Genomic DNA, 121,896 nt, shown 5'->3' with positions numbered 1-121,896 from the left:
AGCGGCAGAATACCTGACCACTGTGACTGACCCAAATTAGACCATATTAGAGATACATATTTCCCTCAGATTACACAGATCCACAAAGAATTTGAAAACAAATCCAATTTTGATAAACTCCCATATCTACTGGGGGAAATTCCACAGTGTGCCATCACAGCAGCAAGATTTGTGACCTGTTGCCACAAGAAAAGGGCAACCAGTGAAGAACAAACACCATTGTAACTATTTGTACATTGTTACAACACTGTGTATATATATATATATATATATATATATATATATGTATAATATGACATTTGTAATGTCTTTATTGTTTTGAAATTTCTATATGTGCTCTGCCTCAGGGCTTCCATAGTACTACTGACTACTGCTCTACCTCAGGGCTTCCATAGTACTACTGACTACTGGTCTGCCTCAGGGCTTCCATAGTACTACTGACTACTGGTCTGCCTCAGGGCTTCCATAGTACTACTGACTACTGGTCTACCTCAGGGCTTCCATAGTACTACTGACTACTGGTCTGCCTCAGGGCTTCCATAGTACTACTGACTAGTGCTTTGCCTCAGGGCTTCCATAGTACTACTGACTACTGCTCTACCTCAGGGCTTCCATAGTACTACTGACTACTGCTCTACCTCAGGGCTTCCATAGTACTACTGACTACTGGTCTGCCTCAGGGCTTCCATAGTACTACTGACTACTGCTCTACCTCAGGGCTTCCATAGTACTACTGACTACTGCTCTACCTCAGGGCTTCCATAGTACTACTGACTACTGCTCTACCTCAGGGCTTCCATAGTACTACTGACTACTGGTCTGCCTCAGGGCTTCCATAGTACTACTGACTACTGGTCTACCTCAGGGCTTCCATAGTACTACTGACTACTGGTCTACCTCAGGGCTTCCATAGTACTACTGCTACTGGTCTGCCTCAGGGCTTCCATAGTACTACTGACTACTGGTCTGCCTGTCTGTTTATCTCAGAAGGTTCTTCCAGGGGTACACTATCAGTCAGTGTCCTAAGACCAAACATACGGGTCAGAATGTTACTATAGTGCAGCTGGGATTGTCTGTAGGGATACAGACCTATTCAATAAGACTGTGTGTGGTTCAGTCGGTCTATGTGTGATGATCTATGTAAGTTTAATCTAAATTTCAGCATGGCTCTCTGCTCCCCTATTCAACCACACCGGCCTGATGCTGGGTAACCAATCACTCCGAGTTCTGTTGTCTTGGATTTGTAACAGACACACCCTGATACTCAGGTCAAATCACATCAAATTAAATGTTATTGGTCACATACACATGGTTAGCAGATGTTAATGCGAGTGTAGCAAAATGCTTGTGCTTCTAATTCCGACAGGGCAGAAATATCTAACAAGTAATCTAACAATTCCACCACAACTACCTAATACATCTAAGTAAAGGGATGGAATATGTACATATGCATTTATGGATGGGCCATGACCGACCGGCATAGACGAGATGCAGTAGATGGTGTAAAATACAGTATATACATCTGGGATTTTCAGTCTCTCAGTCCCAGCTTTGATGCACCTGTACTGACCCCTGTACTGAAATGCAGTATATCATTCTCTGGAAACATATACAGTTAACATTTGTATGGACACAGACTTAATGTTAATACTAAATACTACAACATAATGAGTCATTGGTCACTGTTCATACCATTTGGTTTATCACTTTATTGTTGAGTGTACAGAATTGTGTTATCTTGAATGGATGAATATAAAGAAGATGAAGTGCCACTTCCTGTCTGTGTAGATAACAGTAAATGGTTCCAGACATAGCTGTCCACTCATACCTCCCCACATCCCCTAGTGTGACTGTATAGGTGCAGTGGTGTTATCCAGTCATCATGTGAGATGTCATCATCAGCCACAGTCCACAAAATGAGAAGGGGCTTTTTGTGAAAGAAGATCTGTTGCTCAACAGTCTATTGCACTCTAGGCCGGGCATCGCTGCAAAATGCTGTGGTAGCCATACTGTTTAATATATATATATATAGAATTTTTTTAATATATTTTTTTAACCTTTTATTCCAAACCTTACTTGCATTTGTATATGGTTTGTATACAATTAAATCACTGATTTCCTGGTGTTTTTACAGTCTTTTATCTTGAGTTCAATTTGCAATCTACAAATTGTTCCTGGCGGATCAAGAGAAAATCTGCCTGCGGTTGAATCTTGTTGATGTTCCCTGCTTTAGGCTATACTGGGTTGAAGTGAATTACATCATAGGCGCCTTTTCACTCAGACAAGTCAATATTAAGGATATTAAAATGGGCTTGGTGAAGTTGGTGGCATTCTCTCCATATAAAAGCTCATGTTAAATATTTTAGCCCTGCATTTGTATACATGAACAATGGGGAAGATACATTGAAAAGGAAGTAACTACAATACACGAAAAATATATATTTTAATTACAGAACTCATGCAAATCAGTCAATGTTGTGTAATAATTTAATTGTCGCAGCACGAACATATTTGAGAAGATAACACAACACTACAGTACAGTATCTTACCTTGCAAGGTAAAACTAACCAGATGTCGCAATCATTAAGCTGTAGCCTTCGCTCTTCAAAAAGAGCACTGCAATTGTGGGCCAGGTAGTGCGCTGTGACGTAGGTACACCCACTCCCTATCTGTCCTCAATATCTACAGTCCGGAGCGCCCGGTCCTGAACTTTACCAACCGTGAGAAGTCCGCTGAAGTTAAAACCCGGGACTCGAAGAGGCGCCCGCTTTCATCACCTACTTTTTACTCTTGCAACAATGGAGTTTAATCCAAAGAGGACTGTTTTAACGCTGATTTTCATCCAATGTAAGTCCTTTTTTGCACATTCCGTATGAGATTATAAAACGTTATTTTGCATGGAGCGAGCGTCAAGTGCCACAGATATCGCAAGTGCGTGATCTACTTACTAATCAACACTATGAGCCATTGACTCCATATTAGGCAACTGTGTGGAAAGTATAACAGTGTTGAATGGCTCCTCTGAGATAACTGGCCACAAGACAATGTTGTTTCAATCTGTCAGTGACATTTTGAATTAGGTCTGCCTTCCATGCCTTTGAAAACATCATGCCAGAATAGATGAAGCTGGAGGGGTACTCAAATATTTTAAATATCATGGATATCAGGAATCAAATACTGTATTTGGAGTGCATATTTATTTATTTTATTTCTGACCATTTATCTGCTAGAAAGAGCAAGTTTTCTACAGTCTGTGTTGGGAAAGTAGGTTAGGTATATTTGTATGTGTTGTCAGGTCAGAGCTGTGTTTACATCCCCCATGTGATATACAGTTGCCGGAAGCAATGAAAATCATTAATGCCGGACAGGCTCATATATCATCTTGATGAGGTCACAATGGGCTGTGCCAAGGGGGAGCACATACACCTTATTCTCTGGCAGAGGTTTGTAGAGGTGTGGATGAACATGCTGCAACAATGGTCTAAACACCGTAGTCACCCACAGTATATTAGACTCTTGCCTGCAGAGATGCAAAGCATAGTTGTTAAACCATAGCTACTAGTACACTCTTTGAAAAAAAGGTGCTAGTTACAACCAAAAAGGGTTATTCGGCTGTCCCCATAGGAGAATCCTTTGAAGAACTCCATTTGGTTCCAGATAGAACCCTTTTGGGTTCCATGTAGAACCCATTCCACAGAGGGTTCTACCTGGAACACAAAAGGGACCCTTATTTCTAAGAATGTAACATTTATTGATGTATTTATAACCGTGTGCTATCTCAGCTTATAGTGCTACCTCCCTGAACCTGCCTCTGACTTGAATCAGGTTCCTCTACCTCGCCAACATACGTAACCGCGCGCTTGACAACGTACAAACCGGTTGAGGTATAGAATTCGATAGCTCCATTCGATACCATTCGATAGCTCCATTAGTGACATTTCAAGCTAGCTGTGAAGTGAGTTTACAGTACAGATGGCTTCATGATTCCTCTTAGTGTTCCCTCAGAGAGCAGCTGACTACAGTTCTCACAGTCAAAACAAGTTATGTTTGCTATCATGTCATATGATAGGTTGTTGTTTGAGATGTTAGTGAAGGTGAAAAGACGACATAGATTGGGTCAGGGACTAGAGTTTGTCCTGACCAGCTGACTTGACCAGGAAGAACTCCCAATAGACATGGATTCACCGGAGCCCCCGCTGCCCAATGAGGTGCTCAGTCAGTCAGTCAGTCAATCAGTCACAGAGCAGTGGATTATCCAGCTTGCTGCACACAAAGCATCCAGCCGCCTGGAATCACATTGGATCAGAATCAGCAAGGTTTACACAGTCTCTTTTTGTATTTCTCTTTCACCCTGTCTCTCTCTCTCTCTCTCTCTCTCTCTCTCTCTCTCTCTCTCTCTCTCTCTCTCTCTCTCTCTCTCTCTCTCTCTCTCTCTCTCACACACACTGTATATCTCTCTCTCTCTCTCTCACACACACTGTATACCTCACTCTCTCCCTCTCTCACACACTGTATACCCCACTCTCTCCCTCTCTCACACACTGTATACCCCACTCTCTCTCTCTCTCTCTCTATCTCTCTCTCTCTCACACTGTATACCTCCCTCTCTCCCTCTCTCACACACTGTATACCTCACTCTCTCCCTCTCTCACACACTGTATACCCCACTCTCTCTCTCACACTGTATACCTCACTCTCTCCCTCTCTCTCACACGGTATACCTCACTCTCTCCTTCTCTCACACACTGTATACCTCACTCTCCCTCTCTCTCACACTGTATACCTCCCTCTCCTTCTACCTCTGTATACCTCACTCTCTCCCTCTCTCACACTGTATACCTCACTCTCTCCCTCTCTCTCACACTGTATACCTCACTCTCTCCTTCTCGCTCACACTGTATACCTCACTCTCCCTCTCTCTCACACACTGTATACCTCACTCTCTCCCTCTCTCGCTCACACTGTATACCTCACTCTCCTTCTACCTCTGTATACCTCACACTCTCTCACACACTCTATACCTCACTCTCTCCCTCTCTCTCACACTGTATACCTCACTCCCTCTCTCACACTCTATTCCTCACTCTCTCCCTCTCTCTCACACTGTATACCTCACTCTCTCCCTCTCGCTCACACTGTATACCTCACTCTCTCCCTCTCTCCCACACTGTATACATCACTCTCTCTCTCTCTCTCTCCTCTCTCTCTCTCACACACTGTATACCTCACTTTCCTTCTACCTCTGTATACCTCACTCTCTCCCTCTCTCTCACACTGTATACCTCACTCTCTCCTTCTGTGTCACACTGTATCGGTCCACTTCAATAAAAGGTCCTCTTTGTGCCTCTGCCACTGCCCGTCCCGGAATCCCTGTTTCCACGGTGACAGTTGGGGAACACACTGACAAGGCATGTGAGTGGTCGTTGATGATTTTAGCCAAGAGTCGAAACATTTCTCACTCATATCTCACATAGTGTGTCAGTAACAACCACTGTCATGATTCAAACAGTTTTTGTTGGAGTAGATGGACACCCAAGTTGAACTGTCAGGGCCATGTATATCACTGTGTTTGAGAAGTGTCTAAGGATCTATTCATTGGTGTTGATTCTGTACGTTATCTCACTCTCAGGGACTCTTCAGGCAGGCACTACTTAGCTTAAAGCATATGTTAATATGGCTATAGACCCAGCAGTGTGATCACAACTCATAGGTGTGACAAATAGGAGGACAACCATATCCTCACATCCTGTTATCTGCCTACCACTTCTCTAACAGGTTGATAAGACTGCATCCCAAATGGCACCCTAGGGGCCATAGGGCTCTGGTCAAAAGTAGTGCACTATATAGGGAATAGCCTGGTCAAAAATAGTGCACTATATAGGGAATAGCCTGGTCCAAAGTCGTGCACTATATAGGGAATAGCCTGGTCAAAAATAGTGCGCTATATTGGGAATGGAGTGCCATTTGGAGACGTTGGCCCCCTTACAGACCTGTTTTAGTGTTTGTCTGTGATGTGACTCACTGACTAGTTAGAAGACAACCAATGGTAAACATGCTAGAGCCTACAGAGGATGTTACCTGACGACGAGACGATGAGGAAACAGGAAGTTGTGAAAGTCTTTACCAGAATGACTTATACATGGATATGGGCTGAGTGGGCATGTGTGTATTTACATTCTGTTAGCAATTCCAATACAGCACCAGGGAATAGTCCAGTTGTACTTTTGAATCTGATCCTATCGTCATAGTGTATGATGACGTTTCCATAATGTTAACATACATAAACATCTCAGAACAGCCTCAGCTCATCGGGGCATGGACTCCACAAGGTGTTGAAAGCGTTCCACAGGAATGCTGGGCCACTTTGACTCCAATGCTTCCCATAGTTCTGTCAAGTTGGCTGTATGTCCTTTGGGTGGTGGACCATCACACAGGAAATTGTTGAGTGTGGAAAAACCCAGCAGCCTTGCAGTTCTTGACACAAACCGCTGCGCCTGGCACCTACTACCATACCCCGTTCAAAGGCACTTCAATCTTTTGTCTTGCCCATTCACCCTCTGAATGGCACACATACACAATCCATGTCTCAGTTGTCTCAAGGCTTAAAAATCCTTTTATAACCTGTCTCCTCCCCTTCATCTACACTGATTGGTGGATTTAACAGGTGACGTCGATAAGGGATCATAGCTTTCACCTGGATTCACCTGGTCAGTCTATGTCATGGAAAGAGCAGGTGTTCATAATATGTGTGGAGTTATTAACAGTGTTATTACAAATGTATAATAGTGTCCCTAACCCTATAATATCTGAGCCGTGTAGTAGTATGGGGCAGAATGCTACAGTTATGGAAGTGTGAGCCTCATTTCTCTATTTGTTTGAAGTGTAAAGTCCACCTGGCCTGTGTTGGGTTGGGTCTTGTTATGGTATGTGAACTTAACCTGATTCTGGTGTCACCACCCTACTTAGCAAAATGCTCTTTGTTGGCCTGCAGTATAAAATGCTCATACACCTTGTTCGGAACAATGTCTATTAAATCGATTTATATTGGCTCCCACAGCATATGTGAAGAGTAGATTTTTTAAAATGCTTTATTGGGCAAGGCTAAATCCTAACCCATTCATTCTTTCTGTGCTGGTTCAGTTCTGAAGATTTGACATTTTAGTCATTTAGCAGACGTTCTTACTTATTATTATTGTCATCATCATTCATCATAATTCATTTTATTTATCCAGGATAGACCACAAAGCGACTTACAGTTAATTCTTTAATCTTAAAATAGCTCGGTAAGACAATCACATATCACAGTCATAGTAAGTAAAACCTTTCCCTGATTAAAGAAGCTATCAGCGAAGTCAGTGACATTAAGAAAAGAAAATAACTTTGCCAGTGTTTGTAGCGTTCCTCTGTGTCTCTCCAGTGTTGTTTCTGTTATTGTGATGGATGGTGTCGTGACATGAGTGTTGTTTTGTTGTCTTCGGAGGCCTAAGTAGTGGTTTGATAAACACTCACACTCATCTCAGTAGGCCCCTGTAAATACTGTGTTTTCCTTATGACCAGCCAACATGTCTGCTCCTCAGACCAGTAATCTGTACACATTGTCATGCTGCGACTTGTCCAGATAGGTGATCACTGACACAGTCACCCATGGCCAGATTCCCCCTTACTTAGCTTTACAATAAGATAATTAGCACATGTGCAGTATCACATTTGAGCTTCAGGCTGCTGTATGAGTTGTGATCTGTAATAGCTAGGTTGTCTAAACATGAAGTTGATTATTATTATCTTTGTCATTATATTCAGACCTGAAGTTAACAGGGTGGAAGAATACTTTCTTCATGTTTCACTGTGAATGCGTAAAAGCTGTTATGCTTCATGGATGTGTTTGTATGTGTCTGCCATTCGATCACTCTGACACCTTACTGTAATAAGACCTGACGTTGCATAGGACTATACAGTATGCGTTGTTGTTTTTGTCATTGTTGTTATTTGTGTACTACTGCAAGACCCTGGGAACAAGGACACACACACACATAAAAGCTGAGCATTTCGTATCTCATATCACAGGTGATGAAAGTGTGTAGGAGAGTCTGTTATTTACTATGGTGGGATCTCTCTCTCTGTCTCTGTCTCTGTCTCTCTCTCTCTCTCTCTCTTTCTCTCTCTCTCTCTCTGCAGGTTGGAACATGCCCGGGTCCTTATCCTTTAATGTGGGAACTGCTGGAGCCAAGGTATTCTCTGAACCTTCTGTAGAGGAGTTTGGATACACTGTGCAACAGTTCAGGAATCACCAGGGCAAATGGTGAGGCTACTGAGTCATGCATTGCATAGGCCGCAATGCAGAAGTATTGTGTGGTAGAATGCACTTGGTTCTGTTATTTCACAGACGTAACTTAAAGGTAGCTAAATCATGGTAGGAATAGAATAATGATAATCGTACACTGTACTACACTATGCTGATGTTGTGCTTTGTCCAGTCACTCTCACACAGAAATACAACACACCCCAGCAGAGCAGCAGACCTAAACCCTACTGTTGTATCTGGGGTCATATTAACTCTCTCTGTGTGGATGGAAACGTCAGTAACCAAGGAAACTAAGGCTTAACCTATGTCATATTAACTATCTCTGTGTGGATGGAAACGTCAGTAACCAAGGAAACTAAGGCTTAACCAATGTCATATTAACTCTCTCTGTGTGGATGGAAACGTCAGTAACCAAGAAAACTAAGGCTTAACCTATGTCATATTAACTCTCTCTGTGTGGATGGAAATGTCAGTAACCAAGGAAACTAAGGCTTAACCTATTAACTCTCTCTGTGTGGATGGAAACGTCGGTAACCAAGGAAACTAAGGCTTAACCTATGTCATATTAACTATCTCTGTGTGGATGGAAACGTCAGTAACCAAGGAAACTAAGGCTTAACCTATGTCATATTAACTCTCTCTGTGTGGATGGAAACGTCAGTAACCAAGGAAACTAAGGCTTAACCTATGTCATATTAACTCTCTCTGTGTGGATGGAAACGTTGGCAACCAAGGAAACTAAAGGCTTAACCTATGTCATATTAACTCTCTCTGTGTGGATGGAAATGTCAGTAACCAAGGAAACTAAGGCTTAACCTATGTCATATTAACTCTCTCTGTGTGGATGGAAATGTCAGTAACCAAGGAAACTAATGCTTAACCTATTAACTCTCTCTGTGTGGATGGAAACGTCGGTAACCAAGGAAACTAAGGCTTAACCTATGTCATATTAACTATCTCTGTGTGGATGGAAACGTCAGTAACCAAGGAAACTAAGGCTTAACCTATGTCATATTAACTCTCTCTGTGTGGATGGAAACATCAGTAACCAAGGAAACTAAGGCTTAACCTATGTCATATTAACTCTCTCTGTGTGGATGGAAACGTTGGCAACCAAGGAAACTAAAGGGTTAACCTATGTCATATTAACTCTCTCTGTGTGGATGGAAACGTCAGTAACCAAGGAAACTAAGGCTTAACCTATGTCATTTTAACTCTCTCTGTGTGGATGGAAACGTCAGTAACCAAGGAAACTAAGGCTTAACCTATGTCATATTAACTCTCTCTGTGTGGATGGAGACGTTGGCAACCAAGGAAACTAAGGCTTAACCTATGTCATATTAACTCTCTCTGTGTGGATGGAAACGTTGGCAACCAAGGAAACTAAAGGGTTAACCTATGTCATATTAACTCTCTCTGTGTGGATGGAAACGTCAGTAACCAAGGAAACTAAGGCTTAACCTATGTCATATTAACTATCTCTGTGTGGATGGAAACGTCAGTAACCAAGGAAACTAAGGCTTAACCTATGTCATATTAACTCTCTCTGTGTGGATGGAAACGTTGGCAACCAAGGAAACTAAAGGGTTAACCTATGTCATATTAACTCTCTCTGTGTGGATGGAAACGTCAGTAACCAAGGAAACTAAGGCTTAACCTATGTCATATTAACTATCTCTGTGTGGATGGAAACGTCAGTAACCAAGGAAACTAAGGCTTAACCTATGTCATATTAACTCTCTCTGTGTGGATGGAAACGTTGGCAACCAAGGAAACTAAAGGGTTAACCTATGTCATATTAACTCTCTCTGTGTGGATGGAAACGTTGGCAACCAAGGAAAGGGGCCTAAAGATGTTTCTCTGTCTGCACTCTCCACTAGACAAACATTTCATCAGAGATGTTAAGTGGGAAATGAACCAACAGAACAAATAATAATATGAGTTGTATAATTGCCCCAAGGACTTACAGGGCCATGCAAAAGCATTCAGACCCGTTGGATTTCTTCATATTTTATTGTAATACAAAGTGGGATTAAAACGTATTTAATTGTATTTCTGTTTTTTTTATACAATCTACACAAAATACTCCGTAATGTCAAAGTGTAATAAAAATGTATAAAATATATCAATTAAATAACTAAAATACAGTCGTTGCCTAAGTGTTCAGCTCCCTAAGTCTAGAAAAACATTTTGCATTGATTACAGCTGTGAGTCTTCTTGGGTAAATCTCTAAGAGCTTTACACACCTGGATTGTGCAATATTTGCACGTTATTCTTTTCAAAATTCTTCAGGCTCTGTCAAGATGTTGGGGATCATGGCTAGCCAGCAATTATCAAGCAGATTTAAGTCTTTTCGATGTCAAGCATACCCACACCATGATGCTGCCAACACCATGCTTGAAAATGAAGAGAATCAGTTACTCAGTGTTGTGTTGGATTTGCCCCGAACATACAGCTTTGCATTTAGGCTAAAATGTGTATTCCTTTGCTGTGTTTTTTTTCCAGTAGTACTTTAGTTGCATATTTTGGAGTATTTTTATTCAGTATATTTGTATTCTTTTCAATCTGTCATTTAGGCCATTATCGTGGAGTCACTACAATGTTGTTGATCCATCCTCAGTTTTCTCCCGTCACAGACATTGAACTCTGTAGCTCTTTTAAAATGACCAATGACCTCATGGTAACATCACCGAGCAGTTTCCTTTCTGTTCTGCAGCTTAGTTCAGAAGGACAACTGTATCTTTGATTTGTCTGGGTGGTTTAACACACAATCCACAGCATCATTATTAACTTGACAATGTTTAAAGAGATATTCAATGTCTGATTGATTATTGTTACCCATCTACCAATCACTGTCCGTCCTTCTTTATGAGGCTTCTGAAAAGCTCCCTGGTATTTGTAGCTGAATCTGTGCTTGAAATTCACTACTTGACTGAATGACCTTACAGATGTTGTATGTATGGTGGACAGAGGAAGGGGTGGTCATAAGAAAATCATATAAACCCCTATTATTTCACACAGACTGAGTCCATGTAACTTATTATGTGATTTGTTAATCCAACTAATTTAGGCTTGCCTAAACAAAGAGGTGTTTGACATTACAGTATTTTTAGTAGATTGTTGACACAAAAGATAATTCAATCAATTTTAATCCCTCTTTGTAACACAATAAAATATGAAGAAATCCAAGGGGTCTCAATAATTTTGCAAGGTCCCGTAAGTGGATGTTTTTTATATGGTTTTGACTAACCTCTTCCCTGGGCTAATTCAACAGGTTTTAACTAACCTCTTCCCTGGGCTAATTCAACAGGTTTTGACTAACCTCTTCCCTGGGCTAATTCAACAGGTTTTGACTAACCTCTTCCCTGGGCTAATTCAACAGGTTTTGACTAACAACGTCTCAGGGCTAATTCAACAGGTTTTGACTAACAACGTCTCAGGGCTAATTTAACAGGTTTTGACTAACAACGTCCCAGGGCTAATTCAACAGGTTTTGACTAACAACGTCCCAGGGCTAATTCAACAGGTTTTGACTAACAACGTCTCAGGGCTAATTTAACAGGTTTTGACTAACAACGTCCCAGGGCTAATTCAACAGGTTTTGACTAACAACGTCCCAGGGCTAATTCAACAGGTTTTGACTAACAACGTCCCAGGGCTAATTCAACAGGTTTTGACTAACCTCTTCCCCAGGCTAATTCAACAGGTTTTAATTAACCTCTTCCCCGGGCTAATTCAACAGGTTTTAACTAACCTCTTCCCCGGGCTAATTCAACAGGTTTTAACTAACCTCGTCCTCGGGCTAATTCAACAGCTTTTAACTAACCTCTTCCCTGGGCTAATTCAACAGGTTTTAACTAACCTCTTCCCCGGGCTAATTCAACAGGTTTTAACTAACCTCTTCCCCGTGATAATTCAACAGGTTTTAACTAACCTCTTCCCCGGCCTAATTCAACAGGTTTTAACAAACCTCGTCCTCCGGCTAATTCAACAGGTTTTGACTAACCTCTTCCCTGGGCTAATTCAACAGGTTTTAACTAACCTCTTCCCCGGGCTAATTCAACAGGTTTTAACAAACCTCGTCCTCCGGCTAATTCAACAGGTTTTGACTAACCTCTTCCCCGGCCTAATTCAACAGGTTTTAACAAACCTCGTCCTCCGGCTGATTCAACAGGTTTTGACTAACCTCTTCCCTGGGCTAATTCAACAGGTTTTAACTAACCTCTTCCCCGGGCTAATTCAACAGGTTTTAACAAACCTCGTCCTCCGGCTAATTCAACAGGTTTTAACTAACGTCTTCCCCGGGCTAATTCAACAGGTTTTAACAAACCTCGTCCTCCGGCTAATTCAACAGGTTTTGACTAACCTCGTCCCAGGGCTAATTCAACAGCTTTTGACTAATAATGTCCCAAGGCCAATTCAGCAGGTTTTTGACTAACCTCATCCTCGAGCTAATTCAACAGGTTTTGACTAACAACTACCCAGGACTAATTCATACATTTTTGACTAACCTCGTCCCAGGGCTAATTCATAAATTTTTGACTAACCGCGTCCCCGGGCTAATTCATCAGGTTTTTACTAACCTCACCCCCCTGGGCTAATTCAACAGGTTTTGATTAACCACGTCCCAAGGCTAATTCAACAGGTTTTGACTAATAATGTCCCCGGGCTAATTCAACAGGTTTTGACTAACAACATCCCAGGACTAATTCAACAGGTTTTGACTAACCTCGTCCCAGGACTAATTCAACAGGTTATGACTAACCTCGTCCCCGTGGGCTAATTCAACAGGTTTTGACTAACAACGTCCCAGGGCTAATTCAACAGGTTATGACTAACAACGTCCCAGGGCTAATTGACCAGGTTTTGACTAACAACGTCCTAGGGCTAATTCAACAGGTTTTGACTAACTACGTCCCAGGGCTAATTGACCAGGTTTTGACTAACCTCGTCCCAGGGCTAATTGACCAGGTTTTGACTAACAACGTCCCAGGGCTAATTCAACAGGTTATGACTAACCTCGTCCCAGGGCTAATTCAACAGGTTATGACTAACCTCGTCCCAGGGCTAATTGACCAGGTTTTGACTAACCTCGTCCCAGGGCTAATTCAACAGGTTTTGACTAACAACGTCCCAGGGCTAATTGACCAGGTTTTGACTAACCTCGTCCCAGGGCTAATTGACCAGGTTTTGACTAACCTCGTCCCAGGGCTAATTGACCAGGTTTTGACTAACCTCATCCCAGGGCTAATTCAACAGATAGAGAGTTAGCTGGTGGATGACACTGGGTTTATTACAAAATAACAGTAGAGATTTAGCCTGGGTAGCAGAGACTGATTCTCAAACTAGTAGAGATTTATTGTTTGGTCATTTGTAATCTTGACAAATACCCCACTTGAAACGAGGAGGGTAAAGGATAAAAACAGTGAGTCAATATAGGGAAAACCCAGAGTCCCTGTGAACCCCAAAGAATAGAGGTGCCTTGTTGTATTGAAAGCCTGAATGTATGACATCACAGAGAAATCCGGGGTCAAAGTACACTCCCTTTGTCTAATTGGCGGCTTCCTGTCTCAGAGTGTAGGTTTTGGCTCTAACACAAAGTCAGGGGACGTTTATCACCCTCTGAATCACACTACTTGCTGAATCACTATTCCTATGAAGCACAATTAGATAAGGGGAGTTTTGGAATATTCCAGGAAACAACATTGAACACAAATACCAAGAATTGTATACTTAATGGTAGCAGTTCATCTAACACCAGCAATGAGAAGCACAACACAATAGTGTGTATTCTGTAGCCAGTAGAAGGCATGTTTCTCTTCTTTGTGATACCAGGCTTGCAAAGAACTTTGCCCACCGTCCATCAAGTCCTGAATCCAGCTGATGCTATGGACTTTCATTCAGTCTTTACTAGGTTTAATATCACACCAACAAATAGATTTGTTTGTAATAGAACATCATACAGGTATTCCCAGAACTCTAGTTCTACCCTCATGAATGGCCAATCAAAACACAGCAAGACTTCACTGACACACCCCAATGGCCATCATTTCAGTATGTCTGTGCCCACTCTTTCTCAGTCTGAGTGGTGCTGTTGTGATGTTATACTGTACCTCACAGGATGTTGCAGTGAGTCCATCTGTGTGTCAACAGTTTAGAAACGCTAGGTGGTCTGTCTGTCCACACTGTGTAGTCTAGCAAGGTGGGGCTTTCCTCCATGATGTGTCATGTGTAATGGATTGGGCTCTGTTCTGTTCTGTCTGTCTGTGTGTGTGTGTGTGTGTGTGTGTGTGTCTGTGTGTGTGTCTGTGTGTGTGTGTGTGTCTGTGTCTGTGTCTGTGTCTGTGTGTGTGTGTGTGTGTGTGTGTGTGTGTGTGTGTGTGTGTGTGTGTGTGTGTGTGTGTGTGTGTGTGTGTGTGTGTGTGTGTGTGTGCGTCTGTGTGTATATAAGCTAATCAAGAAAGGGTCATATGTGTGGCTGGTTTTTGTGGGAGGGTGTTTGACATCACATTGTGTAATGTAGTGGGCATGTGTGTCCTGACTGGCTGACTCACATGGTGGTAATGCTGTGTAATCACCATGGTTACCCAGCTCCTGATCCACCAGCAGCAGACAACAGGACTGCCACTGATTATGGCTCTTTCCTTCTCATGCAACAGAAGGAGACTGAAAACATCCCCTTACAGATGTAGGATCTTAATTTGAGCCATTCTGTTACAGCAGGAAAATAATCCTGCAGCAAGAGGAAATGTGAAGTATTATGTGGATTTATATAATGGACATTTATTTTATAGGGATTGATACATTTTTGTAAGGGGAAATCAAGTCTAACATTCTAAAGTGGAAATGACAATTTTTAGAAGCCTTTTTAAATCTCGAACACGCTACAAGTTTGTATTTCCCGCAGTGCATGAAAATTCTCTGCGACAAAAGAATGATCAAATGAAGACCCTACATGTCTGCACTTTGCCCCTCAGGGTTAAGGTGCTTGTTATACCTTCCACCCTAAGATGAACTGTGATGATGTTGGTAGAGTATGTGTTTACCTTCCACACCTGTAGAAAAGAACAAACTCTGCTTACAGATCATGTTACTCTAATTGTCTTGTTGTGAATGTATGGTACTGTATCCAACTATTTCCTGACAATGGCATTACAGTAGTTGCCATTAATGAAGTAATTTAGATCTTCACACCATTGTAAGTCATTATTTGTGATGTGTGTGTGTGTGTGTGTTTCCCCCCAGGTTGCTGGTTGGTTCTCCCTGGAGTGGATACAACCAGGACAGGAAAGGAGACGTCTACAAGTGTGAGATCAGAGGGGCCAGTTCAGGATGTCAGAGACTCAACCTGCAAAGTAAGACAGCTCCAGCTATTTTCTATAACCAACTCTTATTCTTTTAGCAATCCTTGTGTGACTCGTGTAGTGTTATCTTGTGTTTTACCATAGCGTTCCTTTAAATCTCTTTGAATCCTGTCAAATCTGTCTGTCAGTCAGAATTATGGCCACAGAAGTTAGGATGGGATTTTGTTCAGAGTTGAGAGTTCTCATTGAACTCTGTGCTCATTTAGTGTTTTAATGAATGTTAGTAAACCTCTGTAATTACACCATGAGAATGTATTCAATAACACTTTACAGTGTTTTTCTTATTGCAGCATAATTATTCCTGTAAGTACAGTGTACTAACTGTTCGTCCTCTCCTGTTACAGACTCAGTCAGCATATCAACAGTGAGTAATGTCAATGTCAACATGAGCCTGGGGCTGACCCTAACCCGTACAGCTACAGAAGATATGTTTATGGTAAGCAGATTTTACATCACTACTTCTGTACAGCTGTAGAACTACCCTAACCCTAGCTACTCTAACCCAAGATACCCTAACCCTAGCTACTCTAACCCAAGATACCCTAACCCTAGCTACCCTAACCCTAGCTACTCTAACCCAAGATACCCTAACCCTAGCTACCCTAACCCTAGCTACTCTAACCCAAGATACCCTAACCCAAGAGACCCTAACCCTTGCTACCCTAACCAAAGCTACCCTAACCCTAGCTACCCTAACCCAAGCTACCCTAACCCTAGCTACCCTAACCCTAGATACCCTAACCCGAGCTACCCTAACCCTAGATACCCTAATAGCCTAAAGATTGTTTTGGATGTTTTACCGTCTGTCTCATGCGTCTTCTTTTCCTGGTAGACATGTGGACCTCTGTGGGCTCAGAAATGTGGCAGTCAATATTACTACCCAGGGATCTGTGCAGAAGTCAGCCCTCTCTTCAACCCCCTGTCTTCATTCTCACCTGCCCTTCAGAGTAAGAGTCCACAATCATTTTTACATGTGTATCCTTAGAATAAGAATTCTGTATTGTTTTCACCTTTGATTAAAAGTATAAATGAAGTCCTACTGTATATCATATTTAACACCCCTTTGTAATTGGAGTTATACATGGCTACCGTCTTTCCAGCTTGTGGGGGTCCCATGGATATTGCTATTGTCTTGGATGGCTCTAACAGTATATATCCCTGGCCACCAGTTGTGGCTTTCCTCAAGAAACTGTTGGAGAACTTGGATATTGGACCTGACAATACTCAGGTAAGTGGGATCACAGTTATCAGTGTACTGTACATAATTTCTACCTGGGCTCAGGTAGAATGAAATGCCACGGCTGCCATTTATTTATAGGAATTGTCAAAAGCCGGATGCAATCGACAATGCAGCTTTTAAAGGCAATGTTCCTGCGTTCTAGATCTCATTCAAGATAAACCATGCATATTTCGTCTCATTTTGAAATTGCCTTTAAAAGCCGCATTGCCGACAACCCACTGTCGGATTGAATCCTGGCCCAAGTAAATGACATGCATTTGTCCCTATCAGTTTGTTTGTTGACTTTATGTTTGTGCTTTCAGGTAAGTATTATACAGTATGCGGTTGATCCGAATTTTGAATTCTATCTGAACTCCTACAAAACCAAAGACTCAATCATTGCGGCCGCAGCGAACATACGCCAGAAGTCAGGCCTGCAGACTAACACCTTCCGGGCCATTGAATTTGCCAGGTGCGTCTCAGTGAGAAACACTTTCCCTGCCTGCAATGCCAACATTCTCAGTCATTTCCTCTTGTTTTCTGGTAATCAATGGGTCCTTAAGTGACCGTGACCTCATGTATTCTAAATAAACATATCCTGCCTCTGTTGACTCAACATATTTCTAAAAAGACTTGAACAAAAGGATTAGAACCTCTATTTGAAACTGAAACCCCCCTAAGAGGGGGTTAGAATGGAACACTTGAATAGAAAGGAATACAACACTTGGAAGAAAGGAATTCAATGGAATCCAACCAAATAAAATGTGTTCAGAACAAGCGTTTTAGAAGCTATGCTTATTGCTATTGACTTGGGTTTGAGATGGATGTTGCTGTTTGACACCTATTGAGTGTGCATCTCAGACGGCAGGCGTTCCTGCCTACGAACGGTGCCCGACCTGGAGCCAGCAAGGTGATGGTGGTGGTGACAGATGGAGAGTCTCATGACAACGGCCTCAAAGACGACGTCATCGGGAAGTGTGAGCAGGAGAAGATCACCCGGTTTGGTATTGCTGTAAGTTAATATCACATTTAGCTTGACGTATACATATCTAGGTTTGTCTCTCTTTAGCAAAAGGCACATAGGTATACTTATATACAGCGTTGAGTGTGAGGTATTAACATTTACTGGTTGATCCCTTTATAACATTACATTTTTATGTTTGATTAATCGTCCCTTTCATTCTAATATAAATTGCTTTAAGATGTATTATTTATTATGTTTCTAGGTCCTCGGCTATTACATAAGGAATGACATCGACACTAAAAACCTGATTGCTGAGATCAAGTCCATCGCCAGTACCCCGACAGACAGGTACTTCTTCAATGTGTCAGCTGAGGAAGCTCTGCTTGAGATCGCTGGAACTCTGGGAGACAGAATCTTCAATATAGAGGGTACACTACCGTTTTCTAAAGTCATTTATTCTGATTTATTTATAGAGGTCAAATTTGTATCCATAATGAAGAAATATCGACCTATATACATTCCAGCAATATGAATGGACCTTGAAGACATGTTACCTTTTACTGTACAGGACAGTAAACAAAGCCACTAATATTTTCATTGTGTGTTGTCTCGAGAGACAGGTACTGGGAAAGGGGGTGATTTTCAGATGGAGATGTCCCAAGTGGGCTTCAGTGCCCACCAAACCAATAAGCAGGTATGTATGGGCTATGGATACTATCACACAAACCTTCACATGTATTTCCAACCTGTAAGCCACTATTCAGCATGTTTAAACAGGCCATTCTCTCCCACTTGTTCTAGAATATGATGATGCTGGGTGCAGTGGGGGCCTATGGCTGGAGTGGTACTGTGGTTCACTACACTCCTCAGAAATCAGACATCTTCCCCAAGACGGCCTTCGAGAACATTCTAGAGGACAGAAACCACAGTTCACTATTAGGTATGTGAGTTTGATATGTTTTACAAGTCAATATTTGCTCCTTCATCTTCATTTTAAGCGGTGCTATTTTATTGTTGGTTTATCATACAGCACCAAGCCATTCTTACGCCTCTTGATTTTCCAACAATTTCTAAGCCAATTTGAATGTTTATTGGAGCTCAAACTAAATATATCTTGATTTACAGTGTGACTGGCAGTAAAACCTCTAGCACTGGATATTGTTACAGATCAGTGCATAATGTTCTGTTTGGCTGTTCGGTTCAGGCTACTCTGTGACAACGTTGAATGATGGCAGCACGGAGTACTACGTGGCTGGCGCTCCTCGGTCCAACCACACTGGACAGGTCATAGTGTACATCATCAACAGCAAAGGACAACCCACCGTCATAGACTCCCAGAAAGGAGATCAGGTATTAGGGTGGGACTGGCTGACAGAGAAGAGCATGTACCTTTTTCTGGTGGTAGATGTCATAGCTTTCTATTATCTCTGTTCTCTCTATTATCTATGTGTGATCTATCATATCTGACTTGTTAATGTTGTTATCCTTTGTTTCTACTCACTGGCTCTAAAGATACTGTGTGTTCCATGTGCTTTGTATTCTGTAGATAGGCTTCATGTGCTTTCTATTCTGTAGATAGGCTCTAAAGATACTGTGTGTTCCATGTGCTTTCTATTCTGTAGATAGGCTCTAAAGATACTGTGTGTTCCATGTGCTTTCTATTCTGTAGATAGGCTCTAAAGATACTGTGTGTTCCATGTGCTTACTATTCTGTAGATAGGCTCTGAAGATACTGTGTGTTCCATGTGCTTTCTATTCTGTAGATAGGCTCTAAAGATACTGTGTGTTCCATGTGCTTTCTATTCTGTAGATAGGCTCTGAAGATACTGTGTGTTCCATGTGCTTTCTATTCTGTAGATAGGCTCTAAAGATACTGTGTGTTCCATGTGCTTTCTATTCTGTAGATAGGCTCCTACTATGGCAGTGTACTCTGTCCTCTGGATGTGGATAAAGATGGTGTGTCTGATATACTGCTGGTCGGCGCTCCCATGTTCATGAATGAACAGAAGAAGGAGACTGGGAAGGTCTATCTCCTCTCTTTCACCAAGGTAAGCCACACATACTGCACTCTACTACACTGTGCTGTATTCTACTGTACTGCACAGTGCTGTATTCTACTGTACTGTACTTTACTGTGCAGTATTGTACTGTACTGTACTGTAACCTACTGTAGTCTACTGTACTGTAGTCTACTGTACTGTGCTGTACTCTACTGTGCTGTACTCTACTGTACTGTACTGTACTGTACTCTACTGTACTGTGCTGTATTCTGCTGTACTGTACTGTACTCTACTGCACTGTACTGCACTGTGCTGTATTCTACTGTACTGTACTCTACTGTGCTGTACTCTACTGTGCAGTATTGTACTGTACTCTACTGTACTGTAACCTACTGTAGTGTACTGTACTCTACTGTACTGTAACCTACTGTAGTCTACTGTACTGTACTCTACAGTACTGTAACTTACTGTAGTGTACTGTACTGTACTCTACAGTACTGTAACTTACTGTAGTCTACTGTACTGTGGTCTACTGTACTGTTACCTACTGTAGTCTACTGTACTGTATTGTACTGTACTCTACTGTACTCTACTGTAACCTACTGTAGTCTACTGTACTGTAACCTACTGTAGTCTATTGTACTGTATTGTACTGTACTCTACTGTACTCTACTGTACTGTAACCTACTGTAGTCTACTGTACTGTACATTGAGATACTCTGAGATATCTACTGCAGCCCTCATCCTCCACATACAACACCCGTTCTGCCAGTCACATTCTGTTAAAGGTCCCCAAAGCACACACATCCCTGGGTCACTCGTCTTTTCAGTTCGCTGCAGCTAGCGACTGGAACAAGCTGCAACAAACACTCAAACTGGACAGTTTTATCTCAATCTCTTCATTCAATAACTCAATCATAGACACTCTTGCTGACAGTTGTGGCTGCTTTGCGTGATGTATTGTTGTCTCTACCTTCTTGCCCTTTGTAGTGTTCTCTGTGCCCAACAATGTTTGTACCCTGTTTTGTGCTGCTACCATGTTGTGCTGCTGCCATGTTGTGTTGCTAACATGTTGTTGTCATGTTGTGTTGCTACCATGCTGTATTGTCATGTGTTGCTGTCATGCTATGTTGTTGTCTTAGGTCTATCTTTATGTAGTGTTGTCTCTCTTGTCGTGATGTGTGTTTTGTCCTATATATATATATTTTTAAAAATATTTTTTATCCCAGCCCCCTTCCCTGCAGGAAGCCTTTTGCCTTTTGGTAGGCCGTCATTGTAAATAAGAATTTGTTCTTAACTGACTTGCCTAGTTAAATAAAGGTTCAATCAATGTTTTTTTTATACTGTACTCTACTATACCGTAACCTACTACAGTCTACTATATGTACTGTACTGTACTCTACTATACTGTACTCTACTCTACGGTACTGTAACCTATTGCAGTCTACTATATGTACTGTACTGTACTATACTGTACTCTACTATACTGTACTCTACTCTACGGTACTGTAACCTACTGCAGTATACTATATATACTGTACTCTACTCTACTATACTGTACTGTACTCTACTATACTGTACTCTACTCTACGGTACTGTAACCTACTGCAGTCTACTATATGTACTGTACTCTACTCTACGGTACTGTAACCTACTGCGGTCTACTATATGTACTGTACTCTACTCTACGGTACTGTAACCTACTGCGGTCTACTATATGTACTGCACTCTACTCTACGGTACTGTAACCTACTGCGGTCTAGTATATTATCTGTACTCTACTCTACGGTACTGTAACCTACTGCAGTCTACTATATGTACTGTACTCTACACTACTATACTGTACTCTACTCTACGGTACTGTAACCTACTCTACGGTACTGTACTCTACACTACTATACTGTACTCTACTCTACGGTACTGTACTCTACTCTACGGTACTGTACTCTACGGTACTGTAACCTACTGCAGTCTACTATATGTACTGTACTCAACACTACTATACTATACTCTACTCTGCGGTACTGTAACCTACTGCAGACTACTATATGTACTGTACTCTACTCTACGGTACTGTACTCTACGGTACTGTACTCTACTCTACGGTACTGTAACCTACTGCAGACTACTATATGTACTGTACTCTACTCTACGGTACTGTACTCTACTCTACGGTACTGTAACCTACTGCAGACTACTATATGTACTGTACTCTACTCTACGGTACTGTACTCTACTCTACGGTACTGGACTCTACTCTACGGTACTGTAACCTACTGCAGTCTACTACATGTACTGTACTCTACTCTACGGTACTGTAACCTACTCTACGGTACTGTACTCTACTCTACGGTACTGTAACCTACTCTACGGTACTGTACTCTACTCTACGGTACTCTACTCTACGGTACTGTAACCTACTGCAGTCTACTATATGTACTGTACTCTACTCTACTCTACGGTACTGTACTCTACTCTACGGTACTGTAACCTACTGCAGTCTACTATATGTACTGTACTCTACTCTACGGTACTGTACTCTACTCTACGGTACTGTAACCTACTGCAGTCTACTATATGTACTGTACTCTACTCTACGGTACTGTACTCTACTCTACGATACTGTAACCTACTGCAGTCTACTATATGTACTGTACTCTACTCTACGGTACTGTAACCTACTGCGGTCTAGTATATTACCTGTACTCTACTCTACGGTACTGTAACCTACTGCAGTCTACTATATGTACTGTACTCTACACTACTATACTGTACTCTACTCTACGGTACTGTAACCTACTCTACGGTACTGTACTCTACACTACTATACTGTACTCTACTCTACGGTACTGTACTCTACTCTACGGTACTGTACTCTACGGTACTGTAACCTACTGCAGTCTACTATATGTACTGTACTCAACACTACTATACTATACTCTACTCTGCGGTACCCTAACCTACTGCAGACTACTATATGTACTGTACTCTACTCTACGGTACTGTACTCTACGGTACTGTACTCTACTCTACGGTACTGTAACCTACTGCAGACTACTATATGTACTGTACTCTACTCTACGGTACTGTACTCTACTCTACGGTACTGTAACCTACTGCAGACTACTATATGTACTGTACTCTACTCTACGGTACTGTACTCTACTCTACGGTACTGGACTCTACTCTACGGTACTGTAACCTACTGCAGTCTACTACATGTACTGTACTCTACTCTACGGTACTGTAACCTACTCTACGGTACTGTACTCTACTCTACGGTACTGTAACCTACTCTACGGTACTGTACTCTACTCTACGGTACTGTAACCTACTGCAGTCTACTATATGTACTGTACTCTACTCTACGGTACTGTACTCTACTCTACGGTACTGTAACCTACTGCAGTCTACTATATGTACTGTACTCTACTCTACGGTACTGTACTCTACTCTACGGTACTGTAACCTACTGCAGTCTACTATATGTACTGTACTCTACTCTACGGTACTGTAACCTACTGCAGTCTACTATATGTACTGAACTCTACTCTACGGTACTGTAACCTACTCCCAAAGCTTTCTCATGACAATGCCCAGCATATCTTCCTAAAGCCTTTCATCTCTTTTCTGAGGGCAGACCCAATGCTGTATATTTCATCTAATGCTTTCCCTTTGGTCTCCACACCACAACTTCTGAGCACAGTGGTTCAGGACATTCTGAAAGAGATCATCCTAAGCACACTTACAATATATTCAATATGAATTATTTTGCATTGGTGTTTCTAGGGCATCCTAAGTGACCAGGGGATCCTGAGGGGTCCGTCCCCGGCGGACAACGCTCGTTTTGGGATGTCCATCTCAGCGGTGCCTGACCTCAACATGGATGGTTACAGTGATGTAGTGGTGGGAGCCCCGCTGGAAGACAACAACAGGGGGGTCATTTATGTCTTCAACGGGGACAAGAAGAAACTGAGGACGCAGTGTTCTCAGGTAGCGACAGGACTCAACACTGTCCTCTGAATACAGACCTGCTGATGATGCAGATGGTGCTCAGGCTGTTAGAAATCAGTCAACGTGAGCATTGGATGTGAGATCCAGTTGTGAGATCATCTTTTATCCTGTTCATTTCAGAGAATCCTGGGCTCCAAGCTGGACCCTGCATTGAAGTATTTTGGGCGGTCCCTAGACGCCAACTCTGACCTAAACGATGACACCATCCCAGATGTATCAGTGGGGGCTTATGGGAAGGTGGTCCAGCTCTGGTGAGATTTGCTAGTTTCTTCTCTTTTCTTTGTATTAACCCTGTTCCACCCCCCCCCCCAACTATATCATTTTGTTTCCCACAATTCCAACACGTCCCACTCAAGTTGCCAGCTGTTCTTAGCAGCTGGCCAACTTATTTTGGGTGAAAGTAACTCTAAACCAAATCAATGGAATTACAGTAGGTTGTGAGAGAAACATCCAATACTTGTCTCCTCAAGTTTTAGTTGACTGAGGGAGATGTGCTTTCTCATGGACAGCTTGCTATTAACTGTGTAAACTAATTGAGTGTTGTTATCTCGTCCCACTCCATATGAAGAGCAGAACAGCTAGCTGAAATACAATAATGTCCATTCCCCACTGGGTCTGACACTGCTGCTAACCACTTCTACATAGCTGCTGATGTCCATTATATCATTATTTAAAGAATGAATCAACCAGTCAGTCAACCAATTAACCAATCAATGAACCAATAAAGGAATGAATCAATCAACCAATCTAAAGTTGACTCCTACAGTATGACTTAATGATTAGGATTATGACAAGAAATCTCAGTAGACTGTTCCTCTCCCAGGTCTCGAGGTCTGGCCGTGGTGACAGCGAGGGTGACCTTTAACCCTGACAATGTCAACATCCTGAGTAAGACGTGCAGGGTCAGTGGGAGGCTGGTGTCCTGCTTCAATACCACTGTCTGTTTTAGTGCAACCTTCAGGCCCAAGATACCTGTAGGACCTGTGGGTAAGCCCTGCTTTCCTGTGTCAATCTATCGCTCTCTCATTCTCCTTCTCTTCTACTTCCTCTCTCTCCCCCTCTCTCTCCTTCTCTTGCCCTCTCCCTCTCCCTTCCCCTCTCCACAGTCACTGTCATATCAGTGGCCACGTTCAGTATTACAGGGGCTTCTCACATCATAGCAATGGTCTTAGCGCCCTCTAATTGTGTCTTGTTGCCTCTGTTACGTCTCACCTCAGCTCTCAGGTACAACCTGACCCTGGATGCTGATCTCCAGTCGTCTCGTGTCACCTCCAGAGGTCAGTTCAGTAACTCAGAGAGAGTCCTGCAGAAAGACATCCGGGTTTCCACCAGGGAGCTCTGTGACGCCTATGAGGTTTTTGTTCAGGTAAAGATAGATAATATGAAATGATGGTTTGCTGAATGAAGTGTGTCTGGTTTTCCTCCTTCATCAGGTCTTATTGAATGACTGTGTTCATTTTGAATGGAGGAAGCATCCTTTCAACACTTAAAGGGGCAATCTGCAGTTGGAACAATAACAAAGCATAATCACTCTCAAATTCATAGACAGAGCTATGGATGCAAGGACTGACCGATCCATGATATAAAAATTATAGTTTTAACCATGTTTTGAGGCTATACAGTTGTTGTTCACATTTACATTGTTTACAAACATTGGAGTAAAACAAGCTTATGTTTAACCTCTCTGGGATATTCGGGACGGTAGCGTCCCACCCCGCCAACAGCCAGTGAAAGTGCAGGGCGCCAAATTCAAAACAACAAAAATCTCATAATTAAAATTCCTCAAGCATACAAGTATTTTACCCAATTTTAAAGATAACATTCTCGTTAATCCAGCCACAGAGTCTGATTTCAAAAAGGCTCTACAGCGAAAGCACCACAAACGATTATGTTAGGTCACCACCAAGTCACAGAAAAACACAGCCATTTTTCCAGCCAAAGAGAGGAGTCACAAAAAAGCAGAAATATAGATAAAATGAATCACTAACCTTTGATGATCTTCATCAGATGACTTGTTACACAATACATTTATGTTTTGTTCGATAAAGTGCATATTTATATCCAAAAATCCAATTTTACAGTGGCGTGTTATGTTCAAGATGTTCCAAAACATGCGATGATTTTGCAGAGAGCCACATCAATTCACAGAAATACTCATAATAAACATTGATAAAAGATACAACTATTATATATGGAACTTTTGATACATTTCTCCATAATGCAACCGCTGTGTCAGATTTCAAAAGAACTTTACAGAAAAAGCACACCATGCAATAATCTGAGTACGGCGCTCAGAGACCAAAACAGCCAAAGAGATATCCGTTATGTTGTGTAGTCAACATTAGTCAGAAATAGCATTATAAATATTCACTTACCTTTGATGATCTTCATCAGAATGCACTCCCAGGAATCCCAATTCCACAATAAATGTTTGATTTGTTCGATAAAGTTAATCATTTATGTCCAAATACCATCATTTGTTAGGGCGTTTGGTAAACAAATCCAAACGCGCGTGCACATCCAGCCAAAAGGTCGAACGAAAAGTCAAAAAAGTTATATTACAGGTCGTAGAAACATGTCAAACTAAGTATAGTATCAATCTTTAGGATATTTTTAACATAAATCTTCAATAATGTTCCAATAATGTTCCAACCGGAGAATTCCTTTGTCTATAGAAAAGCAATGGAACGTGAGGTAACTCTCACATGACCGCGCGTCACAAGCTCGTGCCTCTCTGCCAGACCTCTGACTCATTTCCCTCTCATTCGGCCCCACTTCACAGTAGAAGCATCAAACAAGGTTCAAAAGACTGTTGACATCTAGTGGAAGCCTTATGAAGTGCAACATGACCAATATCCCACTGTATCTTCAATAGGGAATTAGTTGAAAAACAAAGATTTTCTTCTCAGGTTTTCACCTGACTAGTTCTATTATACTCATCATACTCACAGACATCATTCAAACAGTTTTAGAAACTTCAGAGTGTGTTCAATCCAAATATACTAATTATATGCATATTCTAGCTTTTATGGCTGAGTTGCAGACAGTTTACTCTGGGCACCTTATTCATCCAAGCTACTCAATACTGCCCCCCAGTCACCAAGAAGTTAAGGTACTGATGGGGTACGACAGTTGAACTAAGCTCATGAGGCATTTATAAGTTATATTCTTCAAGAATCAATTGGTACATGTCATTAATATATCAATCTCTTTAAAAATAAATATATTATTATTTGAGGGACATCGCCAAGACTAATATTTACATGTATGTATAAACATTAAAAAGGATATAAAGTACACTACATTGCTGTATTCTCATGTGGTTTTCCTTATACAATTCCAAAAATGTTACTAAGTTCTGATCCTGTAGAGAATTAGCTATGTACAGTATGTAGCTAAAATGTTGTACAATGTTTGTTGTGTTGCACATGTTCCCAGTCAAATGAATTAAACAAATCAAATAAATCCTATCTTATTGTCTGACAGGAGGCCCCTGACTTTGTGAGCTCCATCGGTCTGCGTGTGGACATCGCTCTGCATGACCCAGACTCCAGTCCTGTTCTAGATGTCCTCCGTCCTACTTCATGGGAGTTCTTTGTGAGTTTCAATAATATGTGATAGCGTATACAGTACCGGTATAAAGTTTGGACACACCTACTCATTCTAGGGTTTTTCTTTATTTTTATTATTTTTACTATTTTCTACATTGTAGAATAATAGTGAAGAAATAACACATATGGAATAATGTAGTAAACAAAAAAGTGTTAAACAAATCAAAACATTTTATATTTGAGATTCTTCAAAGTAGCCACCCTGTGCCTTGATGACAGCTTTGCACGCTATTGGCAGTTGCTTGAAGTTTTTTTAAATGTCTATTGATGGTAGTATCTGTGCTTTATGTGTTAGTGCAGGGCTAGGGTTAGCGATAGGGCTAGGGTTAGGGTTAGGGTTGGTGCTAGGGTTGGGGTTAGGGCTAGGGTTAGGGTTAGGGTTAGGGTTAGGGTTAGGGTTAGGGTTAGGGTTGGGGCTAGGGTTAGGGTTAGCATTAGGGCTAGGGTTAGGGCTAGTGATAGTGTTAGGGTTAGGGTTAGGGTTAGGGTTGTGGTTGAGTCTAGGGTTAGGGCTAGGTTTAGAGCTAGGGTTAGGATTAGTGTTAGGGTTGTGGTTGAGGGTTAGGGCTGTGGTTAAGGCTAGGGTTAGGGTTGTGGTTGTGGATGAGGCTAGGTTTAGGGCTACGGTCGTGGTTGAGTCTAGGTTCAGGGCTAGGGTTGTGGTTGTGGTTGAGGCTAGGTTCAGGGCTAGGGTTGTGGTTGTGGTAGAGGCTAGGTTTAGGGCTAGGGTTGTGGTTGAGGCTAGGTTCAGGGCTAGGGTTGTGGTTGTGGTTGAGGCTAGGTTCAGGGCTAGGGTTGTGGTTGTGGTAGAGGCTAGGTTTAGGGCTAGGGTTGTGGTTGAGGCTAGGGTTAGGGTTGTGGTTGAGGATAGGGTTAGGGCTAGGGTTGTGTTTGAGGCTGGGTTTAGGATTGGGGTTGAGGCTAGGGCTAGGGTTAGGGTTAGGGCTAGGGTTGTGTTTGAGGCTAGGGCTAGGGTTGTGGTTGAGGCTAGGTTTAGGGCTAGGGTTGTGGTTGTGGTTGAGGCTAGGGTTAGGGTTGTGGTTAAGGATAGGGTTAGGGCTAGGGTTGTGGTTGAGGCTATGGTTAGGGCTAGGGTTGTGGTTGAGGCTAGGGTTAGGGTTGTGGTTGTGGTTGAGCCTAGGTTTAGGGCTAGGTTTGTGGTTGAGGCTAGGGTTAGGGTTGTGGTTGAGGATAGTGTTAGGGCTAGGGTTGTGGTTGAGGCTGGGGTTAGGGTTGGGGTTGAGGTTGAGGCTAGGGTTAGGGCTAGGATTAGGGTTGTGGTTGAGGCTGGGGTTAGAGTTGAACTGGGATGTAGAACTGGGATAGGGCACCTCCACATCTGAATTCCCAATTCAACCCTTAAACAGAGTGTCATGTCTCTCTTAACACTCACAGATCCCATTCTCCAAAGACTGTGGCTCTGATGAGCTGTGTGAGAGTGACCTGCTCTTGAACGTCAAGAAAGGAGAGATGATTCCCAGGTGAGATCTGACACTCAATCCAGCATAGTAAATCCATACTGAACACGGCGCTCAGTGGTGCAGGCTACCTTAAACCTAAATCAATTCAATTCAAATGGCCTTTATTGGCATAGCGGAAACATATGTTTACATTGCCAAAGCTTGTGAAATACAACAAACAAAGTGAAATAAACCATCAGAAATTAACACTCCCTATAAGATCTCATGAATAGCAAACACAGTATTCCAAAATGTTTTTCTGTGGGACCGGACAAATAAGCCATTTTCTGTTCTGCTGTTCTGCTTTAGTGAGAATAAACTTCCTCTATCAAGCCTTGCTGGTTAAAGAAAATAAATTCAGATAGTTTCATAAGTTGAAAGACAGAGGCCATGATTCAAACACACCACAATGTAGCAACATTGCACAGAACTTGACTTTTAAAATCAATTTCCCTGACATGTTAACATTGACAGTAAACACTATGGATGTCGGCTCAAACATAATTACCTTTAACAGTTAAGTGCAGTGCGATTTGTTTGAATCCCAGCGAGTCATTAACAGACACACAATACAGACAAACAGTACAGACACACAGTACAGACAAACAGTACAGACAAACAGTACAGACACACAGTACAGACACACAGTACAGACAGACAGACATACATTACAGACCAGACAGACAGACATACATTACAGACCAGACAGACAGACAGACAGACCAGACAGACAGACAGACATTACAGACCAGACATTACAGACCAGACCAGACAGACATTACAGACCAGACCAGACAGACATTACAGACAGACAGACATTACAGACCAGACAGACAGACATTACAGACCAGACAAAAATTACAGACCAGACATTACAGACCAGACAGACAGACAGACATTATAGACCAGACAGACAGACATTACAGACCAGACCAGACAGACATTACAGACAGACAGACATTACAGACCAGACAGACATTACAGACCAGACAGACAGACATTACAGACCAGACAAAAATTACAGACCAGACAGACCAGACATTACAGACCAGACATTACAGACAGACATTACAGACAGACATTACAGACAGACAGACATTACAGACCAGACAGACAGACATTACAGACAGACAGACATTACATACAGACAGACATTGCAGACCAGACAGACATTACAGACCCGACATACAGACAGCACAGACATTACAGACAGACATTACAGACCAGACAGACATTACAGACAGACAGACATTACAGGCTGACAGGCATTACAGACCAGACAGACAGACATTACAGGCCAGACAGACAGACAAACATTACAGACCAGACATTACAGACAGACAGACATTACAGACAGACAGACATTACAGAACAGACAGGCAGACAGACCAGACCAGACAGACAGACATTACAGACAGACAGCACCTCGGCCAGTCAGAGGGGTAGCATGATATATTTTATTTTCACTGCTCCGGTTAATGTTGACACTGTTAAAAGATTCCCCATCATAAAATAGTGTCTTCATTACAAAGCACTGAAACAATCCCACTCACATACTGCAAGTATATTTTAACATTCATTCTTATCCCCTCTGTATTGTTTTGAGTAAAATGAGTGTTGTGTTTTACAGCTCATCTAAGATGTTGGTCAGCTTTAAGAACAAGAGGCTATCCTTCACTGTGTCTGTGACCAACAAGAAGGAGAATGCGTACAACACCCGAGTCATGGCCACATACTCCAAAAACCTCTTCTACGCCTCCATCACTCCTCCAGTATGGATCAGCCTCTTTGATTTTTAGCATGACACTCACTATAGGATGACTATTTGCATATTTATCAGTAAACATTCCCTAAAATTGTGGGATTCATTTCAGAGTGATGAAACAGAGGTGAAGTGTAGCTCCACCCGAGAGACTCGTAGCCTCTCGTGCCAGGTGGGATACCCAGCTTTAAGGAAGAACCAGGAGGTAAGACCTGACGACAAAACAAAAAACTATGGGCGTGTGTGTAGGTCTATCTCTCTTTCCTTGTCAGCCAGGGTTGTCGTTTTCTAAACAATACACATCTGTTCCCTGCAGGTGACATTCCTAATCAACTTTGACTTCAATCTGAATCAACTGCAGACCGAAGCCGACGTGAGCTTTGAAGCTCTAAGGTAGAAGTACACAGAAGTTGCTTGTTTGTTGATCACATAGTAATCTCTCTTAGTCCTATGGATCTTCTGTTACATGACTGATTGATTGATTGATTGATTGATTACATGTGCTTATTACAGTGACAGCACAGAGGTGAACCCCTCAGACAACCACGCCTCTATCTCCATCCCTGTCCACTATGATTCAGAGATTGCTCTCTCCAGGGAAGCAAATCTCAATTTCTACGTGGTTGACATGGACAATGAGGTGAAGACCACAGTGAATACTTTCAATGACATCGGTCCTGAGTTAAAATTCTCTCTGAAGGTGAGAAATAATTCACAAACAGGTACACAGTCATTATGTGTCAGTCAGTCTGTGGTAAAATACTTCCCCCTTGTGGTAGAAATGGTAAGACAAGTGTTTTCTCTTCTGTTCAGGTTTCGACAGGGAATTTCCCAGTGAATATTGCCTACCTCACAGTCTCACTGCCCAGCAATACAGCAGGAGGCAACCTATTACTGTATGTGACAGGAGTCAACACTGCACCTGTGAGTAAAAATAACCAGTCAACCTGTTTCTAAATAACTAGGCATGGCCCAGGGTTGCTGGTTCAAATCCCAGGTTTGACGGGGGAGAATCTGGCAAGAATTACCTTTCTGATGGACTTAGTTATATTTTAAAGTGATTGACTGTTGCCCTCTTGTTGTTCTGCAGGCTGGAGATGTTAGCTGTGAAGTAGCCAGCCTCGTCAATCCTCTGAAGATCAGTGAGAAGCCTTACACACCATCCTTCTCCAAGGAGAATCTCATGAGCACAGAGGAGCTGGTGCGTTTGTGTGTGCATTCCTGTGTGTATTGTTTGTGACAGAGAGAGACAAAGATAGGTTCAAAGTTTTACATCTAATGATATCCTCTGAATGCATACCTGGGTCATTCCTACGATGGTTCAAAGTTTTACATCTAATGATATCCTCTGAATGCATACCTGGGTCATTCCTATGATGGTTCACAGTTTTACATCTAATGATATTCTCTGAATGCATACCTGGGTCATTCCTACGATGGTTCACAGTTTTACATCTAATGATATCCTCTGAATGCATACCTGGGTCATTCCTATGATGGTTCACAGTTTTACATCTAATGATATCCTCTGAATGCATACCTGGGTCATTCCTACGATGGTTCAAAGTTTTACATCTAATGATCTCCTCTGAATGCATACCTGGGTCATTCCTACGATGGTTCACAGTTTTACATCTAATGATATTCTCTGAATGCATACCTGGGTCATTCCTACGATGGTTCACAGTTTTACATCTAATGATCTCCTCTGAATGCATACCTGGGTCATTCCTACGATGGTTCACAGTTTTACATCTAATGATATCCTCTGAATGCATACCTGGGTCATTCCTACGATGGTTCACAGTTTTACATCTAATGATATCCTCTGAATGCATACCTGGGTCATTCCTACGATGGTTCACAGTTTTACATCTAATGATATCCTCTGAATGCATACCTGGGTCATTCCTACGATGCGGTGCCTTTTGGAACTCATAACTTTTGAGGAAAAATTATATGTATTTAAAAGAAAAATAGCATTATAATCAGAAAAAAGGACATATTGAAAAACATATTGGTCAAGCTCAGGCACTTTATTTGGTTTTTTCAGGTTCTTTTCATAACCTTTCAGGTGCATAATCCTAACAGGGTGGACATTTGGAGCCCAAATTCAAATAAAATCAAAATCAAATGTCATTGGTCACATACACACATTTAGCAGATGTTATTTTGGGTGTAGTGAAATGCGTGTTTCTAGCTCCAACAGTGCAGTAATATCTACAAATTCACAACAATAAGCACAAATCTAAAAGTAATAGAATGGAATTAAGAAATATATACATTTTAGGACGAGCAATGTCAGAGTGGCAGTAGAATACTGAAATGAGATGAGTAAAGCAGTATGTAACATTATTACAGTGACTAGTGTTCCATTATTAAAGTGACCAGTGATTCCATGTACAGTGGGGAGAACAAGTATTTTTTATTTTTTATTTTACCTTTATTTAACCAGGCAAGTCAGATAAGAACAAATTCTTATTTTCAATGACGGCCTAGGAACAGTGGGTTAACTGCCTGTTCAGGGGCAGAATGACAGATTAGTACCTTGTCAGCTCGGGGGTTTGAACTTGCAACCTTCCGGTTATTAGTCCAACGCTCTAACCACTAGGCTGCACTGCCCAATTTTGCAGGTTTTCCTACTTACAAAGCAGGTAGAGGTCTGTAATTTTTTAAATCATAGGTACACTTCAACTGTGAGAGACGGAATCTAAAACAAAAATCCAGAAAATCACATTGTATGATTTTTAAGTAATTAATTTGCATTTTATTGCATGACATAAGTATTTGATACATCAGAAAAGCAGAACCTAATATTTGGTACAGAAACCTTTGTTTGGAAATACAGAGATCATACATTTCCTGTAGTTCTTGACCAGGTTTGCACACACTGCAGCAGGGATTTTGGCCCACTCCTCCATACAGACCTTCTCCAGATCCTTCAGGTTTCGGGGCTGTCGCTGGGCAATACGGACTTTCTGCTCCCTCCAAAGATGTTCTATTGGGTTCAGGTCTGGAGACTGGCTAGGCCACTCCAGGACCTTAAGATGCTTCTTACGGAGCCACTCCTTAGTTGCCCTGGCTGTGTGTTTCAGGTCGTTGTCATGCTGGAAGACCCAGCCACGACCCATCTTCAAAACTCTTACTGAGGGAGTTTTCTCTTACTGAGGGGGTTGTTGGCCAAGATCTCGCGATACATGGCCCCATTCATCCTCCCCTCAATACGGTGCAGTCGTCCTGTCCTCTTTGCAGAAAAGCATCCCCAAAGAATGATGTTTCCACCTCCATGCTTCACGGTTGGGTTGGTGTTCTTGGGGTTGTACTCATCCTTCTTCCTCCAAACACGGCGAGTGGAGTTTAGACCAAAAAGCTCAATTTTTGTCTCATCAGACCACATGACCTTTTCCCATTCCTCCTCTGGATCATCCAGATGGTCATTGGCAAACTTCAGACGGGCCTGGACTTGCGCTGGCTTGAGCAGGGGGACCTTGCGTGCGCTGCAGGATTTTAATCCATGATGGCGTAGTGTGTTACTAATGGTTTTCTTTGAGACTGTGGTCCCTGCTCTCTTCAGGTCATTGACCAGGTCCTGCCGTGTAGTTCCGGGCTGATCCCTCACCTTCCTCATGATCATTGATGCCCCACTAGGTGAGATCTTGCATGGAGCTCCAGACCGAGTGTGATTGACCGTCATCTTGAACTTTTTCCATTTTCTAATAATTGCGCCAACAGTTGTTGCCTTCTCATCAAGCTGCTTGCCTATTGTCCTGTAGCCCATCCCAGCCTTGTGCAGGTCTACAATTTTATCCCTGGTGTCCTTACACAGCTCCATGGTCTTGGCCATTGTGGAGAGGTTGGAGTCTGTTTGATTGAGTGTGTGGACAGGTGTCTTTTATACAGGTAACGAGTTCAAACAGGTGCAGTTAATACAGGTAATGAGTGGAGAACAGGAGGACTTCTTAAAGAAAAACTAATAGGTCTGTGAGAGCCGGAATTCTTACTGGTTGGTAGGTGATCAAGTACTTATGTCATGCAATAAAATGCAAATTAATTACTTAAAAATCATACAATGTGATTTTCTGGATTTTTGTTTTAGATTCCGTCCCTCACAGTTGAAGTGTACCTATGATAAAAATTACAGACCTCTACATGCTTTGTAAGTAGGAAAACCTGCAAAATCAGGCAGTGTATCAAATACTTGTTCTCCCCACTGTACATAAGGCAGCAGCCTCTAAGGTGCAGGGTTGAGTTACCAGGTGGTAGCCGGCTAGTGATGGCCAAGAAATGACACACAAAAAAACAAATACTGCAAAGTTGCTTAGGAGCTAGAAGCAGTGCTGTCATGTCTGTCAATGCCATCTTTGTTCAAATTAGCCATAGCTCTGTGAGCAAGCAAGTTCGAGCTAGCATAATGTTGAACACTTGAACAGGATTTTAACTAGATTTTTCTCTAGAATTAAGCCTAGCAGGGTGGAAATGTATGAGTGGGACATACAGACTAACAACATGAAACATGGAAGAATAGATATAGCTGAATGTTTACATTTATTTAGCTTTGCACTATTGTTTTCCCACCAAAGAAATGATCACACTTCCTGAATGTGGTGTCATTGTAGGAAGGGGTTGTTTTCTTAGATGGAGAATTAAAACAAACTAACAGGGTGGAAAGGGATATCAGAGACACTCAGAAAATCTTAAATAAAATAATAATAAATACAATAATCATGAGGGAAAAAAACATTGACGAGAGAGAATTTAAATAGGGCTATAAAATAAGTAAGAAAGATTTTAATTATGCTATTACCTTAAGGCTTATGTTTCTTGTGGAAGTTGATGAATAACACCGGAGGACATGGCAAAAACACCTACATCCTACATTCAAAATGCAGAAAATTCCCTTTCAAGATCCATATTTTTGTTGTTCTTTTAAGGTAAAGGACATCTGACCTTATATTTAAAGCCTTTTGTACTCCACATTTTTCACTAAATAAGAAGTGGTATTTCCTCGGGACAGAAAAGGCACCGCATGGTAGGAATGACCCATCTATTGTTTTCGGATTCTTCCAGAACTGTAAGACAGCCAAGTGCCAGCCTATGAAATGTGTCCTGAAAGACATGGGGATGATGAGTGATTTCTTTGTGAACGTGACCACGCGGATATGGAACGGTACCTTTGCTGCTGTAAGTATAGACAGACAAATTTGTCTGTTCCACATTGTTTACATGCTTGCTTCTCCTCCTCTTTAATGGTGTCCAGACATCACCTCATTAGTCCTCCTCTTGTGTTGTCTTTGAGCAGTCCTCATTCCAGTCCACTGTGCTGACTGTGAGCACAGAGATAGAGACATCCCAACCTGAACTGCTGGTCATCTCTCACAAGCACCTGACGGTACTGGACTAATACATAAAATACTTCTCAATACACTTTAATGTTATATCTCTGATGTCCAGGCAGAGTTTGTTCATTTGTACAAGTTCAATGTGTTTAGATGACCAGCATATTAACAGCTACACTCGTTGTATTGCCTGACTGCTGGTGTGAAACATCCCGTCTTCTCCTGAACACTGTCATCTGTCTCCTGACCTGTCTGCAGGTTGGCGTCACCATCAGTAAACCAGGGGTGAAAGGGGAGATCCCTGTAGGCGTTATTGTGGGCAGTGTGATTGGAGGCCTGCTTCTATTGGCTCTCGTCATTGGCCTGCTTTGGAAGGTATGTGCCAGTCTTTTGCACTTTATGATGTAAAACTCTCTTAAACTGAACTACTGAAACATAGCAGAAGCTCTGAGCTATCCTAACTAGACCAGCTATCCTTACCTCTATCACGCCAGTATCCCTCCACATTGTAAATATGGTATTAGAACTGACCCTGTATATACAGCGCTCTCCGTAATTATTGGGACAGTGAAGCATTTAAAAAAAATTTGGCCAAAGGTTTGGATTTGTCTGCACTTTAACCTCATGGTCATTGTTTGATTTCAAATCCAAACTTTTGGAGTATAGAGCCAAAATGTTTTTTAAAAATGCTTCACTGTCAATTATTATGGAGGGCACTGTAGCTTCTTCCTTCGTAGTGTTCTTATCGCTTAGCGTGTGTTTGTGTTCTGCCTTGTTATTTTTAGTATTACATTGATATTGATTACGGCATTGTTGGGTTTGGAGCTTGCAAGAAAGGCATTTCACGGCACTTGTGCATGTGTCATTAAAAACATGAAACGTGAAATAATCCTACGTCATCTCTTATTCTTCCTTCACGTGTTCTGTTTGGGTGCCTTTCTCTCCCTCTGTCTACCTCTCGCTCTGTCTCTCTCTGTCTCTCCTTCCAGTTTGGTTTCTTCAGGAGAAAGTACCAGCAGCTCATGAAAAACACTGATGAAGACCAGGCGGAGACCGAGGGTCTGCAGGAGAACGCAGCAGCGTGAGAACCAGGCGCAGGAAAGAACCCATCTTAGAAACCACAATGTGCCAACAGACTGAGAACACAATGACCAAAGACCACAACCACAACCACACACAAACTGAACAAACATGATTTGTACTTCCATATTGAGCAAATGGCTTGTTAGTGGAAGGGGCTGTTTGGGTGGTGGCTTTAACATGGTTTTGGTTGTGGAGTGAACGATTGCTTGGAGTGAACAGAAACACATTGTTTGAGCGTATTAGAGAGTGTGTTTTGATTAGGACCAAAGAGACAACAGATTTTATTAGTGGAGGTAACATGATTCTCTCACCACCAAACACTTCCAAGCGTTGACCCCGTTATGTCGGCCATCTTGGATCCTCCATAGGGAAGTTATTTATCTACAGTGCATTGTTTCTGGCCGAATTCATACTTCAGTACTGGTATTCCTTTTTATATATGTTCACGGAATTGTTGAGGCCTATTGTTGAGTAAGAAGCTTGTGTATAGTAATTTGTCATATCAATTGATATTATTGATATCAATTGTTGAAAAGCACAGTAGTATACTGTAAACAGCCTTTCAAATGGATATAGACAATAGTTTACACATGAGAGCTTATGGACGCTATCATATCATAGCATAGCTAGCATATGGCGTTCTCGGTGCTTTACATTGCAGTGGGAGGGGTTTGGCATTGTGTTGATGCCGAGGCATCCTTATTTGTGAAAGAGACATTTACTTGAATATCAAAATAATAACAGAACATCAACAACCCATCTTTTCTACTTTCACTAAGGTACTTCCTGGCTTTGAGTATCTCAGTCACTGTCTTACAGAGACAACGCTGTATAATTACCCCAGCCATACAACTGCCTTGGGAGACACTGTGAAGACGCTGTCTTTAGAATATACACTGTATTCAGATCAGATTAATGTAACATTTGATTCATTGTACTGTTTGTAAAAAAAAAAGTGATATTAATCAAAGCAGAGTTATTGAATGTGTAGAAAATAAGTATATTTATTGTGTGGTTTCTATATTAAATATGTATCATTCAAATTCTTTATTATCAATAGATAAAACATAACACTTAAACAAGTGTTTAACTTATTCCCTACATAGCTATGGTGAAAATGCATTAGAAGCACTTACCGGTTAATCCGTTTATTTTATACAGTCGTTGTATCATGACTGAGAGAAACAACAGCAACTAATTAATTGTAGCATACAGACAGTAGCAGAGACTAAACTCTCTGAGATAATGTTTATGAGATATATTTTTGCACTGATATTTTCCCAGGTGTATTTTCAAAGGGTACATACCACTTCCTTCATTATGATTTTCGAGCATTAATTGTTTTTATGACAACGTTATTGTGTTCATTGAAACTTTGATTTTGTGTTGTAAATATGCTGATGGAGAATTTTATTTCATTAAAACTTTACGTACATAAAGGTGTGAATGACTTCATTTTTGTATTGTTGGGGACAGCTTTAGATTCACTGGTACTGTGTATGATCTAATATTTGCCATAGAAAAGCTCCAAGATGAGGTCAGAGTTCAACTCTGTCCTGTCCACTGGCACTCATTGTTTTCTTTCCAACAGGACTCGTCAGCTTCATACACCTTCTACCAAAGACAGAAAAAATCCTCCAGTATTAGCTTCGGGGGAACTAATGCTGCGTTCATAACCAAGTGGAAGGTGGTAATTACCAGTCGAGAATTCGTAAATAGCCGTTTGAACACATTGGCTAATGTCCAACAAGCTGCATCAACGTTAAAATACAGCTATCATTATATTAAACAAATTATAATGTTAAAAAACATATTAATAGATCGCTTTTTATGACTGAATGTTTTGTTGTTACATTAAAATGCCGAAAATTCTGTTATAGAGGTCATTTCTTTAGTCCTGTCAGAGGTCAGCATGTAGGAGAAGTCTGTGATCAGGATGATAGAAGTTACCCACTAGTAATTACCAATTAGATTATTCCAAGTCCAATGTGGTAAATACCACCTTCTCACTTGGATATGAATTCAGCATAATGCACCAATTCAAACTGTGTCAGACAGGCTTCAGACAGGCTCTGGAGCCGTGTGACTATCACTTGACAATGATTAGTTTCACGCAACTCTTACTTAATGAGTACCCTTCTCATAAGAAACTAGCTCCCTGGTACACAGAAAATACCCGAGCTCTGAAGCAAGCTTCCAGAAAATTGGAACGGAAATGGCGCCACACCAAACTGGAAGTCTTCCGACTAGCTTGGAAAGACAGTACCGTGCAGTACCGAAGAGCCCTTACTGCTGCTCGATCATCCTATTTTTCTAACTTAATTGAGGAAAATAAGAACAATCCGAAATTCCTTTTTGATACTGTCGCAAAGGTAACTAAAAAGCAGCATTCCCCAAGAGAGGATGACTTTCACTTTAGCAGTGATAAATTCATGAACTTCTTTGAGGAAAAGATTATGATTATTAGAAAGCAAATTACGGACTCCTCTTTAAATCTGCGTATTCCTTCAAAGCCCAGTTGTCCTGAGTCTGCACAACTCTCCCAGGACCTAGGATCAAGAGAGACGCTCAAGTGTTTTAGTACTATATCTCTTGACACAATGATGAAAATAATCATGGCCTCTAAACCTTCAAGCTGCATACTGGACCCTATTCCAACTAAACTACTGAAAGAGCTGCTTCCTGTGCTTGGCCCTCCTATGTTGAACATAATAAACGTCTCTCTATCCACCGGATGTGTACCAAACTCACTAAAAGTGGCAGTAATAAAGCCTCTCTTGAAAAAGCCAAACCTTGACCCAGAAAATATTTAAAAAACTATCGGCCTATATCGAATCTTCCATTCCTCTCAAAAATTTTAGAAAAGGCTATTGCGCAGCAACTTACTGCCTTCCTGAAGACAAACAATGTATACGAAATGCTTCAGTCTGGTTTTAGACCCCATCATAGCACTGAGACGGCACTTGTGAAGGTGGTAAATGACATTTTAATGGCATCGGACCGAGGCTCTGCATCTGTCCTCGTGCTCCTAGACCTTAGTGCTGCTTTTGATACCATCGATCACCACATTCTTTTGGAGAGATTGGAAACCCAAATTGGTCTACATGGACAAGTTCTGGCCTGGTTTAGATCTTATCTGTCGGAAAGATATCAGTTTGTCTCTGTGAATGGTTTGTCCTCTGACAAATCAACTGTAAATTTCGGTGTTCCTCAAGGTTCCGTTTTAGGACCACTATTGTTTTCACTATATATTTTACCTCTTGGGGATGTTATTCAAAAACATAATGTTAACTTTCACTGCTATGCGGATGACACACAGCTGTACATTTCAATGAAACATGGTGAAGCCCCAAAATTGCCCTTGCTAGAAGCATGTGTTTCAGACATAAGGAAGTGGATGGCTGCAAACGTTCTACTTTTAAACTCGGACAAAACAGAGATGCTTGTTCTAGGTCTCAAGAAACAAAGAGATCTTCTGTTGAATCTGACAATTAATCTTAATGGTTACAGTCGTCTCAAATAAAACTGTGAAGGACCTCGGAGTTACTCTGGACCCTGATCTCTCTTTTGAAGAACATATCAAGACCATTTCAAGGACAGCTTTTTCCATCTACGTAACATTGCAAAAATCAGAAACTTTCTGTCCAAAAATGATGCAGAAAAATTAATCCATGCTTTTGTCACTTCTAGGTTAGACTACTGCAATGCTACTACTTTCCGGCTACCCGGATAAAGCACTAAATAAACTTCAGTTGGTGCTAAATATGGCTGCTAGAACCCTGACTAGAACCCCAAAAAATTATCATATTACTCCAGTGCTAGCCTCTCTACACTGGCTTCATGTTTTACTGCTAACCTACAAAGCATTACATGAGCTTGCTCCTACCTATCTCTCTGATTTGGTCCTGCCGTACATACCTACACGTACGCTACGGTCACAAGACGCAGGCCTCTTAATTGTCCCTATAATTTCTAAGCAAACAGCTGGAGGCAGGGCTTTCTCCTATAGAGCTCCATTTTTATGGAACGGTCTGCCTACCCATGTCAGAGAAGCAAACTCGGTCTCAACTTTTAAGTCTTTACTGAAGACTCATCTCTTCAGTGGGTCATATGATTGAGTGTAGTCTGGCCCAGGAGTGGGAAGGTGAACGGAAAGGCCCTTGCTGTCTCTGCCTGGCCGGTTCCCCTCTTTCCACTGGGATTCTCTGACTCTAACCCTATGACAGGGGCTGAGTCACTGGCTTACTGGGGCTCTCTCATGCCGTCCCTGGAAGGGGTGCGTCACCTGAGTGGGTTGATTCACTGATGTGGTCATCCTGTCTGGGTTGGCGCCCCCCCTTGGGTTGTGCCATGGCGGAGATACTTAAAAAATCTTTTGAGGATAGCCAGGGGCACACTCTAACACTCAGACATCATTTACAAACAAAGCATTTGTGTTTAGTGAGTCCATCAGATCAGAGGCAGTAGGGATGACCATGGATGTTCTCATGAGAAGTGCCATTTTCCTGTCCTGCTAAGCATTTGAAATATAACGAGTAGTTTTGGCTGTCAGGGAAAATGTATGGAGTAAAAAGTACATTATTTTCTTGAGAAATGTAGTGAAGTAAAAGTTGTCAAAAATATAAATAGTAAAGTCCAGATACCCCAAAAAACTACTTCAGTAGTACTTTAAAGTATTTTTTTACTTAAGGACTTTACACCACTGATCAGAGCGCACCCATTTACACTGAAGGCTTGTGTTAGGCTTTAGCTCAGCAGGCTAATACAGTCAGTCTCGTGGCACACAATAGACCCTGGTTGGAAGTTTGAACACAGTCGCTCACACATGTTCAGTCAAGGCCAGGATGTCCGTGATGGTGATTAATGAATTATTTCAGGGACGACAAGGAACAATTTTGAGGGGAAGAAGGTGGTGCAGTTGGAGTATGAAGCCTATGTCCCTATGTCCCAATCATAATTCAGGAAGATCTACACAGACATCAGGGCAAGATGGCCCACTGTCAGGCACATCTGTGTCCGTCATCGACTGGAGTGAGCTTCACAAAACTCTCCGTGTCGCATTCCTGGTAAACTAACTAACTAACTAACTAACTAGCAGCTTTGCACACTAGCAGCTTTGCACACTCACAGCTTTGCACAATGCTTTTCCAACTGTCTTTAAGGAGTTCCCACATATGCTGAGCACTTTTTGGCTGCTTTTCCTTCACTCTGCGGTCCAACTCATTCCAAACCATCTCAATTGGGTTGAGGTCAGGTGATTGTGGAGGTCAGGTCATCTGATGCAGCACTATATCACTCCCCTTCTTGGTGAAATAGCCCTTACACTGCCTGGAGGTGTGTTTTGGGTCATTGTCCTGTTGAAAAACAAATGACAGCCCCACTAAGCGCAAACCAGAAGGGATGGCTTATCGCTGTAGAATACTGTAGCCATGCTGGTTAACTGTGCTTTGAACTGTAAATAAATCACTGACAGTGTCAAGAGCAAAGCACCCCCACACCATCACACCTCCTCCTCCATGCTTCACGGTGGGAACCAAGCATGCGAAGATCTTCCATTCACCTACTCTGCGTCTCACAAAGACATGGCGGTTGGAACCAAAAATCTGAAATTTGGACTCATCAGACCAAAGGATATATTTCCACCAGTCTAATATCCATTCCTTGTGTTTCTTGGCCCAAGCAAGTCTCTTCTTCTTTTTGGTGTCCTTTAGTAGTGGTTTCTTTGCTACAATTCAACCATGAAGGCCTGATTCACACGGTCTTCTCTCAATAGTTGATGTTGAGATGTGTCTGTTACTTGAACTCTGTGAAGCATTTATTTGGGCTGCAATTTCTGAGGCTGGTAACTCTAATGAACGTATCCTCTGCAGCAGAGGTAACTCTGGGTCTTACTTTCCTGTGGCAGTCCTCTTGAGAGCGGTCCTCGTGAGAACACTTTCTTTGGTTACTACATGATTCCATATGTGTTCTTTTATAGTTTTGATGTCTTCACTACTATTCTACAATGTAGAAAATAGCAAAAATAGAGAAAAACCCTTGAATGGTGTGTCCAAACTTTTGACTGATACTGTATATGAAGATGAGATATGTGTAAAGTCCATACTCAACTATGAAGATGGAAATTGCACCACAGGAGGGGCTGGTGAGGAGTCTGACACTGCATCCACAGAGAGCTTGTCATGGGTCACCTTGATCAGGTCCCTCGGACCCCTTCCTACCTTCCTCAGACATCTCTGTGTTAGGAATGAGGGATGAGGAAGCTAAAATAAGCAGTCAGGGGATCATATAAGTAAAACTGAAATTAGTAGAGATAGATAGATTTCTGCTGGAAAAATAAACTATACACTAGATGAAATTGAGATCACAATTCACCTCGATATTCTGAGATAGTGTAATTAACTATTGTGTTTGAGTTCTGGTAGGCTATTGGTGACACCAACCTCGCCACCGTCCCTCAGGCTCATGCACTGGTCCCCAAGGGCCACATACTCCTGACGCACAGCCAAAACAAATGAATGGTGCACGGCAAACAGTCTGGGGAATAAAGACGATACATTACATCATGAGTTAAATGACAAATAGCTCTTCGAATTCAACTTGTATGGTCTCTTATTTACCTGGGGTGTCTGTTGGCAAGGTTCCCCCACAGCTCAAGGGTCATCAGTTCTGAAGGGACCCTGATCGTCTCTGATTTGTGTCCCGTCAACTCAGCACTTTTGGACGAAATACAACACGGACATCTATTATAAACGTAAAGACAGTAAGACAGTAAGACAATAATCAATTGTAGTTCCACTCATGACAGAGAGACGCAAACAATTCAGATATAAACCTTGAGCTGTCACTGTCATGTTGGAGAATTCTGCAAATAGTGGTTTCAAATGAGCGCAATAGACTGTTTAAAAGTGTTCATTTGCCAGGCTATTTGGAACCAGTATTTGCAGAACTCTCCAACATGACAGTGACAGGTCAACACTCTTAAACAGCCTATTGCTCTTACTTCGGTAGTCATGAATGAAGTTGTATCCGCAACATTGATCAAATGAATGTAGGCTACTATGTTACTACTGCCTGACCCTGGACCATGTGTATTTACCTCCCCAGTCACTCATGCTCGCAGTCAGCTGACTGGTATGCAGGAAATAGGAGGCGTACACATTCACGCCAATATTATTCTTGCGGACAGACCACTAGATGTCCCCCTAATGCATGTAGGCTAGACCCAAACAAATCAAAATTATGCCATAAAGAACATTTGAAACCACATTTTCCCCTCTATCATGCTATCATGCATAGTTGATATGCCATGCTCACTTCTTATTCTGTCTATGTTGTGCTGCTATTTGAGGTTTAGGCAAAATATAAACTATGACTAATATGTATCGGTTGCAAACCGTTAGAAATGTCAATTTAACCATTTAACAGATTATTAGAGGTTAGGTCATTCGATTTGATCATTTCAACTATCACAAAATCATTGCTCTCTTGGCACACCCTTGGCACACATTGGCACCAGCACAAAGAAACTGGACCAGGTGAGGTGCAGTTCTAGATGTCTACCAACGGAGGGCGCACGATATCACCATTTGAAAGCAGAGCCGTTATGGTTGAGGACGAAAATGTAGTCTACCTGTCCAGAGGTGGCACATGTGAGATGCCCCCTGTTAAGGCGTTGCGACATATGGGGGAAGCTATTCACACTAAGGCAGCTCAACAGCTAAGCGTTGGCTAATGTATATGTTTATCTTTAAAAGCCTCTTTGTAGACGGGATTGGACAGCCTATATTTATATGTTTGACCCCAGAGAGCGAGGGCCAAACTACTCACCAATCTATTATTGGAATGGTTGTATTCCTGTGGCTATTATTATAATTTCTTATAGGCTATTTATCCACAGCAATGGAGAACTTAGAAAGATTAACGCATAACCAAAACCGGCGTGGGCCAGTGGGTGTACTAGCCCACTTGGAGAAAGAAATACACATATATTTAACCCTATTGTATTTTGTATTTCTTGCGAATAACTCTGATAACGAATATACTGCATCATACTAAGTTTTAATGACATCTCAAAACAGCTGACATTTTACGCTACTAAAATGAGCAAACAACAGAAAATTAATGTCGTTTCAGTAGGTGTACAATTGATGACACAGGTACAACTGTCGATCAGAATTAAATATGTGTGTTTAATGCCCTCTGATCAACATTGTGTTATTGACAATCTCTTTACGCACCAATGTCGTCAGTACTCCTGCCCCGAAACCATTCTTTAAAATCCTTTAATGCACACTCACTATTGAGAAACTCTATAGAGTCTAGTTACTGTTCAGGACCTGATGAAGGGAGAACTATGCAACAGCAAAAATATCCCCCACCCCACCAATTTGAAGACCGCCCACTTCAGATATTTAGCTAGAGACCCTTAAAGATTTTAAAAGAGAGACGGAGTCAGACAGTTTGACAGTCACTCACTGAGCTTTGCATCGCGTGCGCACAGACACAACTTATCCGCTGCGCGTCAGGACTGCAGTCGTTCGCGCCACTCTCCCATCCGTTCCCATGTTTAGGATGCTACAAACACCACAGCTCCGTCAAGGCGTGATTGCACTTTTCATGTGGTTCACTCACTTTATGGAGGACTACAAAGTCCAGGGTGAGTATGCTGTGATTGATTATGTGACCAGTTATACTGTTGAGTAAGGATGGTATAACTTTTTATGGTCAAATTGTAGGCGACATTGAAGCATCAGCCAAGCGAGAACAGTACATGTATCTTCCAAATACCTCATAAGAAAATATGGGTTATTGTGTGGGTTGTGTACTCAGATTTGTCTTGAATGATTGGGATTGTGTCTAAAGCAAAATATGTTGGATCTAACGTAGTTAATCAAAACATGCGATCAATCATAAAATGACGCATGGGTAGGCCTAGTCAGAAAGAAAATCTATGACCAATTGGTAGACGGACAGGTACAAGCTTTATTGCATAATAGGGTCGGAGACTAGTCAATGTGACTTCCTATACCTTTACAAGTGGGTCATTCTCCTACAAGCTGAGCTGATAGCCTGAGACAGATGGACTGGTGAGTCCCAAAGAGGAGTGAGTACACGCTGCTCTTCCCTGGAGTCCTCCGGTGAAATCACGCTGCATTGGGATTTATTGGTCTTTACGCAATCAGAACACATTTGGCATAACCTGTATTGTAAAACTTTTCTCTAAACAAAAAAGTAGAAATGGATATAGGGTGCTATGGGGAAAAGTTGGCGTTGTTAAAGATGTAGCATGCTCAAATAAGGCAATACTCTACCGTTATACGCGTGCGCATACGAGACTTTAATTGGACACGGACCGTCTCTCTCCAGCGGGTAACTGCTGGTTGCAGCAGGGAAAGAACGGCCGGTGCCAGGTGCTCTACATGTCCGGGATGACCCGAGAGGACTGCTGCCGGAGTGGCCGTCTGGGCACCGCATGGACCGAGGAAGATGTGCCCAACAGCACGCTGTTCCGATGGATGATCTTCAATGGAGGCGCGCCTAATTGCATACCTTGTAAAGGTGAGTGATGATCAATATCATGACTTCAAGTGGTGCAACATTATTCTGATGGAATTTATTCTGGTGGAACTTCTTACAAAAAACTCCAACATGTTATCATGTGTATGGCATGTCATATGTTAATGAACTATAATTACTCTCCATATAGTATCCTGCTATAATGGGTTTTGATAAAGGAATTTGGCCTTATATCATATTATATCATAATAATCTTATATCATATTCATTATCATTGATTTGTTCCTAAATTAATCCATCCACCCATCCACCCATCCATCCATCCACCCATCCATCCATCCATCCATCCATCCATCCATCCATCCATCCATCCATCCACCCAACCACCCATTCATCCATCCATCCACCCAACCACCCATTCATCCATCCATCCATCCACCCATCCATCCATCCATCCAATCACCCAACCACCTATCCATCCATCCACCCAACCACCCATCCATCCATCCATCCATCCATCCATCCATCCATCCATCCATCCATCCATCCATCCATCCATCCATCCATCCATCCATCCATCCATCCATCCATCCAATCACCCAACCAACCAACCAACCAACCACCCACCTATCCATCCATCCATCCAATCACCCAACCAACCAACCACCCACCTATCCATCCATCCATCCATCCATCCCAGAAACATGCGATAGCGTTGACTGCGGTCCTGGGAAGAGATGCAAGATGAACAAGAGGAACAAGCCCAGGTGTGTGTGTGCTCCAGACTGCTCCAACATCACAAGGAGGGGGTCCATCTGTGGGTCGGATGGAAAATCCTACAAGGATGAGTGTACAATGCTCAGGGCCCGCTGCAGGAACCATCCTGACCTGGAGGTCCAGTACCACGGACGCTGCCGCAGTAAGTCCCCCTCGAGATTAAGGTAGCAAAATTCATGAAACTTTCCCCCAAATTCCCAAGTTTTCCAGATATCCCGGTTGGAGGATTCCATCCCTGTTTATTCCATCCTGATTCTAAGAATTTTGGGAACGTTTCATGAATTTTGCAACCCGACCAATTCATTTATAAAGTATGTGTATAAGGGTCAGTGAGTACCATTGCCAGACTTGGTTTTCATTTCCAGTCTATCACATAGAAGTGATATTTCTGAAATAATTATCTGACTTGTGAGACTATTCCAGACTTGGGTTAAGCGATTGTTTGCCCATGTATGGCACAAGGGGGCTAACTGTACTACAGTAGACTAGACATTACAGTACCATGGTCTGGAGGCAGTAGACTAGACATTACAGTACCATGGTCTGGTGGCAGTAGACTAGACATTACAGTACCATGGTCTGGAGACAGTAGACTAGACATTACAGTACCATGGTCTGGAGGCAGTAGACTAGACATTACAGTACCATGGTCTGGAGGCAGTAGACTAGACATTACAGTACCATGGTCTGGAGGCAGTAGACTAGACATTACAGTACCATGGTCTGGAGGCAGTAGACTAGACATTACAGTAGCATGGTCTGGAGACAGTAGACTAGACATTACAGTACCATGGTCTGGAGACAGTAGACTAGACATTGCAGTACCATGGTCTGGAGGCAGTAGACTAGACATTACAGTACCATGGTCTGGAGGCAGTAGACTAGACATTACAGTACCATGGTCTGGAGGCAGTAGACTAGACATTACAGTACCATGGTCTGGAGACAGTAGACTAGACATTACAGTACCATGGTCTGGAGGCAGTAGACTAGACATTACAGTACCATGGTCTGGAGGCAGTAGACTAGACATTACAGTACCATGGTCTGGTGGCAGTAGACTAGACATTACAGTACCATGGTCTGGAGACAGTAGACTAGACATTACAGTACCATGGTCTGGAGACAGTAGACTAGACATTACAGTACCATGGTCTGGAGGCAGTAGACTAGACATTACAGTACCATGGTCTGGAGGCAGTAGACTAGACATTACAGTACCATGGTCTGGTGGCAGTAGACTAGACATTACAGTACCATGGTCTGGAGGCAGTAGACTAGACATTACAGTACCATGGTCTGGTGGCAGTAGACTAGACATTACAGTACCATGGTCTGGAGGCAGTAGACTAGACATTACAGTACCATGGTCTGGAGACAGTAGACTAGACATTACAGTACCATGGTCTGGAGGCAGTAGACTAGACATTACAGTACCATGGTCTGGTGGCAGTAGACTAGACATTACAGTACCATGGTCTGGAGGCAGTAGACTAGACATTACAGTACCATGGTCTGGTGGCAGTAGACTAGACATTACAGTACCATGGTCTGGTGGCAGTAGACTAGACATTACAGTACCATGGTCTGGAGGCAGTAGACTAGACATTACAGTACCATGGTCTGGAGGCAGTAGACTAGACATTACAGTACCATGGTCTGGTGGCAGTAGACTAGACATTACAGTACCATGGTCTGGAGGCAGTAGACTAGACATTACAGTACCATGGTCTGGAGACAGTAGACTAGACATTACAGTACCATGGTCTGGAGGCAGTAGACTAGACATTACAGTACCATGGTCTGGAGACAGTAGACTAGACATTACAGTACCATGGTCTGGAGGCAGTAGACTAGACATTACAGTACCATGGTCTGGTGGCAGTAGACTAGACATTACAGTACCATGGTCTGGAGGCAGTAGACTAGACATTACAGTACCATGGTCTGGAGACAGTAGACTAGACATTACAGTACCATGGTCTGGAGGCAGTAGACTAGACATTACAGTACCATGGTCTGGAGGCAGTAGACTAGACATTACAGTACCATGGTCTGGTGGCAGTAGACTAGACATTGCAGTACCATGGTCTGGAGGCAGTAGACTAGACATTACATTTTGGTTTTAGGCAGAACTCTTTTTAGGTAGCACTTACATTTTTGGTTTTAGGTAGAACTCTTTTAGGTTCCTTGTAGAACCCTTTCCACAGAGGCTTCTACCTGGAACCAAAAGAGGTTCTTCAAATGGTTATGCTATGGGACAACCAAAGAAGCCCTTTTGGTTATAGATAGCACCTTTATTTTTAGGAGTATAATACCATGGCCTGGAGGCTGTAGAATAGGCATTACAGTAACAGACTCAGACACTGGAAGACAGTACACACAGCTCAGGGAAGACTCCCCTATCGACCTGATTCATAGAACATGTTTTGGTGCATGGGCACAGAGGCAGATGGGTTTAGGCAGCTCTAGTTCTGCAGGCAGGGCCAGCTCTAGCCGCTTGGGGGCCCTAAGCGGGATTTTATTGGCCCCTCTCTGTACGACGGAGAGAAACATTTTAGTTTTAAAGTTCATTTCCTGCAATTCTACACATTTTGCCTTGGGGCGGAGAGATTTTTTTTGAAATGTTATAACAAAATTTATGCAACTCTTCTAATTTTGCCATGGGGCAGAGAGAAGAAATTTGCAGTTTTACAGCTAATTTCCTGCAATTCAACCCATTTTGCCATGGGGTGGAGAGAACATTTTTGCAGTTTTAAAGGCCCAGAAGTGCGGAAATTCACTTTTGTTTTCAGCTGAAAGACGATGCCCATGATGTTGCACAATGATTTCAATCAATAAGTAATAAATTAAGTCAAAGTATGATATATTTTGGGTTGAAGTAGTAACTTTGGATGTCTTCAGTACCAATGCTGTGCATTTCCTCTGTGATAGGACGTGCTAATACTTTCCTGTCTACATTTCTTTTCAGGGCTGGGTTTTGTTTGAATGTTACCACCCACCAGCATGGCTAATCAGAAACACCTGCAAAGTTCTTCCTCTTCACGAGTTGCAATTAAGCTGAGCATTACAATAGACCATGTTTGGCTGAGCCATGGAGCAAATTAAAATAGGGTGTGCACACTTGTGTTTTTGCAACTCCACTTTTTTACCAGCAAATTATCATAACCCATTGGATAATTTGTCAAGTTTTACTTATTTTTGAGTTAGTCTGTATTAAAAAAAAATATATGACCATTTTATAAATTGTAAAATTGCGTGTGATATGATTGCATTTTGGAACCCCGCTCCCCCCAGGATGAATGGTTTTGACCACATTCCACTGCTTTGATTGGTACAGATTCCACAAACTTGTTTATCTATACTGAACAAAAATATAAACGCAACATGTAAAGTGTTGGTCCAATGTTTCATGAGCTGAAATAAAAGATCCCCAAAATGTTCCATATGCATGAAAAGCTTATTTCTCAAAAAGAAATTGCGCACATTTGTTTACATTCCTGTTAGTGAGCATTTCTCCTTTGCCAAGATAATCCATCCACCTGACAGGTGTGGCATATCAAGAAGCTGATTAAACAGCATGACCATTACACAGGTGCACCTTGTGTGCAGTTTTGTCACATAACATAATGCCATAGATGTCTCAAGTTTTGAGCGAGCGTGCATTTGGCATACTGACAGCAGAATGTCCACCAAAGCGGTTTCCAGAGAATTGAATGTTCATGTCTCTACCATAAGCCACCTCCAACGTTGTTTTAGTGAATTTGGCAGTACATCCAACTGCCTCACAACCTCAGGCCACTTGTAAACAAGCCAGCCCAGGACCTCCACATCTGGCTTCTTCACCTGCGGGATCGTCTGAGACCAGCCACCCAGACAGCTGATGAAACTGTGGGTTTGCACAACCAAAGAATTTCTGAAGAAACTGTCAGAAACCATCTCAGGGAAGCTCATCTGCTTGCTTGTCATCTTCACCAGGGTCTTGGATTGACTGCAGTTCAGCGTCATAACCGACTTCAGTGGGCAAATGCTCACCTTCGATGGCCACTGGCACGCTGGAGAAGTGTGCTCTTCACGGATGAATCCCGGTTTCAATTGTACCGGACAGATGGCAGACTGTGTGGGTGAGCGGTTTGCTAATGTCAACATTGTGAACAGAGTGCCCCATGGTGGCAGGGGTTATGGTATAGGCAGGCATAAGCTACGGACAATTAACACAATTGTATGTTATCCTGAGGCCCGTTGTCGTGCCATTCATCTGCCACCACGACCTCATGTTTCAGCATGATAATGCACAGCCCCATGTTGCAAGGATCTGTACACAATTCCTAGAAGCTGAAAATGTCCCATTTCTTCTGTTGCCTGCATACCCACCAGACATGTCACCCATTGAGCATGTTTGGGATAATCTGGCTCGACGTGTACGACAACGTGCTCCAGTTCACGCCAATATCCAGCAACTTTGCACAGCCATTGAAGAGGAGTGGAACAACATTCCACAGGCCACAATCAACAGCATGATCAACTCTATGTGAAGGAGATGTGTCGCGCTGAATGAGGCAATTAGTAACATTAGCTAGCTATATAAGGTTAGCATACTAGCTAGCTACACTGATGGATGTCAGTGCCCTGCTTGATATTATTTCTACACTCCATGTTGAAACCTTCAATTCTCCACTCCATGTTCCCACCCTCAATTCGTGAATATGTATTATCAGCATGCATCATTCTTCGGAGGTGGAACCTAAATGAGAATTTCTGCTATTGGACAGAAATTATGTCGAAATAGTGATGGCATTGCCCTCTATTGGGGGCCTTTAAAGCTAAATTCCTATAACTTTACACATTCTGCCATGACTTATGCCATGTTAATATGATATCTGAGTGAGAATGACTAAAGAAATCAATAGGGGCCCCCTGAAAGTCAGGGCCCCTGGGCACAGTCGGTACTCAGCCAAGATTGCTACAAGTTTAGATAGCATGCTAGACTAACCACCAATCAAAACATTGACATGGCTAATTGTCAGCTAATTGAGTGACTGACATAACAAGAGAAAAACTACTGATGCACAACCAAATTTCGAAATTGCTCCTGGTGTATTTCACTATTTTTACTCTCAATAGACCTGTTATGTGGCTTATGCCTGGAGCCGGCCCTGTCTGCAGGTCCAAAAAAGACCAGAAGTGTGAGGTGGAGTCTGCCATCTGATATCACAGATAAGCTAAGTCAAACTTAGGCCGTAAGAAAGCGTATAGATAGACTAGCAGCAAGGAAAAATAAACATCACAGGTGGTGGAATATTTACCTGGTGTAACCTGAGAGTTGTGAAGTTAAATGTTTAAATTGTGTGTAATTTGAATGTTTCACATGACATGAATAGTGCCACATGTGAGTCATGCCTCTACATGTGTGTGTGTGTGTGTGTGTGTGTGTGTGTGTGTGTGTGTGTGTGTGTGTGTGTGTGTGTGTGTGTGTGTGTGTGTGTGTGTGTGTGTGTGTGTGTGTGTGTGTGTGTGTGTGTGTGTGTGTGTGTCTTTCCATTCACAGAGACGTGTCACGGAGTTCGCTGCCCTGGCTCTGCGTCGTGTGTCGTGGACCAGACCAACAATGCCTACTGTGTGGCCTGTAATCACCAGTGTCCAGAGGTGAAGTCACCTGACCAGTACCTGTGTGGCAACGACGGCGTTGTTTATGCCAGCGCCTGTCATCTGAGGAGAGCCACGTGCATCCTGGGAAGGTCCATCGGCGTGGCGTACGAAGGGAAATGCCTTGGTAAGTACTGAAGCATCAATATGGGGTGCCGTTTGTAAAGTTGATACATCACGCTTAGATCAATGAAGATTTCAGTGTTTTGATGCGCCAAGACCTTTGTCAGAACATACCAGAGTAGTAGGCCTAATAAACATCAAAAACATGTCTGATCTGTCTGTTCTCATACACACAGACAGGACACTACGTCTATCTCCATCAGCAGAATCATGGTGTCTGTGTGAATCAGAAATAGATCCATGCTGGCCTGGGTCTGTGTGGGAGTGTGATAATATTGGCTGTGTGTGTGTCTCCTCTCTAGACGCCCGGTCATGTGGCGACATCGTGTGTCGGGGAGCGAAAAGGTGTCTGTGGGATGAAGCGAGTGGCCGCGGACGCTGCTCTGTGTGTGACGAGCCATGTCCGGAGAGTCGCCCGGGTGAGAGTGTGTGCTCCAGCGACAACAACACCTACCCCAGCGAGTGTTCCATGAGGCAGGCCGCATGCGCTCAGCAGCGTCACCTGGAGGTCAAACACTCAGGATCCTGCAACTGTAAGTCTATGGTTGATGTGTGACATGACACCCTATTCCCTACATTGTGCACCACAGCGACGCACACCCACTGAGAACTTATGAGAAAGTGTCTTAAACTTCAAAACACTTCACCCAAAGTCATAAATAATAATCCTAAATCCTAACTTTCACTTAAGCCGAATTTTCACTTAGTCTCCCATTGACATCGATGCATGACTGAACATTTAACTTAAGTGGAAGTTAGGATAAACTCAGGAGGAAAGATAATGTGGGTTCAACTACAACACATCCCTCACCCAATTTTTCCAATGTGATTAAAGTCACCTTATATTAGTCCCCTTATACCAGATCATTGTTGAATACTAATTTCTGATTGGCTAGAAGGGCATTCTAGAATGGGCATTAAAACCAGATAATGGGACAGTTGGAAAAGATATCGGGACACTTTGCAATCATAATGCAATAAGCACCTGTCACGGACGTCCTCCTCTTCATCTGAAGAGCTGGCTTTGGTTGCCAGCTGTGCTGTGTTTTCTCCAACACATTGGTGTGGCTGTCTTCCGGGTTAAGTGAGCAGTGTGTCAAGAAGCAGTGCGGCTTGGTGGGGTCATGTTTCAGAGGACGCATGGCTCTCTACTCAGCTGTGGGACAAGACTGTATCTACCAATTGGAAATTATGAAATTGGGGAGAAAAAAGGGTAATAATAAAAATTATAAATACAAATATAAAAAAATCCTCCCACATGTTTCTAGTTTGACCAGCTGTTTTCAGCAATTGATATTTTTTAATTAGGTCATCATATTGGCAGGTTTGCTAGCAACAAACTATTTAGCTAGCTTCTAGCCTAGTGTTTGATATGCAGTGCAATCTCCTCGTAATGAACTATGTTGAGTGTCCTGACGAGAAGGCAAACCTTTATAGCTATGCCAGGCTAAATCAGGCACCGTCATTCATTTGGATGTATCCAAATTAATGTCAATTGGAAACAGCTTAAAACAAACGCAAATGCAGCTACCTTTCTGTTATTCTGACTGCAGAGGTTGTGACTGTTAGCTGTAGTTAGTTGACTAGCTAGCAAGCAAGGGATAAGAACGTAAAGAACAAGGGACTGGGTCGCATCCATATATATCAAACTAATCAAAGAAAAGATGAAAAAGTATGAATTCACTTATAAAATAAAAATATCAACCGATAACAAAAAATGTCCATTATTTTCAAGGTAATGTACAGAACGTCGCCTATTTATCCCTAACTTAGTGGCCTCTGTCAAAGCCACTTACACAAAAACAACTTACTGGTAAGAGTATGATGAGGTAGTCTTGCCCACCAGCAGAATCTCTCGCTCTCTCTTTCTCTCTCTCTCTCTCTCTCTCTCTCTCTCTCTCTCTGTCTCTCTGTCTCTCTCTGTCTCCCTCTCTCTCTCTCTCTCTCTCTCTCTCTCTCTCTCTCTCTCTCTCTCGTTCTCTCTCTCTCTCTCTCTCTCTCTCTCTCTCTCTCTCTCTCTCTCTCTGTCTCCCTCTCTCTCTCTCGCTCTCTCTCTCTCTCTCTCTCTCTCTCTCTCTCTCTCTCGTTCTCTCGTTCTCTCTCTCTCTCTCTCTCTCTCGTTCTCTCTCTCTCTCTGTCTCCCTCTCTCTCTCTCTCTCTCTCTCTCTCTCTCTCTCTCTCTCTCTCTCTCTCTCAATGTAGAGGCAACCCTTATGACTGACCACTTCATAGTTTACTGCCATTCTGTTGTTCCCATAATGTTTGGTTCACTCATAACATAGATCATGTGTCTCTCAGCTTATCCTCCCTCTAATTACAACAATGCCTCGTTTTTCTCCTGTAAACAGTAATGTTGCTGTAATTAAATTATTTCAGCATGTGGATTATGAGGACTGGGTTTTGGATGGGATACTTTTTTGGATGGGGTTTTCTACATCTGCCTGTGGCTGTTTGTTTTGGAGATAAATCTTTTCTGAGGGCAAATACACTCCAACAGGGTGGTCCTTTGTAGAAATGGGTCCCGGACCCCTGTCTTGTGCATCAAATGAAGTTGTATTGTGTTATAAGGATGCGTATATGAGCCCTGTTCTGTTCTCTCTGTTTTCAGGTTTAAACCAGGTTTAAACCATCACCCCACTGCCCAGCCCAGCCCCCCTCTCAGCCTCCAGCCTCTCTCATAACCACAATCACTTTTCTTTATGTCCCGTACTCTGGTCCATGGAAGAAGAGAAGCAGACTGTCAGTGAATCAAGTCAAGGAAAATTTGATTCATGTTGCAGTTGGATTCTGTGCTGTTGTGAGGGTCAATGGGGCGGTGATTAGAGCATTGGACTAGTAGTTAGTTAGAGCGTTAGTAGTGGTTAGAGCGTTGGACTAGTAACTGAAAGGTTGCAAGATCGAATCCCCGAGCTGACAAGGTAAAAATCTGTCGTTCTGCCCCTGAACAAGGCAGTTAACCCACTGTTCGTAGGCCGTCATTGAAAATAAGAATTTGTTCTTAACTGACTTTCCTAGTAAGATGAAATAAAATAAATACAAAATGATGCTTCATTTTGCTGTGAGATTCTGTGCTGTTGTTAGGGTCAATGATGCTTAATGTTGCAGTGAGATTCTGTGCTGTTGTTAGGGTCAATGATCCTTAATGTTGCAGTGAGATTCTGTGCTGTTGTTAGGGTCAATGATGCTTAATGTTGCAGTGAGATTCTGTGCTGTTGTTAAGGTCAATGATGCTTAATGTTGCAGTGAGATTCTGTGCTGTTGTTAGGGTCAATGATGCTTAATGTTGCAGTGAGATTCTGTGCTGTTGTTAGGGTCAATGATGCTTAATGTTGCAGTGAGATTCTGTGCTGTTGTTAGGGTCAATGATGCTTAATGTTGCAGTGAGATGCTGTGCTGTTGTTAGGGTCAATGATGCTTAATGTTGCAGTGAGATTCTGTGCTGTTGTTAGGGTCAATGATGCTTAATGTTGCAGTGAGATTTCGTGCTGTTCTTAGGGTCAATGATGCTTAATGTTGCAGTGAGATTCTGTGCTGTTCTTAGGGTCAATGATGCTTAATGTTGCAGTGAGATTCTGTGCTGTTGTTAGGGTCAATGATGCTTAATGTTGCAGTGAGATTCTGTGCTGTTGTTAGGGTCAATGATGCAACTGCTAGTAGACTATTTGTTCTTCCATATATCCGTCATCAGACAGGGAAGCTTGAGGAAGAGGGGAAGGAAGAAGAGGAGAAAGAAGAGCAGGAATACTAGGATTTTCTTCATCAATATGTCCTGGAATACAGCCTGGATGATAAACCTTATAATAGCTGAATAGTGTTTCAGTTCAGCCACAGAATACTGTTCATATTGTATATAAAGTGTATGCTTATTTATTGTCCATGGAAGAGAAATAAGCCAGGGTCTCCCGAACTCGGTCCTCGGGACCCCAAGGGGTGCACGTTTTGGTTTTTGTCCTAGTACTACACAGCTGATTCAAATAATCAACTAATCATCAAGCTTTGGTCGTTTGAATTGACTGTGTATTGTTAGCGCAAAACCAAAACATGCAGCCCTTTAGGTGCCCAGGACCGAGTTTGAGAAACCCTGGCTGAACTAAGCAATCGTACATTTGAAATCTTGTAGGTGTTGTTTACTTGTATGTATTTATATATTTTGTTTATTATTTATACATTAACAGTGTCCGTCTGTCTTACTGTATACCTAATGTCTCTTGCATTTTATCCAAAGAGAAAATGTATTATTTATTTGAGGTGCAATACTACCCACATTGATGTTCTTGTTCTGTAAACTCCTGCAATGCATTCTCTGAGCTGTACACATCTGCTTATTGTGGGCAAGATTTGGATTTACCCCTTCTTCCTACATTGTGAAATGTTGGCTAGCGTGTTTAGTGTGTTCCAGTTTATTTTATGGAGAACTTGTTGCTCACCAATGTATATACCCTAGTGAGAGAAAGGTTTTGTTGACCCAAAGCTGACCTAAATGGCTTTGTCTAGTCTTTTGTTGAACCAGAGTTACCCGTCCTAGTCCCACTACAGTGCATAGCGATACTTTTAACGAGTCACTATGGTCTCTCTCCCTTCAGAAAATGACTAGCTTTGTTTATTAAGGGGAGCAGGATGGATGCCACTAAAACAATGTACAGTTGATGTCGGAAGTTTACATACACTTAGGTTGGAGTCATTAAAACTTGTTATTCAACCTTCTCCACAAATTTCTTGATAACAAACTAGAGTTTTGGCAAGTCGGTTAGGACATCTACTTTGTGCATGACACAAGTCATTTTTCCAACAATTGTTTACAAAAGGATTATTTCACTTGTAATTCACTGTATCACAATTCCAGTGGGTCAGAAGTTTACATACACTAAGTTTACTGTGTCTTTAAACAGCTTGGAAAATTCCAGAAAATTATGTCATGGCTTTAGAAGCTTCTGATAGGCTAATTGACACCATTTGAGTCAATTGGAGGTCTACCTGTGGATGTATTTCAAGGCCTTCCTTCAAACTCAGTGCCTCTTGGCTTGACATCATGGGAAAATCAAATTAAATCGTTCAAGACCTCAGGAAAAAAATTGTAGACCTCCACAAGTCTGGTTCACCCTTGGGAGCAATTTCCAAACCCCTGAAGGTACCAAGTTCATCTCTATAAATAATAGTATGCAAGTATAAACACCATGGGACCACGCAGCCGTCATACCACTCAGGAAGGAGACGCGTTCTGTCTCCTAGAGATTAACATACTTTGGTGTGAAAAGTGCAAATCAATCCCAGATCAACTTCAAAAGATCTTGTGAAGATGCTGGAGGAAACAGGTACAAAAGATCTACATCCATAGTCAAACGAGTCCTATATTGACATAACCTGAATGGCCGCTCAGCAAGGAAGAAGCCACTGCTCCAAAACCGCCATAAGAAAAAGCCAGACTACGGTTTGCAACTGCACATGGGGACAAAGATCGTTCTTTTTGGAGAAATGTCCTCTGGTCTGATGAAACAAAAATAGAACTGTTTGGCCATAATGACCATTGTTATGTTTGGAGGAAAAAGGGGAATGCTTGCAAGCCGAAGAACACCATCCCAACAATGAAGCATGGGGGTGGAAGCATCATGTTGTGAGGGTGCTTTGCTGCAGGAGGGACTGGTGCACTTCACAAAATAGATGGCTTCATGAAGGAGGGAAAATGATGTGTATATATTGAAGCAACATCTCAAGACATCAGTCAGGAAGTTAATGCTTGGTTGCAATTGGGTCTTCCAAATGGACAATGACAAAGGACAACAAAGTCAAGGTATTAGAGTGGATCTCACAAAGCCCTGACCTCAATCCTATAGAAAATTTGTGGGCAGAACTGAAAAAGCATGTGCGAGCAAGGAGGCCTACAAACCTGAATCAGTTACACCAGCTCTGTCAGGAGGAATGGGCCAAAATTCACCCAACTTATTGTGGGAAGCATGTGGAAGGCTACCTGAAACGTTTGACCCAAGTTAAACAATTTAAAGGCAATACCACCAAATACTAATTGAGTGTATGTAAATTTCTAACCCACTGGGAATGTGATGAAAGAAATAAAAGCTTAAATAAATCATTCTCTCTACTATTATTCTGACATTTCACATTCTTTAAAAAAGTGGTGATCCTAACTGACCTAATACAGGGAATTTTTACTACGATTAAATGTCAGGAATTGTGAAAAACTGAGAGTAAATGTATTTGCCTAAGGTGTATGTAAACTTCTGACATCAACTGTATTATGTTTTATACAATGTCTATGTAGGAATAATTAGGTTTTTCATGTTTTACCTTGACAATGTTGGTTTTCATATTTCATAATGTGCCAATTAATACTCTTGTAGACGTTTATGTGCCAATGTATTCCAGTCAATCACATTGATACCACTCCCTTTGTACATGTAAATGCAGTGTACCACATCATGTTCATTACATACAATATATCACACTTAACCATGTTGTTATTCCTCTTTATCGAGGAATATTCAAGGAAATCTGCAGCCGCTGTGAATATATTTGCTGTTTTGTCCTAAACTGAAATGTGTTAAAAGTCAACAGCTGTTGCATTTACAGCTGTGATACATTTCGATGAATAACCCCCTTGGTTTATTTTGTTATGTTGAATAGAGATTCAGTTTTAAATATATCGTTTTGTATTTTTTATGTGAATGTTAAATGTACATAATAGCTATGATATTATGATGATATTTATACAGGGCAGGAGAGTAAATAATAAAAATATGCTTTTTTTCCTCAAATTTGTGTGTCTTCTGTCTATCATTTCTACACACAAGACACACAACAAAGAGAATACTATATATACCATAGCCTACTTTCCCTCTCCTGTGTACCAAATCCAATCCAGTATTTTACATCATCATCACATTTACAATATGCTCCAATTAAAGTGATACAATCACAGACAGACATTCATTTCTCTCAGTACTGCTCCTCGGCCATCCTCCTCCACCAAGTGTAGAAAATGACTGACTGAATGACTGTCTGGCTGTGATTGTTTCACTTTGTGCTGCAGGACCATATAGATGGTGTATTTATTTATTTATTTATCTTTATGTGCAGGACAGGACTGTGTCCCTCAATCACAGACATTTAAACCGGTAGAGCCCAGCTCGGCCACAGAAGATAAAACGTGTGGCTGATCGACAGAACCTCAGCTTGGCCTGTTTGGCATTGTTTCCCCAGACGTGAGAAAAGCTGACTCAGTTTCTGTGCTAGTTGTGTTTGGGCTGTCTGCTGAGCTGTGTGTGTGTGATTGAGGGTACTAGTGGCATCAGGGTCCAGCAGACAGGAACCAGCCCAGCAGCTCTCTCTCCTTTCCGTCTCTCTCTCTGCCTCAGATCAGAACCTGAGACTATCTCATGTAATTACATTTCAGCAGTAGTAAAGAAGATCCTAATCGTACTGTGTGTGCCGTGACTGGTCCTTGTCCGTCTATTTTGGAAAATTCTGACTGGGACTGGAAGTACACACTGCTAATATAACAACATTACAGAAATGCTGATGTGACAGTCTGAGCCGAGGCTGAGCTGAGTGAGAGAATTTCCCATGGTGGCATCAGAGGTGGGGTATACTCTCTCTCTCTCTCTACTCTCCTGACCTTGGCATGGCATGAAAGGCTAAACCTGGAAGGTTTCACTGAGAACAAGTGACTCATTACTAAAGTTACGGTCATAGATTATGATGTCATAGAAATTATCATAAACATATTTTAAATAATAACTTCTGTTTGGATTGTATATACAATTAATCTTGAATAATGGACTAAATGTCATTCCTGTTTTCAATAGGATAATGGGACATTGAAAGGGACATTGAGAGAGAGAAAGAGAGAGAGAGAAGAGGGAGAACCAATTACTCACAAAAAGGATGTGTTGCTGACCACATAACTTGATATGAAAGGTGTTAGACAGTGCTTGACAGGGTGCTCAAAGCTCTGCCAACACAATACCATCGCCCAGAAAGTGAAGTCCTTTTTGGACTAGAGTCTAGTTAGATGGACCGGATGACACGGTTGCTTCACAGTGTGTTACATACAGTACATGAACCCTTTCCTTCTTCCTGTTCATAGACAGACATACAGAAGACAGACCTTCAGAACCCTGTAGCCCTGACAGGCAGACAGAACCCTGTAGCCCAGACAGACAGACAGACCCCTGTAGCCCTGATAGGCAGAAAGACCCCTGCAGCCCTGACAGACAGACCTATGGAGCCCTGACAGACAGACAGACAGACCCCTGTAGCCCAGACAGACAGCCTGACCCCTGGAGCCCTGACAGACAGACCAGACCGGGCACGCAATGGACCCCTGCTGGGTTCCTCTTAGGAGTTCAATAGAAACGTATGAGAATGAGTCGATGTCTGTGGAACGGGACTAGTCTGTCACAGTAGGTCCCCACTCCCTGCAGGGCAGGGGGCTGTCTGGTAGCTGGGAGCACATCACAGGGTGTTCGTACCACTCATTCACTCTGAAAATAGAATGAACTAACATTGGGGATCTATTGAAATTTAAACAGTACAGTACCACTCACTCTGAAAAAAAGAACAGACTCGGGTTGGGGGATCTATTGAAATGTTTTGTTGTTCCGATCCAGATAGGAGTCTGTCATCAGATCATTGAAGCAGCCACCTCTTTGAACGAGTAGATCCGAGACATCGATTTGGGTTGTTTACAGATTAGGATGTAGTCACAGAGGAACGCAGTGTGTCCTCTATTCTATATCTCATAACAGTTCATATCTCATACAAGTTCATGGCGTACTGTAGCTATCTGGCCCTGACCAGATGCATAGATCAGGCTATGTGTTGTACCACATTGTCTTTGTTTTTATTTTTGTTCAGTGTAGAAACCAAATTATGTCTTGAACTTGTAGAAGTCTAGAGTGAATATAGTCCCGTGTGAGTGCTTTCAGAATGTATTCGCACCCCTTGACCTTTTCCACATTTAGCCCATTATTCTTTGAAAAATTATTCAAGCTCTGTTAAGTTGGTTGATGATCATTGCTAGAAAGCCATAGATTTTCAAACTAATTTAAGTCAAAACAATAACTAGGCCACTCAGGAATATTCCATGTTGTCTTGGTAACTCCAGTGTAGATTTGGCCTTGTGTTTTAGGTTATTTTCCTGCTGAAAGGTGAATTTGTCTCCCAGTGTCTGTTGGAAAGAAGACTGAACCAGGTTTTCATGTAAGATTTTGCCTGTGCTTTTACTTTTGATCCTAAAACCTGCTCATTCCTTGCCTTTGACAAGCATACCCATAACATGATGCAGCCACCACCATGCTTGAAAATATGTAGTTGTACTCAGTGATGGGTTGTGTTGGATTTGCCCCAAACATAACACTTGTATTCAGGAAAAAAGTTAATATCTTTGCCACATTTTCTGCAGTATTACTTAAGTGCCTTGTTGCAAACAGGATGCATGTTTAGGAAGATGTTTTATTCTGTGCAGGTTTCCTTCTTTTCACTCTATCATTTAGGTTAGTATTATGGAGTAACTAAAATGTTGTTGTTCCATCCTCAGTTTTCTCATATCACAACCATTCAACTCTGTTTTAAAATCACCATTGGCCTCATGGTGAAATCGCTGAGCAGTTTTTATTGACATACCCTCCAAAGCCTAATTCATAACTTCACCATGCTCAAAGGGATTTGAGCAATCTACCAATTGGGGCCCTTCTTTGCGAGACATTGAAAAACCTCCCTGGTCGTTGTTGTTGAATCTGTGCTTGAAATTCACTTCTCTATTGACGGACCTTACATATAATTGTACAGTGCCTTGCGAAAGTATTCGGCCCCCTTGAACTTTGCGACCTTTTGCCACATTTCAGGCTTCAAACATAAAGATATAAAACTGTATTTTTTTGTGAAGAATCAACAACAAGTGGGACACAATCATGAAGTGGAACGACATTTATTGGATATTCTTAACTTTTTTAACAAATCAAAAACTGAAAAATTGGGCGTGCAAACTTATTCAGCCCCCTTAAGTTAATACTTTGTAGCGCCACCTTTTGCTGCGATTACAGCTGTAAGTCGCATGGGGTATGTCTCTATCAGTTTTGCACATCGAGAGACTGAACATTTTTCCCATTCCTCCTTGCAAAACAGCTCGAGCTCAGTGAGGTTGGATGGAGAGCATTTGTGAACAGCAGTTTTCAGTTCTTTCCACAGATTCTGGATTGGATTCAGGTCTGGACTTTGACTTGGCCATTCTAACACCTGGATATGTTTATTTTTGAACCATTCCATTGTAGATTTTGCTTTATGTTTTGGATCATTGTCTTGTTGGAAGACAAATCTCCGTCCCAGTCTCAGGTCTTTTGCAGACTCCATCAGGTTTTCTTCCAGAATGGTCCTGTATTTGGCTCTTCCCTGTCCCTGCTGAAGAAAAGCAGGCCCAAACAATGATGCTGCCACCACCATGTTTGACAGTGGGGATGGTGTGTTCAGGGTGATGAGCTGTGTTGCTTTTACGCCAAACATAACGTTTTGCGTAGTCGCCAAAAAGTTCAATTTTGGTTTCATCTGACCAGAGCACCTTCTTCCACGTTTGGTGTGTCTCCCAGGTGGCTTGTGGCAAACTTTAAACGACACTTTTTATGGATATCTTTAAGAAATGGCTTTCTTCTTGCCACTCTTCCATAAAGGCCAGATTTGTGCAATATATGACTGATTGTTGTCCTATGGACAGAGTCTCCCACCTCAGCTGTAGATCTCTGCAGTTCATCCAGAGTGATCATGGGCCTCTTGGCTGCATCTCTGATCAGTCTTCTCCCTGTATGAGCTGAAAGTTTAGAGGGACGGCCAGGTCTTGGTAGATTTGCAGTGGTCTGATACTCCTTCCATTTCAATATTATCACTTGCACAGTGCTCCTTGGGATGTTTAAAGCTTGGGAAATCTTTTTGTATCCAAATCCGGCTTTAAACTTCTTCACAACAGTATCTCGGACCTGCCTGGTGTGTTCCTTGTTCTTCATGATGCTCTCTGCGCTTTTAACGGACCTCTGAGACTATCACAGTGCAGGTGCATTTATACGGAGACTTGATTACACACAGGTGGATTGTATTTATCATCATTAGTCATTTAGGTCAACATTGGATCATTCAGAGATCCTCACTGAACTTCTGGAGAGAGTTTGCTGCACTGAAAGTAAAGGGGCTGAATAATTTTGCACGCCCAATTTTTCTGTCTTTGATTTGTTAAAAAAGTTTGAAATATCCAATAAATGTCGTTCCACTTCATGATTGTGTCCCACTTGTTGTTGATGCTTCACAAAAAAATACAGTTTTATATCTTTATGTTTGAAGCCTGAAATGTGGCAAAAGGTCGCAAAGTTCAAGGGGGCCGAATACTTTCGCAAGGCACTGTATGTATAGGTTACAATGACGGGGTATTCATTCAAATATAGTGTTAACCACTATTATTGAACACAGAATGAATCCATGATTTGTTAAGCACATGTCTTTTACTCTTGAACTTTAGGCTTGCCATAACAAAGGCGTTGAATACTTATTGATTCAAGACAGCTTTTGATTTATTTTTATTTTTGAAAATGTTCTACAAACAAAATTGCAAATGGGGTATTGTGTGTAGATCAGTGACACAAAATCTAAATTTAATCAATTTTAAATTCAGCCAGTTACACAAGAAAATGTGGAAAAAATTCAGGGGTGTGAACACTTTTTGAAGGCACTGTATTAGACTGGAAATTAAACATTTGCTCATTATTGTTACCGTAAGTATGAGGCATCCTTTCTACATCAAGTCTTTGTATTTGGTTATAAAATATTTCTGAATGGGTGCTTTATAATGGGTGCACGGAACATTTGAAATGCCAATAGACTTCTAGGCATTCCACTAGGCATTCTCCAGCATTCCACTAGGCATTCTCCAGCATTCCGCTAGGCATTCTCCAGCATTCCACTAGGCATTCTCCAGCATTCCACTAGGCATTCTCCAGCATTCCACTAGGCATTCTCCAGCATTCCACTAGGTATTCTCCAGCATTCCACTAGGCATTCTCCAGCATTCCACTAGGCATTCTCCAGCATTCCACTAGGCATTCTCCAGCATTCCACTAGGCATTCTCCAGCATTCCACTAGGCATTCTCCAGCATTCCACTAGGCATTCTCCAGCATTCCACTAGGCATTCTCCAGCATTCCACTAGGCATTCTCCAGCATTCCACTAGGCATTCTCCAGCATTCCACTAGGCATTCTCCAGCATTCCACTAGGCATTCTCCAGCATTCCACTAGGCATTCTCTAGCATTCCACTAGGCATTCTCCAGCATTCCACTAGGCATTCTCCAGCATTCCACTAGGCATTCCACTAGGCATTCTACAGCATTCCACTAGGCATTCTCCAGCATTCTCCAGCATTCCACTAGGCATTCTCCAGCATTCTCCAGCATTCCACTAGACATTCTCTAGCATTCCACTAGGCATTCTCCAGCATTCTCCAGCATTCCACTAGGCATTCCACTAGGCATTCTCCAGCATTCCACTAGGCATTCTCCAGCATTCCACTAGGCATTCCACTAGGCATTCTCCAGCATTCCACTAGGCATTCCACTAGGCATTCTCCAGCATTCCAATGGAACCACTGTAAGGTTCCATCAAAAGAAGCGGAAAACTAACTTCCACTTAGTTCTCATTCAATTAAATTATATTACTCACTCAAATACAAAATTAACTTTGAAACCAAAAATCAACATGCTACAATAAAGCATTCATCAATTAGGAAGAAAACTACGGTCGGCGAACTAGCGGTAGTCCCCGGCAGAAGTCTGAAACGTAGTCATAGGGAAGTCAGAGACGGGTATGTATTTTCAGCTCATTTTAATCTCCTTTTCACATTTCCGGAGGACTCCTCTCTCAGTCCCTGTCAGATATAATAGGCTAATGGGAAAGGGTCTGTCTGGCCAAAATGCACACAATGGCCCATATTCACGAAGCGCCTCAGAGTGCGAATGGTGATTTAGGATCAGGCAATCAGGTCCTCCGTGTCCATATAACTATGATAGAAAATGGCATAAAAACTGATCCTAGATCAGCACTGATCTTATACTCTGAGGCACTTTGTGAATGAAAGGAGATGAAAAGTAAGTGATGTTGAATACGGAACTCAAATGTCAGGAAGTTATGAACAAGACTCCCAGTTTACTGTAACATCATGCCATATTTCTTTCTAGAAACTTCCTGGGAAACAGTGTGCTAATGTCCAGGTGAAATGGAAATGGCAAGAGGAGACGTTTTAAAGAAGATTAGCGTAATGCTGTCTAGCCAGAACTGCGCTGGATAAAAGCGAGAACAGATTTAAAGTTTCTGTCTTGCAGACGGCTTTGTGAAGTTGTTCAGACATGGTCGAAATTTTCAGATTAATCCCAAGTCTGTCTGCATACTAATGTTTGTCTGGGACAGAGATAGTCAGAGCAATTGGAAATGGACTTAACTTCTTTTTAAATATAATTTTTCTCTTCCCAGACGCACACAACTGCAATAACTATAAGAATGTTTAAACAAGTACCATTGTTTCATTTGAAGTTAATTAGCATTTCGCAGCGGTGAGAGAAAAGTTTTCAAGCCCTCTTAAACAAAAGCAAAAAGACTGACTTTTAGTGCAAACAGGAAAGGTTCTATGTCCTTCAGTGTGGCTCCAGACAGCATAACTTGGCCACATTTCAATCCTATTCAGTACTATATATATATTGTATATAATTATTGATTAAATCCATGCAACATTAAGGCCATGTGCCATTTCGACCATGATCAATGTACTTGGTCTGACGCACATATCATATAGATCTCCATCTAATGGTGGCCAATCAATGGGTGTGAACTCCTACATGTGTGTCACCTTTTTAGACATGCCAGACCATAGAATTTAATATTGCATTTAGTAGGCTCTGTATGTGCCAGACATGATGTCACAAGGGTTTGTTTTCAGTCAGGAAGCCCCTATTAGAATATGTCGTTGAAATATCTGTTTCTATGCTCTCTGGTCTAAATGCCAAGACAATTAAGATCTGTTTGTTTGAGGTAAAGCCCTGTATGACTCATCACTGTACTTGAAACACACACACACACACACAGTAGCAGGCTGCAGGGAGAGGGTTTCCTCTGTCCCAATCACAAGAGGATTGACTTGTCCAGGGAAACAAACAAGAGAATAATGAAACCATTTTTTTTTCATAATGCCAAACTTAACCTCATCAAGTAAATAATACGTAAAACATCCCATTAATAACTCCTGAGGATTCTGAAGATGACTAACGCTAAAGTTGCACGAAAAGCTTATTTATCTAAAATGTTGTGCACAAATTAGTTTACATCCCTGTTAGTGAGCATTTCTCCTTTGCCAAGATAATCCATCCACCTGACAGGTGTGGCATATAAAGAAGCTGAATAAACAGCATGATCATTACACAGGTGCAACTTGTGCTGGGGACACTAAAAGGCCACTCTAAACTGTGCAGTTTATGCCACAGATGTCTCAAGTTTTGAAGGAGCGTGCAATTGGCATGCCGACTGCAGGAATGTCCACCAGAGCTGTTGGCAGATAATTTAATGTTAATTTCTCTACCATAAGCCTCCTCCAACATTGTTTTAGACAATATGGCAGTACGTCGAACAGGCCTCACAACCACAGACCATGTGTATCCACGCCCAGGACCTCCACATACGGCTTCTTCACCTGGGAGATCGTCTGAGACCAGCCACATGGACAGCTAATGAAACTGAGGAGTATTTCTGTCTGTAATAAAGCCCTTTTGTGGTGGAAAACACATTCTGATTGGCTGGGCCTGATTCCACAGTGGGTGGGCCTATGCCCTCCCGGGCCACCCATGGCTGTGTCCCTACCCATTCATATCAAATTCATAGATTAGGGCCCAATTATTTTAATTGACTGATTTCCATTATGAACTGTAACTCAGTAAACTTGTGGAAATTGTAGCATGTTGCTTTTATATTTCTGTTTAGTATAATTCACAAAAATTATACTAGTCAACTTGAAGATCTTTCTTAAGATCTTTAGTTTTTTATGTGGGAAATTGTAGCCAGTATGTAATTCAAAAGGTCTGAAATACTGTCAAGGCATTGGATCATTCTTGACAGGGTCATATCTCTTTATATGGTTCTGTTTCTTGATACTTGAGGTCATATAAGGTATCCTAGCAACCTGACACAATGAAAGAATTGATGGAGTGAACACCCATGTCCTTATTTAGCCTTTATTGTCCATGTTGCCAAGTGGAATTATGCATAAATTATGTAGATACACAGTAGAACTTCAGAATAGACTCGAAGCCACTAAAGCAAACTGCTAAATGTCGATTTCTTCTTCCAGTATAAACACAGACACGTTCCTGCCCTTCCAGATTATAACAAGACCATCTGTAACAAATGTACAAATTGATCTTGATATAGGTATAAATGAATTAGAAAAAAAAAGGCAGCTTGAAGAGTTTGGCTATCAGGATATATATATATATACACACACAAATGTGGTAGATACATTAATATAAATACAACAATATGTTCAGGTATTGGTATACTTCTCTCTAAAAAGACTATCCAAGATATCCTAAAGATCTAGAGCTCAGAAAACTCTTGAGATATACCTGTGGCCACATGGACAGTCTGGTAACCACGACAACTAGGTGGGGCACCCCAAAGGGTAAGTTTAACCCTTAGGGGGTGTAAGAAATTACTTCATGTCATCAGAAGGGGACAACAGTCGCAGATGATTGACAACACTGCTAATAATAATAATAATAATGATTGACATTTTGAGGCACTTCTAGACAACACGAGGTGTTCTGACTGACAACTGAACTCATTCCCCACCAGTAGATGCAGCCAATAAAAGTTACATTGGTAAGAAGCAAAGAAATGTACATGAACAGCTTTGAAATGTTTCTATCATCTCTCTGAGTAGCGAGTCTGTATAACCAACCTGTAACCTTTGACCTGTGTGAGTGTGTGTGTTCTTACATTCAAAAGGTGACAATAACAACATTAAAAAAGGAACACGTCATCACTGTACATGAAACAGACACATACTATACACACAGTCCACTGTGAAGGCCCTGTACTATCATTTGTAAATCCTCCTGACAGACTTCATTGACTTCAGTATCGTGCAAACTGCATTCAATTTCACACTATACTGTTTCTTACACACAGAGGGACAGGAGTTTTGGCCCCAATAAAAAGGTAATACTATCAAATTACTAAAATACTCAATTAACATCTAAAGTTTATTCTCCACAATATGCATTTCAGTGAATCAACAGAGAGAGAAAGCTTTCAATTCAACTATTAACATTTAGTCTCAATCTCTTCTTACTGTGTATTGAGAGAGTCCACCTGTGTATCAATGGTGTGGAGCGAAGCAAAAACATACTGCAACTTGGTTTAAGATGTTTGTGAAGACACTTTTAAAGGTTTGGCTTTAAAACACATCTCAAGGCCTTGAAGTTAAAACATTTGTCACAGACAAGTAAGTGTTGTAGGACTAAACCATTGAGCATGACCCAATACACATTCCAGTTATTCTAAACTACATACAGTCTAGTAGCAATGTACAACTATCAGTCATCAAAAGGACAAGAACAATCAGAAGTGAATCATGAGATTGATAATAAAGCATGAGTGGCAAACGGATGTTCTGTATGTCTTAAATACAGATATTTCTTTTGAGTGAAGGCAAGGCATTACATTTCCAACATGATAAGAGCCTTTTCAGTAGTGCTGAGAGATTAGTGCCTTTTCAGTAGTGCTGAGAGATTAGTGCCTTTTGAGGTCTGTTCAGTTTCGGTTCATTTAAAAAAATAATCACGGTCTTCAATTTCAGTTAAAAAAAAATGTACATTTTTTTTTTATAAAAAAATATTGTGTGTTCAAGGCTGTAACAACACAGAATTAAACAATTGATGGTAGTGACTGCCATTACAGTTATGGTTCAAGTTTTATATTTTGGTTGTGTATATATATTATTTAATTATTAAAACCCCAATGATGGTAGTGACTGCCCATTACTTATTAATAAACCATGTAACACTACCTGGCGTCCATCTGTAGATGCTCTACACTCCATCCTTCATTCACATTACATATATAATATATATATATATATATATAGTTGAAGTTGTAAGTTTACATACACTTAGGTTGGAGTCATTAAAACCCATTTTTCAACCACTCCACAAATGTCTTGTTAACAAACTAGAGTTTTGGCAAGTCAGTTAGGACATCTACTTTGTGCATGACACAAGTAATTCTTCCAACAATTGTTTACAGACAGATTATTTAACTTATAATTCACTGTATCACAATTCCAGTGGGTCAGAAGTTTACATACACTATGTTGACTGTGCCTTTAAACAGCTTGGAAAATTCAAGAAAAGGATGTCATGGCTTTAGAAGCTTCTGATAGGCTAATTGACATCATTTGAGTCAATTGGAGGTGTACCTGTGGATGTATTTCAAAGCCTACTTTCAAACTCAGTGCCCCTTTTCAAGACCTCAGAAAGAAAATTGTAGACCTCCACAAGTCTGGTTCATCCTTGGGAGCAATTTCCAAACCCCTGAAGGTACCAAGTTCATCTCTTTAAATAATAGTACGCAAGTATAAACACCATGGGACCACGCAGCCGTCATACCACTCAGGAAGGAGACGCGTTCTGTCTCCTAGAGATTAATGTACTTTGGTGCGAAAAGTGCAAATAAATCCCAGAACAGCAGCAAAGGACCTTGTGAAGATGCTGGAGGAAACGGGTATAAAGTATCTATATCCACGAGTCCTATATTGACATAACCTGAAAGGCCACTCAGCAAGGAAGAAGCCACTGCTCCAAAACAGCCATAAAAAAAGACAGATTATGGTTTGCAACTGATCGTGCTTTTTGGAGAAATGTCCTCTGGTCTGATGAAACAAAATAGAACTGTTTGGCCATAATGACCATCGTTATTTTTGGAGAAAATAGGGGGAGTCTTGCAAGCCGAAGAACACCATCCCAACTGTGAAGCCCGGGGGTGGAAGCATCATGTTGTGGGGGTGCTTTGCTGCAGGAGGGTCTGGTGCACTTCACAAAATAGATGGCATCATGAAGGAGGGGAAATGATGAGGATATATTGAAGCAACATCTCAAGACATCAGTCAGGAAGTTAAAGCTTGGTCGCAAATGGGTCTTCCAAATGGACAATGACCCCAAGCATACTTCCAAAGTTGTGGCAAAATGGCTTAAGGACAACAAAGTCAAGGTATTGGAGTGGCCATCACAAAGCCCTGACCTCAATTATATGGAACATTTGTGGGCAGAACTGAAAAAGCATGTGCGAGCAAGGAGGCCTACAAACCTGACTCAGTTACACCAGCTCTGCCAGGAAGAATAGGCCAAAATTCCCCCAACTTACTGTGGGAAGCTTGTGGAAGGCTACCTGAAACATTTGACCCAAGTTAAACAATCTATAGGCAATGGTACCAAATACTAATTGAGTGTATGTATGTAAACTTCTGACCCACTAGGAATGTGATGAACGAAATAAAAGCTGAAATAAATCATTCTCTCTTATTATTCTGACATTTCACCTTCTTAAAATAAAGTGGTGATCCTAACTGACCTAAGACAGGGAATTTTTACTAGGATTAAAGGTCAGGAATTGTGAAAAACTGAGTTTAAATGTATTTGGCTAAAGTGTATGTAAACTTCCGACTTCAACTGTATATAAAACAATATATATTTGGTGACTTATTATTTTATACCAAGTCATCATCTCATCTCCACCCACAGGCTTGTCCAGCAAGAACCAATGAGAACAGGCAGCTGTAGGCACAATGGATTCTGCTCATTGTATTAATTAACACGTTTTATGTATGTAACTACTGTATGATGAGTTGAACAACCTACCCCAGAGAGAAATCTCTCTAGAGAAATGGCACGTTGAGCGCACAGAAAAACAACGAAGTAAAAGGTATTCAAATAGTTGAACTGACGTTGACCGATTCATTATTTTAAAAAACTAAAATAAACCGACATTTCAGTTAATCACTCAGCACTACTTTTCAGGGAATCAGTCCACCAGGTCTCTACAGTTTGAGAGCTGGTAGTCTTTTACTTCTCTAACCATTACAACCCTGGCAGCCCATAGATTCTCTGCGGAGGGGAATGACTCCATGTTCTATGGTTCCTCTGTGATCAGGTTGCTCCATTGTGGTATGGCCTGCCTGTGTGGTATGGCCTGCCTGTGTGGTATGGCCTGCCTGTGTGGTATGGCCTGCCTGTGTGGTATGGCCTGCCTGTGTGGTATGGCCTGCCTGTGTGGTATGGCTTGCCTGTGTGGTATGGCCTGCCTGTGTGGTATGGCCTGCCTGTGTGGTATGGCCTGCCTGTGTGGTATGGCCTGCCTGTGTGGTATGGCCTGCCTGTGTGTTATGGACTGCCTGTGTGTTATGGACTGCCTGTGTGGTATGGACTGCCTGTGTGGTATGGACTGCCTGTGTGGTATGGACTGCCTGTGTGGTATGGACTGCCTGTGTGGTATGCCCTCCCATGGGCTTTGTAGCTCGGATGTGGCTCCTGTGGGGTCTAACTGTCGACCCAAGTGGGATTTGTAGTTCCCTGTGGCTCAGCAGGTCCTGTGGGACCTGTGTGGTTTGTAGTTCTTGTGGCTCAGCAGGTCCTGTGGGATTTGTAGTTCCCTATAGTTTAGGTCCCAGCTCATATCCTGCCTGTGTCTTGGTCCTTGTCCTCCAGCAGCTCAATGAGCTGAGTGAAGCTCTGTTTCACAGCATCCATGTTGTCCACTGAGCTGCCTTCTAGAATCCAGCTCTTCCCTCGGGCCAGAGGCTCCAGCTCAAAATACTTCTTTATCTAACAGAGAAAGAGAGAGAAACAGAGAGAGCTCAGAGGATTGGACACTTATTGAAAACATAAATCAAATTTTATTTGTCATATGCGCCGAATACAACAGGTGCAGACCTTACAGGGAAATGCTTACTTACAAGCCCTTAACCAACAATGCTTTAAGAAATGAAAAAAAAATAAAAGTGTTAACTAAAAAATAGATAAGTAAAAATGTTTAAATAATAAGTTACAAATAACGCAAAAAAACATACACAATTGGTTACCGGATCGTACAACGGCAGCCATCTCCTTCGGTGCCATTATGTCACAGTGAGTAAATAACTGGAACGTTAACTCATTTGTGATTTGTTCTTGATGTGTGGGTGTACAGCATAGTATACCGTAACTGTTTTTGTCTAAATACTGTTCATTCCTCTGTAATTACACCAATATCTGCCAATGCTTGCATTACATATAACAAGAGCCAAGTGGAGACCACAAACTAGACCAAAGTACAAAGATTGTCTTAAGAACTATGCAGGTCCCATGTTGAAAGTCTGCAGGAAAACAAAACAATAACAAGTCCAAAATATTGCAATCAATTCTGAATCAAATGGGAGAATGATTTACCCTCGTGATTTCAACTCCCAGTTGAGCTTAAGCACACAGTACACACTTCTGAAAACAAGCACAGTGTCCAGCTATGTCAAAAATCTGAAAAAGACAAAAACACTGCCACAATCTCTCAGTTCTGCCAATACTGACACGGATTGATAGGTGATGGTCAAGCCAGCATTGCAGACCATTTCTGTATAGTTTTACTACTTCGTAGGGGGGTGCCTGAGACCAGTCCAGTGATATATGGGAGCCACATAGGACCACTCATATATGGGCTGGTAGACCTAAAGCCATAACGGCCCGTCTTTGGGGTGGTTTACTACTGGGGAGGGATGAGGCATGGCCAGCCAGGCCATAACCATGGAAATAGAATGAGGTGATTTTCTGTTCTAGTGATTATATTTCTATGGCCATAAGGGGTCTATAGACCATCAGACAGTTTCATTGAAGGTTTACCACCAGGGTGATGTAAGGCCATGCTGGTCTATAGACCATCAGACAGTCTCATTGAAGGTTTACTACCAGGGTGATGTAAGGCCATGCTGATCTATGGACCATCAGACAGTCTCATTGAAGGTTTACCACAAGGGTGATGTAAGGCCATGCTGGTCTCCTGGCCATCAGACAGCGTGGTGACAGAATATTACTTGTTGCCTTCTCTCTGTCATAATGATCTGAGAGAGCAGAGCGGTGTCTGGAGAGCCTTGGCATTTGACACCACAGAGGCCAAGAATAAATACCTGGCAAAGCCCCTGAGAGTCAGGTCAGTACACAGAGAATAAATACCTGGCAAAGCCCCTGAGAGTCAGGTCGGTACACAGAGAATAAATACCTGGCAAAGCCCCCGAGAGTCAGGTCGGTACACAGAGAATAAATACCTGGCAAAGCCCCCGAGAGTCAGGTCGGTACACAGAGAATAAATACCTGGCAAAGCGGCAGCAAAGCCAGAGGAGTCCTTTTTCACATTCAAAATACTACTGGTTGGGATTATGGATACTAAAGCAGGGTTAAGTAGGCATGAAACGGAAGAAAATGCTCAGACTGAGTCAAAAGAGTTATGAAATGCTAGTTGTCATTTTCCATTGCTAAATCTTTTGCTATGGTGTGTCATAATGAACATGACCCATCACTTGAAGAATAGGAAAATAAATAAATCAAATAAATCAAACTAAACCATTTGAGTAAACAGAGACTTAAAAGTGAACTTTTCCAACAGATTCTGTCCATCTGTGTTTAAAGTTTGGCTGTGTGTATCTGTGTGTCTGTCAGTGTCAGTAAGTGGGGACAACTGAGGAAGGGGGAGAGATCATGTTCAAACCCATTCAGAGAATACAGAAGATACCATAGGACACCATACCGTACTGATGGCCAAACCCACAGGAACAGGAGAGATTAGAAACTGCACTAACAGGCTGCAAAAACCTCTGCTGCTCTTGTCCTTTTGTTTCAGAGCAGAAAGGAGAATAAATAAATAATCAAACAAAACATCCTTTGAGCCAAAGCTCCCATAGCATGCCAAGAATGCTGATTAAGATTTCCCTGTCTGGGACTTCATCGCTCGCTTACACAATCCTCCCTCCTCCAAAAGAGAGGGAGAGAGAGAAAGAGAAAGAAAGAGAGAGAGAGAAAGAGAGCAGGAACAGGCTTGGAAGGTGCTGTAGTGTTTGTCTATTGTTATTATGTGTGTGTGTGTGTGTGTGTGTGTGTGTGTGTGTGTGTGTGTGTGTAACGGGGAAGAATGATGATTAATTCAACATAAAGAGAAAGCAACAAGTCTATGAAATAGGAGAGATTGAGAGAGGTTAGATCAGGGATCATCAACTAGATTTAGAAGGAGAGGTTAGATCAGGGATCATCAACTAGATTTAGAAGGAGAGGTTAGATCAGGGATCATCAACTAGATTTAGAAGGAGAGGTTAGATCAGGGATCATCAACTAGATTTAGAAGGAGAGGTTAGATCAGGGATCATCAACTAGATTTAGAAGGAGAGGTTAGATCAGGGATCATCAACTAGATTTTGCCTTTGGCAAATTTTTTGGGGTGGTCAGGGGTCCGGAACATAATTACAAACAATTTGTAAACTACAAATTGACCGCAAGATGCCTAAACAGATATAATATTTCACTAAAACAAACATTTGAAACCTTGATAAAATTTTATACAAATACCAAACACAGGAGCACCTACATTGGTTGGAACTGTTTTTACTACCCCCCCCCCCCTTAATTATATTGTCTTGACCATTCACCCTCAATGGCACGCACAAACACACAATCCATGTCTCAATTACATCAAGGCTAAAAAAAATCCTTATTTAACCAGTCTCCTCCCCTTCATCTACACTGATTGAAGTGGATTTAACAGGTGATCTCAATAAGGGATCATAGATTTCACCTGGTCAGTCAATCTCTTATTTAAAAAAAAATCTAAATCAAAAATTATTTAGCAGACACGACTTACAGGAGCAATTACGGTTAAGTGCCTTGCTCAAGGGCACATTGACCGATTTTTCACCTAGTCAGCTTGGGGATTCGAACCAGCGACCTTATCAGTTACTGGCCCAATGCTCTTAACCGCTAGGCTACCTGCCTCCCTATATCTCTATCTTGTTAGCCTTGTGACCCAGTGTATATCTCTCTATTATGCGTGGTAATACTTTGGAACAGATTTCCAAAATTAAAATCACTTGCAGCTGATTTGCTGGTGTTTTACAGTCTTTTATGTCCACCCTTTGCTCAGAAAACTGTGTCTAGCCTGGCTAATACACTACAACAATCCATTCTCTGATGAAACAGGCTGACACAGCAGAAAAATGTCCATTGCTAGTTCATCTCTGCTGGACGTCTCAATAGGGTCAGGAGGGGCAAGTTGCTGGTACCCTCGTTTAGCCCGACTAACATGCAGGCTGAGCTAGCTAACACAAGACAGTTCTGGGTCACGAGGCCAACACGCTAAAGATGTGCGAGGGTCATTCAGTGTGTGCAGCAGATAAAGGGTTGAAGCTCTGGCTCTATAGACTGTGGTGGTGGGACCTTTATGTTGTACAGCACAAGATCAATCTGCTCAAAGCTGGGATCAATAGGATGAGTTTCAGGGCTGAAGAGATCAAGTCTGATTGAGGGGATCTCTCCTGACCTTTAAAGGCTGATTAAAAACGCCGGGAGGCCGGGAGAGGAAACCTACAGTAAGACGGTGTTAACCTGAGGCAGGGCCATGTGCGCCAAAGGCCGTTGCAGGGTGCTCATCTGCCCGACTCACCACTTTAAACATAATGATGAAAGGGGTCAGAGCTCACTTGAGGAAAGAGAAACTCAACTCGTCCGAAACACGACTGGTCCTCCCATGATGATGAACGATCACAACTTCTCCAATCCAAACCGGCATCTGGAAGACACCCGGGTCATGTCCAGTAGAGAAAACGTTTTGAAACAGGAAGTTATCACCTGAGCCAGTTCCTGTTCCAAAAGAAATTCAAGCTGAGCTCTCCTCTAATGCATCCTTGGGAGGGAGGTGAGGAAATGAAGGATCAAGGACAGAAGGTATCAAGGACAGGAGGACTCAAGGATTGGACAGCTTTTACACTTTCAGACAGAGCCTACGTGTTGGTACAGAGCCTACTGTATGTGTTGGCACAGAACCTACTGTATGGGTTGGTACAGAGCCTACTGTGTGTGTTGGTATAGAGCCTACTGTGTGTGTTGGCACAGAACCTACTGTATGTGTTGGTATAGAGCCTACTGTGTGTTGGTACAAAGCCTACTGTATGTGTTGGTACAGAGCCCGTGTGTTGGTACAGAGCCTACTGTATGTGTTGGTACAGAGCCCATATGTTGGTACAGAGCCCATGTGTTGGTGCAGAGCCCATGTGTTGGTACAGAGCCTACTGTATGTGTTGGTACAGAGCCCATGTGTTGGTACAGAGCCTACTGTATGTGTTGGCAAATTTGATTAAATTTGATTTGAAATAAATTTGATTTGATTTGATTTGTATGTGTTGGTACAGAGCCCATATGTTGGTACAGAGCCCATATGTTGGTACAGAGACTACTGTATGTGTTGGTACAGAGCCCATGTGTTGGTACAGAGCCTACTGTATGTGTTGGCAAATTTGATTAAATTTGATTTGAAATAAATTTGATTTGATTTGTATGTGTTGGTACAGAGCCCATATGTTGGTACAGAGACTACTGTATGTGTTGGTACAGAGCCCATATGTTGGTACAGAGACTACTGTATGTGTTGGTACAGAGCCCATATGTTGGTACAGAGCCCATGTGTTGGTACAGAGCCTACTGTATGTGTTGGTACAGAGCCCATATGTTGGTACAGAGCCTACTGCATGTGTTGGTACAGAGCCCATGTGTTGGTACAGAGCCTACTGTATGTGTTGGTACAGAGCCCATATGTTGGTACAGAGCCCATGTGTTGGTACAGAGCCTACTGTATGTGTTGGTACAGAGCCCATATGTTGGTACAGAGCCTACTGCATGTGTTGGTACAGAGCCCATGTGTTGGTACAGAGCCTACTGTATGTGTTGGTACAGAGCCCATATGTTGGTACAGATCCCATGTGTTGGTACAGAGCCTACTGTATGTGTTGGTACAGAGCCTACTGTATGTGTTGGTACAGAGCCCATATGTTGGTACAGATCCCATGTGTTGGTACAGAGCCTACTGTATTTGTTGGTACAGAGCCCATGTGTTGGTACAGAGCCTACTGTATGTGTTGGTACAGAGCCCATATGTTGGTACAGAGCCCACTGCGTGTGTTGGTACAGAGCCCATGTGTTGGTACAGAGCCCATATGTTGATACAGATCCCATGTGTTGGTACAGAGCCTACTGTATGTGTTGGTACAGAGCCTACTGCATGTGTTGGTACAGAGCCCATATGTTGGTACAGAGCCCATATGTTGGTACAGAGCCCATATGTTGGTACAGAGCCCATGTGTTGGTACAGAGCCTATATGTTGGTACAGAGCCTACTGCATGTGTTGGTACAGAGCCCATGTGTTGGTACAGAGCCTACTGTATGTGTTGGTACAGAGCCTACTGTATGTGTTGGTACAGAGCCTACTGCATGTGTTGGTACAGAGCCCATATGTTGGTACAGAGCCCATATGTTGGTACAGAGCCCATGTGTTGGTACAGAGCCTATATGTTGGTACAGAGCCTACTGCATGTGTTGGTACAGAGCCCATGTGTTGGTACAGAGCCTACTGTATGTGTTGGTACAGAGCCTACTGTATGTGTTGGTACAGAGCCTACTGCATGTGTTGGTACAGAGCCCATATGTTGGTACAGAGCCCATGTGTTGGTACAGAGCCTACTGTATGTGTTGGTACAGAGCCCATATGTTGGTACAGAGCCTACTGCATGTGTTGGTACAGAGCCCATGTGTTGGTACAGAGCCTACTGTATGTGTTGGTACAGAGCCCATGTGTTGGTACAGAGCCTACTGTATGTGTTGGTACAGAGCCTACTGTATGTGTTGGTACAGAGCCTACTGCATGTGTTGGTACAGAGCCTACTGCATGTGTTGGTACAGAGCCCATATGTTGGTACAGAGCCCATGTGTTGGTACAGAGCCCATGTGTTGGTACAGAGCCTACTGTATGTGTTGGTACAGAGCCCATATGTTGGTACAGAGCCTACTGCATGTGTTGGTACAGAGCCCATGTGTTGGTACAGAGCCTACTGTATGTGTTGGTACAGAGCCCATGTGTTGGTACAGAGCCTACTGTATGTGTTGGTACAGAGCCTACTGTATGTGTTGATACAGAGCCCATGTGTTGGTACAGAGCCTACTGTATGTGTTGGTACAGAGCCCATGTGTTGGTACAGAGCCCATGTGTTGGTACAGAGCCCATGTGTTGGTACAGAGCCTACTGTATGTGTTGGTACAGAGCCTACTGTATGTGTTGGTACAGAGCCCATGTGTTGGTACAGAGCCCATGTGTTGGTACCATAGGGTGCTGAGTGACTCCTGTATAACCCCATGCGCTGCGTAGCCACATGGGCCTCCGTCCCTCCACACAGGAGACCTGTTTCCCAACACACCTTGGGGGGGGGATGTCGAGGCGTCAGCAAAACACCTGTGAGCCTCCCTCACTGTAGGTTTACAGTAACTACATTTTACAGGGGGCTACGACTACGAGCCACCTGAACGGGCTGAGACCAAACATCTGACCTGCTCGGAGGCTGGAGCTGGACTGGGGACTTGGACTGTGGAGCTGGACTGGGGTGCTGGGCTGAGGAGCTGGACTGTGGAGCTAGGGCAATGGACTGGGCTAGGGAGCTGGACTGGGCGCTCGGCTGGGGAGCTGGACTGGGTGCTCGGCTGGGGAGCTGGGTTGGGGAGCTGGACTGTGGAGCTGGACTGGACTAACGAGCTAGGCTGGGGAGATGGACTGCGGAGCTGGGCTGGATTGGGACCTGCTCCTCAGGGAAGCTGGGGAGCTGGGCTGGGGACATGGACTGGACTGGGGAGCTGGGCTGGGGACATGGACTGGGGAGCTGAGCTGGGGACATGGACTGGGGAGCTGAGCTGGGGACATGGACTGGACTGGGGAGCTGGGCTGGGAAGCTAGGCTGGACTAGAGAGCTAGACTGGACTGAGGAGCTGGGCTGGCGAGCTGGGCTGGACTTGGGAGCTGGGCTGGACTGGAGAGCTGGGCTGGACTGAGGAGCTGGGCTGGATTGGGCCCTTGGCTGGATTGGGCGCTGGGCTGAGGAGATAGACTGGACTGAGGAGCTGGACTGGTGAGCTGGACTGGGCTGGTTAGCTGGATTAGACTGGTGAGCTGGACTGGCGAGCTGGGCTGGACTAGAGAGCTAGACTGGACTGAGGAGCTGGGCTGGCGAGCTGGGCTGGACTTGGGAGCTGGGCTGGACTGGAGAGCTGGGCTGGACTGAGGAGCTGGGCTGGATTGGGCCCTTGGCTGGATTGGGTGCTGGGCTGAGGAGATAGACTGGACTGAGGAGCTGGACTGGTGAGCTGGACTGGGCTGGTTAGCTGGATTAGACTGGTGAGCTGGACTGGCGAGCTGGGCTGGGGAGCTGGACTGGCGAGCTGGGCTGGCCAACTGGGCTGGACTAGACTGGGAAGCTGGACAAGACTGGGACGCTGGACTAGATTGGGAAGCTGGGCTGGGGAGCTGGACTAGACTGGGGAGCTGGACTGGCTAACTAGGCTGGACTGGCGAGCTGGGCTTGGGAGCTGGACTGGACTGGGGCGCTGGGCTGGCCAACTGGGCTGGACTAGACTAGACTGGGAAGCTGGACAAGACTGGGACGCTGGACTAGACTGTGGAGCTGGACTGGGGCGTTGCGCTGGGCTGGACTGGCGAGCTGGGCTGGGGAGATGGACTGGACTGGGGAGCTGGGCTGGGGAGCTGGACTGGGCTGGGGACATGGACTGGACTGGGGAGCTGGGCTGGACTGGGGAGCTGGGCTGGGGACATGGACTGGACTGGGGAGCTGGGCTGGGGACATGGACTGTACTGGGGAGCTGTGCTGGGGACATGGACTGTACTGGGGAGCTGTGCTGGGGACATGGACTGTACTGGGGAGCTGGGCTGGGGACATGGACTGTACTGGGGAGCTGGGCTGGGGACATGGACTGTACTGGGGAGCTGGGCTGGGGACATGGACTGGACTGGGGAGCTGGGCTGGGGACATGGACTGGGGAGCTGAGCTGGGGACATGGACTGGACTGGGGAGCTGGGCTGGGAAGATGGACTGGGAGATGGGTTGGGGAGATGGACTGGGGAGATGGTCTGGGGAGATGGACTGGGGAGCTGGTCTGGGGAGATGGACTGGGGAGCTGGGCTGGGGACATGGACTGTACTGGGGAGCTGTGCTGGGGACATGGACTGTACTGGGGAGCTGGGCTGGGGACATGGACTGTACTGGGGAGCTGGGCTGGGGACATGGACTGTACTGGGGAGCTGGGCTGGGGACATGGACTGGACTGGGGAGCTGGGCTGGGGACATGGACTGGGGAGCTGAGCTGGGGACATGGACTGGACTGGGGAGCTGGGCTGGGAAGATGGACTGGGAGATGGGTTGGGGAGATGGACTGGGGAGATGGTCTGGGGAGATGGACTGGGGAGATGGACTGGGGAGATGGACTGGGGAGCTGGGCTGGGGACATGGACTGGACTGGGGAGCTGGACTGGACTGGGGCGCTGGGCAACTAGGCAGGTCAGTTAAGAAATTCTTATTTTCAATGACGGCCTAGAAACAGTGGGTTAACTGCCTTGTTCAGGGGTAGAGCAACAGATTTGTACCTTGTCAGCTCGGGGATTCGAACTTGCAACCTTTCGATTACTAGTCAAATGCTCTAAACACTAGGCTACCCTGCCGCCCCAGGGTAGCCTGAATTGCTGTTCAGACAGCAATTTGATAAATCCACAAAAGACAAATAAAACAACTGCAGTGGAGGGAATAATATTTCATTTTGGAGTAGACGAGGGCCTAGCGGTGGGGATTCCTCTGTAGTAAAGCATTCTCTGACTGACAGGTGACCCAAAATAATAGCACCAAGCATCTCTGAAATCTACCAATTCACCTGAAAAATGAGATTCCATCCCGTAGGTGTGATGTACAGCTCATATTTCAGACTGAAGTCGGATTTTTGGTAATAGCTCTAGTTTTTTTTAAATTTGAAATGTGAATATCGGGACCGTTCCAAAGCAAACCTCCTGTAAGACCTTTAACATCCTTGGGCTCATCCCTGCTATTTCCCCACTGCAGTGGAGGGAATAATATTTCACTTTGGAGTAGTCGAGGGCCTAGCGGTGGGGATTCCTCTGTGGTAAAGCATTCTTCATGAGGTAGTTCAGTAACCAACGCTGAGCCAAGACCTGATTCACATTTCAAAACAGCAGAGACGCTAAGAACACTAATACAAGGCTTTTGTACATTGCGCGAACTTGTCCTGTATGTCCAACTTGTCCATTGGCGTACTTATACACCATAATACATCTAATGACATACATCAACAGTTTGCACAACAGCTTTCACGGAGGAGTGCTGAGTACAGATCCTATGCATTATGTACTGCCACCTTGATATAACGCTGCCCTTATACATGAAAAGGAACCATCTGGTGCCATCATTCATCTGTGTTATGAATCTCTCCTCACGCCATGACGACTGATGCCACTTCCAGTATGTATAGCTTGGTGTGCGAGTTGTTATGACTGCTGGAGTGAAGTGGATGGCTGGGTCTGAAGCGGAGTTAGTCCATTATTCACACACTGCATAGCGGACTGGGTCTGGCTGGCTAGCCCCTCAGTGTCTTCAGAGCCAGAACATTGGAAACACATTGGGGTGAGGCAGGAGGCTCCATTAGTCGGGGGCCACAGTCTAGAGATTTGTCCCAAACGGCACCCTAATCCCTATATAGTGTACTACTTTTGACCAGAGCCATATGGGCCCTGGTCATAGTAGTGCACTACATAGGAAATAGGGTGCCATTTTCAGAGACACATGTTGGAGCAGAGGAGGTTGAGGCTCCACTCGAACACGTCAGAGCGGTCTCATGGAGCACAGGAGATATTGCCGACCTCAATCGATATACATGGAAACACTTGAGTAAATGAGGGACAGTAAATATGGTAGCAATTGAAAAGGAACATTTAGGAGATTATGGGAAAATTATTAGACCAAAGTTGAAGAGTTCACCGGGCACAAGACTGTATCCAAACATTACACTGTTGATTTTATGTGCATTTACATTTACTGTACTTCCCTCTGCATTTGTTGAAAACGAAATCTGAAAATACTCTGGATACATTCAGTAACATGATAAGAATATTCCTGGAAAATATGGTGTAGGTGCAACATAAAATGAAGTGCAAGAGTTTGAGTGAGAGGACTAACTGGTGTCTCCAAGTGGCCACACACCTCTCCAAAGTGTTCACAGTTCTGAAGAAATGTAAATGCACATTTATGACTCAAAAGGAGTCTTCAACTATAAGCAACTAGAGCAAGCACACTTGTAGATGTTTGAACACAACCCTGCATCCCCGCCATCACACAACTACTGCTGTTTACGCAATCCAAAAAACGTCCCAATATAAATTGCAAGCTAGGTCAGTTGGGCATAATTAGAAAGGTTGTTCTATTAACAACATGACTAGCTAAAATTAAAATATATATGATATTACAGTGTTTGGCTTTCACAAGCCAACTCAGAGAAACAGATGGTCATTGTGATGTGCATAGAATGGAGTCATGAATGCATTCAGGTGCATATTCTGCAGTGAATTTTCTTTACAATAGACAAACGTAGGCTCAGTCTATTCAGAACAACCCAAGGTATGATGCCATGTTTTATGATATAGAAATGTTAAGTGTACATTTGAACAAACAGATGTTTGGCTTGTCATAGCATATTATTTAAATTGTTTTCATGCACATCAAGCCATTCAGTGACCATTCATGTCCCGCGGATGGGGGCATTGTCATCCTATGGGGGCATAGCCATGGTAGCCAAAACAATGGCCTGCCCAGCATTTTTATACATGATCCTAATGTGATGTTAATTGCTTAACTGATAAGTGCCTAAATTGGAACGCAGTGGCTGTACAATAACATGCTTATGGGAGATTCTGGAGCAGCACCGAGACAGTGTTTTCCACAACCAAATCAACAAAACACCAAATGATGGAATTTCTTGTGGAAGAATGGTGTCGCATCCTTACAATAGAGTTCCAGACACTTATAGAATCTGTCAAGGTGCATTACACACACACACACACACACACACACACACACACTTCTCAATCAGACATACAGACCTGGAAATCTAATTGGTGAAAAATACCTATTGGTGAAAATAAAGTTCTGAACCGGTTTGAACCTCCCAAAAAGTAACGGTTTATATCGTTCCTTTCTGTTGAAATACATTTTTTACATTTAGCTTGACATGAAATGACTTCACCTATCAGTGCAGACAGAGCAGCTTGCTATGCAGCGGGCAAGATCCAGCTGTTTACATGCAGTGGACAGACGTGTCGGGTGAGATGTGTCAGAAACTTTGCGTGTAGGGAGAAAACGGTAGAGGTTGGAGGAGGCTTTGCTTGAAGGGCTTATCATCACATGCATTATCTGAATTAGGCCACAGAATTATACCTATGGAGGAGCGTCTTCTATGAAGGAACTTTGAATGTCTTTGAACTTCAGAGAATTGGCATAACATGACTGCATTTTATGTGGGACTGGAAAAAAATGCCTGGAATGTAAAAGAACGTTATTAACCGGTTCCCATGCTTTAAAAATAACGGTTCTGTTCAGGAACAGTATAGAATACTTTCATTCCCAGTTCTGATTCTGTTCCTGGAAAAATGTATTTATTTCCCAGTTACCGGTTACAGTTACCGGTTCCCAGTTACAGACACATGCGCTTTAGATGATGATACAGCTGTCATTCAATACCATACAGCCCATTGAACACAGCAAATTTGTGCTGTTTACAACGTGCTACCATGAACATGTGTAGGGAAGGGATGACACATAAATGAGAAGTTAATTTAATTAATGAACTATGGTATATTAAATGAGTATTGCAGATAGATTTGTTCAATGGCCACAGCTGAACTGAACAGATAAAAGTAGCACCACAAAAGGCTAAACAGAAAGTAAACAGTGCCACTTGGAGAACCACTTCCTTGTGAACGGTTGTGTGAAAGGGTACAAACAAAAGCAGTGTTTTTATCATGATCAACAAAGACATCTATAATGTTTTTAATATGGAAAAGTTGTGTTTGATTGAGTGTGTTTAAGAGTGTTGGTGACAAAGTGGCAGCTGGATTCACAGTCGACTAATATAGAGGACTTTGAAAACAAGTAAATTCACATGAAAAGGCAAAAGGGAATGGCATACATTAAGGAACTGAGTGAAATCCATCCAAGAGTTGAAAAGCTTGTTTTTAATGAGAAATATTACAGCTTGCTCTCATTCTTTGGTGGAATTTTCATTCCATATTACAGTTGATAAGAAACAAATACGATATGCCACTTTTCTTCTAAATTTGTGCCAGTCTGCACCACAGGTGGTAGGTATTGCTCAACCTGCTCTTATTTCCTCCATAAACTCAAGTGGAATGTTCTGGGTTCTTGGCTCCAGTGGACCAATGACACTGTGGAGGGAGGTAGACCTGGGTTCACTTACTCTGAAATCTTTAAAATACTTTTGAGTGCTTGCTTTAGCCTGCCTGGAGTGACTGGTAGGTGGGCTGGGCACTTTTGGGACTTTTCTATTGGTTCCAATGCAACAGGCAAGCTCAACCAAGCACAGCAAAACCATTTCAAAATAATTTTGAATACTATTTTAACCCAGGTTAGGAGGGAAAACTCAACGATAGCCTGTGGAGTCTGTTGGAATCTGTGTTTGTGTCCTTGTTCGTCCCTGTGCTCAGAGACTCAGACAGACCGCACGCCCTCCTCTCTCCGCTCCGACCAGAACAACGGGACTCTGTTTTCTGCCGAGGGATGGGAATTCACTCAGGCGACGTTGGCATCGCTGTACACCACGGATGCCAAGGCCAGTGTCTGAACAGCAGGAGCAACACCAAACCACCCCACCCCCCCCCACACACACACACACACACACACCATCCATCCAGACGCACGCATGCACAAACCACCGTGACAATCCCCCCCATCTTTCTCATATGATACATCCTACTGTCTGGAAGAACCACCATGCCTGGTAAAACTGCAGGAATCACAGTGACATCACTTTCTCCATCTGAAGCCCAAGACGATAAGGCAAGGCAACATGTCTTGGCAGTCCCTTAGAAATAACACTTTCACTCATGGCTTTAGGTAGTATGCAAGAAAGACTATCACCTACCTCCCAACGCATTGTGTGTGTGTGTGTGTGTGTGTGTGTATTCCCTCCATGCAGATCATGAGCACACATGCACAGTCAGTGAGTAAGCCACTCTACTCTCATCCTCATTATAAAACAGGCTCTGCTCTCATCCTCATTATAAAAACAGGCTCTGCTCTCCTCCTCATTATTATAAAAACAGGCTCCTCTCTCATCCTCATTATAAAACAGGCTCTGCTGTTATCCTCATTTTAAACAAAGGCATTTGCTCGTTGATGCCGTTCCCTTAAAACTTCTTTGGGCTAGGGGGCAGCATATTCACTTTTGGATGAAAAGCGTGCCCAGAGTGAACTGCCTCCTACTCAGTCCCAGATGCTAATATATGCATATTATTATTAGTATTAGTTCAAACCCCCGAGCTGACAAGGTACAAATCTGTCGTTCTGCCCCTGAACAGGCAGTTAACCCACTGTTCCTAGGCCGTCATTGAAAATAAGAATTTGTTCTTAACTGACTTGCCTAGTTAAATAAAAGGTAAAATAAAAATTAAATAAATAAATATGGCAGGCAAAAACCTGAGAAAAAATCCAAACAGGAAGTGGGAAGTCTGAGGTTTGTATTTTTTTTTTAACTCAGCCCCTATCAAATTCAGTGGGATATGGGTTATTTTGCACTTCCTAAGGCTTCCGTCTTTAGAACGTTGTTTCAGGCTGCTCCTGTGAAGGGGGGGTCGGATGGGAGCTGTTTGACTAAGGGGTCTGCCAGCAGCCTCGTTCTCAGTCACGTGAGGTGAGAGGTATCTCTTGTTCTATTGCTTTTCTACAGACAATGGAAATCTCCGGTTGGAACATTATTGAACATTTATGATAAAAACATCCTAAAGATTGATTCTATACTTAGTTTGACAAGTTTGTTCGACCTGTAATATAACTTTGAACTTTTTGTCCGACTGGAGCTGAACGCGCTTTTGGATTTGTTTACCAAACGCCCTAACAAAAGAAGCTATTTGGACATAGACATAAATGATGGACATTATCGAACAAAACAAACATTGTGGAACTGCGATTCCTGGGAGTGCATTCTGATGAAGATCAAAGGTAAGTGAATATTTATAATGCTATTTATGACTAATGTTGACTGCGCAACATGGCGGATATTTCTTTTGGCTGATTTGGGCTCTGAGTGCCATTCTCAGATTTTTTTTATTTTTATCTGACACAGCGGTTGCATTAAGGAGAAGTGTATCTAAAGTTCCATGCATAGCGGTTGAATTTTCATCAACATTTATAATGAGTATTTCTGTGAATTCATGTGGCTCTCTGCAATATCACTGCATGTTTTGGAACTACTGAACATAACACGCCAATGTAAAATAAGATTTTTGGATATAAATATGAACTTTACCGAACAAAAGATACATGTAGTGTGTAACATGAAGTCCTATGAGTGTCATCTGATGAAGATCATCAAAGGTTAGTGATTAATTTTATCTCTATTTGTACTTTTTGTGACTCCTCTCTTTGGCTGGAAAAATGGCTGAGTTTTTCTGTGAGCTGGTGGTGACCTAACATAATCGTTTGTGGAGTTTTCGCTGTAAAGCATTTTTGAAATCAGACACTGTGGCTGGATTAACGAGAATTTTATCTTTAAAATGGTGCCTAATACTTCTATGTTGAGAAATTTGATTTAAGAGATTTCTGTTGATTTGTATTTGGCGCCGTGCAATTTCATTGGCTGTTGGCGCCACGGAACCCCAGTCCTAGACAGGTTAAGCCTCCACTCTCTCAATAACTAACCCCAGTGGCAGATGAAACTCTACCCAGCCCAGGCTTGACTCTCTGGGGTTATTTACTTCCCACATCCACCGGTCTGGGGGGACTGCCTTCCCCTCTGTGTAGTAATGGGAGTCAATGCCTTTCCTTTAAAAATAATCCGCTGGGGTCTCACCCCTCCTCCTTTCCCCCGATTTGAGTAATAATAAAATGGCCTTGGCTGCAACACGGCACTGTAGACACTAGACAGAGCATCCCTCCCCAGCATCTGTACCGAATGGAGTTATGACTGACTGATAGGGACAGACGCCTAGGAAACCCACAACACATTGAGCTGCTAGCAGAGGAAGACATCGTCCAGATAACAATCCATCTAGCCATCGTCTGCCCTCTCTACCTAGTCCCTCGTACCTGGACGTGTAGCATATCAGAGATACTAGCATTTCCTTTGAACCTTAAACTGTTGCAGATGTATGTCTAAGAGGAAATGCTTTGGCACCCATTGCTGTACAGTGTCTTAGGTTTCCTGAAAAGGCGCTTTAAATCCCATGTATTATGAAGAGTAATGATTTGTTACTTCTACAGCATTATCTGATGAACATTGGTGTAAAGGCAGTGCTCAAAGTGAATAGCATCCATCGTTAAAAAGAAACGAGAGCTCTTCATCGGCCTTGATCAATTAGACATATTATATGATGTTTTGTGGGCCGTAGATTTTCTCTCCTCTTATTGAAAGATGTGTTTGAGAGGTGGCAAAAGCCATGTGTGTCTCACAGACAAACAAGGAAAGAAAGAGGGGGGGGAGAACGAGAGAGAGGGGGGGAGAACGAGAGAGAGAACGAGAGAGGGGGGGGGAGAACGAGAGAGAGAACGAGAGAGAGGGGGGAGAACGAGAGACGGAGAGAGAACGAGAGACGGAGAGAGAATGAGAGAGAGGGGGGAGAATGAGAGAGAGGGGGGAGAATGAGAGAGAGGGGGAGAACGAGAGACGGAGAGAGAATGAGAGAGAGGGGGGAGCATGAGAGAGAGGGGAGCATGAGAGAGGGGAGCATGAGAGAGAGGGGAGCATGAGAGAGGGGGGAGAATGAGAGAGGGGGGAGAATGAGAGAGGGGGGAGAATGAGAGAGGGGGGAGAATGAGAGGGGGGGGACAAGGGTGGGTGGAGAAAGAGAGAGAAAGAGAGAGAGGGGGGACAAGGGTGGGTGGAGAAAGAGAGAGAAAGAGAGAGAGGGGGGACAAGGGTGGGTGGAGAATGAGAGAGAAAGAGAGAGAGGGGGAAGAGGGAGAACGAGAGAGAGAAAGAGGGAGAGAACGGGAGAGAGGGGAGAATGAAAGAGGGAAAGAGAGAGGGTAAGAGACAGAGGGGAGAGGAATCCAGACACCATTGTGTGGCGCTCCCATCCCAACAGGCTGGCAGAGAGCATTCTGCGAGAAAGGTCACCTCGCCGCGCCAGGAAAGGTCAAACAAAGGGGCTGTGTCTGGTGGAACTGGCCTCCTTTTGTCACTGTCTCCACCACCACCTGTGTCACGTCTACCTTGCCATTGTAGCACCCAGTACTGTCTAGACTGCTGCGTGTGTGGCGTATACATTTACAGACATACGTATACTAAACGGTACAATATCCATTCATGCATTTGTCTCGTCATCATGTCTCAGAGAATTACAGTGCCTTCAGAAAGAATTCATACTAAAGGTCGACCGATTAATCGGAATGGCCAATTATTTAGGGCCGATTTCAAGTTTTCATAACAATCGGAAATCGGTATTTTTGGACACCAATTTGGCAGATTTTTAGTTTTTACACCTTTATTTAATCTTTATTTAACCAGGCAAGTCAGTTAAGAAAACATTCTTATTTTCAATGACGGCCAAGGAACGGTGGGTTAACTGCATCGTTCAGGGGCAGAACGACAGATTTTCACCTTGTCAGCTCGGGGGATTCAATCTTGCAACCTTACAGTTAACTAGTCCAACGCTCTAACCACCTGCCTCTCATTGCACTCCACGAGGAGACTGCCTGTTACGCGAATGCAGTAAGCCAAGGTAAGCTAGCACTAAACTTGTCTTATAAAAAAAACAATCAATCATAATCACTAGTTAACTACACATGGTTTGTGATATTACTAGTTTATCTAGAGTGTCCTGCGTTGTATATAATCGATGCAGTGCATATCGTTGCTCCAATGTGTACCTAACCATGAACATCAATGTCTTTCTTAAAATCAATACACAGAAGTATATATTTTTAAACCTGCATATTTAGCTAAAATAAATCCAGGTTAGCAGGCAGTATTAACCAGGTGAAATTGTGTCACTTCTCTTGCGTTCATTGCACGCAGAGTCAGTGTATATACAACAGTTTGGGCCGCCTAATTTGCCAGAATTTTACGTAATTATTATGATATTACATTGACGGTTGTGCAATGTAACAGGAATATTTAGACTAGTGGTTCCGTATTTCACTGAAAGAATAAACGTCTTTTTTTCGAGATGATAGTTTCCGGATTCGACCATATTAATGACCTAAGGCTTGTATTTCTGTGTGTTACTATGTTATAACGAAGTTTATGATTTGATAGAGCAGTCTGACTGAGCGATGGTAGGCAGCAGCAGGCTCGTAAGCATTTATTCAAACAGCATCTTCATGCGTTTTGCCAGCAGCTCTTTGTTGTGCGTCAAGCATTGCACTGTTTATGACTTCGAGCCTATCAACTCCCAAGATTAGGCTCGTGTAACAGATGTGAAATGGCTAGCTAGTTAGCGGGGTGCGTGCTAATAGCGTTTCAAACGTCACGCGCTCTGAGACTTGGAGTGGTTGTTCCCCTTGCTCTGCAAGGGCCGCAGCTTTTGTGGAGCGATGGGTAACGCTGCTTCGAAGGTGGCTGTTGTCGTTGTGTTCCTGGTTCGAGCCCAGGTAGGAACGAGGAGAGGGACGGAAGCTATACTGTTACACTGGCAATACGATAGTGCCTATAAGAACAGCCAATAGTCAAAGGTATATGAAATAAAAATGGTATAGAGAGAAATAGTCCTATAATTCCTATAATAACTACAACCTAAAACTTCTTACCTGGGAATATTGAAGACTCATGTTAAAAGGGACCACCAGCTTTCATATGTTCTCATGTTCTGAGCAAGGAACTTAAAACGTTAGCTTTCTTACATGGCACATATTGCACTTTTACTTTCTTCTCCAACACTTTGTTTTTGCATTATTTAAACCAAATTGAACATGTTTCATTATTTATTTTATTGATGTATTGATGTATTATATTAAGTTCAAATAAGTGTTCATTCAGTATCGTTGTAATTGTCATTATTAAACCGGTATCGGCTCATTTTTGGTCCTCCAATAATCGGTATCGGCGTTGAAAAATCATAATCGGTCAACCTCTAACTCATACCCCTTGACTTATTCCACATTTTGTTGTGTTACAAGCCTGAATTAAAAACACACAATACCCCATAATGATGAAGTCGAAACATGTTTAGACATTGTTGAAAATGTATTGAAAATGAAAAACTGAAATATAATTCCCATAAGTGTTCACACCCCCATGCTTATGACACTCCAAATTTAGCTCCGGTGTATCCAATTTCCTTTGATTATCAAATCAAATCTTATTTGTCACATGCTTTGTAAACAACTTACTTACGGGCCCTTCCCAACAAAGCAGAGAGAGGAAAAAAGTTAAATAATATAAACAAATAATAACAGGAGGAATAAATACACAATGAGTAAGGATAACTTGGCTATGTACGGGGTACCAGTACTGACTCACTGTGCAGAGGTACAAGGTAATTGAGGTAGATCGGTACATATAGGTTGGGATAAAGTGACTAGGCAACAGGACAGATAATAAACATTAACAGCAGTGTATGTGATGAGTCAAAATAGTTAGTGCAGATTAGTTACAATTTAGTCATTTAGCAGATGCACTTATCCAGGGTGACTTACAGGAGCAATTAGGGTTAAGTGCCTTGCTCAAGGGTCCATCAACAGATTTTTCACCTAGTCGGTATGGGATTCGAACCAGCGACCTTTCAGTTACTGGCCTATGGCTGTTAACCGCCAGGCTAACCAAAAGCTTCCCGGACTACCTATTTAGCAGTTTTATGGCTTGGGGGTAGAAGCTGTTCGGGGTCCTGTGGATCAGCTCCTTTGTCTTGCTGATGTTGAGAATTTCAAGAGATAATTCCAAGAGTGTGCAAGGCTGTCATCAAGGCAAAGGGTGGCTACATTGAAGAATCTCAAATATAAAATATATTTTCATTTGTTTAACACCATTTTGGTTACCATATTATTCCTTATGTGTTATTTCATAGTTTTGATGTCTTCACTATTATTCTACAATGTAGAAAATACTAAAAATAAAGAAAAACCCTTGAATGAGTAGGTGTGTCCAAACTTGACTGGTACTGTACACACACACACTATACATAAACAGTCTACACACACAGTATACATAAACAGTCTACACACACTCACAGTCTACACACACACACACACACAGGGTATACACATACACCGTGTATACAGACACATACAGTGTATACACACACACAGAGTACACACAGAGTACACACACACACACACACACACACACACACAGAGTATACACACACACACACACACACACACACACACACACACACACACACAGAGTATACACACACACACACACAGTGCACACACACACAGTATACACACACACACACACAGTGCACACACACACAGTATACACACACACACAGTATACACACACACACACACACACAGTATACACACACACACAGTATACACACACACACAGTATACACACACACAGTAGCCTAGTGGTTAGAGCGTTGGGCCAGAAACCGGAAGGTTGCTAGGTCAAATCCCAGAGCAGACAAGGTAAAAATCTGTCGTTCTGCCCCTGAGAAAGGCAGTTAACCCACTGTTCCCCGGGTGCCGAAGACGTGGATGTCGATTAAGGCAGCCCCCCGTACCGATTCAGAGGGGTTGAGTTAAATGCGGAAGACATTCCAGTTGAATACATTCAGTTGGACAACTGACTAGGTATCCCCCTTTCCCACATACACACACACGTATGTGTATTGGGAGGTAGAGTGAAACTCTCCAGACCATTAGAGCACTGGGCTTTCCCTTCCACCCTGGAGCCTTCTACAGACCCAGCTTGATACAGACCCATTTCACCGTGGACTGCAGTGCACACATTCACTTAACCACACACGTCCACATGTGCCACAAGCACACACATTAGGAATTTCAACACTCCTCACACTATACACCAAGACTACATTTCATTCAAACTTGATCTACTTCTACCCAAACCTCAGAAAAAGTACATTATGACAAAGAACATGTTAAAGATAGCCTGGTGCTAAAGATGACAGAAAACATTTGCAGGTCTGGTTAGGGCTTTGAGACAGGCTGTAGGTCTGGTTAGGGCTTTGAGTCAGGCTGTAGGTCTGGTTAGGGCTTTGAGTCAGGCTGTATGTCTGGTTAGTGCTTTGAGTCAGGCTGTAGGTCTGGTTAGGGCTTTGAGTCAGGCTGTAGGTCTGGTTAGGGCTCTGAGACAGGCTGTAGGTCTGGTTAGTGCTTTGAGTCAGGCTGTAGGTCTGGTTAGTGCTTTGAGTCAGGCTGTAGGTCTGGTTAGGGCTTTGAGTCAGGCTGTAGGTCTGGTTAGGGCTTTGAGTCAGGCTGTAGGTCTGGTTAGGGCTTTGAGACAGGCTGTAGGTCTGGTTAGTGCTTTGAGTCAGGCTGTAGGTCTGGTTAGGGCTTTGAGTCAGGCTGTAGGTCTGGTTAGTGCTTTGAGTCAGGCTGTAGGTCTGGTTAGGGCTTTGAGTCAGGCTGTAGGTCTGGTTAGGGCTTTGAGTCAGGCTGTAGGTCTGGTTAGGGCTTTGAGTCAGGCTGTAGGTCTGGTTAGGGCTTTGAGTCAGGCTGTAGGTCTGGTTAGGGCTTTGAGTCAGGCTGTAGGTCTGGTTAGTGCTTTGAGTCAGGCTGTAGGTCTGGTTATGGCTTTGAGTCAGGCTGTAGGTCTGGTTAGGGCTTTGAGTCAGGCTGTAGGTCTGGTTAGTGCTTTGAGTCAGGCTGTAGGTCTGGTTAGTGCTTTGAGTCAGGCTGTAGGTCTGGTTAGTGCTTTGAGTCAGGCTGTAGGTCTGGTTAGTGCTTTGAGACAGGCTGTAGGTCTGGTTAGTGCTTTGAGACAGGCTGCAGGTCTGGTTAGGGCTTTGAGTCAGGCTGCAGGTCTGGTTAGGGAGGGGTTTGAGACAGTCAGGCTACCCCTCTGGTTAGGGGTTTGAGACAGTCAGGCTGCAGGTCTGGTTAGGGAGGGGTTTGAGACAGTCAGGCTGCAGGTCTGGTTAGGGGTTTGAGACAGTCAGGCTGCAGGTCTGGTTAGTGCTTTGAGACAGTCAGGCTGCAGGTCTGGTTAGTGCTTTGAGACAGTCAGGCTGCAGGTCTGGTTAGTGCTTTGAGACAGCAGGCTGCAGGTCTGGTTAGGGAGGGGTTTGAGACAGCAGGCTGCAGGTCTGGTTAGGGAGGGGTTTGAGACAGCAGGCTGCAGGTCTGGTTAGGGAGGGGTTTGAGACAGTCAGGCTGCAGGTCTGGTTAGGGGTTTGAGACAGACAGGCTGCAGGTCTGGTTAGGGGTTTGAGACAGTCAGGCTGCAGGTCAGGTTAGGTTAGGTTAGGGGTTTGAGACAGTCAGGCTGCAGGTCTGGTTAGGGGTTTGAGACAGTCAGGCTACAGGTCAGGTTAGGTTAGGGGTTTGAGACAGTCAGGCTGCAGGTCTGGTTAGGGGTTTGAGACAGTCAGGCTGCAGGTCAGGTTAGGTTAGGTTAGGGGTTTGAGACAGTCAGGCTGCAGGTCTGGTTAGGGGTTTGAGACAGTCAGGCTGCAGGTCAGGTTAGGTTAGGTAGGGGTTTGAGACAGTCAGGCTGCAGGTCTGGTTAGGGGTTTGAGACAGTCAGGCTGCAGGTCAGGTTAGGTTAGGGGTTTGAGACAGTCAGGCTGCAGGTCTGGTTAGGGGTTTGAGACAGTCAGGCTGCAGGTCAGGTTAGGTTAGGTTAGGGGTTTGAGACAGTCAGGCTGCAGGTCTGGTTAGGGGTTTGAGACAGTCAGGCTGCAGGTCAGGTTAGGTTAGGTAGGGGTTTGAGACAGTCAGGCTGCAGGTCTGGTTAGGGGTTTGAGACAGTCAGGCTGCAGGTCTGGTTAGGGGTTTGAGACAGACAGGCTGCAGGTCAGGAATACAATGTTCCCATCCCAGTCTAATACAGTCCTTTGAGTGAAAGCTGCTAAAGTGAATCCATTAAAACAAAATGAGATGAGAGATGAGTGACTGAGACAGACAGGAGATATGTCCTTAACGGCATCTGATTCCCTATATAGTGCACTACTTTAGACCAGAGCCCTATTCCCTATATAGTGCACTACTTTAGACCAGAGCCCTATTCCCTATATAGTGCACTACTTTAGACCAGAGCCCTATTCCCTATATAGTGCACTACTTTAGACCAGAGCCTTATTCCCTATATAGTGCACTACTTTAGACCAGAGCCCTATTTCCTATATAGTGCACTACTTTAGACCAGAGCCCTATTCCCTATATAGTGCACTACTTTAGACCAGAGCCCACTGGGCTATATAGGGAATAGGGTGCCATGTGAGAGACAGGAAATGACTGCTAGACATATAAACAAGGAATGTACATCCTGTTTACAACTTGGGCCAGAACTTTTGTTGGTTTGTTTAGATTAGTTTTTAGCTCAGGTCAATATGGGGGGGGGGGGGGGGGGGGTATTGGGATAGGATGGTGAAGAGGAGACAGGAAAGGTAGGAGAGAGTGCGAGTCAGAAAGGAAGTGGTTTGATGCAAATCCATTACGACTCTTGTTATAAATGGACTACACAGGTTTCACATACAGGAGTGTTTGCAAACAAACACGCCCACAAAGCCAGGTCCTGGCCGCAGCCAAGGTTCTAATGCAATTAGAATTTATCGGCTGTTTAAAATAGACAGGTTAACAGACTGCTGCTTCAATAGGTTTAGTTCGCATGAGCACGGCTAACCTTAAAATAAATCTGGTGTGGTATCCATGACGAGTGTGATCCGCTGCGATAGGGATGGCTTCATGGTCAGGGTGACCTCATGGTCAGGGTGACCTATACCGATTGTATGATTAGATTGTCTTTATCGGATTGCAATTTGGTTATAGAAGCTCTTCTCAAACAGAGTGCAGGTTGGGTATGTTAGTGCTCTAAATGGTGTGTCTATTGGCCTTTACCCAGCATGCAGAACTGGTTGGAGTGACGTTGTCATTATTGTGTCTTTCATCACCCCATAGGCAGGTTGTGTACTGGTTGTATAGGGAAGACGTCTTTACCTGATTGCAATCTGGTTACGTGACTCAACCAAAAAAAACATAATTGAGACTTCATGTGTACAATTTAGCCTGCTGGACATGGTGTTCAGCATTCCTTGTCGATTTGGATTCAAAAGGTGGGAAAGGATGTGCATAAAGAGGTCAGTGTCTGAGTGTTATGTTACCATAATTGGTCTACTTGGGTGTGAAGCTACATCCCCAGGCCCAGGGTTGGTGTTAGTTTGAATGTCAGTGTTGTGTTGTTACCATAAATGTCCTTGTCTGAGACAGAACAACCCATAGGGCAGAAGCCTATCTCCTGTTTCTGTAACATGAGGTAGCTTGATGTACAAGTACACTCCCTGGAAAGGACACTAGTCTATCATTTGCCATAGATATACATTCTATTACAAGTATTATGCCATAATCTATAGCATTTATAGCCATCATTGTTAATTATCTCCTGTACGGAGTGTGCAGCAGGTGTGTGTGTTGCACGGGTCAACTGTTTACCCGCCGGCAATTGTCAACAACCCATCCGCAACCGCCCCGCTATATACAGTGGGGCAAAAAAGTATTTAGTCAGCCACCAATTGTGCATGTTCTCCCACTTAAAAAGATGAGGCCTGTAATTTTCATCATAGGTACACTTCAACTATGACAGACAAAATGAGAAAAAAAATCCAGAAAATCACATTGTAGGATTTTTTATGAATTTATTTGCAAATTATGGTGGAAAATAAGTATTTGGTCACCTACAAACAAGCAAGATTTCTGGCTCTCACAGACCTGTAACTTCTTCTTTAAGAGGCTCCTCTGTCCTCCACTCGTTACCTGTATTAATGGCACCTGTTTGAACTTGTTATCAGTATAAAAGACACCTGTCCACAACCTCAAACAGTCACACTCCAAACTCCACTATGGCCAAGACCAAAGAGCTGTCAAAGGACACCAGAAACAAAATTGTAGACCTGCACCAGGCTGGGAAGACTGAATCTGCAATAGGTAAGCAGCTTGGTTTGAAGAAATCAACTGTGGGAGAAATTATTAGGAAATGGAAGACATACAAGACCACTGATAATCTCCCTCGATCCTGGGCTCCACGCAAGATCTCACCCCGTGGGGTCAAAATGATCACAAGAACGGTGAGCAAAAATCCCAGAGTAGGGACCGGGTAGAAAATAAAATAACTCAACGTAACATTTCCAAATGAAATCATTTTGACCAGTTCTAAGGGAATTCAAATCTGTGAAACAACCCAACATGTTTTTGACAACATTTCAGTTCGGCTTGGATGCATATTTTATGTGGTTGAAATATAAATCAGCATTTATGATGCTGATAAAGATTTCACCTTCCCTAACCATGCATTCATTCTCTCAACATGCTGAAAGAAAGAAATAATATTTCTCCACTCCTGTTTGAGTCCAAATGTACATTTGGTGTATCATCTTGCTGCAAGAAATGCTTAATTCTGCAGGAGTTAATGTTAAGGCAATGTGAGAGGCTATAGACCTACAGTCAGAGTCCAGATGTCAGTTTCCATTTAACCCATCTGAACAGTACAGTTCCTTGACCTGTCCTATTTGAAGTTACAGTCTTGTGACTGTTGAATTTGTATAGCGCCTCAATCATCACACATAACATCTTTCCCAAACATCAGGCTGTTCTGTTTTGGCCCTCCCTGTTCCCAAAACATTTGGCACTTGTACAGATAGGACCTAAAGTTTAGGCTAACACACCAATGCCAGAAAAAAATTAATGAAAGAAAAACCTCAATGTAGCCTATCGATATGAATTGCACATGGATTTGTTATGCATTGGTTTTGTCTTTATTCAACCTGCCCGCCCTTCATCCACACAACATTTCATGACCCTAAACCCGCTTGCACAGCGGATATAACCGCACATTAGTGCCAGGGGCGGCAGGTAGCCTAGTGGATAAAACATTTGAGTCTGTGTGTGTGTGTGCGGTCGGCCTACCTCCTGTGTAGTGCGAGCGGCAGGTTTGTCCTGGTGGTTGGCCAGTATGAGGAAGGGCAGGGTGCAGAGCTGGGGGTGCTGCAGGGCAGAGTGGAGCTCAGTGCGGGCCAACTCCAGGTCCTCGTCTGTGGAGGCACTGTCCAGGATGAACACCACTCCCTGGGAACCCTGGTAGTACCGCGACCAGTACTTCTTTATCGAGTCTGCTCCTGGAGAAAAAGACAGACGGTTGTATGCATGAGCACAGGGATGGATGCTCACACACACACAAACAGATGTACGTACGTACGTGCACACGCACACACACACACACACACCACACAATTAGTAGTACCACCAGTTCAAATACCTCAATTAAATCAGCTCCTTCAATTGATAGACAGGCCCCCACACATGCTATACACAGACAAGCACACACATAATATGAAAACACACACATGTTCTCTTGGCACTGGCCCCAGTATGATTTCAAATTATAACAGTCACAAGCTATGACAATACTCTTAGTGCCAGTCACAACCAAACTGGTTTTTAACCGTTAGCTTCAAAAGGCTCGTTCTACATAATTCAATTGTAGGTTGATAATCCAGCAAATAAAATGGGCGACAGGGACCTCCAGCAAGAAAAGGGGGAAAATGCTATGAATTTCAACATCGTTTCAATTGAAATACGTCTGGAGAACATTTTCCAAATGCTTCTACCCTCCTTTCATAAGATCTTTGTGGATAGCGCATTGTGTTTTTAAGACCTCGGGACTGCCAACTTTTAGCCTCCTGCTCTGTTGCGCTGGGGGCCGGTGGGGAAATTACATGTCTGTCTAAATGAAGTGTGTTCAACACAAAAAAGAAGTTTGCATCCCAAATGGAACACTATCCCCTGTATAGTGCACTACTTTTGGCCAGACCCCTAACGCATCCTGGGTCAAAAGTAGTGCACTATAAAAACGGGGAATAGGGTGCAATTTGGGACGCACACAAAGATTATCTTTAAAGGAGAAACAACTCAGAGCACATTAAAGCAGTTCCCTATGAGAGCCACTCTACAGCACAGTTCAAATGAACTTTCTTTTACAATGAACATATGGTTCCTTTTCTGCACAACAATTTGGGGGTACAAAAGACTCACCAGGCAGGGCATGGCTTTGGTTAGAGTGAGTGACAGAGAGGGGGAATAGAACCACAACGTCGTAGGAATAAGGTCCATTATCAGGACCCGCATTGTTAAATTACTCTCACTGAGTGTGGCTGGAAAAACAACCACTTATTTTTCTGAAATCTAAAAGAGAAAGAGGCCATGGTTTAACTCTTCTATAGGAAAAGTGGACCTGACTGTAATTTAACCACGCCCACTGTCATCTCTCATTAGGGTGTTATTCATTAGGGAATCAAACGGAGGAAAACAGACAAACAGGGAGGGGCTACCTGGACTTGTCCAACAAGAAACACTTGTTTTAATGTTCCATTGCACATCACTTTAAAACATTTTCCCCTAATGAATACGATCCAGGCGTGTTTATGGCTGATTCCGCCCCTCATTACAAGTGTTTACAGACGATTAGCCTACTACTCTGAGAATCCATTAAAAACTCCATCCCCCAACTTGACCATTATGCCTGCTCAAGAAATTGAGTAATATTGCGTGGGAGTATGAGCTGAAACAGCTTACAGATGAACTATTACGTATCAAAACACCTCAAATAATTGTGTGGGGGGGAATGGGGGTTAGAGGAGGGGTAGGAAGTTAAGTCTTAACTAGACCGTATTATCAAGATGAATCTATTGCTCAAGAACAGATGCTGAAAAATCTGCCAAGCATAAGAGCTTGGCTATCCATCACGGTAGTGATGGATATTGTTTCTCAGGTCCTGAGAAACAATGTTGAAACCAATGTTCAAACATAATCTTGCTGAGGGGTCTTTTACAGGCTATTAGGACATCAGCAAGGCTCCCATACACTCATATAAGACCACTTGCTATTGTGTGTGTTCATCTCCCTCTCTATTTATATACAGAGGTATGTACATACAGTTCCAGTTTGGACACACCTACTCATTCCAGGGTTATTTATTTATTTTTTACATTGTAGAATAATAGTGAAGACATCAAAACTATGAAATAATACATATGGAATCATGGAGTAACCAAAAGAAAGTTAAACAAACCAAATATATATTTTATTTTTCAAAGTAGCCACCCATTGCCTTGACAGCTTTGCACACTCTTGGCATTCTCTCAACTAGCTGCATGAGGTAGTCACCTGGAATACATTTCAATTAACAGGTGTGCATTCTAAAAAGTGAATTTGTGGAATTTCTTTCCTTTTTAATGCATTTGATCCAATCAGTTGTGTTGTAACAAGGTAGGGGTGGTATACAGAACATAGCCCTATTTGGTAAAATACCAAGTCCATATTATGGCAAGAACAGCTCAAATAAGCAAAGAGAAATGACAGTCCATCATTACTTTAAGACATGAAGGTCAGTCAATATGGAATATTTCTTCAAGTGAGCTGCAAAAACCATCAAGCGCTATGATGAAACTGGCTCTCATGAGGACCACCACAGGAAAAGTTCATTGGAGTTACCAGTCTCCGAAATTGAAGCCCAAATAAATGCTTAAAGTAACAGACACATCTCAATGTCAACTGTTCAGAAGAGACTGCGTGAATCAAGCCTTCATGGTCGAATTGCTGCAAAGAAACCACTACTAAAAGGACACGAATAAGAAGAAGAGACAAGCAATGGATATTAGGTGGAAATATGTCCATAGGCATTATTAGCCCAAATCTGAGAATTTTGGTTCCAACCGGCATGTCTTGTGAGATGCAGAGTAAGTGAACGGATGATCTCTGCATGTGTGGTTCCCACCGTGAAGCAAGGAGTGTCAAAAGCAAAGCACCCCCACACCGTGTGACAGGTTGCTTTGCTTTTGACACTGTCTGTGATTTATTTAGAATTCAAGGCACACTTAAACAGCATGGCTACCACAGCATTCTGTAGTTAGACGCCATCCCATCTGGTTTGTGCTTAGTGGGACTATAATTTTCAAAAGGACAATGACCCAACACCTCCAGGCTGTGTAAGGGCTATTTGACCAAGAAGGAGAGTGATGGAGTGCTGTATCAGATGAGCTGGACTCCACAATCACCCGACCTCAACCCAATGGTTGAGTTGGACTGCAGAGTGAAGGAAAAGCAGCCAACAAGTGCTCAGCATATGTGGAAACTCCTTCAAGACTGTTGGAAAAACATTCCAGGTGAAGCTAGTTGAGAGAATGCCAAGAGTGTGCAAAACTGTCATCTTGGCAAAAGGTGGCTACATTGAAGAATCTAAAATATATTTTGATTTGTTTAACACTTTTTTGGTTATTACATGATTCCATATGTTATTTCATAGTTTTGATGTCTTCACTATTATTCTACAATGTAGAAAACAGTACAAGTAAAGAAAAAACCCTTGAATGAGTAGGTGTCCAAACTTTTGACTGGTACTGTTCGTATGTACAAAACTATGTGGACACCCTTTCAAATTAGTGGATTTGGCTATTTCAGTCACACCCATTGCTGACATGTATAAAATTGAGCACACAGCCATGCAATAGCCATAGAACATTGACAGGAGAATGGCCTTACTGAATAGAGTGACTTTCAACGTGGCACCGTCAGTCAGTTCGTCAAATATTTCCCTGCTTGAACTGCCCCGGTCAACTGTAAGTGCTGTTATTGTGAAGTGGAAACACCGGGCTAGGCCCCTTAGTCCTAGTTAAGGGACATTTTAATGTTACAGGATACAATGACATTCTAGATGATACTGTGCTTCCAACTTTGTGGCAACAGTTTGGGGAAGGCCCTTTGCCGTTTCATCATGACAATGCCCCCTTGCACAAAGAGAGGTCCAGACAGAAATTATTTGTCAATATCGGTGTAGAAGAACTTGACTGGCCTGCAAAGAGCCCTAACCTCAACTCCATCGAACACCTAAATTGGACTGCCGACTGCGAGCAGACGTTGGCTGGATGTCCTTTGGCCGGTGACCCATTCTTGATACACACAGGAAACTGCTGAAGGTGAAAAACCCAGCAACGTTGCAGTTCTTGACACAAACCGGTGCACCAAGCACCTACTACCATACCCTGTTTAAAGGCACTTACGTGTCTTACAGGTTTAGCCCATTCAGCTTCTGAATGGCACACATACACAATCCATGTCTCACTTGTCTCAAGGCTTGATTGAGCCAGTGGGTAGCAGATTGAAGTTAATTTAACAAGTGACATCAATACGTGATCATAGATTTCCCTTGGGTAGTCTACAGTTGAAGTCGGAAGTTTACATACACTTAGATTGGAATCATTAAAATCCGTTATTCAACCACTCCACAAATGTCTTGTTAGCAAACTATAGTTTTGGTAAGTTGGTTAGGACATATACTTTGTGCATGACACAAGTTATTTTTTCCTACAATTGTTTAGACAGATTATTTCACTTAACTCACTGTATCACAATTACAGTGGGTCAGAAGTTTACATACACTAAGTTGACTGTGCCTTTAAACAGCTTGGAAAATTCCAGAAAATTGTGTCATAGCTTCCTCCGCTTCCGATAGGCTAATTGACATCATTTGAGTCAATTGGAGGTGCACCTGTGGATGCATTTCAAGGCCTACCTTCAAACTCAGTGCCACTTTGCTTGACATCAGGGGGAAATTAAAAGAAATCAGCGAAGACCTCAGAAAAACAATTGTAGACCTCCACAAGTCTGCTTCATCCTTGGGAGCAATTTCCAAACGCCCTAGGGTACCATGTTTATCTGTACAAACAATAGTACGCAAGTATAAACACCACGCAGCTGGCATACCGCTCAGGAAGGAGATGCTTTCTGTCTCCTAGAGATGAACGTACTTTGGTGCAAAAAGTGCATATCAATCCCAGAACAGCAAAGAACCTTGTCAAGATGCTGGGGGAAACCGGTACAAAAGTATCTATATCCACAGTAAAACGAGTCCTATATCGACATAACCTGAACGGCCGCTCATGAAGAAAGAAACCACTGCTCCAAAACTGCCATAAAAAAAACAGACTACGGTTTGCAACTGCACATGGGAACAAAGATCGTACTTTTTGGAGAAATGTCCTCTGGTCTGATGAAACAAAAATAGAACTGTTTGGCCAGAATGACCATCGTTATGTCTGGAGGAAAAAGGGGGAGTCTTGCAAGCCGAAGAACACCATCCCAACCATGAAGTACGGGGGTGGCAGCATCATGTTGTGTGGGTGCTTTGCTGCAGGAGGGACTGGTGCACTTCACAAAATAGATGGCTTCATGAGGCAGGAAAATTAGGTGGATATATTGAAGCAACATCTCAAAACATCAGTTAGGAAGTTAAAGCTTGGTCGCAAATGGATCTTCCAAATGGACAATGACCCCAAGCAAACTTCCAAAGTTGTGGCAAAATGGCTTAAGGACAACAAAGTCAAGGTATTGGAGTGGCCATCACAAAGCCCTGACCTCAATCCTATAGACAATTTGTGGGCAGAACTGAAAAAAGCGTGTGCGAGCAAGGAGGCCTACAAACCTGACTCCGTTACGCCAGCTCTGTCAGGAGGAATGGGCCAAAATTGACCCAACTTATTGTGGGAAGCTTGTGGAAGGCTACCTGAAATGTTTGACCCAAGTTAAACAATTTAAAGGCAATACCACCAAATACTAATTGAGTGTATGTAAACTTCTGACCCACTGGGAATGTGATAAAAGAAATAAAAGCTGAAAGAAATCATTCTACTATTATTCTGACATTTCACATTCTTAAAATAAAGTGGTGATCCTGACTGACCTAAAACAGGGAATTTTTACTAGGATTAAAATGTCAGAAATTGTGAAACACTGAGTTTAAATGTATTTGGATAAAGTGTATGTAATCTTCTGACTTCAACTGTATGTCATGGACAGATCAGGTGTTTTGTCCACTCAGTGTATATATGTAACTTTAGACGAACAGAAAACATGACTACAAGCCAGTTTACCAGAAAACATATTGCATTACAATCACGTGTGACGATAACAGAAACCACATTTTCCACAAATGGTATGACATCATGCATGGTGTGAGATTAGTATTTTCAGATGCCTGAGCCACCCACTGACTGGCCTTCTGCTACCCGCCGACTGACTGGCTGTCTGCTACCCGCCGACTGACTGGCTGCCTGCTACCCGCCGACTGACTGGCTGCCTGCTACCCGCCGACTGACTGGCTGCCTGCTACCCGCCGACTGACTGGCTGCCTGCTACCCGCCGACTGACTGGCTGCCTGCTACCCGCCGACTGACTGGCTGCCTGCTACCCGCCGACTGACTGGCTGCCTGCTACCCGCCGACTGACAGGCTGCCTGCTACCCGCCGACTGACAGGCTGTCTGCTACCCGCCGACTGACAGGCTGTCTGCTACCCGCCGACTGACTGGCTGTCTGCTACCCACCGACTGACTGGCTGTCTGCTACCAACCGAATGACTGGCTGTCTGCTACCAACCAAATGACTGGCTGTCTGCTACCCATTGAATGACTGGCTGGCTGCTACCCACTACACGCCGGCTGGCTGGCTGCTACCACTACACGACGACTGACTGGCTGGCTGCTACCCACTACACGCAGACTGCTTGGCTGGCTTCTACCCGCTGACTGACTGGCTGGCTGGCTTCTACCCACAGACTGTCTGGCTGGCTGCTACCCACTACACGCCGACTGGCTGGCTGCTACCCACTACACGCCGACTGGCTGGCTGCTACCCACTACACGCCGACTGGCTGGCTGCTACCACTACACGCCGACTGACTGGCTGGCTGCTACCCACTACACGCAGGCTGACTGGCTGGCTGCTACCCGCTGACTGACTGGCTGCTACCCACTGGCTGGCTGGCTGGCTGGCTGCAACCCACTGACTGGCTGGCTGGATGCTACCCTCTGACTGGCTGGCTGGCTGCTACCCACTGACTGGCTGGCTGGCTGCTACCCACTGACTGGCTGGCTGGCTGCTACCCACTGACTGGCTGGCTGGCTGCTACCCACTGACTGGCTGGCTGGCTGCTACCCACTGACTGGCTGGCTGGCTGCTACCCGCTACACGCCGACTGGCTGCTACCCACTGGCTGGCTGGCTGCTACACACTGGCTGGCTGGCTGCTACACACTGGCTGGCTGGCTGGCTGCTACACACTGACTGGCTGGCTGGCTGCTACACACTGACTGCTACCCACTGGCTGGCTGGCCGCTAAACACTGGCTGGCTGGCTGGCTACTACCCACTGACTGGCTGGCTGGCTGGATGCTACCCACTGACTGGCTGGCTGCTACCCGCTGACTGGCTGGTTGGCTGGCTGGCTGCTACCCACAGACTGGCTGGTTGGCTGGCTGGTGTCTACCCACAGACTGGCTGGTTGGCTGGCTGGTTTCTACCCACCGACTGACTGGCTGTCTGCTACCCATTGAATGACTGGCTGGCTGCTACCCACTACACGCCGGCTGGCTGGCTGCTACCACTACACGCCGACTGACTGGCTGGCTGCTACCCACTACACGCAGACTGCTTGGCTAGCTGCTACCTGCTGACTGACTGGCTGCTACCCACTGGCTGGCTGGCTGGCTGCAACCCACTGACTGGCTGGCTGGCTGCAACCCACTGACTGGCTGGCTGGCTGCAACCCACTGACTGGCTGGCTGGCTGCAACCCACTGACTGGCTGGCTGGCTGCAACCCACTGACTGGCTGGCTGGCTGCAACCCACTGACTGGCTGGCTGGCTGCAACCCACTGACTGGCTGGCTGGCTGCAACCCACTGACTGGCTGGCTGGCTGCAACCCACTGACCGGCTGGCTGGCTGCTACCCACTGACTGGCTGGCTGCTACCTGCTACACGTCGACTGGCTACTACCCACTGGCTGGCTGGCTGGCTGCTACCTGCTACACGCCGACTGGCTACTACCCACTGGCTGGCTGGCTGGCTGGCTGCTACACACTGGCTGGCTGGCTGCTACACACTGACTGGCTGGCTGGCTGCTATCCGCTGACTGCTACCCGCTGGCTGGCTAGCCGCTAAACACTGCCTGGCTGGCTGCTACCCACTGACTGGCTGGTTGGCTGGCTCGTTTCTACCCACAGACGGTCTGGCTTCTACCCACAGACTGTCTGGCTGGCTGGTTTCTACCCACAGACTGTCTGGCTGGCTGGTTTCTACCCACAGACTGTCTGGCTGGCTGGTTTCTACCCACAGACTGTCTGGCTGGCTGGTTTCTACCCACAGACTGTCTGGCTGGCTGGTTTCTACCCACAGACTGTCTGGCTGGCTGGTTTCTACCCACAGACTGTCTGGCTGGCTGGTTTCTACCCACAGACTGTCTGGCTGGCTGGTTTCTACCCACAGACTGGCTGGCTGGCTGGTTTTTACCCACAGACTGGCTGGCTGGCTGGCTTCTACCCACAGACTGTCTGGCTGGCTGCTACCCACTACACGCCGACTGGCTGGCTGCTACCCACTACACGCCGACTGACTGGCTGGCTGCTACCCGCTGACAGACTGGCTGCTACCCACTGGCTGGCTGGCTGGCTGGATGCTACCCACTGACTGACTGGCTGGCTGCTACCTACTGGCTGCTACCCTCTGACTGGCTGGCTGGCACCTACTGGCTGCTACACTCTGACTGGCTGGCTGGCTGCTACCCACTGACTGGCTGGCTGGCTGCTACCCACTGACTGGCTGGCTGCTACCCACTGACTGGCTGGCTGGCTGCTACCCGCTACACGCCGACTGGCTGCTACCCACTGGCTGGCTGGCTGCTACACACTGGCTGGCTGGCTGGCTGCTACACACTGACTGGCTGGCTGGCTGCTACACACTGACTGCTACCCACTGACTGGCTGGCTGGCTGCAACCCACTGACCGGCTGGCTGGCTGCTACCCACTGACTGGCTGGCTGCTACCTGCTACACGTCGACTGGCTACTACCCACTGGCTGGCTGGCTGGCTGCTACCTGCTACACGCCGACTGGCTACTACCCACTGGCTGGCTGGCTGGCTGGCTGCTACACACTGGCTGGCTGGCTGCTACACACTGACTGGCTGGCTGGCTGCTATCCGCTGACTGCTACCCGCTGGCTGGCTAGCCGCTAAACACTGCCTGGCTGGCTGCTACCCACTGACTGGCTGGTTGGCTGGCTCGTTTCTACCCACAGACGGTCTGGCTTCTACCCACAGACTGTCTGGCTGGCTGGTTTCTACCCACAGACTGTCTGGCTGGCTGGTTTCTACCCACAGACTGTCTGGCTGGCTGGTTTCTACCCACAGACTGTCTGGCTGGCTGGTTTCTACCCACAGACTGTCTGGCTGGCTGGTTTCTACCCACAGACTGTCTGGCTGGCTGGTTTCTACCCACAGACTGTCTGGCTGGCTGGTTTCTACCCACAGACTGGCTGGCTGGCTGGTTTTTACCCACAGACTGGCTGGCTGGCTGGCTTCTACCCACAGACTGTCTGGCTGGCTGCTACCCACTACACGCCGACTGGCTGGCTGCTACCCACTACACGCCGACTGACTGGCTGGCTGCTACCCGCTGACAGACTGGCTGCTACCCACTGGCTGGCTGGCTGGCTGGATGCTACCCACTGACTGACTGGCTGGCTGCTACCTACTGGCTGCTACCCTCTGACTGGCTGGCTGGCACCTACTGGCTGCTACACTCTGACTGGCTGGCTGGCTGCTACCCACTGACTGGCTGGCTGGCTGCTACCCACTGACTGGCTGGCTGCTACCCACTGACTGGCTGGCTGGCTGCTACCCGCTACACGCCGACTGGCTGCTACCCACTGGCTGGCTGGCTGCTACACACTGGCTGGCTGGCTGGCTGCTACACACTGACTGGCTGGCTGGCTGCTACACACTGACTGCTACCCACTGGCTGGCTGGCCGCTAAACACTGGCTGGCTGGCTACTACCCACTGACTGGCTGGCTGGATGCTACCCACTGACTGGCTGGCTGCTACCCGCTGACTGGCTGGTTGGCTGGCTGGTGTCTACCCACAGACTGTCTGGCTGGCTGGTTTCTACCCACAGACTGACTGTCTGGCTGGCTGGTTTCTACCCACAGACTGACTGTCTGGCTGGCTGGCTGGTTTCTACCCACAGACTGACTGTCTGGCTGGCTGGTTTCTACCCACAGACTGCCTGTCTGGCTGGCTGGCTGGTTTCTACCCACAGACTGACTGTCTGGCTGGCTGGCTGGTTTCTACCCACAGACTGACTGTCTGGCTGGCTGGCTGGCTTCTACCCACAGACTGTCTGGCTGGCTGGCTGGCTGGCTTCTACCCACAGACTGTCTGGCTGGCTGGCTTCTACCCACAGACTGTCTGGCTGGCTGGCTTCTACCCACAGACTGTCTGGCTGGCTGGTTTCTACCCACAGACTGTCTGGCTGGCTGGTTTCTACCCACAGACTGGCTGGCTGGCTGGTTTTTACCCACAGACTGGCTGGCTGGCTGGCTTCTACCCACAGACTGTCTGGCTGGCTGCTACCCACTACACGCCGACTGGCTGGCTGCTACCCACTACACGCCGACTGACTGGCTGGCTGCTACCCGCTGACAGACTGGCTGCTACCCACTGGCTGGCTGGCTGGCTGGATGCTACCCACTGACTGACTGGCTGGCTGCTACCTACTGGCTGCTACCCTCTGACTGGCTGGCTGGCACCTACTGGCTGCTACACTCTGACTGGCTGGCTGGCTGCTACCCACTGACTGGCTGGCTGGCTGCTACCCACTGACTGGCTGGCTGCTACCCACTGACTGGCTGGCTGGCTGCTACCCGCTACACGCCGACTGGCTGCTACCCACTGGCTGGCTGGCTGCTACACACTGGCTGGCTGGCTGGCTGCTACACACTGACTGGCTGGCTGGCTGCTACACACTGACTGCTACCCACTGGCTGGCTGGCCGCTAAACACTGGCTGGCTGGCTACTACCCACTGACTGGCTGGCTGGCTGGATGCTACCCACTGACTGGCTGGCTGCTACCCGCTGACTGGCTGGTTGGCTGGCTGGTGTCTACCCACAGACTGTCTGGCTGGCTGGTTTCTACCCACAGACTGACTGTCTGGCTGGCTGGTTTCTACCCACAGACTGACTGTCTGGCTGTCTGGCTGGTTTCTACCCACAGACTGACTGTCTGGCTGGCTGGTTTCTACCCACAGACTGACTGTCTGGCTGGCTGGCTGGTTTCTACCCACAGACTGACTGTCTGGCTGGTTTCTACCCACAGACTGACTGTCTGGCTGGCTGGCTGGTTTCTACCCACAGACTGACTGTCTGGCTGGCTGGCTGGTTTCTACCCACAGACTGACTGTCTGGCTGGCTGGTGTCTACCCACAGACTGACTGTCTGGCTGGCTGGCTGGTTTCTACCCACAGACTGACTGTCTGGCTGGCTGGCTGGTTTCTACCCACAGACTGACTGGCTGGCTGGCTGGCTGGTTTCTACCCACAGACTGACTGTCTGGCTGGCTGGCTGGCTTCTACCCACAGACTGTCTGTCTGGCTGGCTGGCTGGCTTCTACCCACAGACTGTCTGTCTGGCTGGCTGGCTGGCTTCTACCCACAGACTGTCTGGCTGGCTGGCTTCTACCCACAGACTGTCTGGCTGGCTGGCTTCTACCCACAGACTGTCTGGCTGGCTGGCTTCTACCCACAGACTGTCTGTCTGGCTGGTTTCTACCCACAGACTGTCTGTCTGGCTGGTTTCTACCCACAGACTGTCTGGCTGGCTGGTTTCTACCCACAGACTGTCTGGCTGGCTGGTTTCTACCCACAGACTGGCTGGCTGGTTTCTACCCACAGACTGGCTGGCTGGCTGGTTTCTACCCACAGACTGGCTGGCTGGCTGGTTTCTACCCACAGACTGGCTGGCTGGCTGGTTTCTACCCACAGACTGGCTGGCTGGCTGGTTTCTACCCACAGACTGGCTGGCTGGCTGGTTTCTACCCACAGACTGGCTGGCTGGCTGGTTTCTACCCACAGACTGGCTGGCTGGCTGGTTTCTACCCACAGACTGGCTGGCTGGCTGGTTTCTACCCAGACTGGCTGGCTGGCTGGTTTCTACCCACAGACTGGCTGGCTGGCTTCTACCCACAGACTGGCTGGCTTCTACCCACAGACTGGCTGGCTTCTACCCACAGACTGGCTGGCTTCTACCCACAGACTGTCTGGCTGGCTGGCTGCTACCCACTACACGCCGACAGGCTGGCTGCTACCACTACACGCCGACTGACTGGCTGGCTGGTTTCTACCCACAGACTGTCTGGCTGGCTGGTTTCTACCCACAGACTGGCTGGCTGGCTGGTTTCTACCCACAGACTGGCTGGCTGGCTGGTTTCTACCCACAGACTGGCTGGCTGGCTGGTTTCTACCCACAGACTGGCTGGCTGGTTTCTACCCACAGACTGGCTGGCTGGCTGGTTTCTACCCAAAGACTGTCTGGCTGGTTTCTACCCACAGGCTGGCTGGCTGGTTTCTACCCACAGGCTGGCTGGCTGGTTTCTACCCACTGACTGGCTGGCTGGCTGGTTTCTACCCACTGACTGGCTGGTTTCTACCCACAGACTGTCTGGCTGGTTTCTACCCACAGGCTGGCTGGCTGGTTTCTACCCACAGGCTGGCTGGCTGGTTTCTACCCACAGGCTGGCTGGCTGGTTTCTACCCACAGGCTGGCTGGCTGGTTTCTTACCCAAAGACTGTCTGGCTGGTTTCTACCCACAGGCTGGCTGGCTGGTTTCTACCCACAGGCTGGCTGGCTGGTTTCTACCCACTGACTGGCTGGCTGGCTGGTTTCTACCCACTGACTGTCTGGCTGGCTGGTTTCTACCCACAGACTGTCTGGCTGGTTTCTACCCACAGGCTGGCTGGCTGGTTTCTACCCACAGGCTGGCTGGCTGGTTTCTTACCCAAAGACTGGCTGGCTGGTTTCTACCCACAGGCTGGCTGGCTGGTTTCTACCCACATACTGGCTGGCTGGTTTCTACCCACTGACTGGCTGGCTGGCTGGTTTCTACCCACTGACTGGCTGGCTGGCTGGTTTCTACCCACAGACTGTCTGGCTGGCTGGTTTCTACCCACAGACTGTCTGGCTGGTTTCTACCCACAGGCTGGCTGGCTGGTTTCTACCCACAGGCTGGCTGGCTGGTTTCTACCCACAGGCTGGCTGGCTGGTTTCTACCCACAGGCTGGCTGGCTGGTTTCTACCCACAGGCTGGCTGGCTGGCTGCTACCCACTGGCTGGCTGGCTGGCTGCTACCCACTGGCTGGCTGGCTGGCTGCTACCCACTGGCTGGCTGGCTGGCTGCTACCCACTGGCTGGCTGGCTGGCTGCTACCCACTGGCTGGCTGGCTGCTACCCACTGGCTGGCTGGCTGCTACCCACTGGCTGGCTGGCTGCAACCCACTGACTGGCTGGCTGGATGCTACCCACTGACTGGCTGGCTGCTACCTACTGACTGCTACCCTCTGACTGGCTGGCTGGCTGCTACCCACTGACTGGCTGGCTGGCTGGTTTCTACCCACAGGCTGTCTGGCTGGTTTCTACCCACAGACTGGCTGGCTGGTTTCTACCCACAGACTGGCTGGCTGGTTTCTACCCACTGGCTGGCTGGCTGGCTGCTACCCACTGGCTGGCTGGCTGCTACCCACTGGCTGGCTGGCTGCTACCCGCTGACTGCTACCCACTGGCTGGCTGGCTGGCTGGCTACTACCCACAGACTGGATGGCTGCTACCCACTGACTGCTACCCACTGGCTGGCTGACTGCTACCCACTGGCTGGTTGGCCGCTAAACACTGGCTGGCTGGCTGGCTGGCTACTACCCACAGACTGGATGGCTGGCTGCTACCCACTGACTGGCTGCTACCCGCTGACTGGCTGCTACCCGCTGACTGCTACCCACTGGCTGGCTGGCTGGCTGGCTACTACCCACAGACTGGATGGCTGCTACCCACTGACTGCTACCCACTGGCTGGCTGACTGCTACCCACTGGCTGGTTGGCCGCTAAACACTGGCTGGCTGGCTGGCTGCTACCCACAGACTGGATGGCTGGCTGCTACCCACAGACTGGATGGCTGGCTGCTACCCACAGACTGGATGGCTGGCTGCTACCCACAGACTGGATGGCTGGCTGCTACCCACAGACTGGATGGCTGGCTGCTACCCACAGACTGGATGGCTGGCTGCTACCCACAGACTGGATGGCTGGCTGCTACCCACAGACTGGATGGCTGGCTGCTACCCACAGACTGGATGGCTGGCTGCTACCCACAGACTGGATGGCTGGCTGCTACCCACAGACTGGATGGCTGGCTGCTACCCACAGACTGGATGGCTGGCTGCTACCCACAGACTGGATGGCTGGCTGCTACCCACAGACTGGATGGCTGGCTGCTACCCACAGACTGGATGGCTGGCTGCTACCCACAGACTGGATGGCTGGCTGCTACCCACAGACTGGATGGCTGGCTGCTACCCACAGACTGGATGGCTGGCTGCTACCCACTGACTGGATGGCTGGCTGCTACCCACTGACTGGATGGCTGGCTGCTACCCACTGACTGGCTGCTACCCACTGACTGGCTGTCTGGCTGACCGTATTGTCTATCGCAATTTATCTTTACACAATTCCTCACATCCTGTTTACTCAACTCCTTGTCAACTGTATTGGAGAAGGTCCCCCCCCTCTGACCTTCTTTTGGGGAAAGAGGTGTGCGTGGAGAGATGATGTGAGGAATTTAGCAAATATTAAATAGAGAAACAGCCACAGACTGACAGATCACACACAGCATGATGTCATCATCCCACTGACGGGAAACAGGCTGTGAGGAATCCCTCTGCTTTGAACTCCCATATCATCTCTCCTAAAGCCACGAACAGACCGAAAACATCTCAGAGACCAACCAAAAACATCTCAGCCAGACGAACCAAAAACAATACAATCCCTAGCAGACAGACACGACTACTGTCAGGGAGATAAAGACAGAGAGCCAAACAGAAACATTACCAGTGCTGCATGACCTGCAAACATCTCCCATATCAGATTCAAACAACACAGTCCTGTCTCCCTAACTCCCAGAGACACCAAATTATTCATTATTTATTGACGGAACTAAAAAGACAAAACAGGCCCCCCCCATCCTATCGACCACATCCGACTCTGACAAAATCGTCCAGCAGACATGGATTATGGTGGGTCTTTTCCTTAACATTTCAGCACATGCCTTCTTCGAAACATCGGTTTGGTCCCTACAGAATTTTTTGGGGGGAGTAGGCCAAATACACTGATTACAAAGTGTGCGACTTTGATCGTTTTTTCCCAAATTTATGGACTGTTACTTTGATGAACTATTATCTTGATGGACTGTTACTACCTGCACCATGTAGGTAACGGTCCTTTTTGGGCTGTCGGTCTCCAGCTCTTAACTGCCGGACGAGAGACTGAATGTTCCCAGCCTCAGGTAGCTTCCAAATTGGCACCCTATTCCCAAATTAGGCTGAATCACATCCGGCCCTGATTGGGGGTCCCGTAGGGCGGCCCACAATTGGCCCTGCGTCAGAGTTTGGCCGGGGTAGGCCATCATTGTAAATAAGAATTTGTTCTTAACTGACTTACCTAGTTATATCAAGGTTAAATCAAATACACAACTTTCTACCTGGTCAAAAGTACAGCTCTAAATAGGGAATAGGGAGGTATTTGGGACGTGGATTCAGAACAGCAGCTAGGGGAACCCTGTCTGGAACTAAGGGAGAGTCCCTGTCCACACCAATGATGTCATGTGGCCCACTCCCCCCACACATATACAAACAAACACAGAAAGCACTTACACATTACTGCCTCTCTGACCCAGACAGTTGCACACCCAGCGGGCGAGTGACATTTGAGTGAAAGTGTTAGCTACTTCATTTGCGTGTAGTGTCTATCTGACACGTTGCTTTCTGCATCAAAGTGGAGAAATAACGATGACTCATCTCTAGAGGTCGACCGATTAGGATTTTTCAACGCCGATACCGATTATTGAGGCCCAAAAAAGCCAATACCGATTAAATCGGCCTGTTTTTTTTTTTTTTTTTTTAATAATGACAATTACAACAATACTGAATGAACACTTATTTGAACTTAATATAATACATCAATAAAATAAATTTAGCCTCAAATAAATAATGAAACATGTTCAGTGTTGGAGAGGAAAGTAAAAGTGCAATATGTGCCATGTAAGAAAGCTAACGTTTAAGTTCCTGTCTCAGAACATGAGAACATTTGAAAGCTAGTGGTCCCTTTTAACATGAGTCTTCAATATTCCCAGGTAAGAAATTTTAGGTTGTAGTTATTATAGGAATTATAGGACTATTTCTCTCTATACCATTTGTATTTCATATACCTTTGACTATTGGATGTTCTTATAGGCACTAGTATTGCCAGTGTAACAGTATAGCTTCCGTCCCTCTCCTCGCTCCTACCTGGGCTCGAACCAAAAACACAACGACAACAGCCACCCTCGAAGCAGCGTTACCCATGCAGAGCATGGTCTCAGAGCGAGTGACATTTGAAACGCTATTAGAGCGCACCCCGCTAACTAGCTAGTCATTTCACTTCGGTTACACCAACATAATCTCGGGAGTTGATAGGCTTGAAGTCATAAACAGAGCAATGCTGGATGCACAACGAAGAGCTGCTGGCAAAAACGTACAAAAGTGCTGTTTGAATGAATGCTTACGAGCCTGCTGCTGCCTACCACCACTCAGTCAGATACTTGTATGCTCAGTCAGATTATATGCAATGCAGGACACACTAGATAAACTAGCAATATCATCAACCATGTGTTATAACTAGTGATTATGATTGATTGATAGTTTTTTATAAGACAAGTTTAATGCTAGCTAGCAACTTACCTTGGCTTATTGCATTCGCGTAACAGTCTCCTCGTGGAGTGCAACGAGAGGCAGGTGGTTATAGCGTTGGACTAGTTAACTGTAAGGTTGCAAGATTATAACCCCCGAGCTGACAAGGTGAAAATCTGTCATTCTGCCCCTGAACAAGGCAGTTAACCCACCGTTCCTAGGCAGTCATTGAAAATAAGAATGTGTTCTTAACTGACTTGCCTAGTTAAATAAAGGTAATAAATTAATTAATTAAAAACAACATTCAGCTAGCCAAGGAAAAAATTGATTAACATTGTTTTAGATGCCTTGGGGGTTCGTATACAGTTGAAGTCAGAAGTTTACATACACTTAGGTTGGAGTCATTAAAACAAATTTTTCAACCACTCCACAAATTTCTTGTTAACAAACTAAAGTTTTGGCAAGTCTGTTAGGACATCTACTTTGTTTACAGACAGATTATTTCACTGTATCGCAATTCCAGTGGGTCAGAAGTTTACATACACTAAATTGACTGTGCCTTTAAACAGCTTGGAAAATTCAAGAAAATTATGTCATGGCTTTACAAGCTTCTGTTAGGCTAATTGACATAATTTGAGTCAATTGGGGGTGCACCTGTGAATGCATTGCAAGGCCTACCTTCAAACTCAGTGCCTCTTTGCTTGACATCATGGAAAAATCTAAAGAAATCAGCCAAGACCTCAGAAAAAAAAGTCTGGTTCATCCTTGGGAGCAATTTCCAAACGCCTGAAGGTACCACGTTCATCTGTACAAACAATAGTACGCAAGTATAAACACCATGGGACCACGCAGTCGTCATACCGCTCAGGGAGGAGACGCATTCTGTCTCCTAGAGATGAACGTAATTTGTTGCAAAAAGTGCAAATCCCCAGAACAACAGCAAAGGACCTTATGAAAATGCTGGAGGAAACGGTTACAAAAGTATATATATCCACAGTAAAACGAGTCCTATATCGACATAACCTGAAAGGCCACTCAGCAAGGAAGAAGCCACTGCTCCAAAACTGCCATAAAATAAGCCAGTCTGCAGTTTGCAACTGCACATGGGGACAAAGATTGTACTTTTTGGAGAAATGTCCTCTGGTCTGATGAAACAAAAATAGAACTGTTTGGCCATAATGACCATCGTTATGCTTGGAGGAAAAAGGGGGAGGCTTGCAAGCCGAAGAACACCATCCCAACCGTGAAGCACGGGGATGGCAGCATCATGTTGTGAGGGTGCTTTGCTGCAGGAGGGACTGGTGCACTTCACAAAATAGATGGCATCACGGGGCAGGAAAATTAGGTGGATATATTGAAGCAACATCTCAAGACATCAGTCAGGAAGTTAAAGCTTGGTCGCAAATGGGTCTTCCAAATGGACAATGACCCCAAGCATACTTCCAAAGTTGTGGCAAAATGGCTTAAGGACAACAAAGTCAAGGTATTGGAGTGGCCATCACAAAGCCTTGACCTCAAGCCTATAGAAAATTTGTGAGCAGAACTGAAAAAGTGTGTGTAAGCAAGGAGGCCTTACAAACCTGACTCAGTTACACCAGCTCTGTCAGGAGGAATGGGCCAAAATTCACCCAACTTACTGTGGGAAGCTTGTGGAAGGCTACCTGAAACGTTTGACCCAAGTTAAACAATTTATAGGCAATTCTACTAATTGAGTGTATGTATGTAAACTTCTGACCCACTGGGAATGTGATGAAAGAAATAGAAGCTGAAATAAATCTCTACTATTATTCTGACATTTCACATTCTTAAAATAAATCCTAACTCCTGTCTTAGGTCCTTACTGACCTAAGACAGGACATTTTTACTCTGATTAAATGTCAGGAATTGTGAAAAACTGAGTTTAAATGAATTTGGCTAAGGTGTACGGGGATATTCTGACATTGCTGGAGTGTGTATAGCCAGGGTTATGTTCAGTTACCACGGAATGGGAGAAAACTTTTTGAAACGGAGGAAGTCCCATCTATACTTGTCCAACAATTACGACCCATTGCTTTTTAAAATCGTTTTGCCCACTGAACTAGAAAACGTGAGTACCCAAACAACTTCAACAATGTGTTTCCATCATGAATGAAAATAGGTGAAGGAATTACCTCCGAGTTCCTTCACATTTAGAATGGCATTCTGGAATGGAACAGCTTTGATGCTAAAACCTAGAAAACAGAATGACATGTAAAGCTTCACAGAGATATGGCAGACCTTGCTTAATAAGAGGCAAGAGAAAGGTGTTCAGCACGTCTTCAACACATGTAGGCCTGAAGCACATGTATGTGTTGTGAAAGGCTAATAACTCTGTTCTTTCAGCAGGTAGGGAAGATGTCTGAATGCTCACCACATAACTACTGAAGCTTAAATGTGATAGAAAAGTGATATAGGCCCAACTGTGTAAAGAGCATTTGGACTTGAAAAGTGATTTCTTCTGGTGAAGGGAGTCTCACCCGTAGTTGGCCCGATGTTGTCTGTGGCTTCACTGCAGAGTCTGGAGAGTAGACTGGTCTTCCCCGAGCCTGTGAGTCCAATACACACCAGGTCATACTCTGGTCTGGGAGTCGGTGGTCCTTTACAGCACAGTGTCCTGAAACACTGGAGGTAGAAGGGAGAAACGGATGAAGAGAAGATGGACACAGAGTGAAAGAGAGAGTGGGAAAGAGAAAAGGATATGGAAGATGGGGTGGAGGGGTGGAGAGAAGAGCTGCAGAGTTAGAGTAATAACAGGTCTGATGGCCAGAGCTAGAGTATCTGTGGAATCTGTGCTTTCGTGTTTGGATTCTACACCCACTGATCTACTCTGTGACACTACTGACGTCTGTTCTGCCACCGAGTACGCCACTCGCCACTCTAGAGACGTCGGGCAGGGTCACATCTGTTAACTCCATCTGTTTCCAGCCAAAGATCATGTAAGATCTGGAGAGATCTTGTGACACACACAATCCTGTGAAGGGGGGGGGGGGAGACCTCTCTCCTCTTCGCTTTCATTTCAATCCTGTGACACACACACAATCCTGTGACACACCATACGTCTTTGAACTTATATAGCCAGTGTGCTAAGAGAGGATGCATTGAGGTACCATAGTATTAGTACAGGATGTTGTGAGTGAACGTGAACCTCCAGATGTGTTATGCAACATGGTCCAAGTCATTGAGGGACTGTTGCGCCGTCAACATGGAAGATCAAAGAAACCTCAATAGGGGCCTCCTATTGAAATAGAAACCAGGGAAGCTGGTCATGGTCTCACACCCAGTCTCATACACATGGTCTCGCACACAATAAGGGCCCCATGGTGGTTATGTCATGTTTCTACACAACAAGCAATGTGCACCAGGTCTCTGGTCCTTTTAGTAGAAACAGATCCCAGGTTCCTCACCTCTATCTGGGTGCTGATAAAGGAAATGACATGGGTCTGGTCAGCTAAGCAGTCTCCTGCTCATAGAAGAATCATCAGATGTAAAACTGTAAGCTCAACTCGAACCAGTAGCATGCGCTGCTCTATATAAACAATAGCCCACTGATCTCCCCTTGCGGAAGGAGATAAGACAAGACTAGCCTTTCATGTTGCACAGGTGTTGCACCGGATAAACATGTTCATCATTGGTACCAATTACAGACCTGTGTGTGTAGCCTAGCAGAGTCTGAAATAGCATCTTAAACAAATTGATCTTAACATTACATACACAGGAACAGACAAAAAAAGGTAGGTCAGGTTGAGAAAGTCGACATCGGTATACCATTCTCAGACGATGAGTGATAACAGCACAGACTCGGGGACAGTGTACTCCACCCATTGACTACCCATTGACTACTACACCATTACATGGGAAGAGACTGCCCTCTGGTGGTGATTTTAATTATTTAGAATACTTAATATTAGGAAGCTGTTCCTAATATTTAGTATACTCAGTGTATAGTGCTTTTTCTCACATCACTATTATGAGATGGGTGATGGCAGGACCAGTCTGGCACATAATCTCCTAAATATTACATGTTTATAAAGTAGTTCTAAATAAGATGGCAGGCTGCTCAGCTCTCATGACGTAGGACTAAACCACGTTGTTACAAAGCAGACACAAGATGGTTGACAATACTAACGTTTTCAGAACAAATAAAACAAAAAATTCAAAACTAGACAAATTCTGATCGTCAACTACACGGAATTAGTTCAAATTTCCATCTTGTGAATTTGTTCATTATTTCAACTTCACCACCAGGTGGCATGTGCCAGCAAGTTCCTTCACTACTGCTCACGGCAATTTTTCCCTTTCCCCGATTGAAAATTTCAATAGCCTACAAGATTAGATGACCAAGCTCCACTAGCCCTATATGGCAAGTTTCCAAACAAATATACAACTTGACAATGTTTGTATTTAGGAACTCATGGAGAAAATGAGAGTCGGGGGTAAGGAGCATGACCAACAGCTTGAACCAGTCGATCAACAGCCATGACTCCTAACTGAGTGAGTCCTTGCAGACTCCTACTGCAGCCTTGCTATAAGAGATGGTTAGGAGCAACAAGACACACGCACATGTAAAATGTTGGTCCCATGTTTCAGGAGCTGAAATACAAGATCCCAGAAATGTATATATGCACAAAAAGCTTATTTCTCTCAAATGTTGTGCACATCCAGGACCAGTCAAAAGTTGACACACCTACTCATTCAAAGGTTTTTCTTTATTTTTACGATTTTCTACATTGTAGAATAGTGAAGACATCAAAACCATAACACATATGAAATCATGTAGTAACCAAATAAGAATTCAATCCAAATATATTTTAGACTCCTCAAAGTAGCTACCCTTTGCCTTGATGACAGCTTTGCACACTCTTGGCATTCTCTCAAACAGCTTCATGAGGAATGATTTTCCAACAGTCTTGAAGGAGTTCCCACATATGCTGAGGACTTGTTGGCTGCTTTTCCTTCACTTGGAGGTCCAATTCATCTATATAGAGGCCAGGTCATCTGATGCAGCACTCCATCACTCTCCTTGGTCAAATAGCCCTTACACAGCTTGGAGGTGTGATGGGTCATTGTCCTGTTGAAAAATAAATGATAGTACCACTAAGCGCAAGCCAGATGGGATGGCATATTGCTGCAGAATTCTAAATAACAGCCTGGAGGTGTGATGGGTCATTGTCCTGTTGAAAAATAAATTATAGTACCACTAAGCGCAAGCCAGATGGGATGGCATATTGCTGCAGAATTCTAAATAAATTACAGACAGTGTCACCAGCAAAGCACCCCCACACCATCACACCTCCTCCTCCATGCTTCACGGTGGGAACCACACATGCAGAGATTACCCGTTCACCTACTCTGCGTCTCAAAAAGCCACAGCGGTCGGAACCAAAAATTTCAAATTTGGACTCAGACCTAAGGACATATTTCCACCGGTCTAATGTCCATCGCTTGTGTTTCCTCTCCCAAGCAAGTCTCTTCTTATTATTGGTGTCCTTTAGTAGTGTTTTCTTTGCAGCAATTTGACCTTGAAGGCCTGATTCACACAGTCTCCTCTGAACAGTTGATGTTGAGATGTGTCTGTTATTTGAACTCTGAAGCATTTATTTGGGCTGCAATTTCTGAGGTTGCCAACTAATGAACTTATCTTCTGCAGTAGAGGTAACTCTGGGTCTCATTCCTGTGGTGGTCCTCATGAGAGCCAGTTTCATCATTGCGCTTGATGGTTTTTGCGACTGCACTTGAAGAAACATTCAAAGTTCTTAAAATGTTCCAGATTGACCTTCATGTCTTAAAGTAATGGACTGTCATTTATCTTTGGTTATTTGAGCTGTTCTTGCCATAATATGGACTTGGTCTTTTAATAAATAGGGCCATCTTCTGTATACCACCCCTACCTTGTCACAACATTGATTGGCTCAAATCCATTAAGGAAGGAAATTCCACAAATTAATGTTTAACAAGACACACCTGTTGAATTGCATTCCAGGTGACTACCTCTGGAAGCTGGTTGAGAGAATGCCAAAAGTGTGCAAAGCTGTCATCAAGGTAAGGGGTGGCTACTTTGAAGAATCTCAAATCTAAATTTGATTTGTTTAACACTTTTCTGGTTAATGCATGATTCCATGTGTTATTTCATAGTTTTGATGTCTTAACTATTATTTTACCATGTAGAACATAGTAAAAATAAAGAACAACCCTGGAATGAGTAGGTGTGTCCAAACCTTTGACAGGTACTGTATTTGTTTACATCCCTGTTAGTGAGCATTTCTCATTTTTATTTCACCTTTATTTAACCAGGTAGGTAGTTGAGAACAAGTTCTCATTTACAACTGCGACC

The 121,896-nt window shown here is 44.1% G+C and overlaps 3 protein-coding genes across 3 annotated transcripts in view; 2 read left to right on the top strand and 1 right to left on the bottom strand.

Annotated features, from left to right (window-relative positions):
* Positions 1–2,673: 2,673 nt before the first annotated feature.
* Positions 2,674–38,558, top strand: LOC109892366 (integrin alpha-2). Its single transcript, XM_020484856.2, has 29 exons — positions 2,674–2,847; positions 8,176–8,299; positions 15,548–15,657; positions 16,011–16,102; positions 16,499–16,613; positions 16,767–16,894; positions 17,209–17,357; positions 17,747–17,897; positions 18,112–18,277; positions 18,470–18,543; positions 18,651–18,789; positions 19,054–19,199; positions 19,754–19,897; positions 23,639–23,842; positions 23,984–24,114; positions 24,687–24,850; positions 25,081–25,229; positions 27,350–27,460; positions 28,870–28,955; positions 30,565–30,706; positions 30,809–30,901; positions 31,013–31,089; positions 31,210–31,396; positions 31,510–31,620; positions 31,787–31,897; positions 35,764–35,877; positions 35,996–36,085; positions 36,291–36,407; positions 37,022–38,558. The coding sequence occupies exons 1-29, from the start codon at positions 2,799–2,801 to the stop codon at positions 37,115–37,117; spliced, it is 3,570 nt and encodes a 1,189-aa protein (XP_020340445.1). The 5' UTR covers positions 2,674–2,798; the 3' UTR covers positions 37,118–38,558.
* Positions 38,559–45,544: 6,986 nt separating this feature from the next.
* LOC109892365 (follistatin-A) lies at positions 45,545–57,881 on the top strand. Its single transcript, XM_020484855.2, has 6 exons — positions 45,545–45,771; positions 46,482–46,673; positions 47,332–47,550; positions 52,957–53,181; positions 53,480–53,710; positions 55,786–57,881. Exons 1-6 carry the CDS (start codon positions 45,678–45,680, stop codon positions 55,800–55,802), a joined length of 978 nt encoding a protein of 325 aa, XP_020340444.2. The 5' UTR covers positions 45,545–45,677; the 3' UTR covers positions 55,803–57,881.
* A 13,978-nt stretch (positions 57,882–71,859) lies between these two features.
* Positions 71,860–121,896, bottom strand: part of LOC109892364 (ADP-ribosylation factor-like protein 15) — a 68,953-nt gene continuing 18,916 nt past the window's right edge. The window contains exons 2-5 of the mRNA XM_020484853.2: positions 118,043–118,187; positions 117,698–117,757; positions 98,645–98,853; positions 71,860–73,084 (exon numbers count right to left, since the gene is read on the bottom strand). Coding sequence (XP_020340442.1) covers positions 72,932–73,084; positions 98,645–98,853; positions 117,698–117,757; positions 118,043–118,187 — 567 coding nt within the window. The 3' untranslated portion in view covers positions 71,860–72,931. The remainder of the gene's footprint in view (positions 73,085–98,644; positions 98,854–117,697; positions 117,758–118,042; positions 118,188–121,896) is intronic.

This window comes from Oncorhynchus kisutch, linkage group LG6 (genome assembly GCF_002021735.2).
Source record: "Oncorhynchus kisutch isolate 150728-3 linkage group LG6, Okis_V2, whole genome shotgun sequence".
In the NCBI taxonomy this organism is placed as follows: domain Eukaryota; kingdom Metazoa; phylum Chordata; class Actinopteri; order Salmoniformes; family Salmonidae; genus Oncorhynchus; species Oncorhynchus kisutch.
Note: the sequence above shows the minus strand (reverse complement) of the source record. Positions and strands in the feature narration are given on the sequence as shown.

Bases quoted from the DNA above. Each gene is read 5' to 3' on its own strand.
- LOC109892366 (XM_020484856.2), top strand. From the start codon at position 2,799: ATGGAGTTTAATCCAAAGAGGACTGTTTTAACGCTGATTTTCATCCAA. The intron at 16,895-17,208 runs GTAAGTGGGATC...TTGTGCTTTCAG, and splicing joins TTGGACCTGACAATACTCAG to GTAAGTATTATACAGTATGC. The intron at 24,851-25,080 runs GTAAGCCCTGCT...GTCTCACCTCAG, and splicing joins GATACCTGTAGGACCTGTGG to CTCTCAGGTACAACCTGACC.
- LOC109892365 (XM_020484855.2), top strand. From the start codon at position 45,678: ATGTTTAGGATGCTACAAACACCACAGCTCCGTCAAGGCGTGATTGCA. The intron at 46,674-47,331 runs GTGAGTGATGAT...CATCCATCCCAG, and splicing joins TAATTGCATACCTTGTAAAG to AAACATGCGATAGCGTTGAC. The intron at 53,182-53,479 runs GTAAGTACTGAA...TCTCCTCTCTAG, and splicing joins GTACGAAGGGAAATGCCTTG to ACGCCCGGTCATGTGGCGAC.